At 51.1% G+C, this 110,032-nt stretch overlaps 6 protein-coding genes, 1 non-coding gene and 1 pseudogene across 13 annotated transcripts; 5 read left to right on the forward strand and 3 right to left on the reverse strand.

Annotated features, from left to right (window-relative positions):
• Positions 1–17,509: 17,509 nt before the first annotated feature.
• Positions 17,510–61,029, forward strand: SRCAP (Snf2 related CREBBP activator protein). 4 transcript variants are annotated; one of them, XM_010362224.2, is made up of 34 exons: positions 17,510–17,645; positions 19,148–19,221; positions 20,180–20,442; positions 23,724–23,975; positions 27,401–27,586; positions 27,801–27,941; positions 30,357–30,579; positions 30,696–30,973; positions 31,591–31,684; positions 31,836–31,925; positions 32,409–32,582; positions 32,673–32,998; positions 33,104–33,281; positions 33,521–33,657; positions 34,044–34,213; positions 34,354–34,546; positions 36,269–36,405; positions 36,496–36,682; positions 40,059–40,228; positions 40,608–40,873; positions 41,084–41,371; positions 42,016–42,180; positions 42,455–42,640; positions 42,859–43,125; positions 43,479–44,977; positions 49,169–49,434; positions 49,574–49,776; positions 54,150–54,319; positions 54,471–54,667; positions 54,763–54,877; positions 55,382–55,501; positions 57,063–57,257; positions 57,404–57,487; positions 57,938–61,029. In XM_010362224.2, exons 3-34 carry the CDS (start codon positions 20,389–20,391, stop codon positions 60,617–60,619), a joined length of 9,693 nt encoding a protein of 3,230 aa, XP_010360526.1. In that variant the 5' UTR covers positions 17,510–17,645; positions 19,148–19,221; positions 20,180–20,388; the 3' UTR covers positions 60,620–61,029. The 4 variants fall into 4 exon arrangements, with proteins under 4 accessions (XP_010360526.1, XP_030780614.1, XP_010360527.1 ...); XM_030924754.1 differs by lacking the exon at positions 42,455–42,640; XM_010362225.2 differs by lacking the exons at positions 17,510–17,645; positions 42,455–42,640 and adding an exon at positions 17,804–17,939.
• Positions 20,902–20,998, reverse strand: LOC115895322 (annotated as a pseudogene).
• On the forward strand, positions 31,386–31,514 carry LOC115895348. The gene has a single exon (XR_004055554.1). It is a non-coding gene; the product is annotated as a small nucleolar RNA SNORA30/SNORA37 family (small nucleolar RNA).
• A 249-nt stretch (positions 61,030–61,278) lies between the features above and the next one.
• TMEM265 (transmembrane protein 265) lies at positions 61,279–65,133 on the forward strand. Its single transcript, XM_010362220.2, has 3 exons — positions 61,279–61,605; positions 62,605–62,775; positions 64,636–65,133. Exons 2-3 carry the CDS (start codon positions 62,608–62,610, stop codon positions 64,795–64,797), a joined length of 330 nt encoding a protein of 109 aa, XP_010360522.1. The 5' UTR covers positions 61,279–61,605; positions 62,605–62,607; the 3' UTR covers positions 64,798–65,133.
• A 4,659-nt stretch (positions 65,134–69,792) lies between these two features.
• PHKG2 (phosphorylase kinase catalytic subunit gamma 2) lies at positions 69,793–79,106 on the forward strand. 2 transcript variants are annotated; one of them, XM_010362227.2, is made up of 10 exons: positions 69,793–69,939; positions 70,331–70,443; positions 72,379–72,554; positions 72,833–72,887; positions 74,979–75,044; positions 75,141–75,304; positions 77,932–78,022; positions 78,117–78,270; positions 78,340–78,465; positions 78,554–79,106. In XM_010362227.2, the coding sequence occupies exons 2-10, from the start codon at positions 70,349–70,351 to the stop codon at positions 78,845–78,847; spliced, it is 1,221 nt and encodes a 406-aa protein (XP_010360529.1). In that variant the 5' UTR covers positions 69,793–69,939; positions 70,331–70,348; the 3' UTR covers positions 78,848–79,106. The 2 variants fall into 2 exon arrangements, with proteins under 2 accessions (XP_010360529.1, XP_010360528.1); XM_010362226.2 differs by having other exon boundaries at positions 69,922–70,012.
• A 62-nt stretch (positions 79,107–79,168) lies between these two features.
• Positions 79,169–83,740, reverse strand: CCDC189 (coiled-coil domain containing 189). Its single transcript, XM_010362228.2, has 9 exons — positions 83,199–83,740; positions 82,850–82,881; positions 82,238–82,303; positions 81,914–82,083; positions 80,952–81,022; positions 80,638–80,754; positions 80,474–80,543; positions 80,308–80,397; positions 79,169–79,401 (listed from the first exon to the last, which is right to left on the reverse strand). The coding sequence occupies exons 1-9, from the start codon at positions 83,409–83,411 to the stop codon at positions 79,223–79,225; spliced, it is 1,008 nt and encodes a 335-aa protein (XP_010360530.1). The 5' UTR covers positions 83,412–83,740; the 3' UTR covers positions 79,169–79,222.
• A 170-nt stretch (positions 83,741–83,910) lies between these two features.
• Positions 83,911–96,501, forward strand: RNF40 (ring finger protein 40). 3 transcript variants are annotated; one of them, XM_030924756.1, is made up of 20 exons: positions 83,911–84,010; positions 84,125–84,327; positions 84,761–84,928; positions 85,061–85,202; positions 85,833–86,039; positions 86,585–86,706; positions 86,825–86,971; positions 87,069–87,143; positions 87,805–87,924; positions 88,021–88,200; positions 88,383–88,518; positions 89,541–89,662; positions 89,750–90,177; positions 90,266–90,383; positions 90,485–90,634; positions 90,833–91,045; positions 91,122–91,247; positions 93,195–93,335; positions 93,451–93,552; positions 95,230–96,501. In XM_030924756.1, exons 2-20 carry the CDS (start codon positions 84,196–84,198, stop codon positions 95,404–95,406), a joined length of 3,006 nt encoding a protein of 1,001 aa, XP_030780616.1. In that variant the 5' UTR covers positions 83,911–84,010; positions 84,125–84,195; the 3' UTR covers positions 95,407–96,501. The 3 variants fall into 3 exon arrangements, with proteins under 3 accessions (XP_030780616.1, XP_010360531.1, XP_010360532.1); XM_010362229.2 differs by having other exon boundaries at positions 83,942–84,048; XM_010362230.2 differs by lacking the exon at positions 83,911–84,010 and having other exon boundaries at positions 84,185–84,636.
• Positions 96,502–100,198: 3,697 nt separating this feature from the next.
• On the reverse strand, positions 100,199–108,989 carry ZNF629 (zinc finger protein 629). Its single transcript, XM_010362231.2, has 3 exons — positions 108,798–108,989; positions 106,155–106,260; positions 100,199–105,999 (listed from the first exon to the last, which is right to left on the reverse strand). Exons 2-3 carry the CDS (start codon positions 106,225–106,227, stop codon positions 103,454–103,456), a joined length of 2,619 nt encoding a protein of 872 aa, XP_010360533.1. The 5' UTR covers positions 106,228–106,260; positions 108,798–108,989; the 3' UTR covers positions 100,199–103,453.
• Positions 108,990–110,032: the final 1,043 nt, after the last annotated feature.

Genomic DNA, 110,032 nt, shown 5'->3' on the forward strand with positions numbered 1-110,032 from the left:
GAAAAGACCCAAAAGGACAAGGTTTGAGTGAGACTTTATCTCGGGAGAGGAAAAAAATAAATAAATAAAGAGAAAAGACCCACAAGGACAAGTTCAGTGAGCTTCTGAATAGCTGAACAGGCTTCCCCCATACCTCAAACTACCTTCTGTCTGGGCGACAGAGCGAGACTCCTTCTCAAAATATATGTATAAAATAAAATGAAATATTGTTTCTAGAGGCAGAGAACGGAAACAACTCAAGTGTTCAAAGTAGGAGATTGATTAAATAAATCCTGTGAGGTTGATCGCAATGTGTAGATCTGAAATAGTCTTCAATAATTATTATTAATTAGTAAATATCGATATCTTGTATTCATGGATAGGAAGACTCAGTATTGTAAAGATGTCAATTTTCTTCAATTTGTTCCATACAAGGCAATGCAATGCTAACAAAAATCACAACAGGGATTTTCATGAAACTTGCCAAGCCAATTAAAAAATATATATAGGAGGCCGGGCACGGTGGCTCATGCCTGTAATCCCAGCACTTTGGGAGGCCAAGGTGGGCAGATCACGAGATTAGGAGATCAAGACCATCCTGGCTAACACGGTGAAACCCTATCTCTACTAAAAATACAAAAAATTAGCCAGGCATGGTGGCACACGCCTGTAGTCCCAGCTACTCGGGAGGCTGAGGCAGGAGAATTGCTTGAACACTGAAGGCGGAGGTTTCAGTGAGCTGAAATCGCGCCATTGCACTCCAGCCTGCGCGACAGAGTGAGACTCCGTCTCAAAAAACAAACAAACAAACAAGTATAGGAAGGGCTCAGAACAGAAAGATACTCTTGAAGAAAAAGGGAGAGGAGATTTGTTCTACCTGAATTATTATAGAGCTGTGGCAAAAAAAGATGAGGTAGTGTTGCTAGGGGTAGGAAGTCACCAAAATTAACTCATGAATATATGAAACTTTGATAATGACAGGGTGGTATACCAGATCAAAGGAGGTGCTCATCAATAAATGGAGGTGGGCTGGGCACGGTGGCTCATGTGTGTAATCCCAGCACTTTGGGAGACCAAGGCGGGCAGATCACCTTAGGTCAGCAGTTTGAGGCCAGCCTGGCCAATATGGTGAAACCCCATCTCTACTAAAAATGCAAAAATTATCTGGACGTGGTGGCACATGCCTGTAATCCCAGATACTTGGGAGGCTGAGGCAGGAGAATTGCTTGAATCCAGGAGGCAGACGCTGCAGTGAGCCGAGATCATGCCACTGCACTCCAGTCTGGGTGACAGAGCAAGACTGTTTAAAAAAAAATGGAGGCGGAAAGAAACGTCATCCATATGGGAGAAGATGAAATTAAATCAGTTACCTGCTGGGCACGGTAGCTCATGCCTGTAATCCCAGCACTTTGGGAGGCCGAGGCAGTTGGATCACAAGGTCAGGAGTTCGAGACCAGCCAGGCCAAGATGGTGAAACCCTGTCTTTTCTAAAAATTAGCAAGGCACGGTGGCGGGTGCCTGTAATCCCAACTACTTGGGAGGCTGAGGCAGGAGAATCGCTTGAACCTGGGAGGCAGAGGTTGCAGTAAGCCGAGATCGTGCCACAGCACTCTAGCCTAGGCAACAGAGCAAGACTCCGTCTCCAAAAAAAAAAAAAAAAAAAAAAAAAATCAGTGAAAAATATCAGTGACCCACACTATACACAAAAGTCAACTCAAGATATAAGGACTTATTATCAAAAGCAAAACAAAAACTTTTAGGAGAAAAGTAAGATAATTTATTTCTGACATTGGCAGTAGTGAAAACTCAAAACACAAAAGGCTAACTATAAAAGAAAATAGTAATGAATGAAATTATACTAAAATGAATGAAAGTATAAGCTACAAACTTGAAGAAGATATGTGTAAACATATATAGCCATTCAAAAATATATACTGAGATAATCTAAAGGCCTTGTAAAAATCAGTAAAGCCAGCCTGTGCAACATAGTAAGACTCTGTCTCTACTGAAAGAAAAAAATTAATCAGGTGTGGTGGTGCGCACCTGTAGTCTCAGCTACTCAGGAGGCTGAGGAGGGAGGATCACTTTAGCCCAGGAGTTCAAGGCTTCAGTGAACTGTGTCATGCCACTGTACTCTAGCCTAGGCAACAGAGCAAAACCCTGTCTCAAGTAACAAAATCAATAAATGAAAATAAGCTAGTAGAAAAATGGATACAAGACTTGAACATGCAATTCAACAAGGAAGAAACATGGCTAAAAAACTTATGAAGAGATGCTCACATCATTAGTGATCAAGGAAATATACAGATCATAAGGAGATACTATTTTATAACCAGTATATGGCAAAAATTAAGAAGTCAGATAACACCAAGTATTGATCAACAGATCTTCTATACATTGCTGGGGAGGAATATGTATCTGTACAGCCATTTTGAAGATTATCTTTTTTTTTTCTTTGAGACGGAGTCTTGTTCTGTCGCCCAAGCTGGAGTACAATGGTGCGATTTCGGCTCACCGCAACCTCTGCCTCAGCCTCCCAAGTAGCTGGGGACTAAAGGCGCATGCCACCACACCTGGCTAACTTTTGTATTTTTTGGTGGAGACGGGATTTCACCATGTTGCCCAGACTAGTCTTGAACCCTTGGCCTCAAGTGATCCACCTCAGCCTCCCAAATGCTGGGATTACAGGCCTGAGCCACCACGTCCAGCCAAAAATTATCATTCTCTTGTCAAATTGAACATTTACATACCTTAAAACCCAGCAGTTCCATGTTTGGGCAAATATCCAGGAGGAAGTCTTGCTCAAGTGTTCCAGGAGACGTGTATGTGAATATTCATAACTGCAGTCAACATATGGCAGAAACACCCATAAAGAAACCAAAATGCCCTTCAACAGGAGAATGGATAAATACAATGGGGTACCATGACAAAATAAAATATTATAAAAGAGTGAAATTTCAATGAACCACAGCCACACATAAAAGTATGAATGACTTTTGTCAATACAATATTGAGTGTAAAAAAGAAACAGCTAGAGGATTACATACACCATTATATCTTTTTTTACATTTTATTTATGTATTTATGTATTTATTTATTTACTTTGAGATGGAGTCTTGCTTTGTCACCCAGGCAGGAGTGCAGTGGCGCAATCCCCCCTCACTGCAACCTCCACCTCCCAGGTTCAAGTGATTCTCCCACCCCAGCCTCCGGAGCAGCTGGGAATACAGGCACACACCATCATACCTGACTAATTTTTTGTTATTTTTAGTATAGAAGGAGTTTCACTATTTTGGCCAGACTGGTCTCGAACTCCTGACCTCAGGTGATCTGCCCACCTCAGCCTCCCAAAGTGCTGGGATTACAGACATGAGCCACTGGGCCTGGCTCATCATCCTTTCTTTCTAAAGGTTGCACATATGCCATTTATAGTTACAGCACAACTGAATCAAACAACCCCTAACTATTGCAGTTTTTTGTTTTTGTTTTTGTTTGAGATGAAGTCTCGCTCTGTTGCCCAGGTTAGAGTGCAGTGGCGCCATCTTGGCTCACTGCAACCTCTACCTCCTGGGTTCGAGCGATTCTCCTGCCTCAGCCTCCTGAGTAGCTGGGACTACAGGTGCACGCCACCATGCCTGGCTAATTTTTTGTATTTTCAGTAGAGGTGGGGTTTCACCATGTTGTCCAGGCTGGTCTGGAACTTCTGACCTCGTGATCCGCCTGCCTCAACCTCCCAAAGTGTTGGATTACAGGTGTGAGCCAATGCGCCTGGCCCAGTTTGTTTGTTTGTTTGTTTATTGAGACAGAGTTTTGCTCTTGTTGCCCAGGCTGCAGTACAGTGGCCGTTCTTGGCTCACCGCAACCTCCATCTCCCAGGTTTAAGCGATTCTCCTGCCTCAGCCTCCTGAGTATCTGGGATTACAGGCATGCGCCACCACACCTGGCCAATTTTGTATTTTTAGTAGAGATGGGGTTACTCCATGTTGGTCAGGCTGGTCTCAAACTTCTGACCTCAGATGATCTACCTGCCTCAGGCCTCCCAAAATGCTGGGATTGCAGGTGTGAGCCACCGTGCCTTGACAGTTTACTTTTTAAGTTCCTTTTTTGTCTTTTCTTCCCCCTCTACCTATAATCCTGTTTAAAAAACAAAAACAAAAAAAATTAATTATAAAATATATCCCTGGTTCAGGCGCAGTGACTCACGCATGTAATCCCAGCACTTTGGGAGGCCCAGGCAGGCGGATCACTTGAGATCAGGAGTTCGAGACCAACCTGGCCAAAATAACGAAACCCCATCTCTACTAAAAATACAAAAATTAGCTGGGAGTGGTGGCCCACTCCTGTAATCCCAGCTACTCGGGAGGCTGAGGCAGGAGAATTGCTTGACCCCAGGATGCGGCAGTTGCAGTGAGCCGAGATCATGCCACTGAACTCCAGCCTGGGCGATAACAGCGAAACTCCATCACACACACGCACTGTAAAAAACTGTAAACTGGCTGGGCGCGGTGGCTCAAGCCTGTAATCCCAGCACTTTGGGAGGCCGAGACAGGCGGATCACGAGGTCAGGAGATCGAGACCATCCTGGCTAACACGGTGAAACCCCGTCTCTACTAAAAAAACAAAAAACTAGCCGGGCGAGGTGGCGGGCACCTGTAGTCCCAGCTACTCGGGAGGCTGAGGAAGGAGAATGGCGTAAACCCGGGAGGCGGAGCTTGCAGTGAGCTGAGATCCGGCCACTGCACTACAGCCTGGGTGACAGAGCGAGACTCCGTCTCAAAAAAAAACACAAAACTGTAAACTATAACACACCAGCAGAGTGTATAAAATACATGCATTTTTAAAAAAAAGTAAACAGATGGCCAGGCGCGGTGGCCCACGTCTGTAATCCCAGTATTTTGGGAGGCCAAGGTGGGTGGATCACCTGTGGTTGGGAGTTCAAGACCAGCCTGACCAACATGGTGAAATTCCGTCCCTACTAAAAATACAAAAAATTAGCTGGTCATTGTGGTGGGCACATGTAATCCCAGCTATTCGAAAGGCTGAGGCAGGAGAATTGCTTGAACCCAGGAGGCGGAGGTTGCAGTGAGCCGAGATCACGCCATTGCATTCCAGCCTGGCAACAAGAGTGAAACTCCGTCTCAAAAAAAAAAAAAAAAAAAAAAAAAAAAAGGCCGGGCACGGTGGCTCACGCCTGTAATCCCAGCACTTTGGGAGGCCGAGGAGGGCGGATCACGGGGTCAGGAGATCGAGACCATCCTGGCTAACATGGTGAACCCTGTCTCTTATAAAAATACAAAAATTAGCCAGGCATTGCGGCAGTCTCCTGTAGTCCCAGTTATTCGGGAGGCTGAGACAGGAGACCGGCGTGAACCCGGCAGGCGGAGCTTGCAGTGAGCCGAGTTGGCACCACTGCACTTCAGCCTGGGCAACTGAGTGAGACTCCGTCTCAAATAAATAAATAAATAAATAATAAGTGTAACAAACGCCTGTGGCAGGGCGCAGTGGCTCACGGCTATAATCCCAGCACTCTGGGAGGCTGAGGCAGGCAGATCACCTGAGGTCAGGAATTCAAGACCAGCGTGTCCAACATAGTGAAACTCCATCTCTACTAAAAATACAAAATTAGCGGCCGGGCGCGGTGGCTCAAGCCTGTAATCCTAGCACTTTGGGAGGCCGAGACGGGCGGATCACGAGGTCAGGAGATCAAGACCATCCTGGCTAACACGGTGAAACCCCGTCTCTACTAAAAATACAAAAAACTAGCCGGGCGAGGTGGCAGGCGCCTGCAGTCCCAGCTACTCGGGAGGCTGAGGCAGGAGAATGGCGGGAACCCGGGAGGCGGAGCTTGCAGTGAGCTGCGATCCGGCCACTGCACTCCAGCCTGGGCGACAGAGCAAGACTCCGTCTCAAAAAAAAAAAAAAAAAAAAAAAAATTAGCTGGGTGTGGTAGCGGGTGCTGTAATCTCAGCCACTCGGGAGGCTGAGGCAGGAGAATCACTTGAACCCAGGAGGCGGAGGTTGCAGTGAGCCAAGATCACGCCACTGCACTCCAGCCTGGGCAACAGTGTGAGACTCCGTCTCAAAAACAAACAAAACAAACAAAAAAAACAAGCCTGGGCGCGGTGGCTCACGCCTGTAATCCCAGCACTTTGGGAGGCCGAGGCGGGTGGATCACGAGGTCCAGAGATTGAGACCATCCTGATCAACAAGGTGAAATCCCCTCTCTACTAAAAATACAAAAATTAGCTGGGTGTAGTGGCCTGCGCCTGTAGTCCCAGCTACTCAGGACGCTGAGGCAGGAGAATCGTTTGAATCCAAGAGACGGAGGTTGCAGTGAGCTGAGATCGCACCACGACACTCCAGCCTGGCGACACAGCAAAACTCCGTCTCAAACAACAACAACAAAAACACACCAAAAGCACCTGTGTGCCACTCTCCAGGAGTTAACAAACACATTCTGCTCATTTTTTTTGTTTCCTTTTTTTTCTAACAAGACCACAAAACAGAAGGTACTTTATTCTATACATCTTTTTGTTAATTTTAATTTTAATCTTTTTTTTAGAATACAGTACTTAATGGTCACTCTTTTGTGAGTCACTTAATGGATCAAGGCTTTTCTTATTTATTGTATGTCATGTGACCTCAATCAATCGTCTCTTTTTTGTTGTTGTTGCTTTTTGTTTGTTTGTTTTGGGGTGGAGTCTCACTATTGCCCAGGGATGGAGTGTAGTGGCGTAATCTCGGCTCACTGCAAACTCAGCTTCCTGGGTTCAATAAGTTTCTTTTTTTTTTTTGAGATGGACTCTCGCTGTCGCCCAGACTATAGTGCAGTGGCGTGATCTCAGCTCACTGCAGCCTCTGCTTCCAGGGTTCAAGCAATTCTCTGCCTCAGCCTCCTGAGTAGCTGGGACTACAGGCGCAGGTCACTACACCCAGCTAATTTTTGTATTTTTAGTAGAGACGGGGTTTCACCTTGTTGATCATGATGGTCTCAATCTCTGGATCTCATGATCCACCCGCCTCGGCCTCCCAAAGTGCTGGGATTACAGGCTTGAGCCACCGTGCCCGGCCTGAACTTTTAAATTCAAATAAAAAAGTTTGGGCACGCTTACAGTCCCTCCAACAGCAGTGTGCGCACCTAGCTGCCCATACCCTTCCTAGAATTGGGTGTCACAATTACAGTTTCCTTCTTGTAGGGTTGGGGTGTTTTGGATTTGTGTGTTTGCTTAAGATGTGCTGGGTTCAATCCATGAAGGCTCAGTGCTTGGCTGTGTTCTGAGAAGTTCCCAGTCCTTGTGGAGGGGAGAGGTATTCTAGCATCTCCCTACCCTCTCCTTCCCTCCTGGGACCTTAGCCACCCACAACTGCCCTCTGGAGTTTCCTCGCAGAGGTTCCCCAGAAGAGTTATTTGCTAAATTTGTCAACCCTACCACCACATTTCCTTTCTACTTAAAGATTTCAATCTCCATCACCTTTTACCTAGACTACAGCAGTCACCTTAGGCTCTTATCCCAACAGTCCGTTGTCAACACATTGTATCCGGCCTCGGCTCAAAGCCCTCCTGCTACACTTCACATTCCATCTAAGCTCCTTAACTTGGCCTTCAAAGCCCTGCCAGACACAGGCCTGATCCTGTTCTCAGACTGCATTTCCCAGTGCTCCCCTTCCCCTGAAGTCTCCTGGTGGGTTCCTGGCAGGATAAGCTGGGTCTAGCCTCAGGGACTTTGTAATTATTATTACTATTATTATTATTTATTTATTTATTCATTTATTTATTTATTTTTTGAGACGGAGTCTTGCTCTGTCACCCAGGCTGGAGTGCAGTGGCCGGATCTCAGCTCACTGCAAGCTCCGCCTCCCCGGTTCATGCCATTCTCCTGCCTCAGCCTCCCGAGTAGCTGGGACTACAGGCGCCCGCCACCTCGCCCGGCTAGTTTTTTGTATTTTTAGTAGAGACGGGGTTTCACCGTGTTAGCCAGGATGGTCGCGATCTCCTGACCTCGTGATCCGCCCGTCTCAGCCTCCCAAAGTCCTGGGATTACAGGCTTGAGCCACTGCGCCCGGCCTCTATTATTATTATTATTATTATTTTATGAGACAGAGTTTTGCTCTTGTCACCCAGGCTGGAGTGCAATGGCACAATCATGGCTCACTGCAACCTCCGCTTTCTGGGAAAGTGATTCTCCTGCCTCAGCCTCCGTAGTAGCTGGGAGTACAGGTGCTCACCACCAGGCTCAGAAAATTTTTGTATTTTTAGTAGAGATGGGTTTTCACCATGTTAGCCAGGCTGGTCTTGAACTCCTGATCTCAGGTGATCTACCTGCTTCAGCCTCCCAAAGTGCTGAGATTACAGGCATGAGCCACTGTGCCTGGCCCCTTTGTACTTATTTACCTCTGCTTAGGATGCTCTTCCCCAAAGCATCTCTGTTTAAATGTCACCACACTAGAGAGGCCCTCCCAGACAATCTTGTCTAAAATAGCACCTCTTCTGCCCCTCACCTGAGCTCGTCCACCCCACGTTATTTTTTCGTAACACACATCGGCCATTATTATTTTATTTTATGTATTTATTGAGATGGAGTCTTGCTCTGTTGCCCAGGCTGGAGTGCAGTGGCACAATCTGGGCTCACTGCAACCTCTACCCCCCAGATTCAAGCAATTCTCCTGCCTCAGCCTCCCAAGTAGCTGGGACTACGGGCAGGGGCCACCACGCCTGCCTAATTTTTTTTTTTTTTTTTTTTTTTTTTTTTTTTTTTTTGAGGCGGAGTCTCGCTCTGTCGCCCGGACTGGAGTGCAGTGGCCCGATCTCAGCTCACTGCAAGCTCCGCCTCCCGGGTTTGCGCCATTCTCCCGCCTCAGCCTCCCGAGTAGCAGGGCCGCCCCACGCATGATCCCTGATGTTCCGCCTCTCGGCCTCCATCTGGGATTACAGGTAGCCACGCGCCGGCCAATTTTTTATTTTTTATTTTTGAGACAGAGTCTTGCTCTGTTGCCCAGGCTGCAGTGCAGTGGTGGTGGTGTGATCTTGGCTCACTGCAACCTCCGCCTCCCGGGTTCAAGCGATTCTTCTGCCTCAGCCTCCCGAGTACCTGGGAGTACAGGTGCCTGCCACCATGCCTGGCTAATTTTTGTATTTTTAGTAGAGACGGGGTTTCATCATATTCACCAGGCTGGTCTCAAACTTCTGACCTTGTGATCTGCCCGCCTCAGCCTCCCAAAGTACTGGGATTACAGATGTAAGCCACCACGCCCAGCCATCCATCATTATTTTATATTCGTACTTATTTATATGTTTGTTCTTTGTCTTCTCCCGCCAAGAATGTAAGCTTGATAAAAACTGAAACCTTGAGTGTTTTACTTGTTTGTTTTCCCAACATTATCTCCCCAGTGCCTGGAATAATGCCTGGCACATGGTAGATGGACTCAGATGGTAGACCTGGATTTGACAAGCTGTATTGCACAGCAGTTAACAGCACAAATGTAGCTGAGCACAGTGGCTCATGCCTATAATCCCCACACTTTGAAAGAGGCCAAGGCAGGAGGATTGCTTGAGGCCAGGAGTTGAAGGCTAGCCTGGGCAACATAGCAAGACCTCATCTCTCTCTATATATTTTTTTTATTTTTATTTATTTATTTTTTTTATTTTTTTGAGACAGAGTCTCGCTCTGTCGCCCAGGCTGGAGTGCAGTGGCCGGATCTTGGCTCACTGCAAGCTCTGTCTCCCGGGTTAACACCATTCTCCTGCCTCAGCCTCCCCAGTAGCTGGGACTACAGGCGCCCGCCACCTTGCCCGGCTAGTTTTTTTGTATTTTTTAGTAGAGACGGGGTTTCACCGGGTTAGCCGGGATGGTCTCGATCTCCTGACCTCGTGATCCGCCCGTCTCGGCCTCCCAAAGTGCTGGGATTACAGGCTTGAGCCACCGCGCCCGGCTGTTTTTTATTTATGTATTTTTTGAGATGGAGTTTTGCTCGTCACCCAGGCTGGAGTGCAATGGCGCAATCTTGGCTCACTGCAACCTACGCCTCCTGGGTTCAAGTGACTCTCCTGCCTCAGACTCCCAAGTAGCTGGGATTATAGGCACAAACCACCACGTCTGCCATTTTTTTTGTATTTTTAGTAGAGGTGGGGTTTCACCATGTTGGCCAGGCTGGTCTCCAACTCCTGACCTCAGGTGATTCCACCTGCCTCGGCCTCCCAAAGTGCTAGGATTACAGGCATGAGCCACTGTGCATGGCAAGACCTCATCTCTTAAGAGAAGTTAGCCAGCCATGGTGGCTGGCACCTATGGTCTCAGCTACTCAGGAGGCTGAGGCAGGAGGATCACTTGAGCCCATGAATTTGAGGCTAAAGTGAGCTATGATGCCCACCACTGCCCTCCAGCTCCAGCCTAGGCAGAGTGAGACCATCTCTTGGGGGGGAAAAAAAAAAAAAAGCACAAACATGAGTGAAGCCCCTCTGGGTTGACAGCAGTCCCTGTGCTGTTCTTTATCAACTTGTAACTTGCGACAAGTTACTTAACCATCCTTTTCATCATCTATAAAAGGAGGATTGCCGGGCACGGTGGCTCAAGCCTGTAATCCCAGCACTTTGGGAGGCCGAGACGGGCGGATCACGAGGTCAGGAGATCGAGACCATCCTGGCTAACACGGTGAAACCCCGTCTCTACTAAAAATACAAAAACTAGCCGGGCGAGGTGGCGGGCGCCTGTAGTCCCAGCTACTGGGGAGGCTGAGGCAGGAGAATGGCGTAAACCCGGGAGGCGGAGCTTGCAGTGAACTGAGATCCGGCCACTGCACTCCAGCCTGGGCGACAGAGCGAAACTCCGTCTAAAAAAAAAAAAAAAAAAAAAAAGGAGGATGGTAATCTTTTTTTTTTTTTTTTTTTTTTTTTTTTTTTGAAGCAGAGTTTTTCACTCTTGTTGCCCAGGCTGGAGTGCAATGGTGCAATTTCGTCTCACCGCAACCTCTGCCTCCCATGTTCAAGCGATTCTCCTGCCTCAGCCTCTTGAGTAGCTGGGATTACAGGCATGTGCCACCACGCCCAGCTAATTTTGTATTATCAGTAGAGATGGGGTTTCTCCATGTTGGTCAAGCTGGTCTGGAACTCCGGACCTCAGGTGATCTACCCACCTCGGCCTCCCAAAGTGCTGGAATTACAAGTGTGAGCCACCATGCCCGGTCGACAATCTATTTAATATGATAATTGTGAGAATTAAGTGAGTTCATTCATGTAAATACACAGGTTGGTGCTTAGTGCTTGTCATTATTATACTTCTTGAGTGAATTTAACACATAGTAGCCAGGCGCAGTGGCTCACGCCTGTAATCCCAGCACTTTGGGAGACCGAGGCGGGTGGATCACCTGAGATCGGGAGTTTGAGACCAGCCTGACCAAGATGGCGAAACCCTGTGTCTACTAAAAATACAAACAAACAAACAAAAATATTAGCTGGACATAGTGGTGTGCGCCTGTAATCCCAGCTACCTGGAGGCTGAGGCAGGGGAATTGCTTAAACCCAGGAGGTGGAGATTGTAGTAAGCTGAGATCACACCACTGCACTCCAGCCTGGGTGAAGGAGCGAGACTCTGCCTCAAAAAAAAAAAAAAAAATAGTACATGTGAGTTATTGTCATCATGCAACATGCAGGCATCAACCAAGCCCAAGGTGTTGATATCTATGATGTGTGTGGCACCCCCCCCCAGACAATGGACATAGATGGGCATGCACTGAAGTGAGCAAGACAGAGCTAAACCCAAGGACTTATTTGTAGAGTGCAGAGAAGCAAAAAGAAAGAAGGAAAGGACGGACGGAAGGAAGGAAGGAAGGAAGGAAGGAAGGAAGGAAGGAAGGAAGGAAAAGCACAGACTGTTACAGGAGATACAGTGTAGTCTGAGGGCAGGGAGGGCTTCTGGAGGCAGTGACATTGTCCTAGGACTAAGGATGTGTAGGTTGTAACTGCGTGGAAGCAAAGAGAGAAGCAAGTGTGAGAAAGTCCAGAACAGAGAAAAGAACCTGTAGAGAGACAGCAGTGGCTGGAGTGCAGGGTACTGGGAGAGATGAGGCTGGAGAATCTGCCAAGGGCTCATCACGCAGGGCCCAGGGGCCTCGGAAAGGGGTTTCACGGGAGCCATGAAAGGACCTGAAGGAGGAGAGTGACTGTCTGATCTGCGGTGAGACAAGTTTCCTCTGGCTGCTGTGTGGAGATGTCTTCTTCAGGTCTCCATCCAACTTCCACCTCAACAGAGATCCCCTGGTTTAAAAGGGCCCCTCCCCTGCCCCTCTCTACCTGCTTTATTATGTAATTGCTCTCGCCCGTCCCTAACATTATTTCACGCTCTCAAATGCTTGTTCCGATTCTCCCACTGCAATGGATACCACATGGGAACTGGGGTGGGGCAGGAGAGACTGGCCACACAAAGATCAATTAGGAGGATGGTACAGACTGCTTCGGATCCAGATTTTTGACTTGCCAGGGGGGTTAGGAGCAGCTGTTGGGATGGAAGAAAGCAGGAGGTTGGAGGACGCAGTTCATCTGGAAGCTTCATTTGCATAGCACTTTACATAAGACTGAGAAACATCAACTGTCCATGTCAAAGAATGGGGCGGGGAAGCTATCGGAGACCACAGTGGTGTCGCTAAAGTTTCAAACCAGCCATTCTTCGCGTTATAAATCATCAAGGGCTTAGGATCTCTCACAGGAGTGAAGAGAAACAGAATGGAGAAATGTCAGAATGGAGAAATGTTTAAGATATAATGCACAGAACTTGGTGCCTGGATGTGGGGCATGAGGAAAAAGGAAAGTGATGCCTACATTTCTAGCTTGAGCAACTGAATGGATGGTGCCATCTCCTCAGAGCAGAGGGAGGAGGAGCAAGTTTTGTGGTTCAGATGGTGAGTTCACCTTTTTTTTGAAACGAAATCTCGCTCTGTCACCAGGCTGGAGTGCAGTGATGTGATCTCGGCTCACTGCAACCTCCGCCTCCCAGGTTCAAGCAATTTTCCTGCCTCAGCCTCCCGAGTAGCTGGGACTACAAGTGCCTGCCACCACACACGGCTAATTCTTGTATTTTTAGCAGAGACGGGGTTTCACCATGTTGGCCAGGATGGTTTCAATCTCTTGACCTCATGATCCACCTGCCTCTGCCTCCCAAAGTGCTGGGATTACAGGCGTGAGCCACCACGCCCAGCCTTGTTTTGCCCAGGCTTTTGTGCAGTGGCGTGATCTCTGCTCATTGCAACCTCTGCCTCCTGGTTCAAGCGATTCTCCTGCCTCAGCCTCCTGAATAGCTGGGATTACAGGCACGAGTCACCATGCCCAGCTAATTTTGGTATTTTTAGTAGAGACAGGGTTTCAGCATGTTGGCCAGGCTGGTCTCAAACTCCTGACCTCAGGCGATCTGCCTGCCTTGGCCTCCCAAAGTGCTGGGATTACAGGCGTGAGCCACCACACCTGGCTGTGAGTTCACTTTTGGATGGAGGAGTCCAAGGTTCCTAGGGAGCATCCTGCAGGAGGATTCAAGGAGTTAGAGGGTTCTGAGCTGGGGATAGTCCTTGACTTAAGAGATGGTGGTTGGAATAAACATGGAAATCATGAAAAGTTACTGGAGCCTTAGAGATTAACGCCCCTTTTTTCCCCTGAGATGTCTTTAGGCAAATCACCAGAAATGCTTATATGGGAGTGCTTTCTGGTTACAACCTGGCTTCTCCACCTCACCTAGATGGTTCTGTAACCCCCAGCCACTAATAGCAACGGAAGGTCCATTAAAGGGAGAAGTCCTGGAAGCTGAAGCTTCATTAGTTTCACAGTATCTGCCTCGGCCCTTGAGGACTTGGATGAGAGGGGGCAGTTGAGGCAAGAATCCTTAGCAGCCCCACCAACTGATGGAGGGGTCCAGAAGTGTCCTGTGGGGAGAGGGAGAAACGGAGTGGCCAGGAGGTGGGAGGAGCCTGGGAAAGGCTGGAATCACAGAAGGAACGATGTTTAGCGGATCATCATCACTAGCAATCAAGGGCCAGGTTCTACTAATTTTTCCTTCTTAGTCTCTCCCCCCATCTCCACTGCCACCTTCTGGCCAACAACTCCCATTACACACAGGTGACTGCTGGTATCCTCCCTGTCTCCAGTCTTACAGACATCCCATGCATCTTGTTACATACATCACCCTTTGTAAAGTGGAACATGGGTCATGCCAATCTTTTTTTTTTTTTTTTTTTTTTTTGAGACGGAGTCTGGCTTTGTTGCCAGGCTGGAGTGTAGTGGTGTGATCTTAGCTCACTGCAACCTCTACCTCCCGGGTTCAAGCGGTTCTCCTGCCTCAGCCTCCCAAGTAGCTGGGACTACAGGCACACACCTCCACGCCAGGCTAATTTTTGTATTTTTAGTAGAGATGGGGTTTCACCATGTTGGCCAGGATGGTCTCGATCTCTTGAGCTGATGATCCATCCGCTTCGGCCTCCCGAAGTGCTGGGATTACAGGCGTGAGCCACCGTGCCCAGCCTGGGTCATGCCAATCTTTTGCTTAACAACTTTCAATAGCTCCCTGTCACTTCCAAGCGAATGCCCCAAACCTAGCCTGGCATGCTGGGCCCTAGCCACTTGGAGCCAGGTGCTAACCTTGACCTTAAGATCATGGATGTGAGACACTTGGAGCCAGGTGATCTCTCCAACAGTGTTTCAACCTGCTCCCTCATAAAGAAGACAGGCTGGGGCTGGGTGTGGTAGCTCATGCCTGTAGTCCCAGCACTTTGGGAGGCTGAGACAAGAGGGCTGCTTGAGGCCAAGAGTTCAAGACCAACCTGGGCAACATAGAGAGACCTCTCACTTTCACTACAAAAAAAAATAAAAATAGCCGGGCCTGGCGGTGTGTACCTGTAGTCTCACCTACTTGGAAGGCTGAGGTGGGAGGACCACCTGAGCCCAGGAGGTCGAGGCTGCAGTGAACTATGATCACACCACTGTACTCCAGTCTGGGGCACAAGCTGATTCACTGTCCCCCTTCCCCCCACCACCGAGCCATCAGCCTGTGGAGGCTGTGTCATATTCCTGGAGTGCCTGCCTTCATGCCTAAATTTTTCAAGGTCAGGTTCAAATGATACTTCTCTAGGAAGCCTTCCCTGATACCCCACTGGGTATCCAACCTGACCCTTGGAGAGTTCCTTGACCACCCTTCTTTTGAGATACCACAGCACTGCCATGCCTTTTACCAAGCTCACAGCTTATCCCGCAATGAGACTAAGTTCTTAAGAGCAGGGACTGTGCCAGCTTCCCTCCTGTCTCTCCCACTGCACGCAGCACAGGGCCAGATAGGAAACAGGCAGAGGAAATGCTGGTTAGGAGAACACGCTCGTTGACATGCTTGTGTATGAACAAGAGGTCACAAGTTTAACTGCCTTAGGTGCCCGATATGACAAATTTGTTAAGTTGCCTGGTGCAAGACAATTGGGAATGGTGGGACCTTTGGCACATTGGAGATGTCATTCTCTTGCCTGAAGTATTTTTGCTTTTCTTTTTTTGAGATGGAGTTTTGCTCTTGTTGCCCAGGCTGGAGTGCAATGGCGTGATCTTGGCTCACCGCAATCTCCGCCTCCCGGGTTCAAGCAATTATCCTGCTTCAGCCTCCCGAGTAGCTGGGATTACAGACACGTGTCACCACGCCTGGCTAATTGTGTATTTTTAGTAGAGACGGGGTTTCTCCATGTTGGTCAGGCTGGTCTCGAACTCCCAACCTCAGGTGATCCACCTGCCTCAGCATCCCAAAGTGCTGGGATTACAGGCGTAAGCCACCGTGCCTGGCTTCCTGAAGTATTAATAATACCCATAACATTAAAACACTATGTAAAGCGGCCGGGCGTGGTGGCTCAAACCTGTAGTACCAGCACTTTGGGAGGCTGAGGGGGGTGGATCACCTGAGGTCAGGAGTTTGGGACCAGCCTAGGCAACATGGTAAAACCCTGTCTCTACTAAAAATACAAAAATTATTTGAGTGTGGTGGTGCACACATGTAATCCCAGCTACTTGGGAGGATGAGCCATGAGAATTGCTTGAGCCCGGGAGGCAGAGGCTGCAGTGAGTCAAGATTGTGACACTGCACTCTGGCCTGGGTGGACAGAGCAAGACTTTCTCAATAAATGAATACATACATAAATAAACACTATGTAAAGCACACCAGAAGGCTAACCTTGACCTTAAGATCATGGATGTGAGACACTTAATTATAGTGAAATACACTCTGCATTTAGGTGGTCCTTTAGAGCTTTTTTTTTTTTCCATACTTAAAAATTTTTAAATTTACTGTAGAGAGGATGTCTCACTGTGTTGCCCAGGCCTGTCTCGAGCTCCTGGCCTCAAGTGGTCCTCCTGCCTTGGCCTCCCAAAGTGCTGGGGTTACAGGTGTGAGCCACCACACCTGGCCCTTCAGATCTTTCAAAGCAATTTTACATCAGCAACTCTATCCTCAGTTTACAAAGGAAACTGAAGCTCAAAAAGGTGAAGTTAATTGCTCAAGGTCACATATCAAGGAGTTAATGGCACAAGGCTAGGGCCAATTCATTCAGACTCTGGCCTGGGATCCCCTCTTTTGGGAGTGATGGGAGGAGGGTCTAGAAAAGATAGGCATCATCCACTTTTTTTTCAACCCAAACTTCATCTGTAAAACGGGACCAATTATCCTCTTCGCAGGGAAGAGCTAAACTGAATGGAGGAAGGGGAGCTTCTCAGGGCTTCCTAACCTGGCCTTTTATGGGGGGCTTTAGGTGGTAAAATTTTGTGACAGCAAGTGCATTCTTGTGGCTTAGACTGCTTGGCTAGGAATCTTGACTTCAGGATCTGTCACTGTGTTTAACGCCTGAGCCTCAATTCGTTTGTAAAATGGAGCACTGTTAGGATTAGAAGAAATAATCAATGCACAAAGTAGTGTCAGTAGAAAGTAACTGTTATTTATTGTTCGATTCTGGGGTAAAGGTATCAGATTCTCAAAGGGGTTCTTAACCTAGAACGTTTTCGAACAGATGGCAAAGGTGTCTGAAAGCTATCAGGAAACCATCCTCGTGTAAAACGAAGCAGCGCTACAGAAGTGGGCTGCCATGGGAACTGGGAAGCCCAAGTTCCACTGCTAACTTGTTTCAGCTCACTGGGTGATCTGTTAATAAAAAGGGAGGTGGCCGTGGTCCGAGCTGGCAGCCGCAATGCAGCCCCAGGTAGCTCTAAGGGCAGACAGTAAAGGCGCTCCGAGGAGGGGCGAGCGCGCAGCCACCGGGAGACTACACCTCCCAGGCTGCCTTGCGCGCCGGGCGGCGCCCTACGCTAGCACGCGAGCCTCCCCGTACCCCCACCCTCCAGTTACTGTCTCTCGCGAGAAGACGGCCCGCGCCGACGGTAGCGATAGCGAGCGGTGGCGGCGGTGGTGGTGGTGGTGGCGGCCGAGACGGCGGCGGCCATTTTGGTGAGGCCTCGGGAGCGACGGCGGCGGTTCGCTAGGAGTAGCGTCTGCCCTTTTTCCCACCCACCGTCCGCATCTGTGTGCTCCGAGAAGAGGCAGTGGAGGCAAGGCGGTGGCAGTAGCTGCAGTCTCCAGGGGAGTTTAAAGGCCGCAAAGGCGGTGGCCAAGAGGGAGCCCTCCCCCCTCCTCGGCGGGAGGGGGGTGGTGCGCACGCCCCCGAGGACGCAGGTAAGGAGAGGGAGACAAGATGGCGGACGTCCCACAGTTCCCCCTCCCCTGACGGCTGACTGCGCGCGCATCTTTCCGCCACCGCCTCCCCTCCCACCTTCCCGGGGTGCTGCGCGCGCACCCTCAGCCGGGGCCCCGGGGCCGGTGCGCGAGGCTGTCGGCGCGCGCCCATAGAGACAGAGTGAGGGGGTCAGGCCGGCCGGCGCTGGGCCCCGCGTCTCCTCTCCCTTCCCGCTCTTCTGCGCACGCGTGCCTGAGCAAGCGAGCGAGCGAGCCCTGAGAGGACGGACCCAGGTGCGCTCCTGCCCGCCCACCAACCCAGTCACCCCTCAGGGGCGCGCGGGAAGAGGAAGGGGGGCGTGGGACGAGTAGTCGGGGCGCGCGCCCACCGCATCCAGCTGGGGGATCAGGACCTGGTGGCACGAACCCTCCCTTCTCTCAGCCTTTCGCGGTCGGGTGATGGGGGGGGGCTCCCTGACGAGCTCGGATGAGGGGCTTCCCAGCCCCGCGACCCTTGTGTGCGTGGGCTTGGGTTCTGGCGGGAGCCCCCGGGCCGTGCGCGCAGCCGGCTCTCTCCGCCTCCAGCCGCGCACGCGCGGGCCCCTCCCCCGCCCGGCGCGCACGTTGGGTGGGGTGGGAGTCTGGAGGGGGCGGGGCTATCAGGGCTAGTGGCAACTTGGGCAGAGGTCAGGGGTCACGCGAGGTCAGGCCGCCGGGAGGGCTAGGGAGACGGTCACGAAACCTGGAGTCAAGAGTTCAGGCTTGTTGGCTTCTGGTGAGCTCGGGTCTTGGGAACGTGTGGCGGAGGAGGGAAGTGAATCAAAGGCGGCACCGTGGTTTAGGAATTTCCTTAAACACAGGGGAAGCATTTCCGGGCCTCCTGCGGGTTCACACTGCCTGTTTCCGGCGCGTGGTTCTTGGCAGTGCGGCTTCTCGCTTTTGATTGCTCCAGAGTCTCCCTTTTGCTGTGGTTCTTGTGTTTGGGGAAGTGTCTCATGGCGGAGGTATGGGATTCACAGCGCCCTGCCCTGAATCCTGGGCGGATTTTCCTGTGACCTGCATGTTTGTTGACTCTTCCCGGGAGTTCCACTCTCATTTCTGCGTCCAGCCCTCACTGGAAAGGCACGCAGGCCGGTAGCACCTTTCTGAGGTTCTGGATGTGACAGCTTTTTTTTTGCTGTGCTTTTGTTTTGTTTTGTTTTCCATTCTATGATTGGAGCTTTCACACTTAAAATTTTTGAACTTTCTTGCTTAACTCCTTTCCTGCTCCTGCCCCCGGGCAGGATCGTATGTCCGTACAGAATTCGCAAAACAGGATTCGTCTTCACAAAACATGATTTGCATTTCCCTGAAATACGAGCTTTTCCTACTATTATTTTTCTGTTTCTAGTCTTTGAACTGATTTGGGTATGTTTAAACGCCTCAAAAAAACTGGAGTAAATAATACGCTTTGATGGATGTTGGCAAATGTGGAAGAGTTCCTCACTGTTCTTCTGTTTCAGGTGTGATTCCCTTCAGTACGGCGGCACCGTGGAAGTGCAGACTTTCACAGGGGGTGTGGTCTCAGCTCACACAGGTGAGGGATCTGCTACCATTTTGTGTGCTGATGCTAATGGGAGAAATGTTTGAGATAATGAAAGCAATTATAGGTCAGTATTGGGGATTTTCACTCTAGAGAACCATGGGAATGTTTGCATGTGATTTTTCTGTGGAGGGTTTGATTATAGTAGTGCAACAACAGAACTGAGGCCGTGGGTTAAGGAAAACGTGGTCAACCTGGCTCTACCAGGAAGAGTAACAGGTTTTCCATGGTTTTCGCATTAAGACTGTGGATTGAAGTTCTCCTACCACTTTTTTACTGTGTGACCTTCCACAAATCATAAGGTTTTAAAACTTTCTTACTTATAAAACAGATTATATTAGAATGTAAGCTCCATTTAGGTTGGGAATCCTTTCTGCATGGCTTTATCCGTTGTGTGTAGGAGGAAGTAAATATTTGTTATGCTGTGAGAAGCACTTGGTTTTTTTTTTTTTTTTTTTTTTTTTTTTTTTTTTGAGACGGAGTCTCGCTCTCACCCAGACTGGAGTGCAGTGGCGCGATCCTGGCTCACTGCAAGCTCCACCTCCTGGGTTCACGCCATTCTCCTGCCTCAGCCTCCCGAGTAGCTGGGACCACAGGCACCCGCCACCACACCCGGCTAATTTTTTGCATTTTTAGTAGAGACGGAGTTTCAGCGTGTTAGCCAGGATGGTCTCGATCTCCTGACCTCGTGATCCACCCGCCTCAGCCTCCCAAAGTGCTGGGATTACAGGTGTGAGCCACCACGCCCAGCCAGCACTTGGTTTTTAAGGTAGATGTGAGGATTATAGAATACATCAAGCAAGTACTGAAAGTATCTCATACATATTAAGTGCTCAAGAAATGTAATCTGTAATTTCTGTGTTTTTCTTTATTCAGTGTTATTTCTGGTTTTTTAAAAATAATTTTTCATCCTCTTTAATTGCATTTCTGTCTTCTTCTTATCCTGCTTTAGGTGCTCCAGAGGCTGGTGGACCTGAGCGGAGGCTGGGACGCCCTGGTGGGCCCCGGGCCCTGGAAGGCGGGTCCCGGTGGCCGGTGGCCCAGAATGAGGCCAGCTCCCAGCATGCCCTGCAGCCGGACGCCAGCCCCTCGGCCAGCAGCAGTGGTGATAACGACCCAGTCATTCTTCAGGCATCCAAGGAGGAGCCTGGGAGTGGGACCATGCAGAGCAGCCCCTCCCCTGCTCACCCTCAGCTCCCAGTCCTACAGACACAGGTTTGAAAGTGGGGAGAGTTCCTTCTCTGCTTCTGCTTTGTGGATTGTTGGGTGTGAGGCAGAAGAAATGTGACGGGAATATTTGTGGAGAGTTTTGGAGAATCTTTGGTGCTCGGGGGGCTCGGCTGTAGTGTGTCAGGTCTGTTGGATACTCACGTTCCATTTAACATTAGTGTAATATCTCCAAGAGTGCAAAAGCTCCTCATTACCTGAAAGAGGTTGGATTAGGCTAGGTTGGAAATGGAGGTCTGGGCACCATGCTTTTAAGACTGTACACTTTGAGAATAGTTTAACTTCTATCAGAACTGGAGTAGGATAAGCCTATGGATGATGTGTAGTGTTCATTCCTTTCTCATACTAAGGAAGAGTGTGGGGTAGGAAAAAAAAGCATGGCTTTTAAACACATCTAGGTGTGTGTACAGTCAGTTTTCTTTTTATTTTAATTTTTTAAACTTTTTTATAAAAAGGATTTCTTTATTGTGTCATCCTTGCATACGGGCCATGTTAATGTTTTCTGTATCCTCCCAGTTTTAGTATATGTGTTGCCAAAGTAAGCAGTACAGTAAGCTTTTCATGTTTATAAATTTGATAGTTATAATTTTCCTGAGAAACTGGGGAAATTTGTGACAGTCTTGTCATTTAGCTGAGGTTGGAATTTGAGTGGCGCAGTGTAAGGCTTATGTCCTGGAATGAATTTGTGAATTCCCTGAATATCCACATTTTAGTAGGACTTTGTTTTCCATTTTTTTCTTTTTTTTTTTTTTTTTTTATGAGATGGAGTCTCTTTCCGTCACCCAGGCTGGAGTGCAATGGCACGATCTCAGCTCACTGCAACCTCTGCCTCCCAAGTTCAAGCAGATCTCCCGCCTCAGCCTCGCGAGTAGCTGGGATTACAGGCACCCACCATCATACCTGGCTAATTTTTATATTTTTATAGAGATGGGATTTCACCACGTTGACCAGGCTGGTCTTGAAATCCTGACCTCAGGCGATCCACCCACCCGGCCTCCCAAAGTATTGAGAGTACAGGCGTGAGCCACCGGACCTGGCCTGTTTTCCTTTTCTTTTCTTTTCCTTTCCTTTCTTTTCTTTTCTCTTTGCTTTGCTTTGCTTTTCCCCTCCCTCCCTCCTTCCCTCCTTCTTTCCTTCCTTTTCCTTTTCTTTCTTTTTCTTTCTCTTTCTGTCTGTCTTTCTGTCTTTCTTTCTTGCTGTCTTTCTTTCTGTCTTTCTTTGTTTCAAGTCTCGCTCTGTCACCAGGCTGAAATGCAGTGGCATGATCTCGGCTCACTGCAGCCTCCACCTCCCCGGTTCAAGTGATTCTCCTGCCTCAGCCTCCCGAGTAGCTGGGACTCTAGGTGCGCGCTACCACGCCTGGCTAATTTTTGTGTTTTTAGTAGAGGTGGGGTTTCACCATGTTTGCCAGGATGGTCTCGATCTTTTGACCTTGTGATCCCCACCCGCCTCAGCCTCTCAAAGTGCTGGAATCATAGGTGTGAACCACTGCGCATGGCTCAGAGTTTCACTCTTGTTGCCCTGGCTGGAGTGCAGTGGTACGATCGCGGATCACTGCAACCTCCACCTCCTGGGTTAAAGTGATTCTCCTGCCTCAGCCTCTTGAGTAGCTGGGGTTACAGGCATCCGCTACCACGCCCAGCTAATTTTCTGTATTTTTAGTAGAGATGGGGTTCACCATGTAGGTTAGGCTGGTCTCGAACTCCTGACCTCTGGTAATCCACCCGCCTCAACCTCAAAAAGTACTAGGATTACAGGTGTGAGCCACCGTGCCCAACCATGTCTGCCTTCCTTCCATCCGTCCGTCTGTCCAGACGTGGCACCATCTTGGCTTACTACAACCTCTGCTTCCTGGTTCATGCGAATCTCCTGCCTCAGACTCCTGAATAGCTGGGATTACAGGCTCGTGCTACCACACCTGGCTGATTTCTGTACTTTTAGGAGAGATGGGGTTTCACCATGTTGGTTAGGCTGGTCTGGAACTCCTGACCACATGATCCACCCGCCTCGGCCTCCCAAAGTCCTGGGATTACAGGCGTGAGCCACTGAGCCTGGCTTCCATTTCTTAATGCTTTTGGAGTATGTCATAAAGTGACGTGTTGGGTGTTTGAGAACAGTGGCTATCCCTCCAGCCCTTGCCTGTCCAGTGAAGAGGTTAAGGTGGCTTGGGATTTTGTTGGTGGCTGTTGAATTTAGTGGTAGCTCACATTTATTGCATAAGTGAATTTGCCACACTTGTGAAAATGGAGGGAAAATAGGGAGTTGTTTATATGAATGAAATCACTGAGGCTCTGAAAGGATCAGAATTTGAAATCATATGCTATATATGTGTGTGTGTGTGTGTGTGGTTTTTTTTTTTCCCCCGAGTCAGAGTCTTACTCTGTCATCCAAGCTGGAGTGCAATGGCGCGATCTCGGCTCACTGCAACCTCCGCCTCCCAGGTTCAAACGATTCTTGTGCCTGAACCTCCTGAGTAGCTGGGATTACAGGCTTCCGCCACCATGCCCAGCTAATTTTTACATTTTCAGTAGAGACGGGGTTTCGCCATGTTGGCCAAGTTGGTTTCAAACTCCTGACCTCAGGTGATCCATCTGCCTTGGCCTCCCAAAGTGCTGGGATCACAAGTGTGAGCCACCATCCCCAGCCTATATGGGTCTGTGTGTGTGTATATATACATATACATATATATATACATATACATATTTGCACGTTCTGAAGTTTGGGGACTGTGTAAATGTCAGGACATAATTCTTGCATGTCAAGCATCTATAAACTTGGCTTTGCCATCGGAGTCACTTATTAAAACTTTATCCCGGCCGGGCACGGTGGCTCAAGCCTGTAATCCCAGCACTTTGGGAGGCCGAGATGGGCGGATCACGAGGTCAGGAGATCGAGACCATCCTGGCTAACACGGTGAAACCTCGTCTCTACTAAAAATACAAAAACCTAGCTGGGCGAGGTGGCGGGCGCCTGTAGTCCCAGCTACTCTGGAGGCTGAGGCAGGAGAATGGCATAAACCCGGGAGGCGGAGCTTGCAGTGAGCTGAGATCCGGCCACTGCACTCCAGCCTGGGCGACAGAGCAAGACTCCGTCTCAAAAAAAAAAAAAAAAAAAAAAAAAACTTTATCCCAAACGTTTGTGTTTATGAAAATAAGATTTACACCTTATTCTACATAGTTTTTTTTGTGAAGATGGAATGAAATAATGTACCTGAAACACTCAGCACAGTGCTAAGCATTTATTTTTGCCATCGTTTTCCACTTTTCTAGATGGTGTCGGACGGCATGACAGGCAGCAATCCTGTGTCTCCTGCCTCATCCAGTTCCCCAGCCTCTAGTGGGGCAGGCGGCATCTCTCCCCAGCACATAGCTCAAGATTCCTCCCTGGATGGACCTCCAGGACCCCCAGATGGTGCCACAGTGCCCCTGGAGGGGTTCAGCTTATCCCAGGCTGCTGACCTGGCTAACAAGGGCCCGAAGTGGGAGAAGAGCCATGCCGAAATCGCGGAACAGGCCAAGCACGTACGTATTAGGAAGGCTCATGAAGATTCTTGGGAGTCATCTTCACTAAACTCCCACGTCCTCTTGAGTATTTTAGGTTTCTTTTTTTTTTTGTCATGGATTTAGGATATAGGTTCTGCCTTAACGTATATGATTGTGAGCAAATTGCTGAATACTGAGTCTCATTTTTCTTACTGTAAGTAAAAAAGGAATGATATAATAATTTGTAGGATATTAGGAGGTTTAAATTATAGGAGCAAGGCCGAGTGCAGTGGCTCACACCTGTAATCCCAGCACTATGGGGGCTGAGACAGGCAGATCTCTTGAGCTCGGGAGTTCGAGACCAGACTGGGCAATGTGGTGAAACCCTATCTCTGTAAAAAGTACAAAAAATTGTCTGGGCATAGTGGCACGTGCCTGTAGCAGTCCCAGCCACCCAGGAGCCTGAGTTGAGAGGATCACCTGAGCCCAGGAGGTCAGGGCTGCAGTGAGCCATGATTATGCCACTGCACTCTAACCTGAGCAGCCGAGTAAGATCCTGTCTCAAAAAAAAAAAAAAAAAAGGAAAAAAAGGAGAAAATAGACATGAAAGCACTTTGTAAGCTGTGATGCTCTTAAAATTTACTGGTTTCTACTTATTTCTGTCCTGCAGTCTGTGTTACATTTATCCAGTGGTAAGTGTGGTCTCTGGGCCAGCAGCATTAGCATCACCTGGGAACTTAGTAAAAACACAAATTCTCTGTCAGGCGGGATGGCTTATGCCTGTAATCCCAGCACTTTGGGAGGCTGAGGTGGGTGGATCACCGGAAGTCAGGAGTTCAAGACCAGCCTGGCCAACGTGGCAAAACCCTGTCTCTACTAAAAATACAAAAATTAGCCTGGTGTGGTGGTGCAGGCCTGTAGTCCTAGCTACTCAGGAAGCTGAGGCAGGAGAATTGCTTGAACCAGGGAGGCAGAGGTTGCAGTGAGCTGAGATGATGCCACTGCACGCCAGCCTGGGTAACAATGAGACTCCTTCTCAAAAAAAACAAAAAAAAACCCGCAAATTCTTGGTACTCCTCACCCACTGACCCATTTGAAACTATGAGAGTAGGGCCCAGCAATCTGTTTTTATTTTTTATTTTATTTATTTATTTTCTTTTGAGACAGAGTCTCACTCTGTCACCCAGGCTGGACTGCAGTGGCATGATCTCGGGTCACTGCAAGTTCGGCCTGCCAGGTTCATGGTCATTCTCTTGCCTCAGCCTCCCAAGTAAGGGACTACAGGGGCCACCCCCGAGCCCGGGTAATTTTTTTGTATTTTTAGTAGAGACAGGGTTTCACCATGTTGGCCAGGATGGTCTCAATCTCCTGACCTCGTGATCTGCCTACCTCAGCCTCCTGAAGTGCTGAGATTACAGGCGTGAACCACCATGCGCGGCCTATTTTATTTTATTTATTTGTTTATTTTGAGATGGAGCCTTGCTCTGTCTCCAGGCTGGAGTGCAGTGGCGCAATCTCGGGTCACTGCAACCTCTGTCTCCTGGGTTCAAGTGATTCTCCTGCCTCAGCCTCCCTAGTAGCTGGGACTACAGGCGTGCACTGCCACGCTCAGCTAATTTTTTGTATTTTTAATAGAGACGGAATTTCACCATATTGGCAGGATGGTCTCGATCTCTTGACCTTGTGATCTGCCAGCCTTGGCCTCTCAAAGTGCTGGGATTACAGGTGTGAGCCACTCTACCTGGCCGCAATCTGTTTTGTTTTGTTTTGTTTTTCTTGAGACGGAGTCTCGCTCTTTCGCCTAGGCTGGAGTGCAGTGGCATGATCTCGGCTCACTGCAAGCTCCACCTCCCGCGTTCACACCATTCTCCTTCCTCAGCCTCCTGAGTAGCTGGGACTACAGGCGCCTGCCACCACGCTCAGCTAATTTTTTGTGTTTTTAGTAAAGACAGAGTTTAACTGTTTTAGCCAGGATGGTCTTGATCTCCTGACCTAATCTGCCCGCCTTGGCCTCCCAAAGTGCTGGGATTACAGGTGTGAGTGCAATCTGTTGCTAAAAGTCCTCCAGATGATTCTGGTGTCTGCTCAAGTTTGAGAGCAGCTGGTCTAATATACACGTCTTTCTTAATGTTTACTTCACTATCAGGCCATTTAGTTCTGTCTCATCTCTGGCTGTCATTTTCTCTGATTTAGTTTTTTTTTTTTTTTTTTTTTTTTTTTTTTTGAGACGGAGTCTTGCTCTGTCGCCCAGGCTGGAGTGCAGTGGCCGGATCTCAGCTCACTGCAAGCTCCGCCTCCCGGGTTCACGCCATTCTCCTGCCTCAGCCTCCCGAGTGGCTGGGACTACAGGCGCCCGCCACCTCACCTGGCTAGTTTTTTGTATTTTTTAGTAGAGACGAGGTTTCACCGTGTTAGCCAGGATAGTCTCGATCTGCTGACCTCATGGTCCGCCCGTCTCGGCCTTCTGATTTAGTTTTTATCAGCAAAGGACAGAAATAACAAAGGCAGAGGCTGGGTGTGGTGGTTTTTGCCTATAATCTGAGCATTTTGGGAATCCCAGGCAGGTGGACTGCTTGAGCCCAGGAGTTCCAGACCAGCCTTGCCATTGTGAAAACTCGTCCCTACAAGAAATACGAAAAAAATTAGCTGGGCATGGGTTGCACGTGCCTATAGTCTCAGCTACTTGGGCGGCTGAGTTGGGAAGATAACCTGAGCCTAGGCAACAGAGTGAGACCCAGAAAAATGTCACCCAGATTTCTGAGTGAGATTCAGAAAAAGAAATAACAAGGCAGTTGTCCTGAATTTTTTTGAGTCATCTCTGTCAAAAAAATTTTAAATGCTTTTTTTATAAAAGACAATCAGTGTAGAAACTTTAGTAAAAATGATCAATTTTTTACACCTAACAAGGGTTAATTTCCTGTATAATGTTTCGTGTTTTTTACATAAACACATGCATTTTTACAAAAGCGGTATTTTTAAAAACAACTGTGTCAGTTATAGCATGTTTCTAAGCTTAATGCATCATGAACATACTCTGAGTAAGTAGAATTCTATGATGATGATAATCCCTTGTATCTAGAATCAAGAGGGAAGTATGTGTTCCTTACTCCTCTGGGACGCTCCCCTTGGGATATGTTTTCCCATATCTCTTCTATGTCTATGGGGTGTGGAGATTGTGTTAAATAATGGAAGGTGCATGAAATTTGCTGTCTGGAGTCCTCAGACCTATTTTTGATTGCCATCTTCTGTTACTTTCTAGTTGTGTGATCTTGGGCAAATCACTTAATCTCCCTGATCTGTTTTCCCTCTTCTGAAGAGAGTATGGTACCTTGCCTATAGGTTTGGTATGTGGACTAAGCATAAGCATAACACAATCAGCCCACTTAGTGTTCAGGAATTCAGCCGTGGCAGTGAGACGGAGTGTGTGTTTAGAACTGTTGATTGATCTGGCTCTCCCCAATTAGGAGGCTGAGATCGAAACTCGGATTGCTGAGCTGCGGAAGGAGGGTTTCTGGTCACTGAAGAGGCTGCCTAAGGTGCCAGAGCCCCCTCGCCCCAAAGGTCACTGGGACTATCTGTGCGAAGAGATGCAGTGGCTCTCTGCTGACTTTGCTCAGGAGCGCCGTTGGAAACGGGGTGTGGCCCGTAAGGTAGGTCTTCCACTGGGACTACCTTCCTTTTCCTTTTCAGGTTTGTGCTTTCGCTTGAAAGGTGGGTTAGTTGGAAGGTGACCAAACAGAATGGTGTAGGCATTAGGAGGCAAGCTCTTGACTTTCCAGATTTCTTGGCCTTGATTATTTTCTTTGCCTTTGGGTGGGGAAGTCTGGCTTTGAGTGTTTTCACCCTGGGTTTTCATTCCCACAGGTGGTGCGCATGGTGATCCGGCACCACGAGGAGCAGCGGCAGAAAGAGGAACGGGCCCGGAGGGAGGAGCAGGCCAAGCTGCGTCGAATCGCTTCCACCATAGCCAAGGATGTCAGGCAGTTCTGGAGCAATGTGGAGAAGGTAGACAGTGGGGATCAGGAAAGGGAAATGGCCTTGGATTAGATTGGTAGATGGCATGGTAGTAGGAATTATCAAAACTTCTTGAGGGAGTAAATATAATTTCAGGCAACTCTAATGATTTTTATGTTGTGTGGATAAAAAAGTATAGTGGTAAAATATAGGTTCTTTCTTTGGTGATTGTTAATAATTCTTGACAGCTCTAGGCCACCTGTCCCTTGCAGGGCATTTAGCATGTGTTTACTAAAATGTATTTGTGCCACTTACGTGCTTAAATTCTGCCAAAGTTCCCACTGCCCGTATAGTAAGTTGTAATTATTTCTTTTTTTTTTTTTGAGACGGAGTCTCGCTCTGTCGCCCAGGCTGGAGTGCAGTGGCGCGATCTTGGCTCACTGCAAGCTCCGCCTCCCGGGTTCCCGCCATTCTCCTGCCTCAGCCTCCCGAGTAGCTGGGACGACAGGCACCCACCACCTCGCCCAGCTAGTTTTTTTTTTGTATTTTTTTAGTAGACATGGGGTTTCACCGTGTTAGCCAGGATGGTCTCGATCTCCTGACCTAGTGATCCACCCGTCTCGGCCTCCCAAAGTGCTGGGATTACAGGCTTGAGCCACCGCGCCTGGCTAATTATTTCTTAAGTGCTACCTGGATTCCATCTATATTCTCAGTCTTGCCTCCTGCCATGTTCTTTCCTTCTCCCTTCCACTCCACATCCATCTTTCTTTTGTATGTCTCTGGCCATTTACACATGGACTTTATGCTGCTGGGGATGCCTTTTTCCTCATGTGTACTTAGGGAACAGCTACCTATTTTTTAGTTGTCTTGGGCAGGGTCTTGCTGTGTGGCCTAGGCTGGAGTGCAGTGGTACGATCATGGCTTACTGCATCCTCAATCTCCTGGGCTCACGCGATCTTCCTGCTTCAGCCTCCCAAGTATCTGGGACTACAGGCATGTGCTAGCACATCTTGCTAATTAAGAAAAAAAATTTTTTTTTTTTTTTTTTGAGACAGAGTCTTGCTCTGTCGCCCAGGCTGGAGTGCAGTGGCCGGATCTCAGCTCACTGCAAGCTCCGCCTCCCAGGTTTACGCCATTCTCCTGCCTCAGCCTCCCGAGTGGCTGGGACTACAGGCACCCGCCACCTCGCCTGGCTAGTTTTTTGTATTTTTTAGTAGAGACGGAGTTTCACCATGTTAGCCAGGATGGTCTCGATCTCCTGACCTCGTGATCCGCCCGTCTCGGCCTCCCAAAGTGCTGGGATTACAGGCTTGAGCCACCGCGCCCGGCCAAGAAAAAAATTTTTTAAATTTTTTCTTTTTTTAATTTTTTTGGGAAACAGTCTCGCCCCGTCACCCAGGGCAATGGCGCAATCTTGGCTTACAATCTTGGCTTACTGCAGCCTCTGCCTCCTGGGCTCAAGTGATTCTCCTGCCTCACTCTCCGGAGTAGCTGGGATTATAGGCATGTGCTACCATGTCTGGCTAATTTTTGTATTTTTAGTAGAGACGGTTTTGTCATGTTGGCCAGGCTGGTCTTGAACTCCTGACCTCAGGTTATCCACCTGCCCCGGCCTCTCAAAGTGCTGGGATTATAGGCGTGAGCCACCGCACCTGGCTTAAAAATATTTTTTTGTGGAGACAAGGTCTCGCTGTTACACACCAAGCTGATCTTGAATTCCTAGGTTCAAGGGATCCTCTCGCTTTGACCTCCCAAAGTGTGAGCCACGATGCCTGGCTTCACCTACCTGTTTTTTTTTGTTTTTGAGATGGAGTCTCACTTTGTTCCCAGGGTAGAGTTGCAGTGGTTCAGTCTGGGCTCACCACAACCTTTGCCTCCCAGGTTCAAGCAATTCTCCTGCCTCTGCCTCCCGAGTAGCTGAGATTACAGGCGCCCACCACCAAGCCTGGCTAATTTCAGTATTTTTAGTAGAGATGGGGGTTTCACCATGTTGGTCAGGCTGGTCTCGAACTCCTGACCTCCTGTGATCCTCCCACTTCAGCCTTCCAAAGTGCTGAGAATACAGGCATGAGTCACTGTGCCCAGCCCACCTGCCTACTTTTTGAGATCCAATTCCAGCTGGGTGTAGTGATGCATGCCTGTAGTTCTACCTGTGTGGGAGGGCAAGGCAGGAGGATCATTGGAGCCCAGGAGTTTGACACCAACCTGGCCAACATAGTGAGACCTCATCTCTTCAAAAAAAATCATATCGCAAACCTTTCCTCCACCTGAGGCTAAGCTGGCTCTTCTTCCTGCATGCTCCCTTTGTGCTTCCTTTAGACCATAATAAGCCCCGAAGGTTATTTAGCCTTACTCTCCTAAGAGGCCAGCCCAGGATCTGGTTAAAGAAGGCCTCCCTAAACATCAGGTAAAAGTACCTAAATAAATGGTTATCTTGGTGAGCAGTCCCTTTCACATCTGTGGCAGGTGGTGCAATTCAAGCAACAGTCCCGGCTTGAGGAAAAGCGCAAAAAAGCCCTGGACCTGCATTTGGACTTCATTGTCGGACAAACTGAAAAGTACTCGGACCTTCTGTCTCAGAGCCTCAACCAGCCATTAGCCTCCAGCAAAGCAGGCTCTTCCCCTTGCCTCGGCTCTTCCTCAGCTGCCTCCAGTCCTCCACCCCCTGCTTCCCGTCTGGATGATGAAGGTGTGTGTTCTCTTTGGCCCTGTTACTCCTCCTCAGTGTACCCTTTCCAGAGCTGAAAAACCCACCCTGTGGCTTGCAGGGCCCGTGGACTTTGTGACCTTGTTCTCCTGCTATAGATGGGGACTTTCAACCCCAAGAGGAGGAGGAAGAGGACGATGAGGAAACGATTGAGGTTGAAGAACAACAGGAAGGCAATGATGCAGAGGCCCAGAGGCGTGAGATTGAGCTGCTTCGCCGTGAGGGAGAATTGCCACTGGAAGAGCTGCTCCGTTCCCTTCCCCCTCAACTACTGGAAGGGCCTTCCAGCCCCTCTCAAACCCCCTCATCTCATGATAGTGACACCCGAGATGGGCCTGAAGAAGGTGCTGAAGAAGAGCCCCCTCAGGTGTTGGAGGTATAGGCAGAAGGAGCAGAGGGGAGGGTTCAGAGGGGGAGCAGAGGGAGAGGTTCAGGATCTGAGTTCGGGGCTATGAGGTTGGTTATGGGTTTGGAGAGTTCTACCTAGTAATGGACATTTGGGTTCTTCTTTGGGGATGACTGGGGAAGAATCTGTTGGGCAAGTTGCATTTTGTGATTGGCAGGTTTTGGTGCTATAGTGGAAGAGTGTATTGCTCTTTACTCTTTAAATTACTATGTGGTCTTGAAAAAGTACTTGCTCTGACCGTTACTTGCCACTTCTCTGAACGTGCCCTGATATTCCCTTATTGGCCTTATAGGTTGGAAGCTGGCATGGTACCTTTAAGTCTTTTCTGTTTCTCCGTATGTCCCAAGTGCATGGAGATGTGTTGGGTACCTTTCTTTGTTACCTGGCACTTTCACAGGTCCTTCCCCAGGCGGTGGGGCCAGGATTTGGTAGCTGGTGCTGAGAGAAAACCCTTGATTGTATTCTTGCCCTGGGATTGTACCAGTGGCAGCTGTCACTCAATGGGATAGAGATTCTTTTTCAAGTTTGTGCCATTCTTCTGCTACTCTAACCTTAGACCCTTTCCTTTTTTATCTTTTGCCATACAGGTAAAGCCTCCACCCTCTGCTGTCACACAGCGCAACAAACGGCCTTGGCATCCAGATGAAGATGATGAAGAGTTTACTGCCAATGAGGAGGAAGGTCAGGGCTGTTCTGTTTGTCTTATTGCCACTTACCCCTTGAATGAATTGTCTGGACCTAACATTTCAGGCTTTCTCATCTGTTTCATTTGAACTGGGTCCTGTGCCTCTAGCCTCTATCCCTATTGATCCTGCTTCTGTCTCTTTCCTAGCGGAGGATGAAGAGGACACTATAGCGGCTGAGGAACAGTTGGAAGGGGAGGTGGATCATGCCGTGGAGCTGAGCGAGTTGGCTCGAGAAGGTGACATTCACCAGACATTTTACTAAGCATCCACTTGGTGTCTGCCCTGTGCAGTACCAAGGATAAAGAGATGAATAAGGCAGTTTGTATCTGCCCTGGAGGAATTCCATGTCTAATGACTACGACAGACTTGTAAACGAATAATGATTAGAAAGTGATGAGTGCTTATGGTAGAAGTTTAAATGGTGATGTGGGAGTGAAATGGAGGGAAGAGCTAGTGTAAGAAGATATTGGCAGTATCTGACATGGACCTTGAGAGGCTCACCAGGTTGATAATGTTCTTCCCACTTCCCATGGTACATCCTCCAGGTTGTGGGGCTTGGTTTTGCTAGCTGCTGCTGAAAGTAAGCTCTTTTGCCTCCCCTCAGACCTGGGCCTAGCAGTATCTACAGAGACCTAGGTAAAACTAATTGGTACCACTCAGACCTCCCCGTCTCCCTCCCTTCAGAGTAGCCAAAAGCTTCCCTTTTATTTCTCTTCCAGGTGAGCTTTCCATGGAGGAGCTATTGCAGCAGTATGCAGGAGCCTATGCCCCAGGCTCTGGGAGCAGTGATGATGAGGATGAAGATGAGGTTGATGCTAATAGCTCTGACTGTGAACCAGAGGGGGCCGTGGAAGCGGAAGAAGCTCCTCAGGAGGATAGTAGCAGTCAGTCAGGTGAATATGTGGTCATGAAGCAGGAGCTGGGGAGGGTGGCCATTGGAGGAGCAGGTATGGTGAGCAGTAAGCCTTGGTCTTACACTTTAGACTCTGTGGAGGACCAGAGTGAAGATGAGGAAGATGAACATTCAGAGGAGGAAGAAACAAGTGGAAGTTCAGCATCAGAGGAATCTGAGTCTGAAGAGTCTGAGGATGCCCAATCACAGAGCCAAGCAGATGAAGAGGAGGAAGATGATGATTTTGGGGTGGAGTACTTGCTTGCCAGGGATGAAGAGCGGAGTGAGGCAGATGCAGGCAGTGGGCCTCCCACTCCAGGGCCCACCACTACTCTAGGTCCAAAGAAAGAAATTACTGACATTGCTGCAGCAGCTGAAAGTCTCCAGCCCAAGGGTTACACGCTGGCCACTACCCAGGTATCCCCAGGTTCTGGCCTCTCCTTTCTCATGTCTTGACTTTTCTCGTGTCCCCACGATAAATGCCTCATTTCCATTGTGTTACCTCTTTTTCCTCTCTGCCAGGTAAAGACGCCCATCCCCCTGCTTCTGCGGGGCCAGCTCCGGGAGTACCAGCACATTGGGCTAGACTGGCTGGTTACCATGTATGAGAAGAAGCTTAATGGCATTCTTGCTGATGAGATGGGGCTTGGGAAGACCATCCAGACCATCTCCCTGCTTGCCCACTTGGCTTGTGAGAAAGGTAAGTAGGTAAGGCCCCTTCTTTTGTGCCCCCTAGTCTAGCTCCCTGGGGAGCTTGTTAGCGATGACTGCAGCTTCATTGACTCCTGCTTCATTGACTCCGGTCATTAACTGTATAGAGAGGACAGTGTAGGTGCTAGGATTCCTAGGAAAGGCCAAAGGGTGGTCAGGGTTATAACTGAGGAATCGGAACCACAGAATTTACATTTCCTTACCATCTCTCATTTTTTTGTCAAACAGGTAACTGGGGTCCCCATTTAATCATTGTTCCCACCAGCGTGATGTTGAACTGGGAAATGGAGTTGAAACGGTGGTGCCCCAGCTTTAAAATCCTCACTTACTATGGAGCCCAGAAAGAGAGGAAGCTCAAGCGGCAGGTTCGATCTTTCATGTGATCAGTTTCCCCCCATTGATGCCTCCTTTGTTTTTAAGCCCTTTCCTCAGTTGAATTCCTTTCCCTCCACTTTCTTTTCTTTCTTTTTTTTTTTTTTTTAATTTTTAAATTTCTTGCAAAGATAGAGATGGGTCTCGCTATGTTAACCAAGCTGACCTTGAACACATGGGCTCGAGATCCTCCCAAAGTACTGAGACTATAGCGGTGAGCCCCCGAGCCCAGGCCCCTCCTCTTTCTGTCGCTCCATTTTTTTGCTGGGACTTTCTCTTTTCTTCCAACCTGATTTCTGTCCTTTGAGGAGTTTAGCATGTCTTCCCTTTCCTCTCTTTTCATCCCACTATCTGCTACTTTCTGTCTTTGATCCTTCAGGGCTGGACCAAGCCCAATGCCTTCCATGTTTGTATCACATCTTACAAGCTGGTGCTGCAGGACCACCAGGCCTTCCGCCGCAAGAATTGGCGCTATCTCATTCTGGATGAGGCGCAGAACATCAAGAACTTCAAGTCACAGCGCTGGCAGTCACTCCTCAACTTCAACAGGTGGAGATGGAGATGGGGATTCATGGGAGGGTTGACTTGGCTTGAAGGGAGGGCTGCCTGGGTTGAGGAATGTATCAGAATGCTCAGAGGGTTGGGAGCTGCTGACCATCCTCCCTCTGATTCTCTCTGTCTCTTTGCAGCCAGAGGCGCCTGCTCCTGACAGGAACTCCCTTGCAGAACAGCCTCATGGAGCTGTGGTCCTTGATGCACTTTTTGATGCCCCATGTCTTCCAGTCTCATCGCGAGTTCAAGGAGTGGTTCTCTAATCCCCTAACTGGCATGATTGAGGGCAGCCAAGAGTATAATGAAGGTCTTGTCAAACGCCTCCACAAGGTAGGGCCTGCAACAGTTTGTCAGGGTATTGGGAATGGTGAGGAACCATTCCTGGGCACCTGGGCAGTGCCTAGGAAACCCCTGGGGAGAGGGAAGTCAGTGCCAGGCTGAACTCACTCAGTTGTCAAGCTGCAGTGTTGTAGTGACTACCCATTGCCAGATTGAATGACCTCATCTTAGTCATCAATTCTGTTTTTTTTTTTTTTGGACGGAGTCTCGATCTGTTGCCCAGGCTGGAGTGCAGTGTCTCGATCTCCACTCACTGCAAGCTCTGCCTCCCGGGTTCACGCCGTTCTCCTGCCTCAGCCTCCCGAGTAGCTGGGACTAAAGGCGCCCGCCACGACTCCCAGCTAATTTTTTATATTTTTAGTAGAGACGGGGGGTTTCACCGTGTTAGCCAGGATGGTCTCAATCTCCTGACCTCTTGTTCTTCCTGCCTCGGTCTCCCAAAGTGCTGGAATTACAGGCGTGAGCCACTGTGCCTGGCCTCTTTTGTTTGTTTGTTTTTGTGACAGAGTCTCGCTCTGTCCCGCAGGCTGGAGTGCAGTGGTGTGATCTGGCTCATCCACCTCCCGGGTTCAAGCGATTCTCCTGCCTCAGCCTCCTGAATAGCTGGGGTTACAGGTCTGCGCCACCATACCTGGCTAATATTTGTTATTTTTAGTAGAGGCAAGTTTCGGTGTGTTGGCCAGGCTGGTCTCGAACTCCTGACCTCAAATGATCCGCCCTGTCCCCCTTGGCCTCCTAAAGTGTTGGGATTACAGGTGTGAGCCGCCATTCATAGACTGTTTTTTTTTATGGTGATGTTTTTGTCCTTATTGTCTTTGAGTAGAATGGTACTGCTGATTGGTCCCTGCTTGGATTTCTCTTTACCTGGATTTCTTCAACTTCATATTGTTGGTGTTTCTCTCTCTGGTCTTCTTTGGTTCTCCTTTTTTGCCCAGCTTTTATGTCACAACATCTTTCAGCATTCCAATCTTTACTTTTTTTGTCTTCTCAGTCTACATATCTCACAGGCCTTCTCATTCCTAAAGCTTTGACTATTATATGATAAAGACTCTCCAATCTGTGCTAAAAGTCCTTGACTTTCTAGATCTCTTGACCTGTATTTAAATTTCTGATTTGGTATCATTAATTGAAAGTTCTTCTTGAACTCAACACTGTTCTAAGCCAGACATCTCTGGCCTTATAGCCTGTTATAAGGCCATCTTGGTCAATCACTATCATTAGGTAAACTAAGCTAGAAAACAGGAAGTGTTCCTTAACTATTACTTTTCCTTCATTTACCTCCCTTCCTTCTTCCATGTCACTGTAGACATTGATGACTGTGTCCTATCGGATTTTATCTTCTGAGATTTCAGATTTGCCTTTCGTTTTATCTCCCGTCAAGGCCACAGTTTTTGTTCTCCTCATCTTCTAGATTTATTTGCATCATCTTGTAAACTTACAATCACTCCTCAAAATCTAGTTTGAGTTTTCTTTCCTGCATAGTTGGTCTGCCCACAGTGCTTCCTTATATCACTTCCTATGTCGTGGTATCATTTTGTGTCTATCTCCTTCAGCAGACGGCAGATCCCTTGAGGGCTTGCAGTTGACTCATCTCTGTGTGGTTGGTGTCTGATACGGTGTGCCGTATGGCTCCATTAGTGTTTACTGAGGGGCTTAGGCTGGGGTTCGGTGCCTGAGTTCTCCTGTTTAGCCTCCTGCTTAATTTGCTTTTAGGTTTTGAGGCCTTTTTTACTGCGCCGAGTTAAGGTGGATGTTGAGAAGCAGATGCCCAAAAAGTATGAGCATGTTATCCGCTGCAGGCTCTCCAAGCGTCAACGCTGTCTCTATGATGACTTCATGGCACAAACCACGTAAGGGAGGAAGGAGGGTGGGCCCTGGGACTCGAGATTGAAGTGTAGGTGGCTGTTAGGGTGTCCCATTTATTTTTCCTCTTTCCCTAGAACTAAGGAGACACTAGCCACAGGCCATTTCATGAGCGTCATCAACATTTTGATGCAGCTGAGAAAAGTTTGCAATCATCCAAATCTGTTCGACCCTCGACCGGTTACCTCCCCTTTCATCACCCCAGGCATCTGCTTCAGCACCGCCTCTCTGGTGCTAAGGGCCACGGATGTCCATCCCCTCCAGGTAAGTATGATTCCATTAATGTGAAATATAAAGGTTATTGGCATTACCCCAACCATGTACCTCTTTTCATTAGACGGGGATCTGACTTTTGCATCCTTATTACTCCCCTAAGTATCATTCCCTTAGTTTTATTGTACTCTAGTCATGTGACTTAACGATGGTTCAACTTAATATTTTTTTGGCTTCACTGTGAATTTATCAGGATGTAACCCCATTGTAAATTGAGGAGCATCTGGACTTAGAATGATTCAGCTTACAATTTTTTACTTTTTGATGGGCTTGTCAAGGGTATTAAAGGGTATTCTCGATTTGCTGAGGGTTTATTGGGATGTAACTTCATTGTAAGTGCGGGAGCATTTGCATCACATTTTGTTTATCCATTCATCTATCAGTGGGCACTTGGATTCTTTCCACCTTTTGTCTCTTGTGAATAAGGCTATGAACATGGATGTATAAATATCTCTGCTTTTTACTTTGGGTATTTACTTAAAAGGAATATTGCTGTAACATACAGTAATTCCATTTCTGCATATTGGGAAAACCTCTACACTGTTTTCCATAGTAGCTGCATGTTTTGCATTTCCACCCTAGCAAGGCACAAGGGTTCTAATTTTTCCACATCCTTGCCATTACCTGTTCTTTGTTTTATTACACCCATATTAATGAGTGTGAATTGGTATTTCATTGTGGTTTTGGTTTGCATTTCCTTAATGATGAGTGCTGTCAAGAATCTTTTCATGTGCTCATTGGCCCCTTGTCTATATTTTTGGAGAAATGTCTGTTGAAGACTTGTTTATTTTGGGTGTTTGTGTGGTGATGGTTGAGCTGTAGGACTTCATTATATACTTTGGAAATTAACCCATTATCAGATGTATGACTTGCAAATATTTTGTCACATTCCATGAGTTGTCTTTTCACTCTGTTGATAGTGTTTTTTGATGCGCAAACACTTGTTTTTGATGGTTTTTCTTTTTTTTTTTTTTTCGAGACAAGGTCTATCTCTGTCACCAAGGCTAGAGTTCAGTGGTACAATCATAGCTCACTGCAGCCTTGAACTCCTGGGCTCAAGTAGTCCTCCCACCTCAGCCTTCTGACTAGCTGGGATCACGGGTATGGACTACCATGCCTGGCTTTTTTTTTTTGAGACGGAGTCTCGCTCTGACTTCAAGCTGGAGTGCAGTGGTGCCATCTTGGCTCACTGCAACCTCTGCCTCCCAGGTTCAAGCAATTCTCCACAGCCTCCTGAGTAGCTGGGGCTATAGGCGCACACCACCACACCCAGCTAATTTTTGTATTTTTAGTAGAGATGGGGTTTCACCATGTTTGCCAGGATGGTCTTCATCTCTTGACCTTGTGATCTGCCCATCTCAGCCTCCTAAAGTGCTGGGATTACAGGTGTGAGCCATTGCACCCGGCCCTGCTAATTTTTTTTTTTTTTTAGTTTTCTTGTAGAGATGGTGTCTCACCATGTTGCTCAGGCTGGTTTCAAACTCCTGGGCCAAGTAGCTGGAACTATATGCATGTACCACTATACTTCAGTGATTTTTTTAATTTTTTATTTTAATTTTTTTGAGAGATCGGGTGTTGATATGTTGCCTAGATGGGTCTTGAACTCCTGGCCTCAAGTGATCCTTCCACCTTGGCCTCCCAAAGCCCTGGGATTATAGGCGTGAGCCGTTTTAAATTTTTTTTTTTTGGAGTTTTGCTCTTGTTGCCCAGGCTAGAGTCCAGTGGTGCAATCTCTGCTCACTGCAACCTGCACCTCCTGGGTTCAAGCAATTCTCCTGCCTCAGCCTCCCGAGTAACTGGGATTACGGGCATGCGCCACCATGCCCAACTAATTTTTGTGTTTTTAGTAGAGATGGGGTTTCACCATGCTGGCCAGACTGATCTCGAACTCCTGACCTCAGGTGATCTGTCTGCCTCGGCCTCCCAAAGTGCTGGGATCACAGGCATGAGCCACCGTGCCTGGCACGCCCCCCCCCTTTGTTTTTTTTTTTTTTTTTTTGAGATGGAGTCTCACTCTGTTGCTCAGACTGGTGTGCAGTGGTGCAGTGTCAGCTCACTGTAACCTTCATCTCCTGGGGTCAAGTGATTCTCCTGGCTCATTCCCAACTAGCTGGGACTACAGGTGTGTGCCACAATGCCCAGCTAATTTTTGTATTTTCAGTAGAGATGGGGTTTCACCATGTTGCTCGGCTGGTCTGGAACTCCTGATCTCAGGTAATCTGCCCGCATTGGCCTCCCAATGTGCTGGGATTACAGGTGTGAGCCACTGCACCCGGCCCCCAGTTACAAATTTTGATGTAGTCCAATTTATCCGTTTTTTTCTTTTGTTGGCTGTGCTTTTGGCATCATATCCAATAAATCATTGTAAAATTGGCATCTTTGACACTGTGCATTGTGTCGTTATTACTACTTTTTTTTTTTTTTGAGACCGAGTCTCACTGTGTCACCCAGGCTGAAGTGCAGTGGTGCAGTCTTGGCTCACTGCAACCTGTGCCTCATGGGTTCAAGTGATTCTCGATTCTTGTGCCTCAGCTTCCTGAGCAGCTGGCACTACAGGTGTGCACAACCATTCTGGTTGTATTTTTAGTAGAGATGGGGTTTCACCGTGTTGGCTAGGCTGGTCTCGAACTCCTGGCCTCAAGTGATCCGCCCGCTTTGGCCTCCTAAAGTAGTAGGGTTACAGGTGTGAGCCATGGTGCCCCGCCTATTATTTATTTTTTTACTTTTTTTTTCTTTTGAGACAGAGTCTTGTTCTGTGGCCCAGGCTGGGGTGCAGTGGCATGGTCATAGCTCACTGCAGCCTCAGCCACCTGGACTCAAGCAATCCTCTTGCCTGAGTCTCCTGAGTAGCTGGGACTACAGGTGCGTGCTAACATGCCTGGCTAATTTTTTATTTTCTGTTGAGACGGGGTCTTACTATGTTGCCTAGACTGATCTCAAATTCCTGGGGTCACACAGTTCCCCAATCTTGGCCTCCCAGAGTGCTGGGATTACAGGTTTGAGCCACCATGCCCAGGCTTTTATTTTGGAGTAAGGGTGTACATGTGCAGGTCTCTTACATGGGGTATATTGCATGATGCTGAGGTTTGGGGTACGATTGATCCTGTCACTCAGGTTGTGAGCATGGTCCCCAACAGGTAGTTTTTCAGCCCTTTCACCCAGTCGTTTCTGGCGTGTCTTGCTCTCATCTTTATGTTCATGCGTGCCCAGTGTTTAGCTCCCACCTTGTGACTGAGTACATGTGGTATTTCGTTTTCTGTTTCTGTGTTAATTCACTTAAGGATAATGGCCTCCAGCTACATCTACATTTCAAAGGATGTGTGATTTTGTTCTTTATGACTGTGCTTTGTGTTCTTTCTTGTGGCAGCGGATAGACATGGGTCGATTTGACCTTATTGGCCTGGAAGGTCGTGTCTCTCGATATGAGACAGACACATTTCTGCCCCGGCACCGCCTCTCTCGCCGGGTACTGCTAGAGGTGGCTACTGCTCCTGATCCCCCACCCCGGCCCAAGCCAGTCAAGATGAAGGTCAACAGGTACAAGGACTAAGGAATGAGGGGATGGTTCCTAGAATAAGTGGCTGAAAGCTGGCCGGAGCGGTTTGGGATGGGAAGAAAAGAGTTGGATACAAGGCTGGAATATTTATATGGGATGGGTGCAGGCACATGGAGGGAATTGGGGAGAGAATAACTAGAAGAGGGTGCTGGGATGGGCTTCTGTGTTAGTCACTTTTTCTCCCATTCTGTCTGGTGCTTTCTGATTATCTTAAATTCCTATTCCTCTTTCTCCTTTGGGTCTCTTTCCTTTCCTTTGCTTTCATAATCTGTCTCCCTGCTTTATTTTCTTCTTTTCTTTGATTTTGCTACCTCTTACTCTCCTTCTCTCCCTACCCATTCCCTAAATTTTTCCTCATAGGATGCTGCAGCCAGTACCTAAGCAAGAAGGCCGGACAGTGGTCGTGGTGAACAACCCACGGACACCCCTGGGCCCTGTCCCAGTTCGACCCCCTCCAGGTCCTGAGCTCTCAGCCCAGCCCACCCCTGGCCCAACCCCCTCAGTGCTGCCAGCACCACTGATGGTTTCAGCCTCACCTGCTGGGCCCCCGCTTATTCCTGCATCTCGGCCTCCTGGTCCTGTCATCTTGCCTCCCCTGCAGCCAAACAGTGGTTCTCTCACTCAGGGTGAGTTGAAAGGGAGCAAAGGATGATGCATGGTGCTTCAGAAAAGTTGTTCCGACTGAGGAAGAAGTAGTGAAATTAAAGGGTTTGAGGAGCTGGGCTGGGGACAGGGGTCTAGTATTTGATGGGCTGGAAGGGAGGATGGAGGCTTCTGGGACCAAGCTAAGGCTTTAGTCAGGGTATATCTGACAGGTGTTTGCTTTGTGTCTGCAGTGTTGCCATCCCCCCTGGGGGTCCTGAGTGGGACCTCACGGCCTCCCACGCCAACCTTATCCCTAAAGCCAACATCACCTGCCCCAGTTCGCCTGAGCCCAGCCCCACCTCCAGGCTCCTCTAGCCTGTTGAAGCCCCTGACAGTGCCACCAGGCTACACCTTCCCTCCTGCTGCTGCCACTACCACTTCTACCACCACGGCAACTGCTACCACGACAGCAGTGCCAGCTCCGACTCCTGCACCACAGCGCCTCATTCTGTCTCCCGATATGCAAGCTCGCCTGCCCTGTAAGTTCCCAGGGCTCTGTGGTGAGGGACTTGAGATGGGAGAAAAGCTCAGGACTATGACAGCATCAAATTTTAGGCAGCCAGGTCAGGCATAATGGCTCATGTCTATAATCCCAGTGCTTTGGGAGGCCAAGGTTGGAGGATTGCTTGAGCCAGGAGTTTGGAAGCTGCAGTGAGCCATGGTTGCGCCAGTGCAATCATGAGCAAGACCCTGTGTCAAAAAAAATTGAGGCAGCTAGCATGTTAGGTATTACGCCAGACGTTGTTAGATCATAATTAAGAGCCCTTAAGGAATTGACATAGGGAGATGACACATAGATGAATAAATAGTGGTAAACCTAGCGGTAGAAAAGTATTTGGGGTAAAAGGGCAGTGTAGAGCAGAGGGTGGTGGTTAACTCAGTCTTGTGGCAGGCCGTGTTAGAGGATGTAAAGGAGATTGCTAAGCAAATGGGATTGGAAGGAGTAGCACATCAAAAGCTCAAAGGCTATAGGTGGAGACTGAGTTTGTTGGGCACAGTAAATTGTGGGAAAGGCTTGGTTGGTTGGACTGGACACTCAGGGGAGAGGTGTGCTTCATGGGGTCTGTGAAGTGGTGTTGAGCAGGATGAACCTAGTGTACAATAAGGCCTTCTCTGTTTTTAGCAGGTGAAGTGGTCAGCATCGGGCAGTTAGCCTCACTGGCACAACGTCCAGTGGCTAATGCAGGGGGAAGCAAACCTCTCACCTTCCAAATCCAGGGCAACAAGCTGACTTTGACTGGTGCCCAGGTGCGCCAGCTTGCTGTGGGGCAGCCCCGCCCGCTGCAAAGTAGGTAAAACCCACCCCCTGTCCTGCCTTTTTCCTCCTCTTCCCTGTCTTTGTTTTTGTGACTTTTTTAAGTGTCAGCCTTAATGTTTCTTTCCCAAGCTTTTGGTGGGTGGGGCCAACGGGCATGGTTGGAGGGATCTTGGTTAAAGATAAGGAAGAGGTCATTCTAGAGAATTTATTCCCTCTGTTCTTTCCCTCTCTTCTTGCCTTGCCTCTGCCCTCCTCAGGCTGATAGCTGCTTCTCTCTCTCTCTTTCTCTCTTCCATTAACCCAGGGAATGTGGTGCACCTCGTGTCAGCAGGGGGGCAGCACCACCTCATCAGCCAGCCTGCCCATGTGGCCCTCATCCAGGCCGTGGCCCCGACCCCTGGCCCTACCCCTGTCTCTGTGCTGCCTTCTTCGACCCCCAGCACCACCCTTGCCCCCACTGGCCTCAGCCTTCCGCTTGCTGCTAACCAGGGTGAGGCTCCTGGCCTTCCTAATTCCTTAGCCCTTGCTGGCCTTGGTCCTTCCAGGCATGCGCTGGGCTACTGTCTGTCCAGCCTTTCCTCAGTGTTGTTTTCCCTTACGAATATCTACGATACCTGTCTGCCACTTTATCCTGCCCCTGGACTTCTTCCATCCTTTGGGTCTCTTGTTTCTTTTTTACCTTCCTCTCAGTGTAGCTTCCTCTTGCAGTGCCACCAACCATGGTGAATAATACAGGCGTGGTGAAGATTGTAGTGAGACAAGCCCCTCGGGATGGACTGACTCCTGTTCCTCCGTTGGCCCCAGCACCCCGGCCTCCGAGCACTGGGCTTCCAGCTGTGTTGAATCCACGCCCCACGTTAACCCCTGGCCGGCTACCCACACCCACTCTGGGTACTGCCCGAGCCCCCATGCCCACACCCACTCTGGTGAGGCCTCTTCTCAAGCTGGTCCACAGTCCTTCACCTGAAGTCAGTGGTGAGTCCAGGTGGCTGAGGCCAGAAATCCTTGCCAGGAATGGAGATGAGATGGGGTCGCCTGAAGGTTTCTTAGTTTTAGTACAAGGTTGTTCATACCAGCATACTGCCTTGATTTGTAGTGGGCCCCAGAACTGGGCTGCCTGAGCCCTGACCTAATTTCAAGATACATTTGCTGGAATCTTGGAGGGAAAGAAAATCTAAAGTTGTCAGATTACTTGGATGTTTGACTTCATGTTGTGGGAGTGAATGCCTTCTGGGAAATGGGAAGCTTGGGGGTAAGGGAAAGGTGGGACAGGGTCAGGAAAGGGTCAGGAAGTTATTCTGGGGCTAACTCATTCTCTCTCTCCACAGCTTCAACCCCCGGAACTGCCCCCTTGACCATCTCTTCTCCTCTCCATGTGCCATCCTCACTGCCTGGGCCAGCCTCTTCTCCAATGCCAATTCCCAACTCCTCTCCCCTTGCTAGTCCTGTGTCCTCTACAGTCTCAGTTCCAGCGTCATCTTCACTCCCCATCTCTGTCCCCACCACACTTTCTGCCCCAGCCTCAGCTCCACTCACTATCCCCATCTCAGCCCCCTTGCCTGTTTCTGCTTCGGGCCCAGCTCTGTTGACCAGTGTGACTCCACCACTGGCACCTGTTGTCCCAGCGGCTCCTGTACCTCCCTCCTTGGCACCATCTAGTGCTTCCCCATCAGCATCAGCCTTGACTCTAGGTTTGGCCACAGCTCCGTCCCTATCTTCATCTCAGACACCTGGTCACCCTCTGTTGTTGGCTCCCACCTCTTCACATGTTCCAGGGTTGAACTCAACCGTGGCCCCAGCATGCTCACCTGTCCTGGTGCCAGCTTCAGCTCTGGCCAGTCCTTTTCCGGCAGCACCAAATCCAGCTCCAGCTCAGGCTTCCCTTCTGGCTCCAGCATCTTCTGCATCTCAGGCTCTAGCCACCCCTCTGGCTCCTATGGCGTCTCCACAGACAGCAATTCTGGCTCCTTCTCCAGCTCCTCCTCTGGCTCCTCTTCCAGTCCTGGCACCATCACCAGGTCCTGCTCCTGTCCTGGCTTCATCACAGACTCCGGTTCCAGTTATGGCTCCATCATCTACTCCAGGAACCTCTTTAGCCTCAGCTTCACTGGTACCAGCTCCAACCCCTGTGTTGGCTTCATCATCAACTCAAACTTTGCTACCAGCCCCGGTTCCATCACCTCTCCCGAGCCCGGCTTCTACACAGACACTGGCCCTAGCCCCAGCTTTAGCACCCACTCTTGGAGGCTCATCTCCATCTCAGACACTCTCTTTGGGCACGGGGAACCCCCAGGGACCCTTTCCAACTCAGACATTGTCATTAACTCCAGCATCATCCCTGGTACCAACTCCAGCCCAGACACTGTCTTTGGCACCAGGACCACCACTGGGTCCAACTCAGACGCTGTCTCTGGCTCCAGCACCTCCTCTGGCTCCAGCTTCTCCGATGGGCCCAGCCGCAGCTCACACGCTGACTTTGGCGCCAGCATCATCATCTGCTTCACTCCTGGCCCCAGCTTCAGTGCAGACACTGACCTTGAGCCCTGCCCCAGCTCCTAACCTGGGCCCGGCTGCAGCTCAGACCTTGGCGCTGGCCCCAGCCTCCACACAGTCCCCAGCTTCCCAGGCATCTTCCCTTGCGGTTTCGGCATCTGGTGCCGCTCCCTTGCCTGTCACCATGGTATCCCGGCTGCCTGTTTCCAAGGATGAGCCTGACACACTGACATTGCGCTCTGATCCCCCCAGCCCTCCCTCCACTGCTACCTCGTTTGGTGGCCCCCGGCCTCGACGCCAGCCCCCCCCACCACCTCGTTCCCCTTTTTATCTGGTAAGTTTTACTTCCTCGAGAGGGAACAGGAAGTTGAGTTTCTTTGGAGTATTGGTAGGGTGGATGGAACAATGATGTCACATTTAACCTGGTGAATTACAAAGCTTAATGTTGTGGACCAAGTACTTGAGTGACATTTGGACAAGTCCCTTCTCTTCCCTGGGCGTGTACCTCATGATTCACCTGCCTCGGCCTCCTGAAGTGCTAGGATTACAGGCGTGAGCTACCGCGCCTGGCCTCTTTTCCCGTTTTTTAACCTGCATGGTAATAAATGGGCAGTAAAAGGAATTCTTCTCTGTCCCTTTTATGATTTCTGGTAGCCATTTCTTTCCTGTACTATGTATATAGGCCCATGTCTGTGTAGTAGTTGAGTTAAACTCACAGTTCAGCTTAAGTAACCCAGAACTAAGGAGAAGGAAAGTCCAATGGGTCCCTCCAGGCCCTCTGGCTTTTCCCCACTATAATCAGAGCTGCTGTTTAGTCTTTGCTTCCCGCTTACTCCCCCACCCTCCACCATTGCCATTGACTCCACCTTTGGTCTTTACCTGACCAGCCGCTAGGTTGGTCGTGGCTGGTTGGAAGTAAAGAGTAGAGGGAGAAAAGCCAAGAGTGACGACGTGTAGTCTGTGCTGAATTTTTTTTCCCCCATCATGGATGATACGTTGAATTTTGATTGCTCTGCAAGTAGATAATAGCCTCTTGCCACTTTTTTTTTTTTTTTTTTTTTTTTGAGGCGGAGTCTCACTCTGTCGCCCAGGCTGGAGTGCAGTGGCTGGATCTCAGCTCACTGCAAGCTCCGCCTCCCGGGTTTACGCCATTCTCCTGCCTTAGCCTCCCGAGTAGCTGGGACTACAGGCACCCGCCACCTCGCCCGGCTACTTTTTTGTATTTTTTAGTAGAGACAGGGTTTCACCGTGTTAGCCAGGATGGTCTCGATCTCCTGACCTCGTGATCCGCCCGTCTCGGCCTCCCAAAGTGCTGGGATTACAGGCTTGAGCCACCGCGCCCGGCCACCTTTTTTTTTTTTTTAAGTTTGTGCTGTAAGTCATATACCATCCAATTTACCCATTTAAAGTGTACAATAGTTGTTTTTTTTTTTAAATAGAGATGGGGGTCTCACTGTGTTGACCAGGCTGGTCTTGAATTCCTGGCCTCAAGTGATCCTCCTATCTTGGTCTCCCAAAATGCTGGGATTATAGGTATGAACCACCACGCCTGGCCCAAAACTGTACAATAGTTTTTTAATATAGAGTTGTACAATCATCAACACAATCAGAACCGTTCCATGGCCCCAAAAAGAAACACTGCACCTGTTAGCTAGCATTCCTCAATCCCTCCATCCCTCCTAGTCTTGAATGACCACCATCCTACTTTTTTGTTTCTCTAGTTTTGCCTATGGAGTCATAATGTATAATGTGTGGTCTGTTGTGACTGGCATCTTGCACTTAGATTAATGTTCTTTGAAGTTTATTGTGTTGTAGCATATATCAGTATTTCATTTGTTTTTATGTTGAATAATAATGTATGGATACCACATTTTATCCTTCCTTGAGTTGATGGAAATGTGTATTACTTCTGCTTTATGGCTATTATGAACAATGCTGTTGTGAACATTTCATGTACAAGTTTTTGTATGGACAGGTGTTTTCAGTTACTGTTAGATACATACTGAGGAGAAGAATTGCTGGGTTATATTGTAACTAGATTTTAACTGTTTAAGGAACTGCCAGATTTTTCCAAAGTGGCTGCAACATTTGACATTAGCACCAGCAGTCTGTGAGGATTCCAGTTTCTCCACATTTGAGCCCATACTTTTTTTTTTTTTTTTTCCTTTTTGAGAAGGAGTGTTGCTCTGTTACACAGGCTGGAGTGCATTGGCATGATCTTGGCTCACTGCAACCTCTGCCTGAGGTTGGGGTCATTGAGGTGTTCAGTGACCCCACCTCAGCCTCCCTTATAGCTGGGATCACAGGCATGTGCCACCATGCCCACCTAATTTTTTTGTATTCTTAATATTTTATTTTTGAGACAGAGTCTTGCTCTGTTGCCCAGGCTGGAGTAAAGTGGCACCACCTCAGCTCTCTGCAACCTCTGTCTCCCAGGATTCTCCTGCATCAGCCTCCCAAGTAGCTGGGACTACAGGCATGGCATCACCACGCCTGGCTAGTTTTTGTATTTTTAGTAGAGAGAGGGTTTCACCTTGTTGGCCAGACTGGTCTCAAACTCCTGACCTCAGGTGATCCGCCTGCTTTGGCCTCCCAAAGTGCCGGGATTATAGACGTAAGCCACTGTGCCTGGCTAGAGTTTTTTGTATTTTTAGTAGAGATGGGGTTTACCATGTTTGCCTTGCTGGTCTTGAACTCCTGACTTCAAGTGATCTGCCTGCCTCAGCCTCCCAAAGGCTGAGGCACATCAACACTTACTTTGATTATAGCCGTCCTGCTGGGTGTGAAGTAGTAGTTCATTGTGATTTTGATTTGAATTTCTCTGTTGGCTGATGTTGAGCTTTATTTCATGTGGTTGAAATACTATGTTGGCCATTTGTGTATCTTTGAAGAACTATCTGTTCAGATCCTCTGCCCTTTTAAAATGGGTTGTCTTTTTATTATTGAGTTGTAAGAGTTCTTTATATATTCTGGTTACAGATCCTTTTTCAGATGTATGGTTTACAAATAGTCTTTTTTTTTTGAGGCAGTGTCTCACTTTGTCACCCAGGGTAGAGTGCAGTGGCACAATCTCCGCTCATTGCAGCCTCCTGGGCTTAAGTGAACCTTCCATCTCAGCCCTCCAAGTAGCTGGGACTGCAGGCTCGTGCCACCATGCCAGGCTACTTGTTTGTTTCTTTTTTTGAGATGGAGACTCACTCTGTCACCAGGCTGGAGTCCAGTGGTGTGATCTTGGCTCACTGCACCCTCCGCCTCCCAGGTTCAAGCAATTCTCCTGCCTCAGCCTCCTGAGTAGCTGGGACTACAGACTCGCACCACCACACCCAGCTAGTTTTTGTATTTTTAGTAGAGACGCGGTTTCACCATGTTGGACAGGATGGTCTCGTTCTCTCGACCTCATGATCCGCCCACCTTGGCCTCCCAAAGTGCTGGGATTACAGGTGTGAGCTAACGTGCCTGGCCCTTGTTTGTATTTTTTGTAGAGATGGGGTTTTGCCATGTTGCCCAAACTGTTCTTGAACAGGAGGCTCAAGCCATCCGCCTAGGCCTCCCAAAGTACTGGGATTATAGGCTTGAGCTACTGCTTCTGGCCAGATTTTCTCTTTTTGTTACTGTTGAGAGCTAGCCTCAAAAGGAACTAGCTCTTTGAGTCTATTGGTTTTTCCCTCTGCTAGGACACCTTTTTTCCGTCACTTGTCACTTAGAGCACTTCAAAGCAAGAGGTGATACTTGGTATCAGTCAGGAAGGAGATTTGGAACACTCCTCTTTTCACAACTATCTCCTGGGGTCTAGTCTCTCTCATTTACTCATTTTGTTAACAGATAGATGTATTGAAAGCTTAATTGTGCTAGTTACTGGGTGATTATAGTGAGCAAGGCATAATTCATGTTGTATGGGGCCTACCATGTAGTGGACAGATGTTAGTCAAATAATCATACAAATGTGTAACTACAAGCATAATAAGTGATACAAAGAAGTTTTACAAACTGTGAAACTGGAAGCACAAAGATGGGAAAGGATTGGGTCAAAGTCATCCAGGTCTCCTCACTGCCAGGTTGCCCATTTTCTGTCTCAGAGTGATGAGACCTGGATGTCTGGTTAGCTGTTCCCATTCCACCCCATTCCAGTCTGGCCCTTGGCAAAAACCTCGTCTGGATATGATTGGCCTCTCTGTATCCTGGTCAGTGATTTGAAGAAGGCTGTAGTCCTGGAGTTGAGTGTTACATAGGAAAATACCATAAATTGTCCATTCTGTAAACTTGTTGGAATTGTAGATCTTAATTTTGAATATTCAGTCATTCTGCTTTGATAGCATACAAGGAAAGATCAGTTTTCTCTTGCAGAGAAGTTACTTAATATTGTGAAAAAAATAGTTCTCATTGATAACTTGGAAAACTACAAAAAGAGCATAGTGTATTTTTGGATCTCATGGTTTCTGTATATTTCTATCTGGGAAGAACAGTCAGGTTTTGATGTGGACTCTGAGGGCCCTGATTACTTTCTCTGTTTTTCTCTCACCTCCAGGACTCCCTGGAGGAAAAGCGGAAGCGGCAGCGGTCTGAACGCCTGGAACGGATTTTCCAACTTAGTGAGGCTCATGGGGCCCTGGCACCTGTGTATGGGACTGAAGTCCTGGATTTCTGTACCCTGCCCCAACCTGTTGCCAGCCCCATCGGCCCTCGTTCTCCTGGCCCCAGCCACCCCACCTTTTGGACTTATACCGAGGCTGCCCACCGGGCTGTACTGTTTCCCCAGCAGCGACTAGACCAGCTGTCAGAAATCATTGAGAGGTTGGCAGGGCTAAGTGCTAATGGGGAGTGGGTCTTGGGGCCTCAGAGTGGATGTAGTGCTTAGGGCTGGTGAAGATGTTAACTTCTGGGGCATTTCAGAGTGCCATCTTTTACACTGCCTGCCTTCTTCCTTCCACAGGTTCATCTTTGTCATGCCTCCTGTGGAGGCACCTCCCCCTTCCCTGCATGCCTGCCACCCACCTCCTTGGCTGGCCCCACGTCAGGCAGCCTTCCAGGAGCAATTGGCCTCTGAGCTCTGGCCCCGGGCTCGTCCTTTGCACCGTATTGTGTGTAACATGCGCACCCAGTTCCCCGACTTGAGACTCATCCAGTATGATTGCGGTGAGTTTGTTGGCTAATGTGGGACCCTTGGCTTCTCTTCCTTTCTTACTAGTAAGATTGTTACATGAGAGGGATGCTGCGCTTAAGGTCTCTCGCTATTTCTGTAAAGGTTTAGATGGTGTTTTAGGTTATGCTTATGGGCAAGATAGAGAAATGTAAGCCTCATGTTAGATTCTTGACATTCATAAATTTGACTTTCTTTTTTTTCTTTCTTTTATTTTGAGACAAAGTCTTGCTCAGTTGCCCAGGCTGGAGTGTAGTGGTGCAGTCTCAGCTCACTGCAGCCTCCTAGGTTCAAGCAGTTGTCTCACCTCAGCCTCCAGAATAGCTGTGATTACAGACATATGCCACCATGCCTGGCTAATTTTTGTATTTTTAGTAGATTTTAGTAAATTTTGTATTTTGCCATGATGGCCAGGCTGATCTCAAACTCCGACCTCAAGTGATCCTCCCGCCTCAGCCTCCAAAGTGCTGGAATCACAGGCATGAGCCACCATGCCAGCCATGAATTTGACTTTCATGACAGTTGAAAATGTGCTGCTAACTCATTCATTCAGTGATCATTTTGTGAACATCTGTTACATTTTGCTGATCATTTGGGATACGATAGGAAGTAAGACAGTGCAGCATAGAGTTTTCTTTTTTTCCTTTTTGTTTTTTTTGAGACGGAGTCTCGCTCTGTCACCCAGGCTGGAGTGCAGTGGTGCAGCATAGAGTTTTCTTTTTTTCTTTTTTTGAGCCAGAGTCTGGCTCTGTCGCCCAGGCTGGAGTGCAGTGGTGCGATCTCAGCTCACTGCAAGCTCCGCCTCCTGGGTTTACGCCATTCTCCTGCCTCAGCCTCCCGAGTAGCTGGGACTACAGGCGCCTGCCATCTCGCCTGGCTAGTTTTTTTTGTTTTTTCAGTAGAGACGGGGTTTCACCGTGTAGGCCAGGATGGTCTCGATCTCCTGACCTCGTGATCCACCCGTCTCGGCCTCCCAAAGTGCTGGGATTACAGGCTTGAGCCACCGTAGAGTTTTCATTTAGCTGTATGGGAAAAGATGTCTGGTGGTACAAGACTACACAGGAAGTAAACGGTAAATTTTGGTCTTGGAAAAGACAATGACATTTTTGTGTTGGCTAAAATTATTTGGCGGTAACAGAAAACCAACTAACAGTCGCTTAAACCACAAGAACATTTATTGTAGCTGTTTCAGCAGCTTAACGATATTTTCAGGGACTAGGACCTTTTCTTCCTTCTTTCTTTTTTTTTTTTTTGAGATGGAGTCTCACTCTGTCACCCAGGCTGGAGTGCTGTGGCTTGATCTCGGCTCACCGCAACCTCCACCTCCCAGATTCCAGCGATTCTCCCGCTTCAGCCTCTTGAGTAGCTGGGATTTCAGGCATGCACCACCACGCCCAGCTCATTTTTGTATTTTCAGTAGAGACGGGGTTTCACCATGTTGGTCAGGCTGGTCTTGATCTCCTGACCCCGTGATCCGCCTGCCTCGGCTTCCCAAAGTGCTGGGATTACAGGCTTGAGCCACTGCGCCTGGCCTTTTTTCTTTTTTTTTTTTTTGAGACAGAGTTTTGCTCTGTTTCAAGCTATTCTCCTGCCTCAGCCTCCCGAGTAGATGGGATTACAGGTGCCCACCACCACGCCTGGGTGAGTTTTTTGTATTTTTAGTAGAGACAGGGTTTCACCATGTTGGCCAGGCTGGTCTCGAACTCCTGACCTTGTGATCCCCTTGCCTTGGCCTTCCAAAGGGCTGGGATTATAGGCATGAGCCACCGCACCCAGCTTTAAGGGACCAGGACCTTATCTTTCTACCCTGCTGTACCATCTTTAGCTTTTATCTTTTTAGTCTCATGCTTTTGTTTCTTCATGTTAGGATGGCTGCCATAACTCCAGTGTATACACCAGTCCTCTAAACAAGAAACAAGGGGTTGAGACAGTATGAGAAAGTTTTCTGGGAACAAAAGACCTCCAAGCTGGCTGGGCACGGTGGCTCAATGCCTGTAATCCCAGCACTTTGGGAGGCTGAGGCGGGTGGATCACGAGGTTAGGAGATTGAGACCATCCTATGAATGGTGAAACCCCATCTCCACTAAAAATACAAAAAATTAACCGGGTGTGGTGGCAGGCGCCTGTATTCCCAGCTACTCGGGAGGCTGAGGCGGGAGAATGGCGTGAACCCTGGAGGCGGAGCTTGCAGTGAGCTGAGATGGCACCACTACACTCCAGCCTGGGCAACAGAGCGAGACTCTGTCTCAAAAAAAGAAAAAAAAAGAAGACCTCCAAGCTGACTTTGCTTCATAACTCATTGGCTCAAACTGAGCTATATGCCCATACCTAGAGCAATCACTGACAAAGGGGAATAGCAAAAAAGGCCTCTGGCTTATTTACAACTTATTTATTTTCTGGGGTTGGGTTGGGGCCTCCTTCACCTGGGAGCAAGGAACCTCTGCCAGCTGTCCAGTGTTAATCAGGTTCTGTTACCCAAGAATGGCTGTTGGGTAAGTGACTTGTTTCTTCCACAACCCTGCACAGACATTTCTATAGTAACATGTTTCAAGATTTCTTAAATTTCCTAGAATATAAGAAAATCAAAATTTTTATTAATATGTGTTCAATAAATGTTTTGGTAAAAAAATGTGTTTTTGTTATAATTGAAACTATTCAGAATAGATAAACTGAAAGTCTTGGTTAAAAGTGTTCAAGGCCGGGTGTGATGGCTTATACTTGTAATCCCAGCACTTGGGTAGGCTGAGGTGGGCAGATCACTGGAGGCAAGTAAAGACCAGCCCAGGCAACATGGCGAAACCCTTTCTCCTCAAAAATTGAAAAATTAGTTGGATGTAATGGTGCACACCTGTAGTCCCAGCTACTCAGGTGGCTGGAGTGCCGGAGCCTGGGAGGTCAAGGCTGCAGTCAGCTGTGATCATGTCACTGCACTCTAGCCTGGGCGACAGGATGAGACCCTGTCTCAAAAATAAAATAAGGCTGGGTCCGGTGGCTCTTGTCTATAATCCCAGCACTTTGAGCGGCCAAGGTGGGCAGATCAGTTGAGCTCACGAGTTGGAGACCAACCTGGGCAATCTCTACAAAAAATATAAAAATTAGCCAGGCATGGTGGCACACGCCTGTAGTCCAAGCTACTTGGAAGGCTGAGGCAGGAGGATGGCTTGAGCCCGGGAGGCAGAGGTTCAGTGAGCTGAGATAGCGCACCACTGCACTCCTGCCTGGGTGATAGAGCCAGACCTTGTCTCAAAAAATGAAATAATAAAGTAAGTGTTCAGGCTGGGCATGGTGGCTCAGGCCTATAATCCCAGCACTTTGGGAGGCTGAGGCGGGAGGATCACCTGAGGTCGGGAGTTCGAGACCAGCCTGACCAACATGGAGAACCCCTGTCTATACTAAAAATACAAAATTACCCAGGCGTGGTGGCACATGCCTGTAATCCCAGCTACTCAGGAGGCTGAGGCAGGATAATCGCTTTAATCCAGGAGGCGTAGATTGCCGTGAGCTGAGATCGCACCATTGCACTCCAGCCTGGGCAACAAGAGCAAAACTCTGTCTCAAAAAGAAAAAAAAAAAAAGTTCAAACTGAGTTACCAGAAATGTTGAAGTTGTTTCTGTGTTTGATGGAAGGTTGAACTAGATAACTTTCTAAGAGCCTTTATGGTTCTGACTGTGACCTTAAATCCCTGTCTGTAAGCTGTGACAATGGATTTGTAGACATCTATCCTGTGAATCTGTTCTGGATTTCAGGTAGTATGACTGTTGTAATACTTAAGAATCTCTTGCTCATGAAGCATTGAGGATTCTGTTTTTCCCTTGATGTTATGTATTCCCCTACTCTTTTAGTTAGACTCAAAGAAGTTAGATTCTAGGCCGGAGCAGACCGAAGAGATGAAGCCCTTAAAGGAAAAACTTGTATGGTGTTAAATATAGATATGTATTTTTTGTGACAGGGTCTTGCTTTGTCGCCCAGGCTGAAGTGCAGTAGTGGCATCTCAGCTCACTGCAACCTCTGCCTCCTGGGTTCAAGCCTGAGTTCTCATGCCTCAGCCTCCTGAGTAGCTGGGATTACAGGCGCCTGCCACCACGCCTAGCTAATTTTTATATTTTTAGTAGACACAGGGTCTCATGTTGGCCAGGCTGGTCTCGAACTCCCGACTTAAAGTGATCCACCTGCCTTGGCTTCTCAGAATGCAGGGATTACAAGCGTGAGCCACCATGTCCTGCTGTAATTAAACATTTTTGATCCGCTAGGGTAATTGAAACTTTGGCATAAAGCATTGATTACCTTTTAACCCTAGCCTTACGTTGCTAAGCATTCTACCCGTTGCAGCTTGTAGCTAGCTCCCTGTATCCCTTAATATCTTTTCAGGAAAATTGCAGACGTTGGCAGTGCTGTTGCGGCAGCTCAAGGCAGAGGGCCACCGAGTGCTCATCTTCACCCAGATGACCCGAATGCTGGATGTATTGGAGCAGTTTCTCACCTACCATGGCCATCTCTACCTGCGCCTGGATGGGTCTACTAGAGTTGAACAGAGACAGGTAACCCAGGTTTCTGCAGCCCTTAGAGGCTCACCTCCACTTCTCTCTTCTTTTCCCAGGATTTGGTCTTCCAGAGGGGGCGCCACTAAGCCTTAGACCTGTTTCGGGGGATAAGTCTTCCAGTATCATCTTTTTTTCCCTTTCCTTCTAGGCCTTGATGGAACGGTTCAATGCAGACAAACGCATATTCTGCTTCATCCTTTCAACTCGGAGTGGGGGTGTGGGCGTGAACCTGACAGGAGCAGACACTGTTGTTTTTTATGACAGCGACTGGAATCCCACCATGGATGCTCAGGCCCAGGACCGCTGTCACCGAATTGGCCAGACCCGGGATGTTCACATATATAGGTATTGCCTAGTCTTCCCTCACCTTACTTCCCCTTTACTGATGGGGTTTCCTGGATATATTTGGCTGCTTACCTATGGCCTTCATCACCCCCTAGGCTTATCAGTGAACGGACAGTGGAGGAGAACATCCTAAAAAAGGCAAATCAGAAGAGAATGTTGGGAGACATGGCCATTGAGGGAGGCAACTTCACCACAGCCTATTTTAAACAGGTACTAAGTAAGATCTTTTAGCCTATGCAGGAGAAAACTGCTGTGCCTTTAGAAATTCCTCGTGTTTATTAAAAAAGACTGCTTTGCACTTTGGGAGGCTGAGGCAGGTGGATCACTTGAGGCCAGGAGTTTGAGACCAGGCTGGCCAACATTATGAAACCCCGTCTCTACTAAAAATACAAAAATTAGCCAGGCGTGATGGTGGGTGCCTGTAATCCCAGCTGCTTGAAAGACTGAGGCAGGAGAATCACTTGAACCTGAGAGGCGGAGGTTGCAGTGAGCTGAGATGGCGCCATTGCACTTGAGCCTGGGTGACGAGAGCAAAAGTGTCTCAAAAAAGAAAAAACCAAAAGGACTACTTTGGCCTTCACAGACCTGTGTCTTCAGCCAGTGGCACCCCTGATAGTTCCAAGAACCATCAGCCTTACAACTTAGAGCCTTACAGCTTAGACCTAAGACTAGCATTCTGTTGATTCTGACACTTCTCTCTGTTCTATCCGATAGCAGACCATCCGAGAGCTGTTTGATATGCCCCTGGAGGAACCTTCTAGCTCATCTGTGCCCTCTGCCCCTGAAGAGGAAGAAGAGACTGTGGCCAGCAAGCAGACTCATATTCTGGAGCAGGTGAAAAAAGAGTGGGCAGTTCCTAAAGTTGAGCTAATTCTTTTTTTTTTTTGAGACGGAGTCTTGCTCTGTCGCCCAGGCTGGAGTGGAGTGGCGGGATCTCAGCTCACTGCAAGCTCCGCCTCCCGGGTTCCCGCCATTCTCCTGTCTCAGCCTCCCGAGTAGCTGGGACTACAGGCGCCCGCCACCTCGCCCGGCTAGTTTTTTGTATTTTTTATTAGAGATGGGGTTTCACCGTGTTAGCCAGGATGGTCTCAATCTCCTGACCTCGTGATCTGCCCGTCTCGGCCTCCCAAAGTGCTGGGATTACAGGCTTGAGCCACCGCGCCCGGCCAAGTTGAGCTAATTCTTAACAGCATATCTTGTCCTTTGTTAGTCTGTTGAACTTGTTCAGGGGAAAGAAACGTTTTTTCTGCTTCCCAGATTACAGTCAGCCTTTGATAGTTGTAAGCACATTGCTTATTGGTTCACATGATTTAGTAGGAAAAAAGACAGGATTTTGAAGTCCTTAGTTTTAAGTTTGAATTCCAGTAATGCTTCTTAATTGTGTTAAGACAAGTTACAATCCTCACTCTTTTGAACCTCACTTCCTATTAAAAGTAATGTGGGCAGGGCATGGTGGGTGGCTCACACCTGTAATCCCAGCACTTTGGGAGGCTGAGGCTCCCAACTGGAAAGCTTTGAAAACACACAAATGCTCAGACCCAGCACATGATAGATTTTGAGAGGGGGCCAAGGAATAAATCTTTTAAAAACCTTTCCAAATGTGATTTTATTATGTATAAATGTTTGAAACAGCGTTTCACATTAAGTACAAAGCATTAAGTACAAAGCATATCCACCTCACCATTTAATCCTCAAAATTATTTCCTTTTCATTAGCATTTCCACTTAAGAGAAGTATTTAGGTTGATGCAAAAATAATTGCAGTTTTTGACATTATATTACTTTTTTTGGAGATGGAGTCTCGCTCTTTCGCCCAGGCTGGAGTGCAGTGACGCGATCTCGGCTCACTACAACCTCCACCTCCCGGGTTCAAGCGATTCTCCTGCCTCAGCCTCCTGTGTAGCTAGGATTACAGGCATGTGCCACCATGCCCAGCTAAGTTTTGTATTTTTAGTAGAGATGGTGTTTCACCACGTTGGTCAGGCTGGTCTTGAACTCCTGACCTCATGATCTGCCTGATTTGGCCTCCCAAAGTACTGGAATTACAGGAGTGAGCCACCGTGCCCAGGTGAATTGTGCATTTCTATTCACATCTTTCTGTGATGGCTTTTTTTTTTTTTTTTTTTGAGAGCTGAGGCTGGCTTTAAAGGAAGGGAGATAGAGCGAGCAATCTCTAAAATACTCATTTTTCCCTAGTGGGTGTCCTGGTAAAATCCGTTCCATCCTTTGTAGACCACTGAGTTGTTGTGGTAACTCTGGAGGCCTAGGAGGTTGTTGAGTTCTATTGCAAACCTAGTTTGGTGTATGCTTGGTCTTAAGTTTTTGCCTGAATCAAATCACATGATGTAAAGTACTTGTAGTCTCATGTTTTCGTTTCCTTTTATACATCCTGGTAGGCATTGTGTCGGGCAGAAGATGAAGAGGATATCCGTGCAGCCACCCAGGCCAAGGCTGAACAGGTGGCTGAGCTTGCAGAATTTAATGAGAACGATGGATTTCCTGCTTGTGAGGGAGAGGAGGCTGGCCGGCCTGGGGCTGAGGATGAGGAGATGTCCCGGGCTGAGCAGGAAATTGCTGCCCTCGTAGAACAGGTCAGTGTTGGACCCACTAGTTCTTGACTTTACTGCTTCCCCTGGGCTTGTGACCCTCCTTCTGTCTTCCCTGGTGGGAATAAATAAGGGTGGTGGGTCCCTGGGTACCAGGTTCCTACGTTTATCATCACTGCTCCTCCTTGCAGCTGACCCCCATTGAGCGTTATGCCATGAAATTCCTGGAGGCCTCACTGGAGGAGGTGAGCCGAGAGGAGCTCAAACAGGCAGAAGTGAGTATTTCCAGGGATGGGGCTGGCAGTTGGAAGCTGCTGATTTCTTTTTCTTTTTTCTTCTTCTTTTTTTTTTTTTTTTTTTTTTTTTTTGAGACAAAGTTTCACTTAGTCGTTCAGGCTGGAGTGTAGTGGTACAATCTCGGGTCACTGCAATCTTCGCCTCCCGGGTTCAAGCAGTTCTCCTGCCCCAGCCTCCCGAGAAGCTGGGATTACAGGCGTGTGCCACCATACCTGGCTAATTTTTGTATTTTTAGTAGAGACGGGGTTTCACCATGTTGGCCAGGCTGGTCTTGAACTCCTGACCTCAGGTGATCCGCTGGCCTCAGCCTCCCCAAGTGCTGGAATTACAGGCATGAGCCACTGCGCCTGGCCTGGAAGCTGCTAATTTCTATTCACTCTCTACTCTGCTTGCCTCCTCCTGACCACTTGTGGGCCCTGTTGTTGTAGGAGCAAGTGGAAGCTGCCCGCAAAGACCTGGACCAAGCCAAGGAGGAGGTGTTCCGCCTACCCCAAGAGGAGGAGGAGGGGCCGGGGGCTGGGGATGAGAGTTCCTGTGGGACTGGTGGAGGCACCCACCGGCGCAGTAAAAAGGCCAAGGCCCCTGAGAGGCCGGGGACTCGTGTCAGTGAGCGTCTTCGTGGAGCCCGGGCTGAGACTCAAGGGGCAAACCACACTCCTGTCATATCCGCCCATCAAACTCGCAGCACCACCACACCACCCCGCTGCAGTCCTGCCAGGGAGCGAGTTTCCAGGCCAGCACCTAGGCCTCGACCCACTCCAGCTTCAGCTCCAGTTGCAATTCCTGCCCTTGTTCCTGTCCCAGTCTCTGCCCCGGTACCCATTTCAACCCCAAATCCAATAACCATTGTCCCTGTCCATATATTGCCTTCTCCTCCCCCTCCTTCACAGATTCCTCCTTGTTCTCCTGCCTGCACCCCTCCTCCCGCCTGTACCCCTCCACCAGCTCATACACCGCCTCCAGCCCAAACCTGTCTTTTAACTCCTTCCTCTCCTCTCTTGCTTGGTCCACCTTCTGTGCCCATTTCTCCCCCAGTCACCAACCTCCCCTTGGGCTTGAGGCCTGAGGCAGAACTGTGTGCCCAGGCATTGGCATCTCCAGAGTCCCTGGAGCTGGCTTCTGTGGCCAGTTCAGAAACCTCCTCACTTACTCTTGTGCCCCCTAAAGATCTGTTGCCAGTTGCTGTGGAGATCCTGCCTGTGTCAGAGAAGAACCTTTCTCTCACCCCTTCTGCACCCAGCCCGACTTTGGAGGCTGGCAGTGTCCCTAACGGTCAAGAACAGGAGGCACCAGATTCTGCTGAGGGCACCACCCTTACAGTGCAGCTTGAAGGTGAGGAGTTGCCCCTGTGTGTGAGTGAGAGCAATGGCCTGGAGCTCCCACCCTCGGCAGCATCTGATGAGCCACTTAAGGAGCCATTGGAAGCTGACAGGACCTCAGAAGAGCTGGCAGAGGCCCAGACCCCAACCTCCAGCCCAGAGAAGCCACAGGAGCTTGTTACACCTGAGGTTGCAGCTCCATCCACCTCATCTTCAGCTACTTCCTCTCCTGAGGGTCCTTCACCTGCCCGACCTCCTCGGCGTCGCACCAGTGCTGATGTGGAAATTAGGGGTCAAGGGACTGGTCGGCCAGGACAACCACCAGGCCCCAAAGTGCTTCGAAAGCTGCCAGGACGGCTAGTAACTGTGGTAGAGGAAAAGGAACTCGTGCGGCGGCGGCGGCAGCAGCGGGGAGCTGCCAGCACCCTAGTGCCTGGGGTCTCTGAGACTAGCACCAGCCCAGGAAGCCCGTCTGTCCGCAGCATGTCAGGGCCAGAATCCTCCCCTCCCATTGGTGGGCCTTGTGAAGCTGCTCCTTCATCCTCACTGCCCACTCCTCCCCAGCAGCCCTTCATTGCTCGCCGTCACATTGAGCTGGGGGTGACTGGTGGTGGCAGCCCAGAGAATGGAGACGGAGCACTGCTTGCCATCACCCCACCTGCTGTGAAACGTCGGAGGGGGAGGCCCCCCAAGAAGAACAGGTCTCCAGCAGATGCTGGGAGAGGTGTGGATGAGGCACCCTCATCCACCTTGAAGGGAAAAACCAACGGGGCTGACCCAGTCCCTAGGCCTGAGACCCTAATTGTTGCAGAGCCTGTCCTGGAACCACAGTTTGTTCCTGGGCCCCAGCCTCTTGGACCCCAGCCACTTCACAGACCCAATCCTATCCTGTCACCTGTGGAGAAAAGAAGGCGAGGGCGACCCCCTAAGGCACGAGATTTGCCCATCCCTGGGACCATTTCCTCTCCAGCGGATGGCAACTCCGAAAGTCGGACACAGCCACCCCCACACCCATCACCCCTAACCCCGCTCCCACCACTGGTAGCTTGTCCCACTGCTACTGTTGCCAACACTGTCACCACTGTCACCATTTCAGCGTCCCCACCCAAACGGAAGAGGGGCCGACCTCCCAAGAATCCTCCATCACCTCGGCCCAGCCAGCTCCCTGTGTTGGACCGTGACAGCACTTCTGTCCTCGAGAGCTGTGGACTGGGGAGGCGACGGCAACCCCAGGGCCAAGGGGAGAGTGAGGGTAGTTCCTCTGATGAGGATGGAAGCCGCCCCCTCACCCGCCTGGCCCGCCTTCGGCTTGAAGCAGAAGGAATGCGAGGACGGAAGAGTGGAGGGTCCATGGTGGTGGCTGTAATTCAGGATGACCTGGACTTAGCAGATAGTGGGCCAGGCGGGTTGGAATTGACACCTCCTGTGGTCTCATTAGCCCCAAAACTGCGTTCGACCCGGCTGCGTCCAGGGTCTCTAGTCCCCCCACTAGAGACTGAGAAGGTGCCTCGCAAACGAGCAGGGGCCCCAGTTGGTGGGGGTCCTGGGCTGGCAAAGCGGGGCCGCCTACAGCCCCCAAGTCCCCTGGGGCCTGAGGGTTCAGTAGAGGAGTCTGAGGCTGAAGCCTCAGGTGAGGAGGAGGAAGGGGATGGGACCCCACGCCGACGTCCTGGTCCCCGCCGGCTTGTTGGGACCACCAACCAAGGGGACCAGCGCATCTTGCGCAGCAGTGCCCCTCCCTCCCTGGCTGGCCCTACTGTTAGTTACAGAGGCCGCAAGGCCAAGACGTGAGTGGGCTGCCCCTCCACATAGGCTTTCCACCGTGGCCGCTCCCTCCATGACCAGGCCTGACTCTGTTAACCACTACTTGAAGTCTTGAGGGGGAAAGCCTCCAGGGAGACATAGGGGCCTTCTCCCTTCTTCCCACCAAAGTAGGGGGTAGGCAACTGGTTGTCATGGAAATGGGGATCATCACAGTCCCCCTCCCCTTCACCCCACGTGGCTGGGCAGTGTTAAGGGTGGCAAGATAGTCTCTGTCCCCACCCCCTTGTACTTGATTCCCCAGCTGTCTTTCACAGCCCCCCACCCTTAGGGGAAAGGGGAGGGGCTTCTCTACAATGAGGTTTTTTTCTTTTTTTCTTTTTTTCTTTTTTTTTTTTTTTTAAGAAGAAAAAATAATAAACTTAGTTTCTGTACGAGCATCCGCGTAAGGAGGCTTCTGATTTTCTGGTCTGGTGGAGGGTTGGGTGGGAACTTGGGCATCGTTTTTCTCCTCCCTCTTGCTCTTGCAAAGATCCTAGTACCTGATCTTTAGCCTAGGACTGTATATTCCAAGTAGAAACCTACCCAAGAAGAGGGAAGATTGGTGAATTTGATGTGGTAGGGTGCCTTTCCCTAGTCAGTTTGAAGTCACAGACATCCTTCTCCTCCTCTCTTTTCCCTCGGTTCCTAGACGTTCCTGGGAGCTCTCTGATGCCTCAGACCTTTCCCTTTTATCCCTCTTGCTCAGATGCTTCCTTTCACTCCTTTTTCCAGAGGGCAGGCGTCCTAGCTCCAGTTGGTCCGTCCCTTGGGCCCTCCCCTGCTCTTCATCTAGCCAAACTGGTTTGAGTCAGCCACACCCTTTCCCAGCTCCCTGGGCTCTTCAGGTGGTGGCTGGCCACTCAACCCCACCCCTGGGCTTGGCTTGAAGCCCTGAGTCAGCTCCATCACCACCCAAGCCAAACCAAAGCTGAGGCAGGAGCCGAAACTCAGAGTCCCTCAAAGCCTATAGCCAGGTAAGAGCCCTGTTCATTTTATATTCTCTGTTCACTCCCTGGGCCCTCCTTGTGTCTTCCTGTTGACTCTGTTTACCTCATCCGAGTTATTTCTTTGTATCTACTTCCCTGCAGCTTCTTGGCACACATCATTCTTTGCTCTCTGCTTGTCTCACCCCTTTCACCTTTCCTATCCTTTGTTACTTGGGTTCAGGGAGCCATTGTGGTTTCATTTTGTGTGGGTTGTAGGGGAATGGTTGGAGATAAGGGTAGAAAGGTGGTTTGATGCCAGGGCCTAGAGGACCTGAGAAGTAGGGAGACAAGAAATAATTAAGTAGGGCATCATTATGCAGCTTTCTGTGTGATAATGAGGTCATTTGGACTCAGTGTACTAGTCTGATTGTGTTGTGTGGCTTGGGTTAAAATGGAGAGAGGTGGTGGCAGGGAGGCAGCATAGCAGAGGAAGCCCTGACCTAGGGAAGTAAGTTTGGTGTTCGGTTTCAGCGGTAAAGGACTTACTCGGGTATATTTTCCTTACCTTTTTCCATTCCCATAACTGTTTTCATGTAAAATGGCTGCTTTGCTTGAAGTGGGGTGCAGTACCTAAGGTTCTCCTCTCTGACATCTATAGTACTCAGGGGGCAGCCTCTTGGGTATCTGGGGGAATTGTAGGGTCGTTTGAAATACAGATTAAAATAACAGATTCATAGCAGCTTTCAAGAGTTTGTATTTCTCCTGCTTCTCGGTGTGCACCTTGTTGTAACAGTAAATAATACAGATAATGCCTTGTCTACATTGGCTTGCTTTCAAAGACTCAGAACCTCAAGCTCAGGTAAAAGGATTCCAGCCACACATTTCCTCTTCTGCTCTGTGAGTCACTAGAGGAATTCCCCAGTAAGGCAGCATTCCTGAGTGCCAGGCTATACCATGAGAACAGAGTGCTCCGAGGGGTGGAGTCTGAGCAAGCAAGGCCAAGGGCTCAGTTGTTGGGCTCACAAGTACCTTGACTATCGCCCACAGGTGATGGAGGACGAGGAGAAGGCAGTGGAGATCTTGATGGGCAACACGGAAGCTGCTCATCCTCCATCCCCCATCCGCTGCTGCTGGCTCCGCCTCCGCTGCTTGGCAGCTACTAGCATTATCTGTGGCTGCTCTTGCCTGGGAGTCATGGCTCTGGTGTTTGCCATCAAGGTGAGGAGTGCAATTCCCATGGGAACAGGGGGGTGGGTATAAGGCAATGGTTTCATGTATCTGATCTATCTACATTGATCAGTCACTGAATACCTATCAGTGCTCTGGGCCTAGTGCCAGAAATAATAGTAAGACAGGGTTCCTTGCCGTCAGAGGATCCATAGTCTAATGAAAGAGATGACAGTGAAAAAGGATAATTAATAGAATGCAGTTCATCAGTATCATAATACAGGAAGCACAGGACAGTCTGGGAGCCAGGGAGGATCTATGTATATAATTATATATGTGTATGTGGTAGAGTAGGTAACTGGAAAGGCATCCTAGGAGAGGTGACGGGAATTAACCTTAAAGCGTGAGTGAATAAGGGTGGAAGGGCATTCCAGATAAAGGGAGCAGTGTGTACAAAGGCCTGTGGAGCACGACTGGACCAGTGAGGAATAGTGAGATATGAAGCTAGAGGACCCAGATTTCTAAGGGCCGCCAGTTCTGTGCTTAAGAGTTTTGACTTTATCTTGAAAGTACTGGGTGGGGGCATTGAATGGTTCCTGCAGGGGAAAGTGACATGGTTAGATTTGAGTTTTAGAAAGATCCATTCTAAGGGCCTACATCGAGGGTGACTTGGAGGGGGCAAGGCTAGAGGCTGCTGAACGGTGATGAGCACAATCTCTAGGAGTCTGAAAGACACTACTGGGTTTTTGAGAGGGCTTCACCATTTCAAAAAGCCTATTAGAAACAGCACATGTCCGCCAGGCACGGTGACTTAGGCCTGTAATCCCAGCACTTTGGGAGGCCGAGGTGGGCACATCACGAGGTCAGGAGATTTGAGACCATCCAGGCCAACATGGTGAAACCCCGTCTCTACTAAAAATACAAAAATTAGCTGGGCGTGATGGTGCATGCCTGTAATCCCAGCTACTCAGGAGGCTGAGGCAGGAGAATTGCTTGAACCAAGGAGTCGGAGGTTGCAGTGAGCCGAGGTCATGCCACTGCACTCCAGTCTGGTGACAGACTCCGTCTCAAAAAAAAGAAAAACAGCACATGTCCTTTAGGAAAGGCTACACAGGCTAACTTAAACTTCATGCTGGAAATTTCTCAACCCTAGACATATTTTAACAGAAACTTGTTGTAAGAACTCCTGGGTTCCATTAAGGCAAAATCCTAAAAAGGGCCCTTAATGATGACAAAGAGACTGGGCACGGTGGCTCACACCTGTAATCCCAGCACTTTGGGAGGCTGAGGTGGGCAGAACACTTGAGGTCAGGAGTTCGAGACCAACCTGACCAACATGGTGAAACCCCATCTCTACTAAAAATACAAAATTAGCTGGGCGTGGTGGCACGTGCCTGTAATCCCAGCTACTCAGGAGGCTGAGACAAGATAATTGCTTGAATCTAGGAGGCAGAGGTTGCAGTGAGATCGCACTATAGCACTCCAGCCTGGGTGACAGGAGTGAAACTGTCTCAAGAAAAAAAAAAAAGATGGAAAAGATACCCATCAGGCTATGAGAATGAAGTGGTGTTTGGGCATGAATGAAATACTCCAGGCTCACTGTTTCTTACCAATAGTTACAAATTCGAATCAATCTTGGATGGTTGGAAAGAATGGGAAATAAAAGAATTGGAAAATACTTTACCATATGCGATCTTGTGAGCTAACTGTGGCCACGCTGAGAAGTAGGCAGGGCGCAGAGATGGGTACCTTATTTTGCAGATGAGAGTTTAGAATCAGAAACTGGAAAGGGAGGTAGAGGGTTTGGATGTGAGATTTTGATCTGTGACAGGGAAGGGGGAGTGCAGTGGGGAAATGGACACCTTGGGGCAGAAGTAGCGGGAGAACCTAACCAAGAACCTGCCCCCACAGGCAGAAGAGCGGCATAAAGCAGGCCGGTCCGAGGAGGCAGTGCGCTGGGGGGCCCGGGCCCGGAAATTCATCCTGGCCAGCTTTGCTGTCTGGCTTGCTGTCCTCACTCTGGGTCCCCTGCTGCTGTGGTTGCTCTCCTACGCCATCGCTCAGGCTGAGTGACCCTGGATGGCCTCTGCTGAGAGCCAGCTGAGACCTCCTGGAGCCTGCAATGCGGCATTGCTAAGGTCCTGTGACAGCAGTGGTTGGAAGGATCCTGGTTGGAAGGATGGGGACTCTCAAGGGCTTCGGAAGAGCTCTTCTAGCCCTTTATAAAAGGAGGGCAGCAGCTGAGACTGATGAGAGGAGGGCAGCCTGCTCTTTTCTTTCAGGGCCCCCCATCCCTATCTCCCCCACCCAAGCCCACCCTAGGCCTCTACCCAGCGGGAGGGGTTGAAGACCAGGCCTGGTTTTATTAGAATTCGTTTTGTAATAAAAGCCTTTTTTAGTGGTGAAATACTCCTGTCTAATTGTTCTCCCCCTGCTTTACCTTGGGCCCTTGGTGAGAGCCAGTCTGAACATCTGACTGATAGCAGAAGCCAGCATCCACCTCATCCAGGAGCTTCAAGAGAAGGAAACAATTTTTATTTTCTTCTTCTGGAAGTTTCCCTTCTTGGAAAGACCCCAGCTTCTCCTTTGTACGTCCACAGAGACTCTGAGGCCAAGAGTAGTAGCAGCTGCTATTATTTATGACTTACTATATTCCAGGCTGTGTTCTAAGCACTTTATATTTCTTAACTTCCTCCAGTTTTCAGTCACTCAGTAGGTATCTATACTATCATATCCATCATATGAATATGTCACATATGATAGGTACCAACTATCTGAGCGAAAACTGGAGGAAGTGTTCTAAAACGACAGTGTTCTCATTTTATACTTGAGGAAACAAGACAGATTTACACAAGGTCCTCAGCTACTAAATGGTAGAGCTGAGACTGAACCCAAACAATTTTGGTTCCAGAGCTGAGAGAGGAGTGAAAGAGTTGGGTAACAGCAACAACCATCCTGTACATGGAGATTTGAATGATTAAAATGGATTTTCATATCTTTTATCTTGGACCTCATAATATTTTAAATTTTTTAAAAAATTATGAAGTATAGCCGGGCGCGGTGGCTCAAGCCTGTAATCCCAGCACTTTGGGAGGCCGAGACGGGCGGATCAGGAGGTCAGGAGATCAAGACCATCCTGGCTAACACGGTGAAACCCCGTCTCTACTAAAAAAATACAAAAAAACTAGCTGGGCGAAGTGGCGGGCACCTGTAGTCCCAGCTACTCGGGAGGCTGAGGCAGGAGAATGGCGTAAACCCCGGAGGCGGAGCTTGCAGTGAGCTGAGATCCGGCCACTGCACTCCAGCCTGGGCGACAGAGCGAGACTCCGTCTCAAAAAAAAAAAAAAAAAAAAAAAAAAATTATGAAGTATATCATACATATAGGAAAATACCCCAAACAAGTATGTATATAGTTCATTAACACAAAGCAAACATGAATAACCAAATAACCACATTCAGTAAAGAAACTGGAACATTGTCAACACTTCAAAGCCTCCATTATACTCCTCCCAATCACTGCTACTTCCTTTCTTCCCACAGGTAACCACCATTCTGACTTCTAGCAGTGTCGTTTAATTTTGTCTGCATTTGAACTTAATGGAATCATGTATTCTTTTCATATTTCACAATGTTATTGTGAAATTTGTCAATATTTGGCATAGGTGTAGTTTTCATTGCTGTGCAGTATTCAGTCATACGAATGTATCACAATTTGTCCATTTTCTGTTGGTGGACTTTGGGATATTTGCAGTTTGGGGTTATTATGAGTCATGCCTTTTGGAGTGCACGTGTGCTGGCAAGCACCTTACCATAATTCAGAGTCCAGAAGAGCGCCTAAAGGAATTGGAGATGTTGCACACTGAAGAGAGACTAGAGGGGAAAGATAGGCACATGATGGCTGTCCTCAGTGTTCCCAAGTGCTCCAGGAAGAAGGAAGAGAATTGATTGGTGGTCTCAGAAGTTAGAATTACAACAGTGGGTAGAAGCCATATACAGGGCAGTTTTCTCAACATAGTTTCACAGTGGAACCACCTGGGAGCCTTAAAAAGTAGGCCTGGGCTTTGCCCAGACTATATTCTGACTTAATTGGTGTGAGGTACAACTTGGGCATTAGGATTTCACAGTTTCCCAATTGATTCTAGTGCGCATAGTTTGAGAACTACTACTCTATAGATAAGATTTTATTGGGTTCACTCTGAAATTTCTAAATCAGGAAAAAAGGGTAACACATTTTAGAATTTTTTTTGTTTTTTGTTCTTTTTTTTTTTTTTTTTGGAGACGGAGTCTCGCTCTGTCGCCCAGGCTGAAGTGCAGTGGTGCGATCCCGGCTCACTGCAAGCTCCGCCTCCCAGGTTCACGCCATTCTTTTGCCTCAGCCTCCTGAGTAGCTGGGACTACAGGCACCCGCCACCACACCTGGCTAATTTTTTGTATTTTTAGTAGAGACTGGGTTTCACCGTGTTAGCCAGGATGGTCTTGATCTCCTGACCTTGTGATCCGCCCACCTTGGCCTCCCAAAGTGCTGGGATTACAGGTGTGAGCCACCACACCCGGCCTGTTCTTTTTTTTTTTTTTTTTTTTTTAACTTTTAAGTTCTGGGATACAAGCAGAACGTGCAGGTTTGCTACATAAGTATATGTGTGCCATGGTGGTTTGCTTCACCCATCAATCTGTCATACAGGTTTTAAGCCACCACGCCCTGCTAATTTTCATATTTTTAGTAGAGACGGGGTTTCACCTGTTGGTCAGATCTCTTGACCTCGTGATCCACGCGCCTCGGCCTCCCAAAGTGCTGAGATTACAGGCATGAGCCACTGCGCCCAGCCCAACACACAGATCTTAAGTGTTCAACTTGATTAATTTTTTTTCTTTTTTTTTTGAGATGGAGGTTCGCTCTGTCACCCAGGCTGGAGTGCAGTGGTGCGATCTCGGCTCGCTGCAACATCTGCCTCCCGGGTTCAAGTGATTCTCCTGCCTCAGCCTCCTGAGTAGCTAGGATTACAGGTGCGTGCCATCACGCCTGGCTAATTTCTGTATTTTTAGTAGAAATGGGATTTCACCATGTTGATCAGGCTGGTCTTGAACTCCTGACCTCGTGATCCGCCCACCTCGGCCTCCCAAAGTGCTGGGATTACAGGGGTGAGCTACTGTGCCCAGCCGATGAATGTTTTAACATAAACAAACCTGTGTAGTCAGTCACTCACCACCTATAGGAATATAACATTTGCAGCACATCAGCAAGCTCCCTCATACTCCTCATTATTTTTATCCCTGATACTGACTTACGGAAACCTCTTCAATCTGGTTCCTGTGTCCTTGTGATAAGCCCCCCTCTTTAGTAATTTCTAGCACAAATCGCTCCAGACTCACCTTGTACTTTCCCTGCTGAAGCCTAGAAATCGGCCATTTCTCCTGAACAGCCTTGGTTCCTTTTATTGGGGACTGTTATTGAGAAATCAGCATCTAGACACTAGGCATTCTACTGCGATGTTACTACTTGGGGCATTCTGAAAGCAGAGTTAAGAGCCAGTAAATAGTTAATGTTATCTATTTTAAATATTTTTAAAATCGTTTAAAAAATTCTAGTCAATCATAGGGTTCTTTCTCCACTTTCCCCATTCCAGATTCCAGATTTCCACAGTAAGAAGCTTGGCTTCCAGTCACGTCAATATGTTGATTACTCAGCTTCAGAATAATCATTCCATTATATTACCAAACAACAAATCTAAGTAAAGTTCAAGATTTCTTTGCAATTTTGCCTTTAGATTGATGGTATAGAGTCAAAGTACTCTATAAAAACCTGAATTCATTTTTCTTCCCTCATATAATTGTAATCCCAAAGTGTCATTTCTAAGATAGCTGTTGGAAGATAAGTTCATTCTTTTCCTCTTTGCTGGAACATAACCTCCACAAGGTAGGGGTGTGTGTGTGTTTCATTGTCTCAGTCTAGTCCCTAGGTCTTAGATGGTCATAAAAATTTGTTAGCCGGGCGCGGTGGCTCAAGCCTGTAATCCCAGCACTTTGGGAGGCCGAGACGGGCGGATCACGAGGTCAGGAGATCGAGACCATCCTGGCTAATACGGTGAAACCCCGTCTCTACTAAAAAATACAAAAGACGAGGCGGGCGCCTGTAGTCCCAGCTACTCAGGAGGCTGAGACAGGAGAATGGCGTGAACCCGGGTGGCGGAGCTTGCAGTGAGCTGAGATCCGGCCACTGCACTCCAGCCTGGGCGGCAGAGCAAGACTCCGTCTCAAAAAAAAAAAAAAAAAAAAAAAAAAAAAAAAAAATTTGTTAGTGAATGCCAAGTCTGAGCTATGCACTGAGTCGCTCCTGGCAGAAGCGACTGGTGGCAAAAGCTCCTGGCAGAACCTGGTGGGTTTAGAACAGTGTGATACAAGGCTTTTGGGAGAGGGTGGAAGATGGAGAAAGTGTATAAACAATCCCAGATAGTAAACGCTAGGGCTTTGGATGTATTCGGGAGGGATTGAAGCGGCCACAGAAAGAGAAGTCTTCTTCTGGCCTTCTAAGTCGGAACTAAGAGGCCAAGCTGGGGGTCCAAGCTGTGTGTGTCCAAATGTTTTAAGGCCTGGAGTGTACTCAAGACAGGCGCTTTGGGCAAGGCTGCTAATATTGAAAAGAGTTTGCTGGGCGTTGTGGCTCAAGCCTGTAATCCTAGCATTTTGGGAGGCCGAGGCGGGAGGATCGCTTGAGCCCCGAAGTTCAAGGTTGCAGTGAGCTATGATCGCGCCACTACACTGCAGCCTCAGTGTGGGCTACAGAGCGAGACCCTGTCTAAAAAAAGAGAAAATGCTGAATGCAGTTAGGGATGCTTGGTGAAGACCGAGGGAATTCCCCTGCTCAAGTCTGGGAACTAGAGGCGCGGGAACGTCCTGCTTCCCCGCCACCCAACGATCACGTTTCTCAGTTAACCCAACTTCCGGGTCCCATTCCAGGCCTCCAAGCCCACTTGACGACAAGCTCCGCCCTCCGCTGGCCCGTAGATGCCACTCGGTGATTGGCCGTGTCTGAAGCCGCGCCGCGGCGTCGCGTCGCGGCCTTAGGTCACGCCGAGCTCCGACGCCCGCACCAGCCCCTATTGGGCGGCCGGTTTCCAATCGGAAGAGCTTCAGAGCCTCAGTCTTCGGGCGGCGCTGGCCATTGGCGGGCAGGATGGAGGCGGAGCCTTGGGTCGTCGCCTGCTGCCCGAGGTTAAGGTGAGTAGACTGCAGGCGAACCCGGCGACAGCGCAGGTCGCTTCGACCCTGGCTCCTCTGCCTGCCCCAGCGGGTGAGCCTGCGCTAGACCCCCGTCCCCTTCCTGCGTCCGCCCGAATGCGCCTGCGCCGCAACAGCCGCCTGCTCTTGCGCCCCTTCCCCCAGCTTCCTGGGCACCTCTCCCCACTCCCTTTCCTGCCCTGCCATCCTCCCGCCCCCAGGCTCTTCTGCGGGGTCTCCCTAGTCCTGGTCCTTCCCATACCCACCCCCCCCCCCACTCCCCAGGACCCTGGCGCCCCAGCCGCAAGGGCTGCGCCCCCGGGAACCGCGATGCGGGTCGTCTCAGAGCCTGTGGGCTTCCCTGCCCTCACTGCCCTCCTCCTCCGCGCAGGCCCCCGCCTCCTTCAGGATGACGCTGGACGTGGGGCCGGAGGATGAGCTGCCCGACTGGGCCGCCGCCAAGGAGTTTTACCAGAAGTACGACCCTAAGGACGTCATCGGCAGGTGAGACCGCGGCCAGGGAAACGGAGGTCCAGAGAGGTCGGGCCCCAGCAGTCCCGCTTCCGTTTGAGGGCTCTAGAGGTGGGGAGTGTGTGTGTGTGTGCCGTTTGAGGGCTCTAGAGGTGGGGGTGGGGGTGTGTGTGTCAAGGTTTTCAGGATAGTTCTTTTTTTTTTTTTTTTTTGAAACGGAGTGTTGCTCTGTGGTCCAGGCCGGAGTGCAGTGGCGCGATCTCGGCTCACTGCAACCTCTGCCTCCCGGTTTCAAGTGATTCTCCTGCCTCAGCCACCCGAGTAGCTGGTATTACAGGCGTGCGCCACCACACCGGCTAATTTGTATTTTTAGTAGAGGCGGGGGTTTCACCATATTGGCCAGGCTGGTCTTGAACTCCTGAACTCGTGATCTGCCAGCCTCAGCCTCCCAAAGTGCTAGGATACAGGTGTGAGCCACCGCGCCCGGATGACTGAATAGTTCTAAGTGGAAAGAATCAGTGGTAAGTGGAGAACACCTGATGACTAGACTGTTATCTTGGGTCAACCCCATATTTTTCACGGATTCATTCATTTATGCCTTCAACACACACGGATGGTTGACGCACCTACTGTGCCAGACACAAAGCTCAACACGGGGAGGGTAGAAAAGATGCCTATGCCCTTGAGGTACTCCATCTAAAGTGACGTGAACGTTAAAAAGGCATCAGGCTAGATAGGTAGAGGTCTGTATCAAGTGGTATGGGATTCCAGAAAAACACAGTTTCCCAGGAGTCACCTTTGGGCTGGGTCTTGAGGTATGAGTCGGAGTTCAGGGGGGTCTTTAAAATCGTAAAAATGTATGCGTGTGGTAGATGTCTGCATCAGATTCTCAAAGAGGCTCGTTAAAGCTGGGTCATAATTAAAACATGGCCTCAAACTCAGATGCTCTTAGTGGTTGCGCGGGAAATTAAAACCATGACGTGGCCAAGAGTAACAGAGTAAGTGTTGTGTAAGGTGGAGGATTCATGTCCCACCTATGATATGTGAATTCAGATTTGTAAAAAAAAAAAAAAAAAAAAAAAAAAATCGCACTGGCCGAAACGTAATACATTGGAGGGCTGTGTTTGGCCTATGGATCAATAGTTTACATCCCTTGATTTAACTAGATGTGGGTGACTGAATTCCCAAGTGAGTTATGTGAGCCCAAGGAGGCCCCAGAGAGCATGGTAGTAAGGCTCTGTGAAGGGCAGCGAGGGAACCAGCATAAGAAATGGAATTTGAGGCCTGATCCTGGAGGGATTTGCTCCTTAGACTGAGGAATGTGTAGGGTCATATGGAGTTGGTGATAGCCTGAGCAAGGAAATCCTTATCTAGGACTTTGTGTGTGCCTCATGAATGCCCTTCAACATCCCTTCAGGATGCTGTTGGCCGCATTTCACAGTTGCAGGAGCTGAAGCCCAAGGACCTTATGTCAGGGGACCACTTAGGTTAATTGGTAGCAAATCTGAGGTCGTCTCTAAGGTCTGATTCTCAGCTTTGGTCTTCCAGTCAATGGCTTCATATTTATTTGGAGTTTCCTACACTTGAGGGAACTTTGGGATTTGGATGGGGTGATCAGGGAAGTGCAAGTGGAATATGGAGGGAGACTTAAATCCTTCTACTCCCTTCCTTCAAGGAGCAGGTGCTGAGGCTCAGTGTGGGAAGGACTTGCCTAGGCTTTCCCATGGAGGAAGTGGCAGAGCCTGGATTTGAACCCAGGCCCTACCTGCCTTCCCTGTGAGCTTTGTGTTGTGCCTTGCTGGGTACCCAGGGTGCTGTGAAGCCAGGGTGAGCTCCTAAGCTTGTTGCCCTGTGATCCAGATGGGTCTTCAGGGTCTGGCACGGCGGGCATGAGGATGCTGAAGCCCCAGCCTGTGCAGAAATGTGAGCACAGAGGTCCTGACTTGTGCTATTTTCTGGCTCTCGCAGAGGAGTGAGCTCTGTGGTCCGCCGTTGTGTTCATCGAGCTACTGGCCACGAGTTTGCGGTGAAGATTATGGAAGTGACAGCTGAGCGACTGAGTCCTGAGCAGCTGGAGGAGGTGCGGGAAGCCACACAGCGAGAGACACACATCCTTCGCCAGGTCGCCGGCCACCCCCACATCAGTGAGGCTGTCTTCCTTGCTCCTGTTAGCAGACGACCCCCAACCTCTTGCTGACCCTGCCCACAGCCCACTTCCCCCAACATTGCCTCCACGCCTCTCCTCCCTTCCTCCTGGCTTCATTCCACTAAAGAGTGGCCATCCACTGGGCCCCCACTGCCTCCTCTGGTTTTCCTTTCTTCCCCGTAACAGCCCGCTGCTGTCCCAGGGTGACCAAGCCCCATCAATGTGCATCCACTCCTTTCCATCTCTGTCTCTCTGCCTCTCTTCCTCTCTCCCTAGTCACCCTCATCGATTCCTACGAGTCTTCTAGCTTCATGTTCCTGGTGTTTGACCTGTGAGTATCTCCCTGCCACCATCTGAGAAGCCTCCTCCCCACCTCCATGTATGGCCCCCAGCATTTGCTGCTCAGTGGGCTGGACCCACCCTGCTCACACTTTCCTGCTCCAGCTGGGGCTCTCTATCACCTGGGCCTGCCTGCTAGCCCACGGCTCTGGCCTTCTCCCTCGGTGCCATCATTGAGGCAAATTCTTTAAAAGTAATAGTGATCAGCCAGGCGTGGTGGCTCATGCCTGTAATCCTAGCATTTTGGGAGGCTGAGGCGGGTGGATCACCTGAGGTCAGGAGTTCAAGACCAGCCTGGCCAACATGGCGAAACCCCGTCTCTACTAAAAATACAAAAATTAGCCAGGTGTGGTGGTGCACGCCTGTAAGCCCATCTACTCGGGAGGCTGAGGCAGGAGAATCGCTTGAACCCGAGAAGCAGAGGCTGCAGTGAGCCGAGATCATGCCATTGCGATTCTCCTGTGTCAGCCTCCCGAGTAGCTGGGACTACAGGCACCTGCCACCACGCCCGGCTCATTTTTGTATTTTTTTAGTAGAGACGGGGTTTCACCATGTTAGCCAGGATGGTCTCGATCTCCTGACCTCATGATCCGCCCACCTCGGCCTCCCAAAGTGCAGGGAGTGAACAGACTGTGGCCGGGTGCAGTGGCTCACGCCTGTAATCCCAGCACTTTGGGAGGCCGAGGTGGGCGGATCATGAGGTCAAGAGATCGAGACCATCCTGGCCAACATGATGAAACCCCGTCTCTACTAAAATACAAAAAATTAGCCAGGCATGGTGGTGGGTGCCTGTAATCCCAGCTAATTGGGAGGCTGAGGCAGGAGAATCACTTGAACCCGGGAGGTGGAGGTTGCAGTGAGCCGAGATCGTGCCATTGCACTCCAGCCTGGGTGACAGAGCGAAACTCTTATCTCCAAAAAAAAAAAAAAAAAAGTGTTCAACAGTGGACTGACCACTTAGAAAACAGATCCTTGCGGCTGGGCGCGGTGGCTCACACCTGTAATGCCAGCACTTGGGGAGGCCGAGGCGGGCGGATCACAAGGTCAGGAGATCAAGACCATCCTGGCTAACACAGTGAAACCCCATCTCTACTAAAAATACAAAAATATTAGCCGGGAGTGGTAGCAGGCACCTGTAGTCCCAGCTACTTGGGAGGCTGAGGCAGGAGAATGGCGCGAGCCCGGGAAGCGGAGCTTGCAGTGAGCGGAGATCGCGCCACTGCACTCCAGCCTGGGCGACAGAGCGAGACTCCATCTCAAAGAAAACGAAAAAGAAAAAGAAAATAGATCCTTGCTCATCAGCCTCTCGTGCTGCTTAACACACTAACTACTCTGGTGTCTGTCTCTGCCCATCTGTTCTTTTTCTGGTCAGAATCTGAATGTCAGTGTTACACGGTATAATGTAAACCAATTGCAAAGGTATTTCAAAAGAGAATGATTTGAATTCCAAAGATTTAAGAGAGGCCCTTGGAAAAAATTCATGAAGGCTTCCATATATTTACAGAAATGGCCCTCTGCAAAAGTCAGAGGGGACGTAAGGATGTCTATTATGCCATCCTCCAGCTGTGCAGAGTGACTACACTCCCCAAAACAGTACCTGATAAGTTACTTTGAGGACTGATGCAGAGTTGCAAGTATAACTCAATTTTGAAAGTATTATTTTTAACTGACACATAATTATAACTTCAGCTTTTAAAGACAAAATTTCAAAATAAGGTCCTATTCAACCTTTGTGCCACAAAAAAACTGAAATTTTGGTCCATTTTCTTTATAGATTCACTTTGAGAGGCCTTTTTCAGGCATAGTTATTCTCAAACAACAAGAAACTCCTATAAATTATATTGTCACAAGAAGTCTCTTATTTTTGCTGTAATTGCCATCATGGCATAATGCAGGTATTTCAGCTGCCAACACACCAGGCCAAACTGCCTTGTTGGAGTGCTGTGTCTCTAGATCCTTTGGTTTGTCCGCAGAGGAATCTATCTTTAATGGCCTCTTCTGTGGTATTTTGTATGAGCACTGGTCTGTTTTCTCAGCCCCCAATGTGGGGTGTAGCTGCCTCCTATGCCCCTCCTTCCCTTAGGATGCGGAAGGGAGAGCTGTTTGACTATCTCACAGAGAAGGTAGCCCTCTCAGAAAAGGAAACCAGGTAAGCGTTGAGCCTGCAGCCCCAGGGGTGAGCAGGGGGTGGGACAGGGCAGGGAGGAGCCAAGGAGGAGACTGCACCCGCCTTCCCTTCCCTCAGGTCCATCATGCGGTCTCTGCTGGAAGCAGTGAGCTTTCTCCATGCCAACAACATTGTGCATCGAGATCTGAAGCCCGAGAATATTCTCCTAGATGATAATATGCAGATCCGACTTTCAGATTTCGGGTTCTCCTGCCACTTGGAACCTGGCGAGAGGCTTCGAGGTGAGGGGATCTAGTGCCCTTGTAGGCTTGGGAGGGGAGACCCAGGCCTGATGAGATTGGTTGGCTGGGTCTGACTACCAAGTCCCTGATGCCAAGAAAAAGGGAGAAGTCATTGGGTACTTGCCAAGTACCCTGTGGGCGCAAAACCTGTGTTTACCTCAGAGTGGGCATTCTGACCTGGGGAGGATGGAGACAGACAAGTGGGCTGACAGACAGTGGTGCACGGTGGGCAGAGGGCCATGCCAGGGGAGCCCGGAGGAAGGAACACCAATTCAGCCTGAGCCCCACAGAAGAGGTAAAAAAGGGAGCAGGGCAGAGTCATGCTCAGCCACATGTTTGGGGTGTGGAGTGCAGGACCACGGGAGCCTGATGTGATATGTCCAGACTGCACTTCCCACCTGGGCCCTGGGCCTCAGGTTCACCTGATGTGAATACATTTGTCGGGACAGTAATATTTCTACTGCAAATGGGAAACTTCAAATAAAATTCACCTGTGGGATTCTTCAGAGCCTTTAAGTCTGCCACTGACTCTCTCCCTCAGTGGCTTTGCACTAGACTTATGGAAAGCTACCGTTTACTGGGCATTCACCTATGAGGCAGGTATCAGTCTTTTTTTTTCTTTTCTGAGACAGAGTCTTGCTCTGTCACCCAGACTGGGGTGCAGTGGCATGATCTTCGCTCACCGCAATCTCCACCTCCTGGGTTCAAGCTATTCTGCCTCAGCTTCCCGAGTAGTTGGGATTACAGGTGCCCACCACCATGCCCGGCTCATTTTTGTATTTTTAGTAGAAATGGAGTTTTCACAATGTTGGCCAGGCTGGTCTCAAACTCCTGACCTCAAGTGATCCTCCCACCCCAGCCTCCCAAAATGCTGGGATTACAGGCATGAACACTGTGCCTGGCCGGCACCAATCTTTATATGGCTTATTCCCCTAAATCCTCTCCACAGCCCTGTGTGACAGATAGTATTTGTGTCTCTGTTTTTACAGAAGGGCTCAAAGAGGTGAGATGACTTCTTCTCCAGGGTCCTAATGCCAGGACTGAACTTGGACAGTCTGACTTCAAATTTCATACTCTTAACCTGTGGGCTCACATGTCTGGTGGATGTTGTGCTTTAAAACCCTTTGGGCTTCCACATGTACTTTTCCCCTTTCTGGAATCATCTTTGCCTCTGCCCACTCCATCCTCTTCTTGGCTTGGGTAATTCAAGTTTCACTTTACACCTCCATGGCAGCTTAGGTCCCTTTGCTTTTTGTTCTCCTGTCTTCTTCATTCACAACACCTCTTACTCTATTGTTACTTCCCACTTGCCTTCAGGTAGACAGTGAGCTCGCCAAGGACACATCTCATTTGCCACTTGGCAAATCAATGCCACTGGCATTCAATAAATACTTGGTATAGGAATGAATTTCCCAAGAAAGTCAGTTTCAATTCGGGGCTGTTAAAATCTCCTGGAAGTGTGCCATGGAACACAGTTCAGAAATTACTGGAAGAATTGGTGCCCGAGTGGTGAAAAAAACTAAAAATACAAACTTGAGCCAAGCATGGTGGCACGCATCTGTCACCTCAGCTACTCGGGAGGCTGAAGGAGGAGGATCACTTGAGCCTAGGAGCCCAAGGCTGCAATGAGCTGTGATAGTGCCACCACACTTCAGCCTGTGTGACATAGTGACCCTATCTCTAAAAATAAATAAATATAAAAATACAGACTTGCATAAAGTTTTGGAGGGCTCTGGACTTTAGAACTGTAGATTTGATCATGTGTCATGATGTGGAATCAGGGAAGGGTTTTAAACAAGGGACTTACCCACTATGTGCTTTAAGAAATCCCATAGCTCACAGGGCGCAGTGGCTCACACCTGTAATCCCAACACTTTGAGAGCCCGAGGCAGGTGGATCACGAGGTCAGGAGTTCAAGACCAGTCTGGCCAACATGGTGAAACCCCATCTCTACTAAAAATACAAAAAATTAGCCAGGCGTGGTGGCACGCACCTGTAATCCCAGCTACTCGGGAGACTGAGACAGGAGAATCGCTTGAACTTGGGAGGCGGAGATTGCATTGAGCTGAGATCATGCCATTGTACACCAGACTAGGCGACAGGGCAAGACTCCATCTCCAAAAAGAAAAAACAAAAGAAATTCCATATCTCTGCTTGTTCCCCTTGGGTTGAGTGATGGTTGGAGGTTATAGGAGGAGGAAGAGGTTTGGGCAGATAGGAATGCAGAAATTTTTTTTCCATACGTATTGTGATGTATGTAAAAATACATAATCTTTCCATACGCTTTATGATACGTATAAAACTAAGGTAACAAGTTGTGAGGAGTAGATAGGTTGACTTGGATAGTGGGTAGGTAGGGTTGGAGGAGGCAAAGGATATGGTGGAACAAGGACCTTGAAATCAATCCAAAACCCAGGTTTTCCTAGGAAGGCCACCAGGAGCCATGATGGGTATCTGAACTGTTGAGCAGGGATAGTGCCTCAGCGGAGACTTGGCAGAAGGCAGGCAGGAGGAGGATGGGAACACTGGTAGTTCTGGTGGCGTTGAGGAGGCTCCAGCAGAGATCCGGTGCTAGGGGCCCTGGAGGGGCCGGTGGCATCCCCTCAATCTTGGTCCTCTCTCCCCAGAGTTGTGTGGGACCCCAGGGTATCTAGCGCCAGAGATCCTTAAATGCTCCATGGATGAAACCCACCCAGGCTACGGCAAGGAGGTCGACCTGTGAGTTCCTGGTCTCCCTCTCCCTCCTGTGCTTGCTGTCCTTTGCCGGGTCTGCCTGTCACTCAGTCCCGCCTGACTCCAGTCTCTTTCCCAGCTGGGCCTGTGGGGTGATCTTGTTCACACTCCTGGCTGGCTCGCCACCCTTCTGGCACCGGCGGCAGATCCTGATGTTACGCATGATCATGGAGGGCCAGTACCAGTTCAGTTCCCCTGAGTGGGACGACCGTTCCAGCACTGTCAAAGACTTGGTGAGCTGGGGCTGAGAGGACAGTAGGGGAGGCCCAAGAGCTGCCCCTCATGCTCTGGGTCTCTCCTAGATTTCCAGGCTGCTGCAGGTGGATCCTGAAGCACGCCTGACAGCTGAGCAGGCCCTACAGCACCCCTTCTTTGAGCGTTGTGAAGGCAGCCAATCCTGGAACCTCACCCCTCGCCAGCGGTTCCGGGTAAGTCTGAGAGTGTCAAGGTCTGGGCCCATTCCTCTGTCTCGTGATCTTTCCCCTGCACTAGAGCTCACCCTGCCCCCCTTCCTAGGTGGCAGTGTGGACAGTGCTGGCTGCTGGACGAGTGGCCCTAAGCACCCATCGTGTACGGCCACTGACTAAGAACGCACTGTTGAGGGACCCTTATGCGCTGCGGTCAGTGCGGCGCCTCATCGACAACTGTGCCTTCCGGCTCTATGGGCACTGGGTGAAGAAAGGGGAGCAGCAGAACCGGGCAGCTCTCTTTCAGCACCGGCCCCCTGGGCCTTTTCCCATCATGGGCCCTGAAGAGGAGGGAGACTCTGCTGCTATAACTGAGGATGAGGCCGTGCTGGTACTGGGCTAGGACCTCAACCCCAGGGATTCCCAGGAAGCAGAACTCTCCAGAAGAAGGGTTTTGATCATTCCAGCTTCTCTGGGCTCTGGCCTCAGGCCCACCACTGATCCTGCTACCCTCTTAAAAGACCAGCCCGGTACCTGTCTTCCCCCCAGCCACAGCTCTGAGATCAGAGCTGGGGTGTAAGGGAGCCACTCTGAATGCCACACCTGGCCCAGTCAGTGCTGCCTGCGCTGCATATGAAATAAAACCCACTACACACCAGGGAGAGCGGGTGTCCTGTGTCTTCTGTCTGGCTTGGGCAGGAAAGCCCAGAAGATACTCACCAGGGTGCAGGGATGGGGCCATTCTGGCCCAGACCTTTATTGGGGAAAATGCTGGGGGTCACTTAGTCTTGCTCTTGCCTTTACCCGGAGGTAGCTGGAAGGGCCGCTCTATTACAGTCAACTTGCTGCTGAGCCTTTCCTCGCTGGCCTTGAGCTGCTCTTCCACCAGCTGCTGGAGCTCCTCCAGCTCTTTGTTCACTTGGGTCTTGATGTAGGCTCGGAGGATGTGGACGTGGCCTGCAGGGGCAGGGAAGAAGGGGCAGGGTGAGGAGAGATGCTGTCTGGCAATGGGGATGGTCCCTAGCTGGGCAAACACAGCCCCCAAATTTCCCCTGGGGGATATACAGGTGGCAATGTTGTTTCCCTTTAGGAGATGTCAGCCAGCCCTTGTATGAAAGGTAGTTGGGTAGGGTAGCTATGCTGGACTTTGCAGATTCAAATTCTGATCCCTACTCAGTAGCTGTGTGACCTTAGGCAGGTTATTTAACCTATCTGTGCCTCAGTTTCCCTGTGTGAAATGTGAATAGTGATATCTAGCACATAGGATTAAGGGAGGATTAAATGAGTTAATTTATATAAAATGCTCAGAGCAGGGCATGCACTGCACACCTATTGCCAAGTATGTGCTGGCTGTTACTGTCATTGGCTTTCTAATGATCATTTCTCTGGAGTCACCTCAGCTGTGCATTTTTTTGTTTGTTTTGAGACAGAGTCTCGCTCTGTGGCCCAGGCTGGAGTGCAGCGGCGAGATCTCGGCTCACTGCAATCTCCACCTCCTAGGTTCATGTAATTCTCCTGCCTCAGCCTCCCGAGTAGCTGGGACTACAGGAGCGCACTGCCACGCCCGACTATTTTTTGTATTTTAGTAGATACGGGGTTTCACAGTGTTGCCCAGGCTGGTCGCAAACTCCTGAGCTCAGGCAATCTGCCCGCCTCAGATTGTGTTGGGATTACAGGCATGAGCCGCCGCGCCGGGCCTACAGCTACGCTTTTATCTGTCATCTTGGACTTCTGCATAAGGGATCAGTTAGAGAAAGGACTCTATGACTAAAAACAAAAAGTCTGAAGTCCTGATGTGATCCAAACCCTTCATTCTACACCCGCTCAGAGGGACAGGGCAGCCTGCCCCCTCCAGATCCTCACTTGGCTCCGGCTCTGGTGGGGCCACTGTCTCTAGTTCCTCTTCCTGCGGGGTAACTGCCTGCTCCTCCACCTCCTTGCTTTCTTCTTTCTCTGCAAACCAGAAGCAGTAAGAGACTGTGGCCCCAGGCCTGGCCCAGCCCAGCCCTGCCCTGGCACTCTCCCTTACCCATCTCACTCTCTGGCCACAGTTTGGGTGGCTGTAGCCCCATGTAAGTCAAAGACAGATCCAGCCGCACCTGAGAAGCAAAGAAGAGGGAGGCTGAAAAGAAGGCACCTGTGCTGAGGGGAGGGGGGGTTGAGGATGGCTCCTCATGGTCCACCACCCCCTACCTGGGGTGTGAAGACGTATTTATAGAGTTTGAAGTGGCGGAAGTAAGTGTTGACCACGTAGTCTTCCAGGGCTAGCAGTTGTTCCTCTTTGAAGAGGTCGATGCTGAAAGGAGGCCGCTGTGGTGGTGACTGGGAATTAGAACCCTGACTACCTCCTGGACCCCTGGCTTTGCCTCCAAAAGCCTAGCAATCTAGGAGCAAGGAGAGCCCACTGGGGTCTTCACAGGAAGATAAGGGTGATGAATGTGAGAGAGACTGGGCTAGACCTTGTCTGGGGATGGGTAAAGGTTCCAGAATGTTCCAGGGGAACTGACCCTGACTCCATGGCAAAAAAGAACGCTGGTGAAGTAGCGGTAGCACTCCTCCACGTTGCCCAAGGGGGTTGCTGGTAGGGAAAGCAAGATGCGGCAGTGAGGCCCTCTCTGGTATCCATTCATTCACTTCACTCAACAGCTGTTTATGACCATGAGCTTCAGAGGCAGACAGATCTGGGTTTCAGCCCTGGCTTGTTTCCTTAACTTATGTAACAAATATTGAATACCCACTATATGCCCACTGTATACTGTTTTAGGCACTCAAGACAGACAAGGTCCTGTTCTTACGAAGCTTATATTCTAGGAGAAGTGACACAATAAACCAAGAAATAGCTCATTTCAGCTATTAAACATTCTGAAGCATGAGCTATTAAATATTCTAAAGCAGGTTTTATTGTGCACTATGCATATATTTGCATAAATTATTTCTCAGAACAGTCCTGTAAAACGTGCTGTATCCTTAATTTCTCTTTTTTTTTTTTTTTGAGATGGAGTCATGCTCTGTTGCCCAGACTAGAGTGCAGTGGCGCGATCTTGGCTCACTGCAAGCTCCACCTCCCGGGTTCACGCCATTCTCCTGCCTCAGCCTCCTGAGTAGGTGGGACTACAGGCGCCCGCCTCCACGCCTGGCTAATTTTTTTTTTTTTTTTTTTGTATTTTTAGTAGAGACAGGGTTTCACTGTATTAGGCAGGATGGTCTCAAACTCCTGACCTTGTGATCCACCTGCCTCGGCCTCCCAAAGTGCTGGGATTACAGGCGTGAGCCACCATGCCTGGCCTGTATCCTTAATTTCTAGATAAGGAAGCAGTGGATTGGAAAGGTGATGGCTTATGTGTGATAATGCTATTAATAAAGACATATTCCAGGCAGAAATCCCCTGCTTCTGCTTCCCATGGTCACTTGTGCCAGCCCCAGTTCCTCTTCTCCCTAGGGCTCAAACCTGGTAGCTACCCCCTCTCACCAATACAAGCCTTGTGAAGATCCTGGAGCAGGGCACAAGCCGCTGACGTCTGCTCCAGTGAGAAGCCCTGCTGGCGGCAGAAGATGAGCGCATGGCAGAAGAGGTCCAGGGTGATGGCGTCCCGCAGGCTCTGCTCAGGACACCCTAGCTCCAGCAGCTCAGCCAACACTCTTGGGAGGGAGAGAGGAGTGAGTGACAACTGGAGCCTCCTTTCATCACGCTAAACCCACCACATGCTTTGGAGTCAGCCATTCCTCATGTCTTCCCAACTTGACCCCTCGACCTTTGCCAAGAGCTCTTCCCGCGCCCCCACTCAGTCCCTACTGCCTCATCTCCTCAGCACTGGTAGTCTTCTCCAGCTGGTGCATGGAATGGATGTCCAGGTACTTCCTGTTATAGGAAAAGAAAAAGAGTATTGGTGGCCATTACCTATCATGACAGGGCTGTGACAGCTAATGCGTGGGACTCGGAGTTGGGCCACTGGTGTGAAGCTGTGCCCTTTTGCCAACTTGCTGTTTAACTATGCAAATCGTTAGCTCTCTGGGCCTAAATGAACTCTTATGAGCCTCTCCATTTCTAAAGCCTAGGGTTAGGAAACTTGAATTCTTTTTTCTGCTCTGCCACTAATTTGTATGACCTTGGTCAAATCCCCCCTGTGGCCCTCAGTGTCCCCCTCTGTACAATACTCCATAGCGGCCATGAGACTCCCTTTACATCCTGCCTTTGGCTCTTTTTTTTTCTCACACTGTCTCCTCTTTGGATTGGGGAGGCTGGAAAGCTGGCTTCCAGTCACCTGGAGTAATTGCATCTCTAGGCCTCAGTCTCCTCATCTGTAAAAATGGGGATGCCCTGGCCACAGACAGGACTGTTGGGGAAGCAATAAAGGAAGAACGCAAATATTCAGTGTAACTCTTTCCCAAGTCTCTTCACACTCACCACATGCAGATCTGGGGTCGGGGCAGCGGCGGCTGCGGAAAGAAAGCGAATTGGGGAAGGCAGCTGTGGTGTCCTGGCCGTCGCGAATCTCCAGCGGGCCCGAGAACTCGCTGTAACTTGCCATCTCATCTCAACGACTAAGAAGGAGAGGCGCGGGCGAGGGCGGGCTTCAGGAGGCCCTAGGTGCTCCATCCGAGCACAATAACCACAAGGGTCACACACCCCTGCCTCTCCTCGCCGAGGCAGCGGGGGAGACGTCCCGAACGTTAGTAAGCATAATGACGATTGGTGCCTGCGGGGGAGCCCGTTTATAAATATTCACGAGCGGACCAGACTGTCCCGCCCTCACCGGGAACAAGTTGGCTCCGGGGTCTTCATCCGCTTTCGCCGCCGCCGCCGCTGCCGCCGCCGTCGACTGGGTCCGCACACTCGCTCTCGTCCGCGCGGCCGACCCACGCACTGAGATGCGATCCTTCCCCGCTTCCCGCCGCAGCTCGGAGAGATGTTCAAGCTCCGACTGCACCCTCATTCCCAAAAAGTGGCTGGTCTTGCGGTTGAGCATCTCGCCGCTCTTCCGTGCCGCGGCGCGCCCCGGGCTCCCGCCGCCTCAGTTCCAGGACAGCCAGCGCTCGGTCTGCGGCTACCAAGGCCGGGCCCGCTCGCCTTGCTCCGGCCAATCTGCGCGCCTAGAGGCGTGGCGGTGCGAATCCGTGGGGCGTCTCCCTCCGTCTCAACGGCGACGGTTGCCAAGGGGGCTTGTGAAGGAAGGAAGGCGGGAACCGCAGGCTCACGCCAGTGGGGGCGAAGAGAACGCGCAGATACGTAAGAAGTTGCGAGTGCCCACCTGGGCACCCTCTCTTCCAAGTTGCTAATACGAGGGCCGGCGCTGTCCTCCAGGCGGGGAAGTCGGAGCGCGGTGTCAGTTACTATGGGAACTGCCTCTTGGCCAATCACTGAGAGAAAGAGAAGGTGTTTGGGAAGAAGCCAGAGGACCCGAGAGGCGGGACCAAGCGTAACCAATGGAAGCAGAAGATAAAGAAGTTTCCTCACATCCGGGGCTGCCTCTGGCGCCTGCGCCCCGCGCCCCGTTGGGGGGGCTAGTGACGTCCAGTGACGTCCGGTGAAATCCAAGATGGCGGCGCTAGGCTGAACGTGTTGCTGGTGAGGGCTCTGGCGCCGGCGGGAACGGGATCCAGCAGGTGTGTGCGGGGTGGAGGGTGTCTGGGGCTGTGGAACACCAGCCGTTCCCACATCTCTGCTCTCTGTCTTCTGCAGGTGACGGAAGTACCGCCTCCTCCCGTCTGACGCCCCTCAGGGGACCCTGCGCCGCTCCAGCCGCCGCGGCCATGTCTGGGCTAGGCAACAAACGCGCCGCCGGCGACGGGGGCTCAGGGCCCCCGGAGAAGAAGCTGAGTCGTGAGGAGAAGACCACTACCACTCTTATCGAGCCCATTCGTCTTGGAGGCATCTCTTCCACGGTTCTTGGGCTCTTGCCTTAACCCTCAGAACTTCCCAGAGCCCTCCCTCTGTTCTCTGGCCAAACTGTCCAGAATCTTACACCCACTTCCCTAAGTTTAGCAAGGTCCGCGTTACAGGATACTCTGTTGAAAGAAGCCGAGAACACGACGCCTGTCTTCCCTTTACAGATAGGAAAACAGGTTCCCAGGGGGCGTGTGACTTGTCAAAGACTAAGGAGTTAGAAGGGGACAGGCAGAAACAACGTGAGCCTCCTCACAACAAGACACTGTCGCTGTGGGTTGTCTGAGCCTCCTTAGATTCTGTTAGCGGTTAGTGTGGGAATACCCTCATCTCCCATGCTTTCCAGATGCTCTGCTACTCTCTGTCTTTCTGTGTGATTGGTTTCTGGGCACTGCTTGATATTCTCGTCGGCCCCTTTGTTTCCTTTGGTAGGAGGAGATGGACCTGAAGGTATTACAGTTCAAGAACAAAAAACTGGCAGAGCGGCTGGAACAACGGCAGGCTTGTGAAGATGAACTCCGAGAACGAATTGAGAAGTTGGAGAAGCGGCAGGCCACAGATGATGCCACACTCCTCATCGTCAATCGCTACTGGGCCCAGGTGGATGCCTTCTGCTTTCCAAGACCAGGCCTTGATTCAGCTGCCAATCCCCAGATTCCCCTGCTGGAAAAGGAGTATAATGTTGGAAAGCACTAAGGGATTCGTAATATTTTTGATGTTTTCTCCTTCCAGCTGGATGAAACTGTGGAAAACCTTCTCCGATGCCATGAGAGCCAGGGGGAGGTGTCTTCAGCACCTGAAGCACCTGGGACCCAGGAGGGGCCCACATGTGATGGGACTCCTCTCCCAGAGCCGGGGACATCAGAGCTGAGAGGTAAGACCAGAGTTCTGGGATCTAGGGAGCTTAAGTTTTGGGAAAAGTCCTGGGGAGGAGGGGACTTTGGTGTTGGGCCTCTGAATTGCCTGCCTTACTACTCCCCACGAAATGGATTTCATATTTGGGTAGTAAAGTGCAGTGCACAAAAATACAGGCTTTCGACTCTGACTAACTTGGTTTATAGAGCAATTCATGTTTTGACACCCATTTGTTTCAAAACAGTATTACGGTTGAATGTTAACTACGTGTTTGACGCTTTCTAGAAATGGGTACTTGCTCATTGCATTTGCTATGAGGGAGGAAATTACAGACATAGTAAGCAGAAAGTACTGGGGCTCCTGAAAGGGAATAATTGTGTGTGCACACGTGTGTGTGTGTGTGAGATTCTAATTTTTATTGGGAAAGTACAGGAGGCATCCCTGAGGATGTGATACACAACTCTGTAGCTTTAAGGAAATTACTTTACCTCCCTGAACCTCATTTGTCTCACTTTCAGGATGGAGATAATAGTGCACTATAGGTTGTGTTAAGTGAACCATGAATATTGAAGGGCTCGGTCTGGAACTTAGTACAGAGTGGTGGTAACTGCTGCTGTTATCCTCATGAGGGTCTGTCCATTCCTTCCAGAGCCCTTGCCATTGCAGCTGCGGCCCCCTCTCAGTGAGCCAGCCTTGGCTTTTGTGGTGGCACTGGGTGCCAGCAGCAGTGAGGAGGTGGAGTTGGAGCTGCAAGGCCGAATGGAGTTCTCTAAGGCAGCTGTGTCTCATGTAGTAGAGGCCTCAGACCGCCTACAGCGCCGGGTGGAGGAACTCTGTCAGCGAGTGTATAGCCGAGGTGGGTTCTTTGTGCCCATACCCAAGAGGTGTCCATCCCTACCTGCATCTTGATGGCACCCCTTCCCGATTCCCCTAATGCCCAAGTCCAAGGGCGGCCAGAATTCCCCAAGGAATAAATCAGCCATGTTCTTGGGAGGGGTAGGTTAGGCTGTAGATGGGGGTTCCAACTTTGATTCCTGGACTGAATGCTAGAGAGATGGGTTGGAGGAGTTGTTGATGCTGGTAGAGCCTCCTGTCCAGAGGGCCCTCTGGAGCACTTTGTGTGGGTTGCAGATCCACAAGGCATAGCTTCAAGGGCTCAGGCCTTGTAGGTTGACAGGCTTCTCCCACCTTAGTTCTCACCTGGACATGCTGGGAAAGTGGCTCCCCTCTCTGAGCTGGTTTCCTCCCCTGTGCAGTGGGGATAAAGACTCCTGGCTTTGTCATGAGAAACTGGCAAGACAGCTGGGGGATCACACTGGGCACATAGCAGACTCCAGAATGAGTTAGTTCTTTGCCTCATTGCCCTGAGCTGAACTCTTAACCTGGGCCCTGCCTTCCCAGGGGACAGTGAGCCCCTCAGTGAGGTGGCTCGGGCACGCACCCGAGAGCTGGGCCGTGAGAACCGGCGACTGCAGGACTTGGCCACCCAGCTGCAGGAGAAACACCACCGCATCTCATTGGAGGTGAGGAGCCGGGGGCTTTAGGAGTGGGATTAGAATCAGGCAGGATTTGGGTTAGATGGGCACTCAGGGACCTCAGGAACCAAGTCCCCCATCCAAGCATCTGCTCCCTCGTTCCCAGTACTCCGAGCTCCAGGATAAGGTGACGTCGGCAGAGACCAAGGTGTTGGAGATGGAGACAACAGTGGAGGACTTGCAGTGGGACATTGAGAAGCTGCGGAAGCGAGAGCAAAAGCTCAATAAGCACCTGGCAGAGGCCTTAGAGCAGGTGGGGCAGGGGTGCTGGGGCAGGTGAGGCAAGGCTGGGCCCTTGGGCCCTAGCTCCTCCCCTCCACTTCCATTGCCTATCTGTTTTCTCTCCACAGCTGAACTCTGGTTACTATGTGTCTGGGAGCTCCTCAGGCTTCCAGGGGGGCCAGATCACACTCAGCATGCAGAAGGTGAGCGGCGTCTTTCTCCCACCCCTTCTCATGACCTCTTCTGTGTTGCAGTCTTGAAATTCCCCTCGAGACGAAGGACAAACGTCCATCTCCAAGGCCCTTCTTGGTCACTCCTGCTGCTCTTTCTTTCATGCATTCATATACTTTTTGAGTAAATTTTTGAACACTTAGTGCTAGGCACTAGGCATATTGGGGAGAACAAAATAGAGGTCAAAACTTTCATGGACCAGACAAGAAATAAATAAAAGAATGTATCTTTAGGTTCTACTTGTGGTAACAAACAAGAAATCAGTAAAATAGCCTATCAGTGTGTTATGAGTACCACAAAGATAAAGTACAGAAGAGAGAGAGAGGAGTGAGTTGGAGTCAGTGGCATCTGGTGGTCACTGTGCCCTTTTTCCCTTTACTGGCACTTCAGGCCTTCCTGGAATGCTTCCATGATTCCCCATCAGTTAAGAGCCTTAGTTCCCAACACCAACCATGCAGTATTGAATTTTCTCCCATTTATCTGGGAGCCCTTAGGAAAGTACTTGGTTTGGGGCGTCAGAATCGGTCATTGCCCTGCACGGAGTGCTTGGGCTGGAGTGTTTGCTGGGGATGTAAGGGAAGCCTGCTGCCACACCTGGCCCTGCCTCCCATGGCCCCGCCTCCCACTCCTTAGTTTGAGATGCTGAATGCAGAGTTGGAGGAAAACCAGGAATTGGCCAACAGCCGCATGGCAGAGCTGGAGAAACTGCAGGCTGAACTTCAGGGGGCTGTGCGGACCAATGAGCGCCTCAAGGTGGGCTGCCGTAGGGGCTGAGAAGGCCTGTGCCTGTAAGGGAGGGACTGAGCCCTGAATCCTCTTGCTGATCCCATTTGGGCATCCCTGCCCCAGGTAGCGTTGCGGAGCCTTCCTGAGGAGGTAGTGCGGGAGACAGGGGAGTACCGCATGCTGCAGGCCCAGTTCTCACTGCTCTACAATGAGTCTCTGCAAGTGAAGACCCAGCTGGACGAGGCTCGGGGCCTGCTGCTGGCCACCAAAAACTCCCACCTGCGACACATAGAGCACATGGAGGTATGGCTCTGGAACAGGCGTGGGGACTGGGCTAAGGGCCAGACCCTTAGTGTTGAGGTGTTGGTGGCTTCAGAGGCCCTGTGTGCCAGCCAGGGGTCCCTGAGGAATAGATTCTTCCTAAGATCCTGAATCCTAAGGTGGGACCGAGGGACTCTGTGGGTCCTTAACACGTCAATCCACAGAGCGACGAGCTGGGGCTGCAGAAGAAGCTGCGCACAGAGGTCATTCAGCTGGAGGACACGCTGGCCCAGGTACGCAAGGAGTACGAGATGCTGCGCATCGAGTTTGAGCAGAATCTGGCGGCCAACGAGCAGGCGGGTATGTGGTGAGGATAGGGTGGAGGTGGGGCCTTATCTGGGAGTGCTGGGCCCTGGTGTGGGGCCGCTGCTTATCCAGATGCAAGAAGGCTAAGGCCTTTTTTTTCACAGAGCCTCGGCTTCCTATGCAAAACAGGGCCTGCACTGCTTGGCTCCCAGGCACAGTGAGGGTCACACCAGCTGGGATGGCTGATGGAGCAGGCACATGCAGAGTTTGAGCTGTCAGCCCTGTCCACAGTCTTCTGGTCTGATGATGTCTCTCTCTCATCTTATAAAGATTTATCAGATGCCACCTATGAGCCAGGCTCTGTTCTAGGGTTTGGGGTTATGCCAGTGAACAAAACAGAATTCCTGCCATGTAGAGCAACATTCTGATAGAAGACAGACTAGAGAAAGACGAACTAGTAGAAGAAAAGTAGAAAATATATTAGCTCCTGACAAATACCCTAAGGAAAGTAAAGCAGAAAAGGATGATAGGAAGTATCAGGAGAAACGGTGTTGCAATTTTGGATAGGTGGCCACGGAAATGCAACTGGGAAGGTGATGTTTAAGAATCTAGAAAAAGTTGACTAACTTTTGTGAATGTTACAGTTACCTTCTCTATTAAAGGGAATTGGATGTATAAAAAAAAAAAAAAGAAAAAGAAAAAACATAGGCCAGGCATGGTGATTCATGTCTGTAATCCTAGCACTTTGTAGGCCAAGGTGGGAGGATCACTTGAGGCCAGGAATTTGAGACCACCCTGGGCAACAAAGTGAGACACTGTTTCTATTTAAAAAAAAAAAAAAAAAAAAACATATTCTGCATTAGCAAAAGTCATATGAATAGGCAGTGTCAAGTTACTTTTGGGTGAGTTTCCTTGAAGTCAGCATTATTTACTTTGATGAGTTCATGCTCAGTTGAGGCCGCAGTGTTCCCCTCTTGCACAGTGGGAGTGATAGCATAGCCTCTTCCCCCACTGAGGGGTTGGAACCCTAACCCAGGAACTGGTTCTGACACCCTTAATTCCTGATGCTCCTCCAGGGCCCATCAACCGTGAGATGCGCCACCTGATTAGTAGTCTTCAAAACCACAACCACCAGCTAAAAGGGGATGCCCAGCGATACAAGCGGAAGCTTCGAGAAGTACAAGCTGAGATTGGCAAGGTGAGAAGGGGCCTGCCTGGGAAAAGCTTTGGCTAGACTCCAGTGAACAACATCTGACTTCATCCCTCTTCCTCTCTGCCTTTGCAGCTCCGGGCCCAGGCCAGTGGCTCTACCCACTCCACCCCCAACCTGGGCCACCCAGAGGACTCTGGCCTCAGTGCCCCAGCCCCAGGGAAAGAGGAGGGTGGGCCAGGCCCTGTCAGTACCCCCGACAACAGAAAGGAAATGGCTCCAGTGCCTGGCACCACCACTACTACCACTTCAGTGAAGAAGGAGGAGCTGGTCCCCTCTGAAGAGGATGTCCAGGGCTTAACCCCTGGGGCCCAGGGCCCTTCCTCCCGGGGCCGAGAACCCGAGGCCAGGCCCAAGCGGGAGCTTCGGGAACGAGAAGGTCCTGGCTTGGGTCCTCCACCTGTAGCCTCCGCTCTCTCGAGGGCTGATCGGGAGAAGGCCAAGGTGGAAGAAGCCAAGCGGAAGGAATCAGAACTCCTCAAGGGTCTCCGAGCAGAGCTCAAGTGAGGCTGTGTTCCTATCTCCTTCCTGACCCTGCCAGGTGGCCTCCAGTCCCACTCACCAAGACTTCCTCCTGTACCTCCTTGCCAGGAAGGCCCAAGAGAGCCAGAAGGAGATGAAACTGCTGCTGGATATGTATAAGTCAGCGCCCAAGGAGCAGCGGGATAAGGTGCAGCTCATGGCAGCAGAACGCAAGGCCAAGGCCGAGGTGAGGGCAGCTGGGGCTTGTGGGACATGCAGAAAGGCAGAACAGAGTCCTAGGTCAGCAGGAAGCAGTATCAAGAGAGTTCCTTTTTCCCTGTGCTGTAGGTTGATGAGCTGCGGAGCCGCATCCGGGAATTGGAGGAGAGGGATCGAAGGGAGAGCAAGAAGATCGCGGATGAGGATGCCCTGCGGCGCATTCGGCAGGCAGAGGAGCAGATAGAACACCTGCAGCGCAAGCTGGGTGCCACCAAGCAGGTGCGGCCCCTGTGGTGCCCTCGCCTCTGATTGCAGAGAGATCCCTTCAAACCCTGTTGGGTGCCTGTAGTGCCTGCAGCACCTTGATGATCTGGGTTCCCTCTGTGGTTCTTTGCTTTGCTGCGTTTTCCCATGGTTCCCACACAGCCATCCTGTCCATTTCCCATGTTCCATCTTGTCTCCTCCCACTTGCTGCAGGAGGAGGAGGCTCTGCTCTCAGAGATGGATGTGACAGGTCAGGCTTTTGAGGACATGCAGGAACAGAATGGGCGGCTGCTACAGCAGTTGCGGGAAAAGGACGATGCCAACTTTAAGCTGATGTCAGAGCGGATCAAGGCTAATCAGATTCACAAGCTGCTGCGGGAGGAGAAGGATGAGTTGGGCGAGCAGGTCCTTGGCCTCAAGTCCCAGGTATGGCCGCCCCCAGCATGTAGGGTGGAGCTGGAGAGGTGGGGGTCATGCCCCTGAGTCCTCCTCTGGTCCTTAGGTGGATGCCCAGCTGCTGACTGTGCAGAAGCTGGAGGAGAAGGAGCGGGCCTTGCAGGGCAGCCTTGGGGGTGTGGAGAAGGAGCTGACGCTGCGCAGCCAAGCCCTGGAGCTCAACAAGCGGAAGGTGAGGCTGGGCCAGGGGGATACACAAGTTGGGCTGCTGGCTCACCTCCTCACCTTCCGGTTCTGCTCAGAGCACCTGACACGATAGCCTGAGATGAAGCCAGGCTGTCACAGAACAGCTCACACATACTGAACATTTACATGCGCCAGGCCACATGCTGAGTGCTTGACATGTTTGGTCACATTTCAGTCTCATTAATCCTATCAAGATGATGTTTATGGGTGTGGTGGCTCACGCCTGTAATCCCAACACTTTGGGAAACAGAGGTGGGAGGTTTGATTGAGGCCAGGAGTTGGAGACCAGCCTGGGCAACATAGTGAGACCCCCATCTCTACAAAAAAATTTTAAAATTAGCTGGGTGTGGTGGTATGTGTGTGTAGTTCCCCCTTCTCAAGTGACAGGCCGACAGGTGAGAGGATCACTTGAACCCAGGAGGTTGAGGCTGCAGTGAGCTATGATCACAACACTGCACTGCAGTCTGGGTGACAAGGATGAGACTCTGTCCCTAGGAAAAAAAAGGTGGAATTTTTTTATTTTTTATTTTTATTTTTGAAACGGAGCCTTGTTCTGTCGCCCAGGCTGGAGTGCAGTGTTGCGATCTCGGCTCACTGCAACCTCCACCTCCCAGGTTCAAGCAGTTCTCCCACCTCAGCCTCCCAAGTGGCTGAGATTACAGGTGCGCACCACCATGCCTGGCTAATTTTTGTATTTTTTTTAGTAGAGACGGGGTTTCACCATGTTGACCAGGCTGGTCTCAAACTCCTGACCTTGTGATCCGCCCAGCTTGGCCTCCCAAAGTGCTGGGGTTACAGCATGAGCCCCCATGCCTGGCCGAATTTTGTTTTTAACCTCATTTTATAAATAAGGAAACTGAGGCTCAGGGAGGTGGACTGATATGCTCAAGAGGGAGTGGCCCTGGTATGTGGGTCCAAGCCTCTTTGACTCCAGGCTCTACCTTCTAACCACTCACTGGTGAACTGTAAGCTGGGGATGATGTTCTCTGTCACATAGTTGTATTAAATATAAGAAACGTCTAGCTTTGGCTAAAGGCTTAAGATTAACATTGATTTCCATTTCCTCTGAAGCTGTTTTCTTCTCCAGTTAGTTCATTCATTTAAGCAGTATGTTTGTGGTTTTTTTTTTTTTTTTGGTTTGTTTTTTTAGATGGAGTCTAGCTCTGTTGCCCAGGCTGGAGTACAGTGGCTCAGTCTCAGCTCACTGCAACCTCTGCCTCCCAGGTTCAAGCGATTCTTCTGCCTTAGTGTCCCGAGTAGCTGGGACTACAGGCATCTACTACCACACCCAGCTAATTTTTGTATTTTTAGTAGAGACAGGGTTTCACTGTGTTGGCCAGGCTGGTCTCAAACTCCTGACCCCATGATTTGCCCGCCTCGGCCTCCCAAAGTGTTGGGATTACAAGCGTGAGCCTCCGCGCCCGGCCCATTTAAGCAGTGTATTTTATACCCCTGCTATGTACTAGGCCTTGTGCTGATTGCTGTGGAGACAGTGGGAACTAGAAGGTCCCTGCCTTCCAGTCAAAGCTGTAACTTCAGGTCTTGGCAGGCAGAGCAGGCCAGTAATCCCCCAAATAAAATAGTGCAGGTCACAGTATGCCTTGTGCAGGAATCTGAGGTGCTGTCAAAGAAAAAAGGGGAGCCTCTCAGGAGGTGACTCTTGAGCTGAGGCCCAGGGGAGCTGTGCGTGTGTTGGGGAAGTTGAGGGGAGCAGAGAGGAAAGCCTTGTGAAGCCTCAAAAACCAGACAGCATCACACAGGGGAGGAACTTGAGAGGGAGAACGGGAGGGAAGGGCTCAGGGATCAGGAGGCAGGAGCAGCTCCAGGGCAGGTGTCACTGGGGCACTGGACACAAGTATTGGTGGGCCATGGCTCCACATGCCTCAGTCACCAGGCTCATACCAGTGCCTCCTTCCTGTTCCACCCCACTCAGGCTGTAGAAGCTGCCCAGCTGGCCGAGGACCTGAAGGTGCAGCTGGAGCACGTGCAGACTCGGCTGCGGGAGATCCAGCCCTGCCTGGCAGAGAGCCGGGCTGCTCGTGAGAAAGAGAGTTTCAACCTCAAGAGGGCTCAGGTGCGTGCAGGGGTGAGGGGCCAGGCTAGGGTGGTCCACGGTCATGGACCTATCATGGGGGCAGACGGCTCAAGGGTGAGGACCCTTGCCCTTAGCCAGGCCTCTCCTGCCCCAGGAGGACATCTCACGGCTGCGGCGCAAGCTGGAAAAGCAGAGGAAGGTGGAGGTCTACGCGGATGCTGACGAAATCCTCCAGGAGGAGATCAAGGAGTATAAGGTGGGGCTGTGGGCCAAGTTGTGCCCTGTCCACCTGGGAATTGTAGATACAGGATTGCTGAGACTGTAGTAGAGTGTCTGGGGACCCTGGAAGTAATGTAGGGCAGCAGAAAGGGGGCAGCACAGTGGTTGCAGAGTCAAATGCTGACCGAGTTGGCTGTACATGCACGTGAGCCAGGCACGGTGCTTGGCTGGGTATGGGTTGGGAGGCTAGGAACTGGCCCTGGTCTCTGACCTCTTGAAACTGACAGGGGAGGAGGCAGCCAAGTAATTCTCTCATCCTAGATGTGTAATGTGATGGCAGAGGCCAGAGGGGCTGAGGGCACTCAAGGGAGGCCCTTCCCCTGGCCCTGGGGTCAGCAGGCTTTCTGGAGTGTCACCACAGCAGACCTGAAGAATAGGCCAGAAGTGGCTGTGAGGAATGAGGGTGAGGGGCTGTAGGCAAAGGGAACAGCAGATGTGGAGGCCTGAGCAAGGGGTTGCTGGGGCATGGCACCGGAGGTTGTAATCAGAGGAGCCAATGTGGAGAGGTTGGGTGGTGTCACCTTCTGAAGGGTGTGGTACGCCAGGTTGAGACCTCAAAGGGTTTTAAACAGGAGAGTGATGTAGTTGGATTCGTTGTTGGATTTGAGCTGGAAGAGGTAGACTGGAGGCAGGGAAATTGCTTGGACTCGGGGATGGATTGAATGCATGGAGTGAGGGGAAGGGAACACTTGGAGGACTCCTGGGTTCCTGGTTTGAGAAACTAGGTGAATGGCCAGTACCATTTAGGGGCTTAGGAGACCTGCAGGGGAGCAGGGTCTATGGGATGGTGTCAAAGGATGCTGAGAAGGCGCATGTGGGACCCCTTGGGAGGCTGGGAAGGTGCTCAAGGCAGAAGGCAGAAGGGCTGGGCTGGAGAATGGGCTTGGGGAATGTCAGTAGAGGCAGAGGTGGAAGCCACGTATGACTTGGTCACCCCTTAGAAGCAGTTGAAACTTGAAGGGCAGAGGCAGCTGGAGGCAGCCATGGAGTAAAGGCAGGCTTGGGAGCCTGTTCAGTGCTGGAGCGTAGGGTCCTGGGAGACAGGAGTGATGGCTGGGAGGCTGCTGAGGCAGCAGGCTGGGCTGGGATTTTAACAGGCCAGAGGAGGACTGTTGGGATATGCTGAGTTGAGTCAATCCATGTCTGGAGTTGGAGGTGAGACCCTCCTGGTAGCAGAAGAGAGGTCTCAGGCTGAGAAGGGACCCACAGCAGGGTCTCTGGCCAGTGCCGAGGCTGGGCCCAGTTGAGGGTAGAGAGAACAGATTTCTAGTTGCATTGCCATTCTAGCTGTGACTTAGCAAGTGCAGGTGAAGAGGTAGACAAGATTGGGATTTCACCAGAGAAGGCCAGTGGGGTAGGAGATGAAGCCCCAAGGCAGAGTCCAGGCTGGGCCTGTGGGTCCTTATCCTTTTGAGGGGACACATGATGGGCATCACTGCCCAGTGATGAATCCAGACTCTGCTGATTTCTAGTGTTGAGACCTTGGCCTCTGCGCCTGTTTGCTCATTCATAGAGTGCTCGTCCCTACCTCCAGGGTTATGGGAGGATGAGGTGCAGTCTCCTGTGTGGTGGGCTTGGCCTGGACTCCTGCTGTCAGCTTGGGGTTTGGGCACTGTCAGAGTTGTTCCCAAGCTGATGCCTTTGCCTGGCCCAGGCGCGGTTGACCTGCCCCTGCTGTAATACCCGCAAGAAGGATGCAGTCCTTACCAAGTGCTTCCACGTTTTCTGCTTCGAGTGCGTGCGGGGCCGCTATGAGGCCCGCCAGAGGAAGTGCCCCAAGTGCAACGCGGCCTTTGGTGCCCACGACTTCCATCGTATCTACATCAGCTGAACCTGAAACTCGGGACTCTGGAACACCATGGACCCTGGGGGCTGTGCCCCTAGCCCCTCCCTACCCCAGGTCTAGTGGCCCCACCCTCCATTCCGGACCCCATGGGCCCAGCCCCTGCCCACCTAGTTGGTTTGGGGACCCTGGTGCGTGCTAGTGGGCATGGGATCAGCCAAGCTTCATTCCATCTTTCCTAAAGATCAGAGCTGTAGCCTAGGGGGCACTGCCCTACAGAAAAGGTCTGCCTGAGAGGCCTGAGGAGCCCAGAGCACTCAACTGAGCTTCCCGGAAACTGGCCCTAACCTGTCTGCCTCCATGGATGCATCCTAGCCCTAAGGAAAATTCCCCAGGCTGTGATCTCCTACCCTAGAGAAGGCTCACTCCCTGCCTACTGGCTCACAAATGAGGGCCTATGGGCCATGTCCTTGTTCCTTGAGACTGGGCTGCAAGCCCCAAGAAGACTTTCCTTCACCCACCATCCTCCTCACCTCAGCAGGGCTTCTGTCCTGTGGAGTTCCCTGGACACCTTGGGCTGGCTCTTGTGCCAAGGGCTGAAGGAGGTACCCTCTTGGCAGACAGGGACATCACTCGCTTCCTTTGGGAAGCTCTAAGGTTGCTGCAGTCACCTTCCTCATCTTGCAGGTGCTGAACCAACATCATCAGTTTCTATTCTAATTGGGCCCCTTCCCAATTTTCATTTCTCTCCCAAGTCCATTACTCCCACCTCATGCATCCCAAGGCTCTTCTGGGTCCCTGGACCTAACCCTGCTTTCATCCTGGTGGCCTTAACGACAGTGGAGGTGGAACTTCCCAGGAGGGGAAGGGACAGACCAGCCCCAGCTGCTGGGCCAACTTCCAATCATTCCAGCTAGAAGAGCTTCCCCCAACACCCTGTAACTGAGCCTGTGTCCTGTCTGCCTGCCCAGGCATGCTCCATGGGCTGTGAGGGCAGGGCCTGAAGAGGCCAGAGGGTTGAAGCTGCAGGGTTCCGTTTGGACCCACAGCCTCTGCTCTAGAGATGCTTGTATAGGCTAATTGTGATGAATAAACGTTCAACCCTCGGCCTGCAGCCAAAGTAGCCAGGCCTTGCACCCCAAATGTAGTCCCCCAATTTTAGCTGCAACAGCTGAGCAGCAGTTTGCTGGTTTGGTGTGAGCCTGGGAGGGAGTCTGTGCCAATATGAGACCCCGCTTCTGCCCATCTCAGCAGCGAGGCTGTGCTCAGACTTAATGGCAGGCAGGGGTCCCGGACTGGGCCCCAAGGGGAGAGCGTGGTGGTGGCCGCGGAGCCGCCTGTCCTGCTCTCACGGACCCCGGGCTGACGATGCCCCCGGCTATCATCGGCCTGGGGATGCCGGGACGCCTCGGGCTGCATCCTGGGAAGTGTAGTTCCTGGTTCGCACATGAGGAGGAGGTTCTTGGAGGGAGAGCTGGTCTCCCGGTTGCGCTGGCCAAAGGCCGGCCTGAACTGGATCCTGCGGGCTACTTCTCAGCGGCCTCACCCTGACACCACTCGCACAGATCGGGACACCTCAGCGGGGTGACTCCCTTCTTTGCAATTGGCTTCGGGAGTGGTGTGCCGCGTAGAGAGCGGCGCCCCTGGGCTCAGCGCGTTGAGGGCCCACCGGGCGGATTCTTCACCGAGGCGGGACTGGGGCTGGGCGCCAGAGCTCGTGCGAAGCGGTGTTGGTTCCGGCGCTGGCGACAGGGCCACGGCCACGGCAGGGGCTGCGTGCCTCTCAGCGGTGGCGCCTTCGCGAGGCCTAGCGGTTCTGTCCGCCTTCGGGCTCTATTGGCGCCCGGGGCTTGGCGGGGCCGCCGCTGCTGGACCAGGACGGACTGGAGACGGAGACGCGGGCCACGCTGACCTCGGGGCAGGGCCGGCGGCGGCGGCGGCGGACACGCTGGTGGAAGCGCGGCCCGCGGCGGGGGAGGACATCGGGCCGCCGAGGAAGTGTGGATGGCCCGGGGCAGCGGTGCGAGCGTGGGAAAAACGCAGGATATTGCATCATAGAGACGCGACCACCTGCGCCCCTGTACAGCACCAGTCTCAGGAGCGCCGCACGGGTCACGAGTGGAGGTCAGCCAGGCCTCTGTAAGCGCAGTTCCCTTCCAGGAGTCGCCTTCGCCTGGGCTCTTTATAAATGCCAAATAACTCCGCATCGTCTCCCTAGATATATGCTCTAAGGGCCATTCGGTTTCCTTATCAGAGGGGCAAAACTCTCCTCGTGGGTCTTCATACCTAATAAAAGTCGGCATCAAACCACTTTCTCAAGGTCAAGTCCGAGGGAATGGGGTGAAGATCCCAGAATGTCAGTGGGGCAGCAACCACTGATGTGGCAGGAACCAAACTTTTTTTTTTTTTTTTTTGAGACGGAGTCTCTGTCTCCCAGGCTGGAGTTTAGTGGCAGGATCTCGGCTCACTGCAACCTCCGCTTCCCGGATTCAAGCAATTCTCCTGCCTCAGCCTCCCGAGTAGCTGGGACTACAGGCGTGCACCACTGCACCCAGCTAATTTTTGTATTTTTAGAGACAGGTTTCACCATGTTGGCCAGGCTGATCTTGAACTCCTGACATTGTGATCCGCCTGCCTCGGCCTCCCAAAGTGCTGGGATTACAGGCGTGAGCCACTGCACCCGGCCAGAAACCAAACTTTTTTTTTTGAGACGGAGTCTCGCTCTGTCGCCCAGGCTGGAGTGCAGTGGTGCGATCTCGACTCACTGCAAGCTCCTCCTCCCGGTCCCACGCCATTCTCCTGCCTCAGCCTCCCGAGTAGCTGGGACTACAGGCACCCGCCACCGTGCCCGGTTAATTTTTTGTATTTTTAGTAGAGGCGGGGTTTCTTTTTTTTTTTTTTTGAGACGGAGTCTCGCTCTGTCGCCCAGGCTGGAGTGCAGTGGCCGAATCTCAGCTCACTGCAAGCTCTAGAGGCGGGGTTTCACCGTGTTAGCCAGGATGGTCTCGATCTCCTGACCTTGTGATCCGCCCGCCTCGGCCTCCCAAAGTGCTGGGATTACAGGCATGAGGCACTGCGCCCAGTCAGGAACCAAACTCTTAATAAACATTTCCCATGAGGCTCTGGTGCCCAGAGGATTTGCCTTAATTTTTTGACTGCTTACCATCCCTAGTGGTCCCAGTGGCAGCGGTACCCTGGGCCACTGCCCAGGGACTGGCAGACCAAAACTCCTCCTGGGCCCACCCTGACCTTGGCTGTCTTCCTGGGAGTGAACAGATGTTGACATTAGTGGTGGACATGCCCGTTTCAGCCAGACCTTGGGCACTGCCTGTGATTGGCCAGTGGGTTGCCTGACGTTGACCGCTCTTCTCAAAACGCCTTGCATCCAGCGGTGCTAGGCTGTCCTGTCCTGGTTTTTCTCATACCGTCTTCTGCTGGTCCTCTTTCTCCACCCCTAAACTAGACCTTCTACTTTGCCACTCTGGGTGTGTTTATTCATGGTTATGGCTATAGCTAAGCTGATAAGACCTAACTGCTCCAGCCACTTCTCTTTCCTGAGTTCCAGACCTGGAGAATCACCACTATTCTTGTGGCAAGAGGAGAGATCATGTCACTCTCAAATATCCCCAAGTGGTACCTTCCCCCAGCTCCTCCAGGGGCTCCATACTGTGGGCTCTGCTCTCTGCCTCTGTCTTCCCATAGTCCCCTCTCTGCTCTAAGCCCATACCCAGCTGTTATGCACTCCTGTCCCCCGTCCCACCCCCAACCCATATACCTACTCTAGGGTCTTCTTGCAACCCTCATCCTTCAGGTCACTTTCCCCGGAAAGCTTCCTGGCCCTACGCTGTGGCAGGCACCATCTCTGGGTCCACAGACCTGTGAAATGTCTGAAGCAGTCACTGCCCTGTGCCTTCTCTTCCGCTATAGTCACTTTTCTGCAGATTTCTCCAGCACTGGGACTCCTGATGGACCTCAGTGTCCCCAGGGCTTGGCACACAGAGAACGTGGAGTAGCCTTCATTACTTGCTTCTCCTCTCCTCCCAACCCCCTTTCCAGGTGGGGAAGGGGACACTAAACCTGCCCTGGGGTGTGATCAGAGGGGTACAGGAAAGGTGGGGAGACACTTCTTGGCTGGGGCAGGATCCCCCCTCAACCCCCTATGGCCAGGCCCAGGGCCCAGGAGACTGAGCACTGAGGCAGGCCTGAGATCTGGGATGGAGTGGGTGCAAAACATGCTTGAGTTCCTGGCCATTCTGGTTTCCTTCATGGACTTACTGTGGATCTTGGGCAAGTGGCTGCCCTTCTCTGAGCCTCAGCCTCTCCACACAGTGAGGGCACAAGGGCTGACATCCTGGGAGTGAGATGACAAGCCAGGTCTCCACCCACCTCTCCCAGGGTCCCCAAGTGAACCAGGAGTGGTGGATGCCAGCTTCTGAAACTAGATCCTCAGAACTTCCCCGTGGCAGGGTGCAGGTATGGTGGCCAGAGAGGCCTCCCTGGGGCTGCACGGCTAGGCCTGAGCTGGCCAGCGCCAGAGCCACCAGGTGGCCACTCTACAGTAGTCTTGCTGGTGGGGAGGCCAGGCACTGATGAGGACAGCTTGGCTCTGCTGCCATCTCATCAGATTCATCCCTCTCCATACCAAGGGTGTGCAGCTTAAAACTTCATCAACTCCTCAGCTTCCCACAAGCCAGCACTGGATGGGGATTTTAGGGCCCCTGGGTGAAGGGTGGGCGTGGGGCTGGCCTGAGCTTTTGCAGTCACTCCTGGGCTCCGGCTTAAGGTGAGGCCATGCTCTTTCAGCTCACTCTAAGCTGAAATAAAAAACAAGAAACACCCAGGAAATCTTATTCCCTTTATTCTCTTCAACTAAGCAACATGACCACTGGTGACACAACACTGTTTTGGACACACAACACTCAAAAGTGGGGCCTCTCTTCACTCCAAGGGGACAAGTCAGGTGACTGGGGCTTCCCTAGTGGGGGCAAAGGAGTCTGGGAGCTGCTGACCTCAGGACGGGTCACGGAACCCCACCTCTTGGCTGTGATGGCTTCAAGTTTCCCCACCATTCGGGATTCATGCCCAGTTCCAAGTTCCCATCTGACCTCCATGTCCACAGCAGTTTCGAGTTTCACTCTAAGCTCTCCCCTCTGCTTTCCCCACTGACTCCCTGACCCTATCTGTTGGGCTCCTCCCTCCACCAGGGCGTTTCTGAGGAGCCTGGGGTCTGCATATGATTGGACAAGAGGGTTTGGCTGCACAGTGCCTTCCAGACTCAGTTCTGGTGGGCAAATGCTTTGACCTCTGGACCTTCATCTGAGCCGATCTGAGCAACTCTAGCCACTGCCACCTCCCTGCTTCGATCCTCACGAGACGTAGCTCACTCTGGGAGGGAAGCGCCTGGTTAAAGGAGCTTGGGGAGGTAGGCAAGAAAGAACAGGCCACACCCCAGAGGTCTCCGACCCTGCCCCTTTCTTACTGCAAAATGCCCGACCCCACGAACTGTGCTCACATCATCCATCCCGTACCAGAGCCAAGCCCCTTAAGCCCTCACCCATCCCTACAACATGCGAGCATCCTACTACATATGCTACACCCTTGTCCGAAACAGGCCTGCGCCGGCCTTCGGCCACACCGCCTGCCTCCCCTCGGACTGGCCTCTGAGCCCCAAAAGCTGCTCCTCAGTTCTCTTCTGGGGAGATTCCTTAGGCCCGTTTCTGAGGGCACCTGCTTCTGGCTTTGCGAGGGGTTTGTTTCTACAACTTCAGTTTCTGCTACCATCTTGGGGGGGCGGGGAAATCTGCTTAGACTTGGCGGACTTCTCAGTCTTACAGGGACACCCCTTCATCGGCATTCTGTTAGGGAGACCCACAGGCAGCCCCTCCCTCAGTAGTGCTTCCCTTCCTGGCACTTGGGTAGGCTGGGGCGTTACGCAGATGGCAACAAGGTTCTCTGCACAATCCTGAGGACTGCCTTCTCCCTCTCCCCAGCAGGACTGGCGTTTTCCTCCCGCAATGTTTGAGATTTCAATCCTTTTAAATGTTAGGATCATTCAGCTGGGGCCAGGATAGATGAAGGAGGAAGGATTTGCATAAAGGTTGTGTGAACCTTTAGGTCATAGAATTAGAGGTCTCTTCCACAGCTTTGCAAAAATCCCGGTCACCCCTGTCTGAGACACGACTCCTGACAGGCCCCGCAGCTGGCATCTCAGTCCTCTTACTCCAGGACAGCGCACTACTGGGGTTGGCCTGCACTTCCTTTCCGACCCAGCGCTGAGCAGAGTCCTCTCCTTTTGAAGGGGTCTCCAGGATTAGGGAATGGGATTCTTGTTACAGATGTTTCATTCAAGAGTTTTCTCTCTTCCACCATCTCACAGGGCAGCAGTCTCTCCCCAGCCACATACGCCCAGGCCTGTGAGCAGGCTTGGCTGAGTTTATGAACACGTAACTGTGTGGTGTGGGAGGTGAGATGGGCCTGGCAAGGGAGCTTTTCTCATCCTTCTGTTTCCCTCTGAAGGTTTCTGGCTAAGGAGGAGAGGAGCCAAATGGATGGAATCCCTCCCATCCATCCCAAGGCTGAGATTGGGCTGGATCATCACAACCCTGGAGGGCTCCAGGTACCAGGGTGAGGAGGGTGGTACGGCCTCTGCGGACTCTTCCGGGACCTGTGGCTCAGTCCGTGGGATGCCTGGATCCCCACCAGGGTGGCTACCTTATCCTGCGAGGCAGCCTTGCTACCAACAAAGATGAATGGCTAAAGTTTGAAATCAAGTTGCTGGCTAATCAAAGCTTTCTAAGGAATTCTGTGGCCCTGCTGACTTGGAGAAGGCTAGGGAGGCCCACATGCAGGCCCTAAGTCTCTGAAGGGCTTTATTCTTTGGAGGTCTGACTAGCAGCGGTTCTCCCTCTTCACTGAGGACAGAATTCAAGGAAATGAGCTGCCACTGGCGGCAGTTAGATTTCAGGAAAAACCTCCTGACGGTGAGACCTGAGAATGTGGTGGGAGGCAACCGCCATCCCTGGAGGCCTTGCAGAGTAGAAGTCCCTGGCTGGGCAGGTAGAAAGGGTGGTCCTGCCTGGTATGGGGAGAACCCTTGCAGCCTGAGAGCTGGGACCTGCCTGCAACTTGCAGTTTCACAAGCTCCCGGAAGCAAGAAGGGGCCTGGAGTTAGCTGGGTTCCATGTGAGCAGTTTCCCCACCTTGGTTTGCTCCCCTCAAAGTAATCTAACAGGAACTGACCCCTGCTTCCCCCTAATTTTTGTGGTGGTTTCTCAGTATTCTTATACTGACCATGTTTCTGCACCCCAAACTTTAGCCTTTAAAAGGGCTTGCCAATTTGTTTTTTCTTCCCCATTTTGGGGTTCTTTTTGATAAGGGATTCCACAGGCCTCTTTCCCTAACACACACAATTCATCTAACATTGGCCTCAAACCCCAAGGAACCCCAGTGCAGTGAACAGGACCTTCCCTTCCTAGTCTCTGTCTTATCTCCTCTGGGGGCTCCAGAGCTCCTGGTCACTTATTTTTCTCCTGTTTTCTTCCTTTGCAGTTCCACACAGTTCCCACATCACTCCCCCAGCTGAGCATCTTCCTCTATGGAACTGTCCAGGGCCGCTGGGAGAGAACCCTGTGGAACAGCGAAGGAGAGGTGTTTTCTGCACCTTCTGAGGGTCGCTCTTCCCGGGTCAGTGCCATCGCAGCACTTCCCCGACCCTACAGGATTTTCCTAAGGATTTTGATACAGTTTTATAGGGTTGTTCAGAGACATATTGGGACCTCTTCCTACAATTAATAGGGCTCTTATCCACTATAGTTTATAGGGTTTTTCTGCTACAGACTTAAAGGGCTTTTTTTCCTACATATTTATAGGGCTTCTAACCCAACAGTTTTTCTCTACTGCCTTATAAGTGCTTCCCACCAACAATTTTATAGGGTTTCTCATCACTGATGTAAAAGCACTATTTTTTCCCAGGGTTCTTCTCCACTCCACTACCATCTGATAGGGTTATCCTCCCTTCCCCATGTAATTATTTTTGGGGAAAAAAATCCAGTGTTCCTCTCTGAAGAGAGCGAGGCCCCTGGTCTCCAGACCCATTTCACAGGGAGACACCTGGGTGGCAGCTCCTGTGGAGCAGGAGGGCCGCGACTTCTGTGAAGCCGTCTCCACACTCGGGGCACAGATAGGGCTTTTCTTCCACTCGGGTTTTGGGGCTTTCCCCTTCTTCCCCTTCCCCATGGCTGCTGCTCCCCGTGGGGGTAGGGGCTTCCCCCTCACCTTCCTGGCCTGTGGACAGGGTGGCTGCCTCTGGAGGGGGGTCTTCGGGACTGGGGGACTTTTCCTGGGTGTGGGTTTCTTGGTGCCGGGTGAGGGCCACGCGGTCGAGGAAGGAGGCCCCGCAATCTGAGCAGCTGTAGGGTCTGGCCCCCAGGGGGCTCCTGAGATGCTCCAGGAGGACGGAAGAGCTCTTCCCCAGCTCTGTACTCTTCTGGGAGCTCTTCCCGCCTGCATGGACTTTCTGGTGCAGTAGCAGCTCAGAGCTGAGGCCAAAGCTTTGTTTGCATTCAGGGCATTTAAAGGGCTTCCCACTTAGGAAGGGGCTGGGCCCTGCGCTTTCCCCTAGGCCAATCCTATAATCAGGAAAGAGAAAGGGCTTTTCGTTGCCGTGGGTGAGCTGATGCTGGAGGAGCACAGAGCGATCCAGGAAGCTCTCTCCGCAGTGGGAGCAGATGTAGGTCTTGGAGGACAGCAGTCCCCGCCTCTGGCTGAAGCCCTCCTGACCCTCTGGCGGCTTAAGGGGCTGTCCCGGGGCGTCGGCTCTGCCCTCCGCAGCCCCGGGGTAGGAATTCCCTCGGAAAGGGAGCCTCGGGGATCGTAACTGAGGAGGTTTGGGGGCTGGGTGTGCGATGAGGCCGTCTGCATTTTTGTAGGGGTTTTCTCCGATATGGATCCTTTGATGTTGCATGAAGATGCCCTCGTCGTTGAAGCCCTTTCCGCACACGAGACACTTGTGCGGCTTGGCTCCCGGTGGCGGGGTCAGCAGGGAGGGGTCCCCGAGCCCCAGCAGGGCGTCGCCCTGGGCCCTCCGCGCTGGGGTCTTCCCCCTCTCATGGATCACCCGGTGCTGCTCCAGCTCGTGGGCTTCCAGGAAGGCCTTCCCGCAGTCGGAGCACACGAACAGGTTCTCGTCCATGTGCGTGCGGACGTGGGTGATGAGGTTGGAGCTCTGGCTGAAGCTCTTGCCACACTCGGGGCACTTGTAGGGCTTCTCGCCGGTGTGCGTGCGGCGATGCTGGATAAGGTGTGAGCTGCGGATGAAGCTCTTGCCGCAGTCGGAGCACTTGTAGGGCTTCTCGCCGGTGTGGATGCGCTGGTGGCGGATGAGGGTGGAGCTCATGATGAAGCTCTTGCCGCAGTCGGCGCAGATGTAGGGCCGCTCGCCGCGGTGGATGCGCTGGTGGTTGATGAGGTTAGAGCTGACGCTGAAGCTCTTGCCGCACTCGGGGCACTTGTAGGGCCGCTCGCCCGTGTGAGTGCGCTGGTGCCGCAGCAGGGTGGCGCTCAGGGTGAAAGTCTTGCCGCACACCGGGCACTTGAACGGGTCCTCGCGCAGGTGAGTCCGCTGGTGCTTGATGAGGGTGGAGCTGTGGCCGAAGCTCTTGCCGCACTCCAGGCATTCGTAGGGCTTCTCGCCTGTGTGCGTGCGCTGGTGCTGGGTCAGCTCCGAGCTCTGGATGAAGCTCTTCCCGCACTCGGTGCAGCGGTATGGTTTCTCGCCCGCGTGGATCTTCTGGTGCTTGAGGAGGTTGTGGTTCTGACCGAAGCGCTTCCCGCACTCGGGGCACTTGTAGGGTTTCTCCCCCGTGTGCGTGGCCTGGTGCTGGATGAGGTCCGAGCTGCGGTAGAAAGCCCGGCGGCACTCGCCGCACTTGTAGGGCTTCTCGCCGGTGTGGGATCGCTGGTGCTTGATGAGGTTGGTGCTCTGGGTGAAGGCCTTCTCGCACTCTGTGCACTTGTAGGGCTTCTCTCCCGTGTGCGTGCGCTGGTGCTGCACCAGGTTGGAGCTCCAGCTGAAGCACTTGCCGCAGTCGGGGCACTTGTAGGGCTTCTCGCCGGTGTGCGTGCGCTGGTGCTGTACCAGGTGCGAGCTCTGCGTGAAGCTCTTGCCGCACTCCGAGCAGGTGTTGGGCCGCTCTCCCGTGTGGATGCGCTGGTGCCGCAGCAGCTTGGACCACTGGCTGAAGCTCTTGCCGCACTCGTTGCAGATGTAGGGCTTTTCCGCCCCCGCCGGGCGGCCCTGCACCAGCTCCCGCAGGCTGGGCTCGTTGGCGGGGACGACGGGGGGGCTGTTCCATGTGGTGAGAGCGCCCCACTGCCAGCTGGCCTCGCAGGCCTTGGTCCAGTCAGATGGGGTAGGGACAACCTCCGGGGCTGGGGGTTCCAGGGGGGTCTGGTGGTCCAAGGGGTTGGAGTGAGCCAGTGGGGTTGGGGGGTTCTGGGTGACAGAGGGGTCCTGGGAGGGTCTCTCCAGGGACATCTCTATGGAGTCCTTGGATTCTGGACTCTGAGCCGGGTCTCCCATGATGATCTCCTCCCCAGAACTTTCCTGCCGAGGGCTCTCCTCTTCGTTTTCACTCTCGGCACCTACAGAGAGAAAGGGAGTCTCCAGCCCCCAGCCCCTTTCAGAACACGGGGTCTGGTCTCTCTTCCCTCCCCTGGGTGTCCCCCAGAGTCCAGGCCCCTCCCTGAGCCGGGGCCACCGTCTTGCCGGGACCGCAGCCCCTTCTTGTGCCCCTCACCTCTGTGAGCATCGTTGGGGCTCTGTTCCGGACCCTGCAGATCCGGGCCCCACAGCGCAGTCTCGGGCTCCATCCCAGAGCTCAGGACTGCAGTGTTCCAGGGACCCTGCGGGGGAAGAGAGCGATGAGCGCACACTGGGAGCTGATTTCGCACTTTGCTTTATTCCCCCTGAACCTCACTCCCGCCCTGCCCCACCCCATTCCTCCTTGTGTGAGCTTCAGTGTTCTCCAACCCCATTTTTTCTGGGCACGAGTTCTTGCTGTGGCCCCCTTCCCCTGCAGGCCTGATTCTCGCTCCAGATCTTAAGAGCACAACTAAGCAAGCAGGTGAATTTAAGAGCGTAATTAAAAACTCATCACTCATAAACCTTTGAACCCAGACTGGGGGCTGGAACGGTCTCTGACATCCACAGGGGAAGGAGGTTTTCACCCCACACCTAAGATGCCCAGAGGCTGAGAAACCTGTTATTTGCTAATCAGAGGAAGCTCATTAAGACTCTAATTTTCCTCCTAATGGGGCTGCTAATTGAGACCAATAAACTTTTCTGTGCCCCAGAGTGAACGCAGGCTGCCGGAGACACTTAAAGGGTTAAGAAAAAGCACCCCAGTTTCCCAGAGGAGACAGGGGCCCTCTAAAAGGACTGGGGCACTTTCCCATTACCCAAGCACAGAAAGAAGGTCAGGCTGGAGGTGGGGGGAGGGGCAGTTTAAAGCGGCCAGGAGCATCTGCAGGAACCACCCAGAGGAAGAGAAAAAGTAAGAAGGGGAGAATGGATGCTTGTGTGAACACCTGCAGCGGACCCAGCACCTGCCATGGTGTCATTTCTTTCACCCAGTCCTCCCACAGCATGGTGAGGAGACCCAGAAATCTGGCTGTCCATTTTACAGATTAGTACATCAACCCCTGGGGAGACCTCTCCAAGGTCAAGGCTGGGAAGTGGCAGAGCTAAGATGACAAAAGCAGGGCTCCGTGTCTGGCTCACCCCTGTCTCTTAGAGCACAAGGTGACCTTGGGAGTCATGTGAGACTCATGCTCGTGGGAGGCTGGCAGGAAACAGGTGATGAGGACAGCTCATGGGGAGCCTGCCGGCAGTGAGAATAGGCTGGAGAAATTCCTAGGACCCAGAGGGTTCCCAGTCTAGAAAAGGAGGAGTTGCACCCAGGGACTAGGCCTGCTGATCTGCACCCATGAGCTGGAACCATACTCCTCACCAAAGCCCTCCTATTCCCACTCCCGCCTGGACCCTCCTTCTACTCCTTCTGTTCTGCTTTGTTGAGGCTGTTTCCCAAGCCTAGGACTGCGCCTGGCACCGAATAGGTGCTCCAGGAACGTTGTTGAATGAATGAATGAATCAATGAATGAATCAATGAATGAATGAATGAGATGTCCCTGGCCCCTGGAACACCTATTTGGTTTAATGCCTTTAAAGATCAGTTTGCAAGGGGATGGCAGCAAAGGAGCAGGAGTTCCAAGTGGCCCCCTGGTAAAAACAAACAAAAAAACAGCCAGCTGTCACTCCAAAAATGGTGAGATGAGTCCAGGATGAGGGAACGGGGCCACATGAACAAAGCACTAGAAGGAGGTCCCACACCATTTACACCCTGCAGAGAATCCCTGGGTGGGGCCTGGAAACTTTAGATGGCTGTGTGGGGTGGGCGCTGTATGTACAGGGGCAGTGGGGCAAGGGAGACATGGCAGGAGGCAGCCAAGAGGTGACCAAGGTGAAGCAAGACTGGCTGCACCCTGCCAAAGAGCGGTAGGAGAGACAGAAGTTAGCGTTTAGGAAGTAAATTAATTTCTTCATCTCTGCAGCTACTTAAGCTCCGAGAATCCCCCCTCCCCGCCTGTAAGTGTCTTTGGGGTGGTGGAAGTGGAGACCTCTGCCACACTGGGGGCTGCCTGATGTCCGGTCCGGGAAGGATGCCCTGCTGTGTTTGCTGGGGACAGGTAGGAGCTTGTGGACCTCGATGGTCTCCAAAAAATTCTCCCCCAGTGGTCCAGAGTAGGAGGGAAAGGGTTAATGACAGGGCCGACACAGAGCATGGACGTGGGAAGACCGAGGGAGGCCGAGTCGCTGGGAGCCCAGGCGCCAGGCACGCCAGCCTGAGACCTCGCGATGGCCCTGCTGCAGAGGGAGGGAAGGAGGAGCCGCCTCCCGAGAAATGTGGGGAACGGCCCAGGGTGACCCTGACATGGAGACGGCGGGAATGCGGCCGCCTGGCCCGGTCCCCCCACCGCCTGCACCGTCGGCCCCGGGCTTCTGCTCCCCCTGAGCCGCGACCCCTGTCCCGCTGCTGATCCAGAGCCTGGGCATCCGCCCCCGCCCTGGCCCCCGGGGTCCCGGCTCCTTCAAGCACTGCCAGGTTCCTCCAGGGCTGCGCTGGCAGCGCCGGCCCCCGGCCCCAGCCGATCCCTCTTCCCAGAATCCCCAGGCTCCCCTCCCCCGCCGCCGACCCCCGCGCTTCCCAGAATCCTCGGCCCTCCGCGCCCCCCACCCGCCCCCACCCTGGCCACAGCCTCGGGCGCGGGTGGGGGGCTCAGGCCCGGGCTCCCAGCCCCCCCGGCCCGGGCCCCATTGTTTCCCGGCGGCCGTCCCGGGCCCTCCAGGCCACCCCCCGGGAACCCAGGCGTCCCCAACTCACGGCTCTGGGGTCTGGGAAAAGCCGGAAGGCAGAATCCAGCCCCAGGGGACTTAACCCCTTCAGTGCCCTGCCTTGGGGGACGGACTGGGCGCCGAGGACTCTAGGGTCCTTCTCAAGGGGTGATTCCAGGCTGAGGACCCGGGGACCAGTTCAGGGTGACTGGGACGGAGCAGGAAGTGACCCCAGCTTCCCGGGCCCCTCTAGCCTGGAGTCAGAGCATCAGCTCTATGGGATTTAACCCTTTGCCTCCCGCAGCCTGGGGAAAAAAGGGGACAGCGGTGGGAGCAGGAAGGAGGCTGGGATGACGCCCCTGTCCCCGTCTCCAGTGGGAGCAGGCAGCGTGGGCATCTGGGAGCCCCAATGCCCGCGAGGGTCCCTGGGCTTCTGGCCGCTCTTCATCTCGCAGGGTTCGCCGGCAGGGCCAGGAAAGCCCTATCTCAGATTCCGCGGCTGCTGATCCCCTGAGGCCAGCCTTTGTTTGGACTCACCCTGGGATGGGGCTGGGGTGGGAGCAGAGGCTGGCAGGGCAGACCTGAGAGGGAACACCCTATGCACTAAACATGGCCTTAATGCTTGGTGGAAGTCATGGCTGCAGGAGTTGGGGCTGCAGGGACAAACAGCCGGGAAGGATTTGCAATATCCTGTGTCCCAGCCCCTTTTCCCCAGACACCTCCCCTCAGAGGAGGAAACTGAGGCTCACGGTGGCAGGAAAGAAATCAGTGGGGGTTCCCTTGCCAAGGAGGGAGAATCTCTTTCCTCATAGCTCAGTGGGCATCCGCCTTACAGCAGAAGAAACCTTTAAAAACCCAGGAACACTGGTAGCCTCCCAAGGTCCAAGTTATCTATGCTCGCAATTTTTACAGTCTTTCTTTCTTGTCTTCCTTATCACAGTCCCATGGGATAACATTGCCCATCATCCCTATTTCACAGGTGAGGAAACCAAGGTGTGAGAAGTGAGTGGTGTACTTAAGGCCACCTGATTCTTTCAGTTCGACACATTGCATTATTATTCCTGGACACTGTGGTTAACACTGAGGCGGGCGTACTTCAGAGATGCATGGAAATTGGGCTTTCTACCCTTGGGAAATTTGGTATTGTGTATGTGTTACAGACACAGAGGAATCCTGGGAGTGTGCGGAGGGCTCTGTCCAGAGACTGAGGGGCCTGGGGGAAGAGTAAACCAAAGGTCAGAAATTACTACAGGCAGCTGGGCGTGGTGGCTCATGCCCGTCATC

The sequence above is a fragment of the Rhinopithecus roxellana genome, chromosome 20 (genome assembly GCF_007565055.1).
Source record: "Rhinopithecus roxellana isolate Shanxi Qingling chromosome 20, ASM756505v1, whole genome shotgun sequence".
Taxonomy (NCBI): domain Eukaryota; kingdom Metazoa; phylum Chordata; class Mammalia; order Primates; family Cercopithecidae; genus Rhinopithecus; species Rhinopithecus roxellana.

Coding starts and splice junctions, on each gene's coding strand:
- SRCAP (XM_010362224.2), top strand. CDS start 20,389: ATGCAGAGCAGCCCCTCCCCTGCTCACCCTCAGCTCCCAGTCCTACAG. Junction 31,926..32,408: donor GAGCGAGTTGGCTCGAGAAG/GTGACATTCACC, acceptor TTTCTCTTCCAG/GTGAGCTTTCCATGGAGGAG. Junction 32,583..32,672: donor GGATAGTAGCAGTCAGTCAG/GTGAATATGTGG, acceptor CTTACACTTTAG/ACTCTGTGGAGGACCAGAGT.
- TMEM265 (XM_010362220.2), top strand. CDS start 62,608: ATGGAGGACGAGGAGAAGGCAGTGGAGATCTTGATGGGCAACACGGAA. Junction 62,776..64,635: donor CTCTGGTGTTTGCCATCAAG/GTGAGGAGTGCA, acceptor CTGCCCCCACAG/GCAGAAGAGCGGCATAAAGC.
- PHKG2 (XM_010362227.2), top strand. CDS start 70,349: ATGACGCTGGACGTGGGGCCGGAGGATGAGCTGCCCGACTGGGCCGCC. Junction 75,045..75,140: donor CTCTCAGAAAAGGAAACCAG/GTAAGCGTTGAG, acceptor CCCTTCCCTCAG/GTCCATCATGCGGTCTCTGC. Junction 78,023..78,116: donor TACGGCAAGGAGGTCGACCT/GTGAGTTCCTGG, acceptor TCTCTTTCCCAG/CTGGGCCTGTGGGGTGATCT.
- CCDC189 (XM_010362228.2), bottom strand. CDS start 83,411: ATGCTCAACCGCAAGACCAGCCACTTTTTGGGAATGAGGGTGCAGTCG. Junction 82,304..82,849: donor CGACCCCAGATCTGCATGTG/GTGAGTGTGAAG, acceptor TTCCTATAACAG/GAAGTACCTGGACATCCATT. Junction 80,398..80,473: donor GTGGCCAGAGAGTGAGATGG/GTAAGGGAGAGT, acceptor TCTGGTTTGCAG/AGAAAGAAGAAAGCAAGGAG.
- RNF40 (XM_030924756.1), top strand. CDS start 84,196: ATGTCTGGGCTAGGCAACAAACGCGCCGCCGGCGACGGGGGCTCAGGG. Junction 84,328..84,760: donor TTGGAGGCATCTCTTCCACG/GTTCTTGGGCTC, acceptor TTCCTTTGGTAG/GAGGAGATGGACCTGAAGGT. Junction 93,553..95,229: donor AGGAGATCAAGGAGTATAAG/GTGGGGCTGTGG, acceptor TGCCTGGCCCAG/GCGCGGTTGACCTGCCCCTG.
- ZNF629 (XM_010362231.2), bottom strand. CDS start 106,227: ATGGAGCCCGAGACTGCGCTGTGGGGCCCGGATCTGCAGGGTCCGGAA. Junction 106,000..106,154: donor CCCCAACGATGCTCACAGAG/GTGAGGGGCACA, acceptor TTCTCTCTGTAG/GTGCCGAGAGTGAAAACGAA.